Below are 139,635 nucleotides of genomic sequence, written 5' to 3'. Positions count from 1 at the left end.
TGCTCCTGTGGAGCTGGCTGGGTGACTTGGGACACTCAGGTGTCCCCATACCAGATTTTGGTGAACATTTTGTGTCTTGCTGTCCCCCTGGGGTGCACCTAAGGCTGGTGGGGGCAGCCAGCTTGGCTCTGGGGCTGCAGAGGGGCTCCAGGCAATGCTTGGTGGCAAGGCTGGATGCTGAGCCCCACGAATCTGTAATTGCAAATGTGGACCTGTGGTACTGAGGGAATTCAGTGAATCCACAGATTTCATATCTCCACTGATCTTCTGTGGCCCATAAATGGTCTAAATACTGGTTCCTGTTGTCTGTGGCCAAGAGTTAGCTCTTGGGTTTTTGACCAAGAACTGGCATCACTTGGCAGCAGATTTGAGGCCATGTGGAGTCATCAGCTCTGCTTCTCAAAAGCTTTTTTCAAAAGCAATTTCTTCCACTGAACCTTTAAGTGCTGCCCTCATCCCAGCCCTTCCCTGCTCTTGTTGCACCCTCAGCCATCACATCCATGCCTGGTGTGGGGCTGCCCCTCTGCCTCTCAGCAGTGATGGGCAGAGCTTTAAGGGCTCTGCTTCCCCACCCAGGCTCCTGCACAGGTCCCAGGAGGAGGTGGCACTGCCAAAAGGCAGGAGGAGGTGGCACTGCCAAGACCAGAAGCAGCCCCAGGAGGTTTCACAAGCAGAGGATTTGCAGGAGGGATCCAGTGGCACCACCACGCACCAGCGTGTGCTGGGAGGGGGCTGCCAGAGAATTTTCCTTTTTCTTTTCTTTTCTTTTCTTTTCTTTTCTTTTCTTTTCTTTTCTTTTCTTTTCTTTTCTTTTCTTTTCTTTTCTTTTCTTTTCTTTTCTTTTCTTTTCTTTTCTTTTCTTTTCTTTTCTTTTCTTTTCTTTTCTTTTCTTTTCTTTTCTTTTCTTTTCTTTTCTTTTCTTCTTTTTTCATCCTCCCACCCCAGTCTCTGTGCTGGCCAAGTGTTTCCAGCTTTCAGAAGGAAAGGCACAAGGCAATCTGCTGCTGTGCCCTCCACAGTGCCTGGGGTGAGCTGTGGTGGCACTGGCACTGCCACCAGCCCTGCTCCTGCCATGCCACTCCTGCCCTGAGCCCCTGTGGCCTCTCCTCACCCATGCCCATGGCAGAGGGGTGGCTGCTGCCTCCTCCAGCTGCCCAGCCCAGTGTCCCTGGCATGGCCATGGAGCCCAGGACCCTCATGCAGGGACAGCCAGGCTCTTTTCCAGCCCAGCAGAAACCCACGGTTTGGCTCTCTGCTTCCTCCCATTCTGCCCAAGTTTATTTTCCTTGTTTTCTGTTTATGAGCTAGGGGAGTATTGAATTTCCCAAAGTCACTGCCATCCATTGCCACAGGTCTCGCACACAAAGACTCCCTCCATGCCAGGATCCAAGTTTTGCAATTGGACCGGTTCCCTTTCCCTTCAACCATTGTGGAAACTGCCTTTGTTTTGCTTCTGGATCTTGTTCCTCAGGCCCAAATCAAGGGCCACTGTCCAAGCCTGGCTTGTTTGAAATCCGATTTCACTGCTTTAATGAAAACAGCACATTTCAGGGGCTGGGGCTGAGGTCCTTGAACAGTAGGATTTTTTTTTTCTGCAGGACTTGTATATCTGCAAATGCTGCGCTGTCCAGCCCTGCCAGATCCCTGCAAACAGCAGGAACTGGAGGGACAGGGCAAAAATGCTCCTTGGGGACTTGTTAAAAGAGAAAGCTGGCTCAGAATCCCCATTCCAGCTGCAGACTGACAGCCAAGGTTGAACATCCTGTGCTCCCAAAGGGGCTGGGGAGCTTGGCAGGTGCCAGAGTCTCCCCAGTGAGTGTGGGGAGCAGTGGCTGTGGCCAGTGGGAGCCACTGTCATGCTCTGGCTCCTCCAGGGCCTCTCTGTTCCCCAGCAATGTGGCTCCTTTCACTGGAGTCACTCATTGCCTCCAGTGGGAGATGCCTCTGGCAAAGGGCAGCCGTGCTCCTCTGCTCCATGCATGGAAGTCGCACCAAGCTCAGCCTTTCCTGATGAAAACTCCATTTATTCTGGGCCTGTAGGAGAGGAATCCCCTCTAACTGCGTGCTCAGGCATGTGCTGAAGCTGCCCTTGTGTGTGTCAGAGGCAGGGAATGGTTCTGTAATCGCCCATTTTGATTTAATTGTAACGCCTCTGTCCCACGAACTGTTCCAGATGCTCTTATGGTTCCTAGCTCTGGGCTCTAAACATGCTGTTCTCCTCACCCTGGTCCCCACCCTTCGAGCACAAACAATGGTTTTGCTGGTTTTTGAGCCTTTTTTGTGCCAACGGGATGTGGGGAGAGGATCCCCTCCATGCCAAATCCAGTTGATAATACAAAACAGGAAGGGAGCTGGATGCCTCAGAGAGCTGGGCAGTGAGGGCCAGGCGGGTGTCACTGTCACCCAGCAGCATCCTGGGCTGGGGAGGGACAGGGAGGGCAGGGCCATGGGGCAGAGGGGTTTCATGGAGGGATAGGAAGGGAAGGCTGCACCCCTATATTGGAATATTTACCAATATTGGGGATGGGACGTGCCTGAGCTTGTCTGGCCCTTGCTGCTGAGCCAAACAGCGGCACTGTGGTGTTTCGCCCCACAGACACTTTTGGCTGGCTGGGTGTGTGGTGTTTCACCCCACAGACACTTTTGGCTGCCTGGGTGTGTGGTGTTTCACCCACAGACACTTTTGGCTGGCTGGGTGCTGCAGCTGGCACTGCAGACAAGTCCAGGCCTGCAGGAGCTCTGGTGGTGCTGGGATGGAGCTTCCCCCCATAACAGGGGCTGCTCCTGGGGTTTCCCTCTGGCAGAGAAGCTTTAAGGGGATGGTGAAGGAAAGGAGTTGGTTCTGATGGAGGGTTTGGATCCAGAGCTTTATTCTGGCCCTCAGGCTTCTGAATGCAGCACCAGCTCCAACAGAACTCCCTGAGCCCGTGGCTGCTGCTCCTTTAACCCCGGGGAGAGGGGCAGGGAAGGGGCAGGGAGGCACCAAGCAGGGACAGGAGGGGAGGGACAAAGGGACAAAGGACACCTGGATGGCCCAGTGCCCCCCAGGGGTAGAGGGCATCCTTTGGATCTGCCAATCACTCGAGGCCCTTCTGGAATTCCAGGAGTGCCAGACAGTGCTGGGAGGGGAAAGGAGAGGTGACTGACACACCTGGGAGGGAATTATCAGGGGAGGGACCCGAGGTTCTGGGGTAAACCCTGGAATCCCAGCACAACACACCCCCTGCAGCAATGCTCCCAAAGCCCAGCTGCAGCCCCCAGTGGGTGCTGGCTGCACCTGGGATGTGCAGGGGCAAGGAAACCTCCAGATTCCACAGCAGCGTGGGCAGGGCCCTGTGCAGGGCACAACCAGTGCCCTGGGGAGGGGCCTGAGGGCTGTGGGGATAGCAGCTTGTGCCATGGCAGTGCCACCATCTGTGTGTCACAGTGCCTGGCAGGTGCTGTGCCCACGCTGGTGGCACCGCTGCCCTTCTCAGGGGCTGTGGGCAGGTGGCCCAGAGGGACCCTGAGCAGCTGCTCCATCCCTCCCCCTGCACAGCTCATCAGCCCACTGCCACCTTTGCTGTTCTTTGGGGGATCAGTTGTCCTTGTCCTCTTGCTGATGGCAGAGGTGGGCAGGCACAGCTCCAGATGCAGCTGGGAAATTGGTGCCATCAGTGCTGGGGCCACAGGGAGCCACAGGAAGGGGACCCTTGCTCCCAGGACAGATTGTTGCTCTGGTCTCTGCAGGTTCCCCCATCTTCTCTTTTATCCCTCCTTTATATATATTTCAGAATGATATAAATTCTCTGCTATGGACCCTGCTGGGTGAGCACAAAAGAGAACTCGCAGGCAGGCCCAAGAGAAAGGGAGGATGAAAAAAACCACAGGAGAAAATTAATAAAGCATTTGAGAAAGGGAGAGGATGCCTCGCTGGGAAAGTGTGTAGCACACAGGGCTCCCCAAAGCACATCAAAGCCTGACTCTGAAATTAGCCCAAGTGATGGGAATGTAAAGCAGGGGATTCTCCCACTGAGCTGTGGATTGAGAGTCCCCCCACAGGCTGCGAGGCACTGACATTTGTATTTATCCAGGCTCGAAGCTCCATCATGGAGCTTTTCAAAGGGCACTGCTGGGACCCAGCAGGCCTCCTCCCCAGCATGGCAAACATGGCACTTTTAATTACTGCTCTGTGCCTGCACATGTGCCCGACCCCCACACTAATTCTTGTTGCAATTACAGCGATCTAATTGAGTTTATTCACTCCCTGAAGCCTTTGTGTCTTTCTTCCTCGCACTCCCTGCCGGTGAGAGCCAGGCCCTCCATTGATGGGGTAGGTAGGGACAGGGCCAGTGCCTGGTGCTGGCCCTGGGGCTTCTTTGTGTCCCCTGAGCTGCTGGGAAATGCCAAATCCCCCCCAGGCAACGCCCTGCTGACCCCGGCGCCGAGCCTGGACGAGAAACACTTTTACATTTTTATAGGAAAAATTGCTTCCAATTGACAGGGAAAGGATGGCACCAAAGGGACAAATGGGATGTCCGTGCACAGAGTGTTCAACAGGGGTTTCAGGCAGAGACTCGTGGCCGTGGGACATCAGGGAGCTTCTGTCCCCTTGTCCCCACCTCATCCCTCACTCTCTGCAGGTGCTCGAGGCAGGTCTGAGACTTTCCAGGTTCCCAACTGTTGGAACCCAGGACATTCCTCTGGCTGCCCTGGGTGACTCCAGACCCTGGCAAGGGGCTCAGAGACCTTGGCACAGAGTCACAAACACCTGTGCCTTGGATTTTAGCCCATGGAAACAATTTCCAACTTTGTGTGAAGGTTTACAAGCCACAAGAGTTTGAGTAGAATGACAGTGAATTTGTCACAGGGTGAAAAAGTAGAATTTTGGGGATTTAGAATGGGGGTTCAAGAGCCAAGATGGAGGAATCTGGCGTGCCCTGTCCTTCTCCTTCTTCTTGTCCTCCATCTTCTGCTGGGATGGTGGTACTTCTGGATTGGTTTAGAGTAGAGGCAGACTGTCTGACATAGGTGATAGGTATTGGAAAATTATTGTAAATAAAGTACAGGTAGTTCTTAGTATAAAAAGCCAACACCACCCCAAGGTCAGGGACTGTGGCACAAACCAACCTGCTGGACAGACCTCAGCAGGTCAGAGAGAGAGAATGTTATAGATAAGAGAAAATAAACAACCTTGAAAAGCAGAACCAACAAATCTCGACTTCTTTGGTCACAGAGCTGGGAGAAAAGAGACTTTCTGATACCTCAGGAGCCATTTCAAGCACAGAAAACCTGAGACCCAACATGAAAATGCTCTCACCCACCAGGGAGGAGGCTCTTTTGGAAGGGGGTTCCTGGCTGGGAGGGGTCTGCTCCAGCGAGCCCCAGCCCTGCCAGCAGCAGGTGCCCAGCACTCTGTGCCCAGCAAGGGCCATCAGTGTCCAAATAATGTCCTTGTCACAGCCCCCAGCTGTGCCTTGCACCTGTGGCAGGTGCTGCAAGTGGAGCCAGGAGCTGGCAGTGTCAGGGAGTCCCAGGTGAGTCATTGGGAAGAGCCCGTGGGTGCTGCCCCTCCAGCTGTTTTATACAATGGCAAGTGTCGATGTCTACTGAAAACAAACAAACCCATTCACAAGTTTCTCTTGGACATAATTTGCCCAGAAAACAAACCAAAATCCACTCAATATATTTTTTTAAATCCCCTTAGCTTTTGCATCTCTTGGGAGTGAATTTTGCCTCCTCTTTTCCAGCACTCACCTGCTCTTTCTTTTTTTTTTCCTTTGCTATCTCCCTAGGTTACAGGGCCATGGTGGGACATGACATTCCAGCTCCAGGAGCTGCTGCCACTGCTCATCCCACTGACCCCTGGCTTTTCCAGCTTATTTGATCAACCATAAAGAAAATAAAACTTGCTGGTGCTTGAAATTAAAATTTCCTCATGCAATATCAGCTGAAGAATTGCTGGACCTTCCACAGGGAAAAGAGCAAGGTTCCCACCTGAGGCAGAGCCAGGGTGAGCTGGGGCCCCCAGGGGCACCCCCATTCCTGCAGGAGAACCTTTTCTTGGAACCTTTCTTCTTGGAGAGCCTGATGGGAACATCTGCCGTGGCTTCTGTGGATGCTCTTGAGGAGGGAGTGAAGCAGACACATGGTGGCTGGCACCCGGCCCAATGAGGGAGGAGGGGGAGGAATTAACTCTCATTTAAGTCCACTTTTGTTGTAAATAAACTATAATCACTTCAAACCTTTTGCTTAATCAGAAAAGGCTGCTGAACATTAAGTAAACCATCGGCAGACTTGTCTTACTGCTGGATTAGAGATATTAAATGCCAGCAATGCTTGATTTTTTTAATCTGTCCTGCAGCTGCATTATTAAAACAAACACATTTGCAGACCTGCAAAAATCCAGAAATGAAAACAAAAGATGAGATTGAAGCTTTCCCAGAGGCAAGATCCGAAATCTGGATAATTTAAAAATCTACGTTTAGTCTTCATCTTTTGAACCAAATAATGGAGGGAAATGACACATAATAAAATTACCACTGGAATTAGCAGCACATTCCCTAACAAAGCCAGGTTAAAACTTAGGAATCCCTCTGTGCAGAGGCAACAGCTCTGGGGACCTCTCAGTGCCCTGCTGGCACAGAGGCCTCCTCTGCAGCCCAGGTTTCTGCTGAAGAGAGCAAACAGCTCTGGCTGTAAAAATGATGCTTTTTTTTTTTTTTTTTTTTCCAGGAACTGGTGGGATTTCTGAAAACTTCTGGACTCCAGAGGCTCTTGCAGTTCATTAAGTCTCACCTGCATTAAAAAATGAAGTTTTCTGGCAGAGAAAAGCTTGGATGCCCAGGAGCCACAGAGCAGCCCATACTCATCATTTACTCAAACTCTGAGCCCTTGTGCTGGCCAGGGGGCAGCTGATGGTGCCAGGAGCTCCAGGAGGCCACAGGGAGAGTGACTCAGTGTCTGCTGGGCTGAAACCCCACTGCTGCAGAAGTGCCCCCAGAGAGGGGCTGGGGGCCCCTGAACTGGTGGGATTTCTGAAATCTCCAACTTCTGGTCTCCAGAGGCTCTTGCAGTTCATTAAGTCTCACCTGTATTAAAAAATGAAATTTTCTCATGACCTTGGTGGCAGAGAAAAGCTTGGAAGTGTGATGCCCAGGAGCCACAGAGGAGCCCATACTCATCATTTACTCAAACTCTGAGCCCTTGTGCTGGCCAGGGGGCAGCTGATGGTGCCAGGAGCTCCAGGAGGCCACAGAGAGAGTGACTCAGTGTCTGCTGGGCTGAAACCCCACTGCTGCAGAAGTGCCCCCAGAGAGGGGCTGGGGGCCCCTGAGGATGAGGCATGGCCAGGAGCAGAGTGTGGAGTGCTGCCTTCAGCCAGGGTGTGAGCAGGGTGTGAGCAGGCCCCTCCTTGCCTCGCCACTGCCACCCTGCCCACAGCTCTGGCATCCTTTTGTTCCTCCCTGCAGCCCTGGGCACAATAAAATCCGATTTTAAGGGAAGCAGGGGAAGATGCCAGCTTGGCAGGGCTGGGCACGCTGGGACGTGCTGCTGTCCCAGGGCAGCAGAGTTGCAGAGAGTGTCCGTCACTGACAGGGATGCCAGCCAGAAATTTATTTTCCACATTAATTTTGATTATGAGTTCTTATATGGTTGCAGAGTCCAATTTTCAAAAGGGAAGTTTCCACCCCCCTACACACAGGACAAAAAAAAATCAGATTGACCTAAAGTTGTTCTTTCCTAAATTTCTTGTGGAATCTTGGCTGGATACAAGTTGTCTCAAATGCAATTACTCTGTCATAAATAATTTTCCACCTCTTTTTTCCGTCTCCACCATCCCGCTCCCCTGCGGTCAGTGGAAATTTCCCCCTTTTATTAGGTTAGACTCATTGGCACTGAGAAAAACTCTGCTCATGGCATCATTGTCTGCTTCGAGCCAAATCCTAGGAGATTTCCCTCCCACTAACACAAAAGCTGGGGCCAGGGCTGGATAAGGGAGCCTGCAGCCTTCCACAAGCCTGGGGTGTCCTTGTTCTGATTTAGGAAACTCCCCCAGGAGTGCCCGGAGCACCCACAGTGCCTCGGGGGGCTCAGGAACAGCAGCTCCCCATGGGCTCAGAGCTTGTGGTGCTTCCAGTCTGTTAAAAACAGGACCAGACTCCTGGTACTAAAGTGATTTCAGCATTTATTATAATTAAATAAAGGCCCAAAGCAAGGGCCCGGGCCGAGCAGGAGCGTTCCCATCGAGGATGGAGCAGCGCTGGCACTGGGGCTGCTCAGCAGCGATGATGGTGCAGAGGAGCAGCACAGCTTCCCTGGGTCAGATGCCCCTTTTTATCCTGGTTTTTCTCCCTTTGGATTGGTTTCTTTTTGGATTTTTCATTTGCATGAAGGTTTAAGGCCTTGATTGGCCATTACAGCTCTGTCCAGGCTGGCTCATGATGCACTTTACTGAGGTGTGTTATGGTACTTTGAGAACCTTATTTCTTATAACTCCCCTTTTAACCCCTTTTACCATAACCAAACTAACAGTACATGTTAAAAACGAGAGCAGGCTCCTGGTACTAAAGTGATTTCAGCATTTATTATAATAAAAGAAAGGCCCAAAGCAAGGGCCTGGGCCGAGCAGGAGCGTTTCCGTCGAGGATGCTGCAGTTGGCACTGAGTCTCCTTGAGCAGCGATGGCCCCGATGCCTTCCCTGGGTCAGATGCCCCTTTTAATCCTGTTTTTTGTCCCTTTGGGTTGGTTTCTTTTTGGATCCTTCATTTGCATGAAGGTTTAAGGCATTTGATTGACCCATTACAGTTCTGTCCAGGCAGGTTTCACTTGGGCATGATGCACTTAGGTGTGTTATGGTGTTGCCCTGATTTTTAAAGTTTTTCTAAGTCTTCGGATGTTTACATTCTTGTAATGAACTTTCTCACAATAAATTATGTAAATAACTTATTGTTTTGCATTATTTTATGGAGGAGGAGAAATTTGATGGACTGTTGGTTTGTCCAGTGTCATTGAGAGGTGGCACTGTCACCCTCCAGTCCACTGTCACTTTTGGAAATCTATACATGTTGGAGTCAGAAATTAAAAAACTCTCTTTTACCTTGAAAGAGCAGTGTGTTGTGTTATTTCATGTCCTATAGTGACATTATGGTATGTGGAGTACCTTATTTCTTATAACTCTCCTTTTAACCCCTTTTACCATAACCAAACTAACAGTACGTGCTTAACAATTACCAACTATTTTACAACAGTTTCAAACCTTTTTTTAACACAGACAAACACAAAAATCATTTCTAGAAACGCTTCTCTGCAGTGATGTTGGCCAGGGGTTATCACAGGCACAGCTCTCAAGGTTTTTGGCCAAAAAAAACCTCCCTTGTGCCTGCTCTGCTCCCTGTGCTCTGCTTGCTGAGTCCGGACAGACAGACAGACAAAGGGGATGTGACTAACAGCTGCCACATGTGGCCGTGTCCTCCTGCTGGAGGGACTCAGCTGGGCTCAGATTTACTGAGCTTTTCCTACAAGCTGCATCCCCAAAGCACTTCCCAGAGCAGGGTGATTGGAGTCATGGGTGCAGAGCCATGAGGAGAGGAAAAGCTCCTTGAGAGGGGTCGTGCTCCATGCCTTGGCTGCTCTGCAGGGCCAGGACACATCTGTCCCTGGGCTCTGGCTCACCCAGGCCATGGCTGAGCAGATCCCATTAATTCAGCCCCTTCAAGGGCTGGTATACAATTTTTAAGGGTCATTAAAACTATTACTTCATAGGTCCTGAGATTTTATTTTTTATTTTATTTTATTTTTTTGTATGGTTCTTAGGATGACCATTGGGAGCACAGAGTGGGATGGCTGTGGGGGCACAGTAGAGGCTGTGCTGCTCCAGGTTCATCCCTGCCCATCTGCCCAGCTCCTCCTCTCTCCAAACACTGCCTCTCCTGCCAGATTAAGCTGCCAGGACTGGGCACCCCAGCCCTCTCTGCTTGCCCTCTAGCCCTGCTGGCACCCTGCAGGGCGTAAGGAAGGTGTCTCAGGCCACAGAGCCCATTTTGCAATGCTGCAGCAAGCCTCAAACAGTTGGGTGTATCTTGTGCTGCAAGAAGTTTGTTTCTGGACACTCACTTCAGCGCCTTCCCAGCATCCAGGCTGTCTCGCTGCAGCCTGACAGGGCTCTGGTTTCTGTCTGGATGAGGAGTGCTCATCCTTCTCCTGCTCCTGTGGCCGAGTGTTTTGAATTAAATCGTATGGGAGACGTTCAGGAAAGTGTGAAGTGATTTTTATGTAGCAGATGAAAAAGATTCGGGGGAAATAGAATTTGATGAAATTGCACTGTCCAATATTAGCAACTGGTTCACAGGAAAGCAGAGAGGAGTCTGCAGCCCCGAGTCCTGTGAATGCTGCCAGGACTGTGAGCCACATTACTCACTGAGTGGAAAGTCCAGGTAAAGCCCAGCCCCTGGCTCCACATGTGGAAGTGATTTGGGCAGATCCTCTGTCAGAGCTGACATCATGACGAGAGGTATTTACAGCCGACAAGGAGAGCTCTGCACAGACCTTGCCCCCCCCCCCCACCCCCTTCCCTTTTTTTTTTTTGTTTTATTCTGAGCTGTTATTATAAAGTATTATTTATGAAGTGGTGAGAGCATGAGCAGCACAACCCTGCCAAACTTAAAGCACTTTTCATTTAACAGAATGAAAATTATTTTAACATGAGTATCTGAAGGAAAGATCCACAGATTCTGGACAGCTTTATGGAGGCAGGCTATAAATTCTGAGCTCACAAAACTATTTTTCTCACCAATAGGCTTCTCTTTACCTCTGAAAGTTTACTTTCAGTAAACACAGGCTGACTCCTCGGCAGTCTGCAGAGGAGGATGTTCACAGCCATCACTGTGTGCAGTCCCTGGGATCTGTGGATCATTCCAGAGGCACTTGGGGACGCGTTTCCATGTGTGCCAGCACTGCTCCTGCACTGACCCAAGCCCAGCCCAGGCAGCAGGGCTGCCCTGCTGACATCCCTGGACTGTCCCTCAGCTGGAACAGGAGAAATCTGTCCCTGGGTCATAGCAGAGGTCAAGCTCCAAGCCATGGGAACGGGCCAGACCAGGGGTGAGCAGCACCCATACCCACTCAAGAACCCATTCAAGCTTACAACAGTTAAGGAAAATGTGATGTATGCATTTATTGATTGAGATACAAGGATTTGGTACATGTACTGTGTATACGCACTTATTAATGCATCTATCATGAGGTTTCTTACTATGTTTGTTTTCTGGGAAGTCTCAATTTGCTTATCAGTGACAACTTGCCTATTCCATTATCCACTGGGGCCTCTGCACTGGCCCCAATGAGACAGCAACCTGCCCAAAGAAGGGAGGGACAGGCACTCTGTGCCCCTCTCCTGTGCTGCTGTGTCCCATTGCTGTGTGTGCTGTGCCAGCAGCGATGGGCTGTGTGCCCCTGGATGGAAACACCCAGAGCATCCCCCAGACTCGAGCTGATCTGCTGGGGGTTCTGCTTTGCTGCCTCACCTGGCCACACACAGCCAGAGAGGGGCTGTGTTTCTTCCTCACAGAGCTCAGAAAGCCAGTTGCCATCATATTATTTTTATTTGTGATCTCATGTCAGCTTAGAATGCTACTGTGTCCTCCCCTCAGCGAGGGCTGTAGGGAAACCACAAGGTTTTTGAAATGCAAAACTGGTAAGCAACAAAATTATGAAACCACAGGAAACAAAATGAGCAATTCCTGCAGTTCATGCTTTCCCCCTTAAGCTCCTCCATTGCTCTTAGAAAAATGTGCATTAAATGTGGTGTTAGCAAATGCTTCCTGTCCTCCAGTAAGATTCCAGCTTCCCCAGTGCTGTGCAGGATGGAGGGCTGAGCTGCAGAGGGTAATGCTGACTCATTGTGCCAAACACCACAAATGAAAAAAGCCCATCAGGAGCACTGGGCAGAGGCTGACAAAGGAGCCCAGGATGACAATAGGCAGTGACATCTGATGGCAGCTGGTGGCATGGAGAGCCACAGCTTGCCTCCTGCCCTGCTCCACGGTTGTGGAGTGGTTTTTGTCTTGTTTTTGGCACCCCAATGTCACGGACGTATTTTATGAAAAAAGTCCTTTTGCTAGGATCTTTTCTCCTGAGAAGCTGAGAGGCCTCAGAAATGAAATGTAACCAATGGTTATCTGCTGCTGTGGAATGCAACAGGTGCATCTGGGATTGGTCTCATGTGGTTGTTTCTAATTAATGGCCAATCACAGCCCAGCTGTCTCAGACTCTCTGGTCAGTCACAAGATTTTATTATCATTCCTTTCTTTTCCTTCCAAGCTTTCTGATGAAATCCTTTCTTCTATTCTTCAGTATAGTTTAATATATAATTTTCTTTTAATATAATATATATCATAAAATAATAAATCAGCCCTCTGAAACATGGAGCCAAGATTTTCATCCCTTCCCTCATCCTGGGACCCCTATGAACACAACTACACCCCAGCAGTGGGGCAGCTCCACAGCCCCTGGTCTCTGCTCACACCAGTGCAGGACAACTCCATGCCAGGCTCTCTCTGCCTCTGCCAGCCCCAGGCCTGGCTTTGGGCAGGGGGTGTTGGTCCTTTGTAAGAGCTGAAATGAGGGATGTGGGACTCCAGGCTGCTCTCCAAAATGCAGTTTAGTACATCCAAGAGGTTACAGCAGTCCAGGGTCGTGGGTGACAGAGCTGTGCCTACAGCTGTCAGCTCCAGCTGCAGGCAGGCCTGGAGACCCTTTGGTTTTGGTTACAATGCATTCTATGCTTTTCTTTTGGTCACAATGCATTCTATGCTTTTCTTTTGGTTACAATGCATTCTAGACTTTTCTTTGCTGAGCATCTCAATACAGTAGAACCAATTTACACCTTAACTTTTATCTATAGCCTATCATAACCGCTATAATTACCATATTCATGTTACTGTTCTCCAATCACTAAAAGTCAGTACATTACAGTTTAAGCTAGAAGTTGGTTTTCAGTTTTCTTGCAGTAGAAAATTCTGAGACCTTTTTTCTACTTGCAATATTGGCAGGTTTGTTTGCCTGTGCTCTCTTTCTGCTTGGTAAAAACATCTTCTTGTTTGGGGTGGGTTTATCCTTTGCTCTAAGCCATAAAAGCCCCTTCTAACTAACACACCCTTTGCCTCCTTGGTTATCCAGTGAGACTGGCTCAGCAATTCTTTTCTTCTATATCAAAACTTGCTTCCATCTCTATTCCTTCTTCAGATTCTACATTTAAAAATCTTTCTGCTAAGCACACAAATCTGTGAGACTTTCTTGTCAAACTTTCATCCTTCCCAAGAGTCCTTCCCAGCCTTGTGGGGAAAAAGCTGCACATTTTGGGAGCATTAGCACTGTGAAGTGACAGAGCAGGTACAGCATGGCCCTCAGCACATCCCCCTGCCCTGTGAGCCTTGTCCCACGCTGTGGAGCCCCAGAGTTCTCCATCCTCCATGTAATCCTCACTGCCAGTGCAGTTACAGAGGAAGTGCAAACAAGCTGGTGCTTGTGGTTGACTTCACTGTCACGTGGTTTATGTTTCACTGATGACACGTTTATGGGGTGCCATGCCAGGGCAATGACCCCTGAGGGGAGTGAGAGCATCAGTGCTCTGCCCTGTTTGCAGAGCACACAGCTGCACGAATGGCCAGAAGCTGGAGAAGCTTCACGATGCTCAGAGGCATAATTCACACTAATAATATCATAAAATCATAATAATCATAATATCAGTGACCAGAGCAGCTTCAGCCCTTCTATCTCCTCAGCAGGTGCAGCTCTGGAGAAGCTTCATGATGCTCAGAGGCATAATTCACACTAATAATATCATAAAATCACAATAATCATAATATCAGTGACCAGAGCACACAGCTGGATGAATGGCCAGAAGCTGGAGGTGCCTGAGCTCTCAAGCCCAGTCTCCACGGTGCTCAGAGGCATAATTCACACTAATAATATCATAAAATCACAATAATCATAATATCAGTGACCAGAGCAGCTTCAGCCTTTCCATCTCCTCAGCAGGTGCAGCTCTGCTGGCTCCAGAGCAGCAAGCCCACACCTCACAAGTGACAAACAGCAGGGGCTGCTGGCAGGGCTCACCACATCCATGCTGCTTTTGGACAGTCAGAGGGTGATGGTGCCCTGCAGATCCCTCTGAATCCTTTCTCAGCAGCCCAGCAAGGGCCAGGGGAAGGCTCTGTACCCTTGGAGGGACTGTCACAGCCCGTGGAGAGCGAAGCAGAAGCTCCCGAGCCCTTGGCAGGAGAGCAGCTGCCTGCACATGGCGCTGCTGGCTCCACTGGGGTGTCCTGGTGCCTCCAGTGAGCTACAAGGCTCCAGGATTTCCCCAAGAAATGTCAAGGGACAGTGCAGAAAATGATGCTTTTCAATAACAAGGAAATATTCCATGAATGAAACCAGATCTGTTTATTTTGAGTTCACTGTTGCAAATCATTGCAAAGAGAACCCAGTCCTACAGAGTAGGTCCAGCATGGATGTGAACCACATGAGGTGCAGGTTTGATCCAGCACAGAAACTTTTTGAATTTGCTTTCTTTAAATCTAATTTCTTATTGAAACAATGTGGTTTGCATTAAGGTTTTGATGTTTTGTTTTAAAACCACACATCTAATTTTAAATGTTTAAGAATTATAAATAATACAGTAATTTTGATGCAGCCAAGGAAGATCTCATGCGAGAAACAGATAAATCAGTAAATCAGTACCTCATTTACATGTTTAACATGTGCCACATTTCATTCCCCATCCTCCTTGGATGAGACTCAAAGGGACTTTCCAAAGAATTTGCCCCCACATCCCTGCTTCATCCTGAGACAGAAACAAATTCCAGTTTGGGAAAAAAAAAAACCAGCTTTTATCACAGATGTCAGCAATTAAATTGTCCATTAAATAAAACATTCACTCACCTTATTTTTCCCTTTTCTCATTTGCTAAGATGAGAAATATTTCCCTCTGTTGCTGCAATCCTTTGGGAAGGGTTTCCAACACATCCATGGGGCAGCTCCTTAGGAACTGAGCGCTCCTGAGGGAGCCAGAGCTGCTCCATGGGGCCAGCCTGGGGGTCAACACCTCCTCCAGGGCCACCTTTGCCCACCCAGGTGCTCCCTGGACATCAGGCATGGCACACAGAAAGCCTTCAATGAAGTGGAGAACAAGCTGAGGTTGCTCAGAGTGTCCCACATCCCCAGCAGGGCCACCCACAGCACCTTTGTTATCACCTAGGCTGGCACCTGTCCTCAGCCAGGTGACAATCACACCAACCCAGCTCATTTCCTCCTGCTTCCCCTCACCAGAGAGCCTCTGCCTCCTGCAGAAGGATTAATTCCAGTAATTAATTCAGCCACTCTAGGCATGGAGAGAAAATGCCCCAATTACTGTCTCTCCTCCTGTGGTGTCACAGTGAAATCTCATTAGCACTTGTGTGCAGCCAGAGCTGCTCTGACGGGGTGTTAGATGTGTTAATGGAAAACACTTTCCTTTATCCTTTGACAAATCCAGCTGTTTCCACCAAATCAGGGTGGAATTTGATCTGGAAGGGTCTGCATGGCCAGGCTTTGGGGTGGTGAAGTGTTAAAGGGAGCAGAGCTCTGTCAGTGCCCTGACCTCACTCAGAGGTGCCTCCCCAGCACCTCTGCACTTCTCACTTGTGCTCTCAGATTTGTTCAAGGTGCAAGGACCCAAATCTTGAGCCATTTTATCAGCTGATGTGCAGCAATGTGTGGCTCACAGGCTTTCTGAGCAGCTGAAAGGGCTGGCTGGAGCTCCAGGGGCCAAGGGACAGGGCTCCCAGGCAGTGCCAGTGCCTGTCCTCAGGGTGCCATGGCGCTGGAGAGCCCAAGCAGCCTCCTCCTGCCCATCCTGCTCCTGGGCATGCCTCCACCAGGCCTGCTGGAAAGGTTAAAAGCATTCTTGATCTGATCCCAGCACAGGTCTGAATTATAAATAAATGAACAAGAAAAGAAGACAAAACTATCATTTGACTTTTATTAAAGTTTCAGGAGGGATACAGGCCAATAATTCCTTTTTATTGATAAACCTACCATCAAACAATGCATTCCCCATCCCTTTCCACTTTTGGCTGCAAGGTGTCTGGCACTGAGGGGCAGAGGAATGTGCTGTCCCTCTGCGAGCAGGGACAATTTGGGCCCTCATCTGCTGTTAAAAATAGGTTAGAAACGGTTGTAAAATAGTTGATAGATCATTAATATGTACTGTTAGTTTGGTTGTTATATTGTAAAAGGGTTAAAAGGGGAGTTATAAGAAATTACACCTCAGTAAAGTGCACCATGAGCCAGCCGGGACAGAGCTGTAATGGCCAATCAAGGCCTTAAACCTTCATGCAAATGGAGGATCCAAACAGAAACCAATCCAGAGGGACAAAAACCAGGATAAAAAGGGGCATCTGACCCAGGGAAGGCATCGGGGCCATCGATGCTCAAGGAGACTCAGTGCCAACTGCAGCATCCTCGACGGGAACGCTCCTGCTCGGCCCGGGCCCTTGCTTTGGGCCTTTCTTTTATTATAATAAATGCTGAAATCACTTTAGTACCAGGAGCCTGCTCTCGTTTTTAACATGTGCTGTTAGTTTGGTTATGGTAAAAGGGGTTAAAAGGGGAGTTATAAGAAATAAGGTTCTCAAAGTACCATAACACACCTGAGTAAAGTGCACCATGAGCCAGCCTGGACAGAGCTGTAATGGCCAATCAAGGCCTAAACCTTCATGCAAATGAAGGATCCAAACACAAACCAATCCAAAGGACAAAAACAGGATGAAAAGGGGCTTCTGACCCAGGAAAGGCATCGGGGCCATCGCTGCTGAGCATCCCCAGCGCTGGCGCTGCTCCATCCTCGACAGGAAACGCTCCTGCTCAGCCTGGGCCCCTGCTTTGGGCCTTTCTTTTATTCTAATAAATGCTGAAATCACTTTAGTACCGGGAGCCTGCTCTCGTTTTTAACACCTGCCAAGGGCTGCTGCCCCGTGGCTCTGGGCTCATTGGCAGAGCAGGGAATCACAGTGCCCCTTGCCACCGGTTTCACAGGGGTGCTGCAGCCCTGACCAAGAGGATCCTGTTTGTTTTGTTTGGCAGCGAGAAGCGCTTCCCTTGTGCTGTTTATTGACACATGAATCAGCGCTGGCACGGCAGCCAGGGCTCGGCACTTGTGTACAAGCACGAGGGCGCGTGTCAGGCAGAGCAGTGAAAGCTGCACTAATGAGCCCATTCATCTTGTCACTCCCAGGCAGGGACAGCCCACAGTCCCCAGTGCATGGGACACTCGCCACTGGCTGGGTGAGGAGAGCCCAACACACAGGCACCATCACTGCCTGTGGGCTCCTGGCCAGATCCAGACACCCAGCTGTGACTGACTTCATCCCCATCACTCACTTCCAGACACCCAGATGTGACTTCATCCCCATCTCTCACTTCCAGACCCCCAGTTCATGCCCATCTCTCACTTCCAGACACCCAGATGTGACCTCATGCCCATCACTCACTTCCAGACACCATGTTGTGAGTTCATCCCCATCTGTCCCTGGTGCATGGGACACTCGCCACTGGCTGGGCAAGGGGAGCCTGACACATGGCCACTGTCACTGCCCGTGGGTTCCTGGCCACTTCCAGACACCCAGATGTGAGTTCATGCCCATCACCCACTTCCAGACACCCAGATGTGAGTTCATCCCTATCATTCACTTCCAGACACCCAGCTGTGAGTTCATCCCCATCAGTCCCTGGTGCATGGGACACTCACCACTGGCTGGGCGAGGGGAGCCCGTCCTGTGGCCACCATCACTGCCTGTGGGCTCCTGGCCAGCTCCAGACACCCAGCTGTGAGTTCATGCCCATCACTGACTTCCAGACACCCCCCAGTGAGTTCATGCCCATCTCTCACTTCCAGACACCATGTTGTAAGTTCATCCCCATCAGTCCCTGGTGTGTGGGACACTCGTCACTGGCTGGGCAAGGGGAACCCGTCCTGTGGCCACCACTGCTGCCCATGGGCTCCCAGCCAGCTCCAGACACCCAGCTGTGACTGACTTCATCCCCATCTCTCACTTCCAGACACCCAGACATCAGTTCATGCCCATCTCTCACTTCCAGACACCGTGCTGTGACTTCATCCCCATCACTCACTTCCAGACCCCCAGTTCATCCCCATCTCTCACTTCCAGCCCCCCAGCTGTCACTTCATGCCCATCACTGCCCTGCCACCGCCGTGGGGGTCCCAACAGCCCCCCCCAGCCTGGCATGGGAGCTGCCTCAGCCCCGCTGTGCTCAATGTGCTGCATCCTGCAGTGCTCCTCTGACTGCCCCCAAGGGTGCCCTTGATCTCCCTGGTGGGACTGGCAGGATCCTGGTGTCCCTCCATGCCCAGCTTCATCTCACCCACCTCACTTTGTCCCCATGCACAGCTCTGCCCACACAAGTGACCCATTCTGCTTCCACATGCCCACAGCACACGTGCTCCTTTCTCTGCCTCCACCCCTGCTCTGCCTCTGCAGAGCTAGCAGGACAGCTAGTAAAAAAACCAGCAATTTTTATTCAGCATTAATAGACACTTTTAGTCATTATTTTTCACAACTTGAGAGGGTTTATTTTGTTTGATCCTGGGATATAAAGTCTTCCCCTTCAGGGAAATTTCCACTGAAAGTACTAACCTAAATAATAAGTTTTCTTGTAAAATCTCAGAAGGAGCTTTCTTTTGAAAATGATGACACTTCAGAGAGAGTTTGCAATGAGTTTTACTTTGAGTGCAACACAGCTTGACCTCAATTATGGAGCTGTCCCTGCTGCTTCGTTAAACAGATAAATAACAATAAGAGGCAGATTTGCTTAATGTCACTGCAGAGTTTGTGGGCCAAGTTCAGAACGTTAAGTGCTACACCAGTGTCTGTGCTGACACTTCAAGCAGGATAAATAACAACAGACATGACATGTGGGGGACAGGGTGCTGGTGGAGCATCCTTCCTTCCTTCCTCCATGAGGTCTCCAGGAGCTGCTGCTGCTGGCTCTGCCTCAAGAAGTGGATACAGGTTTTGCTGCATTTCTAGAAGCTGGTCTGTAACCCAAACCTGCAGCACAGGAAAGCCCAGCTCCTTGTGACACAGAGAAATCTTTTTGTGGCTGCCCTGTGCCAGCAGCAAGACTGACCTCTCCTCTGAGCTGCAGCTGCTCTGGTATCAATAAACTACTGGAGGAGGTTGGTGAAATCAGGACAGCACCAGATTGTGAGCACTGCCCTGGGTCACCCATCAGCAGCCTCTTGGCACAGGGAGCAGCCAGCCCAGCGTGGGCTCCATTTGTGAGAGCAGAGCCTTGGCAGGGCTGCCCTGATGTGCTCGGGGTGGATGCACTGAGCTCCTGCTCTGCTGAGCTCCAGGACAGAGCTGTGCTGAGTGCTGGGCTCAGGGCTCAGCCTCACACAACCCCAGCTCCTGGCCTGTGCTGCCTGCACCTGCTGGGGCTGCTGGAGCTCCTGTGCCTGCCTGGCTGCGGAGCTGCCTGCAGGGGAGGGAGGGTGTGCACCAAGGGTTGGCATCTGCAGCTTCCCAGCGGTGCTGGGGTCTCAGAATCTCTGCTGGTCAGAGTGACTGAGATGTGTACAAGCCTCTTTTTCCCAGCCCAGCAGACAAATAAGGAGTCAGGATTCTTCTGTTCTCATTCTCAAGATTGTTTATTATTTCTTATCTATAACATTCTTTCTGTGACCTGCTGAGGTCTGTCTGGCAGATTGGCTTGAGGCACACTGGTGTTATCTTTTATACTAAAAGCTACCTGTACAATATTTACAATAACTTTCCAATACCTATCACCTATGTTAGACAGTGAGCTTCTACCTTAAACCAATCCAAAAGTGCCACCATCACAGCAGAAGATGGAGGCCAAGAAGAAGAAGAAGAAGAAGAAGAAGAAGAAGAAGAAGAAGAAGAAGAAAGACAGCACACACTCAGATTCTTCCATCTTGCCCCCTGAACCCCCATTCTAAAACCCCAAAAACTCTCTTTTTCACCCTGTGATAAATTCACTATCATTCTACTTAAACTGTCGTGGCTTGCAGATCCTCATCTAAGGTTGGTAATTTTTTTCCATGGGTCATAATCAAAGGCACAGGGGTCTTGGGCTCTGTGCCAGGGTCTCTGAGCCCCCTGGGCAGGGGCTGGAGCCCTCCAGGGCAGCCAGAGGGATTTCCTGGGTTCTGACACTGGTGAGGGAGGATATGGACCAAGGGTTGGCATCTGCAGCTCTGCAGGTTCCCAACACCTGCCCTGCCATACCCAGAGCCAGTGCCAAGAGACAAATAGACAAATGCTGTCACTGCTGCTTGTGCTGTAGATATTCTGATCAGAACAATGAAGCTGATTAATGCAAACCAGAAATGCAATTCAGAGTGAGGAAGGGGAGGATAAAACCCATTACCCCAAGCCTGCTGGGATTCTGGGGAGCTGGCTGCAATAAGCTGCTCCTGCTGGGCACCCCTGAGTGCCAGGTGTGACATGCCATGAGGGCAGTGCTGGTGCTGGGGAAGCTTTGAGCACAGACCATGCACAGCATTGTGTGTTTGGTTTTACTGCAGCATGTGCTTCCATGAGGTCTGTGCTCTGAGGGAGGGTAGAATGCAGCAGAGATGCAGCCAAGAGCATAAAGTGAAGGAGATGTGAGACAGGGAAAACCACCCGTTCCTGATCTCACTCTCTTGGACTCAGTGCAAAATCTCTCCAATCTTAGCATGCGAATTAACTGGGAAATTAAACATGAATTTTAAGTTGATGACATCCCTTTAAATAAACAACAACACTGGTATCTTGCTTGCAATTAGCTCCTGATCAATTATCTGTGTTTTCACCAATGTTGCACAGTGCCTGCAGTTCCTTCGTGCACTGCAGCATCCTGAATCAAAGAAACCTCTCACACGAACATCATGGGCTGAAAACAATGGAACTGAGCACCACTTCTTCAACTTAAATTGCTAGCAGACGAGAAAATTAAATAGATTTTTTTTTCCATCAGAGAGCTCTCGGCAACAGAGTCAATCATGGGGGACCCAGAGTGCTCAGGAGGTGGAACTTCTCATGAAGCTCTTGCTCAGGCATTGGGAGAGCAACAAACAAACCCCAGAGCTGCTGTGTCCATCTGGGTCAGATGGATGGATGGACAGAGGCCATGGGAAGGTGGTGGGCTGAGGTGAAGTGTGGAACATCACCAGGAGTCCCAGGGGACTGTGCAGTGCTGGCAGCATTCACAGCTGGCCCAGCACTGGGTGTGGCTGGGTCCTGAGGACTGGGGGCTCTTCTGTTAATCTTTGGTCCTAAATCTCGAAATAAAAAAGAAGTTGAGCTAAAATTTATCCTTCCCCTCTGAATTACTTTCTTGGCAGAAGTATGAGCTGTGTGACAGCTGCTACTTCAGACACTAAAAGTGCTCATTCATCACAGAAAATACAACCCCTTGTTGCTGTTCAGCTGAGAGCCCATGTAATCACCATGTAACTGAATTAGAAATGAGTGACTTTGCTCAGCTTCAGTTTCACACGATCCAGATAAGACCTGCTCGGCTGACTCCTCTGGGAACTGCGCTTTATTACAGCTTCAAAAATTCAATAATGCCCAGAAAAAAAGCTAACTTTTATGACCTCAGTCAGTGCCCACCATGCCACATAACATTTATATTCTGAATTTCCAACATCAGAGTGAGGTTCTTTGAACTCAGGCTTCGCTGGTTTTCTCATTGCTGGGATTGGCTTTGCTGCTTAATTGGAGGTGCAACGTCCAGGATCTGGGGTGCAACATCCAGGATGCACCCAGGACCTGGTGTACAATGCCTGGGAGCTGTAAGAGTGGTGCCAAAGAACTGGGGGGGGACAATGGCCAGGATCTGGGGTGTGCTGGCCAGGATCTGGGGTGCAGCAGCAGCCATGGGGGGGCTGCACTGCTTGGGATTCAGGGCTGGACCAATGGCCATGGGGCCGTGGAGGGCTGCAGTTCCTGGGATCAAGAGGGTGAACCAATGGCCATGAGGCCATTGGGGGGCTGCAGTGCCCAGGATTCAGGACCTGAACTGATGGATGGCCATGGGGGGCTGCAGTGCCCAGGATTCAGGGCTGAACCGATGTCCATGGGGGCTGCAGTTCCTGGGATCAAGAGGTTGAATCAATGGCCATGGAGCCATGGGGGGCTGCAGTGCCTGGGATCAGGCCCATGGGGGGCTGCAGTGCCCGGGCTCAGGGCTGGGGAGCTGTAGTGCCCATGATTCAGGCCCATGGGGGGCTGCAGTGCCTGTGATTCAGGCCCATGGAGGCTGCAGTGGCCGCGCTCAGGCCCATGGGGGCCGCAGTGGCCGTGATTCAGGCCCATGGGGGGCTGCAGTGCCCGTGATTCAGGCCCATGGGGGGCTGCAGTGCCCAGGCTCAGGGCTGGGGGGCTGTAGTGCCTGGGATTCAGGCCCATGGAGGCTGCAGTGCCCATGATTCAGGCCCATGGGGGCTGCAGTGCCTGTGATTCAGGCCCATGGAGGCTGCAGTGGCCGCGCTCAGGCCCATGGGGGCTGCAGTGCCTGGGATCAGGGCTGGGGGGCTGCAGTGGCCGCGCTCAGGCCTGTGGGGGCTGCAGTGCCTGGGATTCAGGCCCATGGGGGGCTGCAGTGCCCGGGATCAGGGCTGGGGGGCTGCAGTGCCCGGGATTCAGGCCCATGGGGGGCTGCAGTGCCCGGGATCAGGGCTGGGGGGCTGTAGTGCCCGGGATTCAGGCCCATGGGGGCTGCAGTGCCTGGGATCAGGGCTGGGGGGCTGCAGTGCCCGGGCTCAGGCCTGTGGGGGCCGCAGTGCCCGGGATTCAGGCCCATGGGGGGCTGCAGTGCCCGGGATTCAGGCCCATGGGGGCCGCAGTGCCCGTGATTCAGGCCCATGGGGGGCTGCAGTGCCCATGATTCAGGCCCATGGGGGGCCGCAGTGCCCGTGATTCAGGCCCATGGGGGGCTGCAGTGCCCATGATTCAGGCCCATGGGGGCCGCAGTGCCCGGGATTCAGGCCCATGGGGGGCTGCAGTGCCCATGATTCAGGCCCATGGGGGGCCGCAGTGCCTGGGCTCAGGGCTGGGGGGCTGTAGTGCCCGTGATTCAGGCCCATGGGGGGCTGCAGTGCCCGGGATTCAGGCCCATGGGGGCCGCAGTGCCCGGGATTCAGGCCCATGGGGGCCGCAGTGCCCGCGCTCAGGGCCGGACACGCTGCCAGCAGCTGCAGAGGCCCCAGCCCCGCGTGCCCGCAGTGGCTCCGCGCCCCGCAGGGAGCTTTGCGCAAGGCGAGCTGCTGTCAGGATTTGCACATAAGTCACAGGGTTTAACTGAAATCCAATTTGCCGGAGAGAAGTGTTGGTTTAGATTATGGAAGAACAATTCACTTGTGGGTGTGCTGGGAGGGGAGCGGGGAGGGCAGGGGATGGGGGGGCCCTTCCCTCCCCTGCCATGGCCAGGTTTGGTGGAGACTCGTTGAGCCTGAATGAAAACAAATGTAAAACTGATAGGTACATTTGTAACCCATTACCAGGCTGACTTTATGAAACTCTAAACTTGCTGGCAAGTGGAGGGAGGTGGCGGCTTCCAAAATATTTTTTTCCCTAAATGAGAAAGTTGCTTCAGACTGTGCTGGTTCTCCTGGCTGAGGCCGAGCCCCCACACCTGGAGCCCGGCTGCACCTCACTCTAATCACCTGAGGCAGCACTTCCAAGCCCTGCTGCACGTGTGGGTGTCACGTCCGAGTCCCCCAGCCCCTGATCCCCACCATAAGGAGAAGCTGATCCATTGCCATGGGTGGGAATTAGCCAACAGGCCCCAGGGAAGGTTGAGGCAGGCAAGTTGGAGGCCATGGATCCCTGCCCAGGGTTCCTTCACGGGAGGGGCACCACAGCCTTGTGGGGTGGCAGGAGCATCAGTGTCCCACTAAGGACACCAGTGATAGCCCCAGAGCTCCTTCATGGGAGAACCACGGCCATGTGGGGTGGCAGGAGCATCAGTGTCCCATTGGGGACATGTGTGATAGCCCCAGAGCTCCCCAGGCCCCACCAGCCACCAGCTCAGCTGGGGAATGGAGACATCAAAGGTGTCTCCTTTGTTTGTGAGTCATGTTCTGGTGACTCATTGTGCTCCAAGCACTTGTAGGGTTTCTGTTGCCATTCCTATAATGTATTTGTGCAAAGCTGTTGTATGACATAGCTCCTGCTCTCCCAGGGACAGGGATGGTGTCACTGCAAGGGCACCACAGCCCAGAGCTCTCTCCATGGTGAGGGGTTAGCCGGGGGTCAGTGAGTGTCCAATAAATCCCCATAGGATCATTTCCACCTTTTCCCATCAGGGTGATGACGTGATGGTGGTGGCTGCGGCTCAGGGCTTGAAGGCACTGGCAGCTCCATCCCGACCAGGGGATGGAGTGTGGGTTCCTGAGCATAGCCAGAGACCCAGCTGTAGTCTCACAGTCCTGTTTCCATATTTATGTGGTGACATGTGTAAATATTTCTCAGTGACAATTCTGAAATCCCTTACACCTGTCTTTTCCTTGGTGGGGAGTCAGGAGGGGAGCAGGAGGGAATTTCCCCTGAAGCACCAAGCCTCATGTGAGGTTGCATCTCCCTGCCCTTGGCAGCACCAGCACAGGGTCTCATATCAGGTTCCCATGTACAAAGGAAGTTATGGGCCCAGGCAGGAGCTTTTGTGGATGTGCTCACCCTTGAAAATCTGACCCTCAAATCCTGTGCAACCCACATGAATTTTGAAGGAAGAAATACCGGGCTTCATTTCTTAAAGGAAAATAAATGATTTCAGAATAAATCAATAGAACACAACTTTGCTCAGTGGAGTAAACCAAGTGGAGACAGGGAAAAATAAACTCTTTCTGACAACTCCTGCTGAAAGATCCTCATCTCTGTAGGTCATGGGATCAGCTCTGGAATGGCAGCACTTGAACCCTGGCAGGCAGCCCGCAGGCTCTGGCAGATGTTCCTGGCACTGAGGCACGAGGATGCTTTGCTGATTGCTCCTGGGCCGGACAGGGCTGGCTCCTGGGCAGCCTCAGAGCCCCAGGTGCCACTCTGGGGTCAGCCTGAGCCTCCCCCTGCACCCCACCCAGCGTGGAGCTGCTGGGCTGGGGCAGCACTGCTGGCCCAGGGGGCAAGGCAGGGGTCAGGGGCAATGCTGGAAGAGATGGGGCCCCACCAGCAGCCTCTGGAGATGCTGAACCATCAGGAGAGGCACCAGGGATGCATCTGCCTCTGTCTGTCCTGCTCATGGGTCCCAATGTCCTGCGAGATGGCAGCTGCCCACCCCTGTGCAGCAGCACCTGGCTCCTGCCCATGCAGCCAGGGCAGAGTTTGGGTGCCCTTTGGGACCCCACACCCTCTGGGGTGGCCCCACTTCTCCATCCTCCTGCACTTATGGGAGCTGACACGATGAGACCATGGAAGAGCAATTTGAGAAGGCTGACAGGACAGAGCCCCACTGCCAGCTCAGGAGGTGATACCTGGAGTCCCAGCAAAGTCACTAAAATGGGGAGAAATTCTCATTTAATTTGGTTCATTTGTTATAATGATTCTTCACCACGGTCCATATTAAACACTTCAGTGATTTTTGCCTCTAAAACCCTCTTGCAGGGATCGTGATGAAAGGTATATTTATTGTACTTCGGCTTGGAAAGTTGTTTCAGATGTTTCCAATTCATCAACCAGTTCAGACATCTGTTCCTGGTTGGGGCAGAAAAGCTTAACTCACACACACACACACAAAAACTGCTCATTTTGGAGGGTTTTATGATGAGCTTTCTAATCCTGACAAGTTGTCAAATAGTGCTAATAGCCACATGAGCCCTGGCCCCAGCACCCCCAGCCCCAGGTAGGAGCCTGTGGTGACCTCAGGGGGCTCAGAGATGTCCCCAAGCCAGGGCTGCCCCTGGTGAGACCCCCAGTCCTGCCCTAGTCCCAGCAGGACGTGCCCAGGGCTGCACAGCCAGACTCAGGCTCTACTCAGGATTGCAAAATCTGGCTCTAAGCTGGAACAAAATGATAATATTTAGAAATACTCTGGTACAGCAAATCAAACCTCAAAGAAGGTTTGGGGGAGGAGGTTGAGATGTTTCAGTGAGGCAAAAATCAATGACTTTGTTTGGTTGCAACTTGTCGATAAACACAATCCATTTCTGTACCAAAAAAGGCAGTGAGGTCATTCCAAACAAAATAAAAAAAAAAAATAAAAATCAAAGTGATTCATTCAGAAAATGTCAAAACAGGATGTTTTGATACTGTTGGAGTCTATTTCCAGATTTCTTTCGAAAGATATTTGGGTTGAATGGAGCAGGTTGCAGGAAGTGCTGGGATTTTGGAAGAAGAACCACATGCTCTGACAGGACAGGGCAGACACATCACCCTCCCTGTGGCTGCTCCAGAATTCCCTTCCAGCCCTCACTGATCCAGGCAGGCTGGGCTGGCCAGAGTCCCACAGTGCTGGCCCAGTGGCCAAGCCCTGAGGCCAAGGTGACAGCACAGAAATGAACCCCTCGAGCCTGGACAAGGTGTGCACACCTGGTACACGTGCACACACAGCTGTGCTCATTGTGCACACACATGGACACAGGGACACACACACAGATATACACACAGACACACACACACACAGATACAAACCACAGGTACACAGAGATATACACACAGACACAGATACACACCAAAGATACACAGAGCTAGAGATACACAGATACACAGAGATACACAGATACACACCATAGATACACACTGTACATACTCACAGATACACACAGACACAGATACACACCAAAGATACACACAGGCATAGATACACACCACAGATACAGACTGATACAACAGATACACACACAGATACACACACAGATACACACAAGCATAGATACACATGCAGATACACACACAAATACACAGAGATGGACACACAGATACACACACAGACACAGATACACACAGATACACACACAGATACCACAGATACACACAGATACAAACACAGACATACATACAGATACACACTTATAGACACAGATACACACCACAGATACACACACAGATACACAAAGATACACACATAGATACCACAGATACACACACAGACACACATAGACACACCATAGATACACACAGACACACAGAGACACACACACAGCTACACACCACAGACACACATACACACACACACACACACATGGACACACAGACACACACATGGACACAGATACACCCAGATACAAACAGAGATACACACACACAGACACTCACAGATACACATAGATAAACACACACGGACACACAGACACACAGATGGATGCAGATACACACCACAGATACAGAAACACACAGATACACACAGATGGACACAGATACACACACAGATACAGATACACACACAGATGGACACAGATACACACACAGATACACACACAGATACACGCCATAGATACACACACATGGACACAGATGCACACAGAGACCCAGATATACACAGACTTACACACAGATACACACACATGGACACACACAGTCACAGATACACCCAAATGGACACACAGACACACACACATGTGTTTTCTCCAGCCATGACAAGGGGTTTGCTGGTGGATGTGACTTTCCAGCACAACAACAGTGAGTGAGGAGTGAGATGTCACCCACTGCTCCCCCCAGGGCAGGCAGGGGAGGCTGGGGACACTCTGGGTACCCTTCTGGCTGCACTGGCAGCTCTGGAAACCAGTGCCTTCCAGCACCAGGATGCTTTCCCAGGAAAGGCTGCAGCTTTTCTGGGAATGTCAGCTCCTTAATTAACCCTGAGCCTTGTTGCCCTCCTGGGGTGTGAACCCCCGGACACGCTCTGCATCTGCCCCAAAGGGAGAGTGAGAAAAGTTAATGAACCACGTTCTTCAGCTCCACACAGAAGTTCCCCTGCTTCCCTGTGCCAAGCAACCTGAGAGATTCCCACAGCCTAATCTCTGCACAGAGACAGGCTGTCTGTGACTCTGCAAGTGCCACAGATCCCAGGGGTGAATCTGCCCTCGGGTGCCACGCAGAGATTCTTTCATTAAAGCCAAGGTTGCCATGGTGGGGTCCAGAGAGCTCCTGACAGACTCAGGCTGGGGAACAACAGCCAGCACACAATCTCACAATCTCATTAGCACCTGCAGCTCCAGCTGGTTATTGCATTGGGCTGCTGTGACCGTGTTCACAGGGGTTCTTGGATGAGGGAAGAGATGAAGGATCTGACTCCATGTTTCAGAAGGCTTGATTTATTATTTTATTGTATATATTGCATTAAAATTATACAAAAAGAATAGAAAAAAAGGTTTCATCAGAAAGCTGGCTAAGAATAGAATAGGAAAGAATGATAACAAAAGTCTGTAGCCCGAGCTCTGTGTCCAAGCCAGCTGAGCTGTGATTGGCCATTAATTACAAACAACCACATGAGACCAATCCCAGATGCACCTGTTGCATTCCACAGCAGCAGATAACCATTGGTAACATTTTGTTCTTGAGGCTTCTCAGCTTCTTAGGAAAAATCCTAAAAAAAAATATTTTCCATAAAAGATGTCTGCAACAGGCTGCTTTGAATTTTCATTGTGTGGCCTCCTGGTTCTCACCCCTCTGGCAGCATGAGGAGCAGGTTTGGGGCACGTTGCAATCAGCCCTGCTCTGCCTGGCACAGGCACATCCCAGCCTGACAGGAGCCTCTCTGTGGGTGTTGGAGGAGCAGCTGATTCTGCTCGAGCCTCGGGAGTAAGGCAGGTTCTGGTGAGCTTTGCCCGGCAGGGATATCTGTTATCACAGCAGCTCAGGGGGGAGGAAGGAGCAGATTCTGCCCTCAGCCCAGGGGAGAGCTGCTGGCAGACAGCAGAGCATCTGACTCACCTCTGCAATGGGAGAGGACAGTTCTGTCACAGCTCCCAGCGCTGCTGCCCACACCCCCAGGCAGGGTCTGCCCTCAGGGTGACCATCCCACCTGGGACAGACACACCTGGGGAGCTGGAGCAGGTCACAGCTGCAGGCCAGAGCATGCTGCAAGCAAAGTGACAGGAGGGAGAGGTGCCACCCATCCCATCCCATCCCATCCCATCCCAGGATGGTCATGCTGGGGTTTTCCCATCCACCAGCACACAGCCCATCTGCTGAAGCACCCATGAGATCTCTGGTTCTGTTCCTTCACCAAATTCCTGGCAGACAGAGTTCACCTTTCTGCAGAAACTCCCATATTTTCCCATATCCCATCCCATCCCAGGATGGTCATGCTGGGGTTTTCCCATCCACCAGCACACAGCCCATCTGCTGAAGCACCCATGAGATGTCTGGGTATTTTCCTTCACCAAATTCCTGGCAGAATTCACCTTTCTGCAGAAACTCCCATATTTTCCAGCTTTATTTCTGAACTGAAAGAAAAGCAGAATGATCCAACCTCCAAGCCAAGCCAGGATGCCAGGAGGACCATCCTGAACTTCAGTACCCACCGAAGAGCAGAGATTTGCTGTCCCACGTCCTGCACCCCACCCTGCCAGGCTCTCCCCACGGCCAGAGCAATTTCCAGAGTGGGTGTGCTGAGCCTCAGAGGCACCCTGGGCCCTGAGGAGCAGGGCAGCACTTGCTGTGGCTGCTGTTGTGCTTCCAATTATCCCACATCTGCTGCTGCTCTCCGAGCGCCCACCCCACCTCGAGTGCCTGCAAGTGATTTGGTGCAGCAATAACAGAAATCACGAAACCTGAAATGAATCTAAACAAAAGGAATCTTTCAAATCACCCTTAACCCGTTGAAGGCCAGGCCCTGGGTGCAAGCAAAGGTTTTGATGTGCTCCATGACACAGAACCAGGCTCTTCACCCAGTTCTGGGTGATCTACAGGAGCCCCCAAAGGCACAGCTGGCCCAAGCTCCCCAGCATGGGGGGTTTTTTATGCTGGATGTGTCTGACACAGATGTGGGGCAGTCCCCCACAGCATCCAGCCCCTGCTGCTCTCCCAGCTGAGCACAGGAGAGTCCCACAGTGAGCCTTGACTGCAGGTTCTAGAGTTTTCCAGGAAAAGGAAGGAAGGAACACAAAGAAGGAACAGATTGATTTGCACTGGGAAAGTTGCTGGGCATCCTGTTCTGCCCTTCCATCCCTCCTGTGTGATGCAAGATTTAATGCCTCCTTGGCTTATATATGCTGCTCCAGGCTCCACCTTTCAGGCCAGGCTCCTCCTGGGATGGTGAGATAATTTCCACACTGGATTCTGTGGTCCCCAGAGGATCATCTGGATGCACACAACTGCTGTGATTGAGCAGCAGAGAGCAGCAACCATGACCTCAGCCCATTAATGGAGCCGTCCTACTCCACAGCCACTCTGGGGTTCCTGCCCTGGAAGCTCCAGATGTCCACAGCAGTTTTATTACTCTACTCCAGAATTCTCAAAGGCCCAAATACATAAATAATAAAGCTGCCTTTTTTTTTCTTTTTTTTTTTTTTTTTAAATTATGTCAGGAACGCACCAGCTTCTTTCAATATAGCCCAATTCTGAGGCATTTCTGTGGGTTGTTGCAAATGACCTCCAAGCAGGAGGTTAATGCTGGTGGTTGTGGTTAGCAGTCACCCACGAGCTGGAGGCTCCTGACACTGCTAACAAGGCACATGTGTGGGAGCAGAGGATGAGGCGTGTGGCAGCACCAGCATTTCCTGTGCTTGGGGAGGGCTGGAGCTCTCTGGCAGCACCAGATGCCAGGGCTCAGGTTTCCTGACCTGCTGCAGCAGGATCCAGGCATGTGGCACTGGGCTGGCAGCAGGATGGTGCTGCCACACCAGCCCAGTGCCTGTGCTGGAGTGGAGGAGCCTCCTGCAGCCAAGAACCTCTGGAAGGGAAGCTCATGGGTGAGCAACACTTTTCTCCCTCTGCCCCACACATCCTCTTCTCCTTTTCTGATGGTCTCCATCACTAAGGGTCACAGAGCTCAGATTTGGGCCAAAGATCCACCTTCAGCTAAGGCTGGTTGTGCTCTGATATTGGTTATTCCATTGCACAAGCCCATGTCCAGGGACCTGCCTGGGTGAGCATGTGCCCACCCTGCCCTTGCAGCCTTTCTGTCCCAGCAGCAGAGAGGACACAGTGACCCACCCTCTCTGTTCCCTGCTCTGCTCATTCCCAGGCTCCCAAATTCCCAAATAAACTCAACCCCAACCTGTGTGGCCAACTGGGGGCACAACTGCAGAGCAGAGAACCAAGCATGGATTCCTCACTCCTGGCATAGGGAATGTCAGCAGTCCCACAACTCACATTTCTGTATCCCCCCTTTGAGTGTGGGTGCCATAATATAATTTGAGGGGTAAAAAAAGGAGCATTAGAGATTATTTATGCAATAAATTAATGCCCACCTTTCCAGAGAGGTGTCAGATGAGGAAAGGATGAAGGGTAGGAAGAAGGTGAGCTCCCCCACAGAAAGGTGCCTTGTCACCTCAAATCTGCATATTTATGAAGCCCATTCTCATCTGTCTCAGTCAGATCAATCACAACAAGCCCAGAATTTTCAGGAATTCTCCTTATAAGCTGGGCACTGCTTTGACAAACTGCACTGCCAAAGCAATGCCTTTTTTACAGCAGCAGTGTCATTTTGCTATCACGCTGTAACAGCTACTTTTGCAGAGGGGAATCTACGCTCCTTTTCCTCTGCAGTCATAGTAAATGTGTTTTTCACTTTCTTACCATGCTTAAAAATAGCATTAAGTTTTTGCTGATCACATGATTAAAAAAAAAAAAGACAAACTGAATGATGCAGGGAGTAAAACCATGTGGCACAGTAAAAACAAATTAGGCTCACATATGTTTTGTGTAACCCTCAAGACTTGTCTGTATTAGATATCGGTAATGAAAAGAATATTAAACTCTAACAGCACAGAATGCCATATGCTGAGGAATTCAAAGAGGAACAATGCATTTGCACAGGATGCTCCTGAATGGAAAATGCCCACAAATGAGCATTTTTTTTCCTTAGCTGTGGAAAAAAAACTCCCAACCTATCACTCTTCTACTTTTCCATAGCTTTTTAGCAAGCTTTTAGGCACTGCTGTCATGTCACTGGAAGGTCTCTGTACAGTCATCCCATGATGCAGGGAGGCTGGGACACAGGTTGGGAATGGCCACGTGCACAGCACTGGGACCAGCGCGGACCAGGGGCTCTCCTCTGACTCCCAGCTCAGTGATGGCCACAGGAAACAGCCTTGGGTTTGCCCTGCACACCAGGGAGAGGCACGGTCCCCATTCCCATTGCTACCCCCATCCCCGAGTCCCCATCCCCTCCCACCATCCCCATCTCTATGTCTCCTTCCCCATTCCCATCATGTCTTCCTCACCATCCCCATCCCCTCCCCACCATCCCCATCCTCATGTCTCCATCTCCATGTCCCCCATCCCCATCCCATCCCCATGTCTCTATCTCCATCCCCATCACGTCCCCATCCCATCCCCATCTCCATGTTTCCATCCCCATTCCCTCCCCATCCCCATGTCTCCATCCCTGTGTCTCCTTCCCCATCCCCATCATGTCTTCCTCACCATCCCCATCCCCATGTCCCCATCCCCATCCCACCCCCATGTCTCTATCTCCATTCCCATCATGTCCCCATCCCATCTCCATGTTTCCATCCCCATTCCCTCCCCATCCCCATGTCTCCTTCCCCATTCCCATCATGTCTCCATTCCCATCCCATCCCCATTCCCATGTCTCCATGCCCACCCCGTCCTCATGTCCGCACCCCCATCCCCATCATGTCCCCATCCCATGTCTCCATCCCCACTCCATCCCCATCGTGTCCCCATCCCCATGTCTCCATCCCCATTCCATCCCCATGTCTCCATGCCCATCCCCATCCCCACCATGCCCATCCCCATTCCCATCATGTCCCTATCCCTGTTCCCATCCCTATCCCCATCCTCATCCCCTCCTCACTGTCCCCATCCCATCCCCATGTTTCTATCTCCATCCCCACCCCTGTTCCCATCCCCATCCCCTCTCCCCCAGCCCACCCCGTTGTGACCCCCCAGCCCAGCCCAGCCCAGCCCAGCCCGGAGCTCTCCTCTCGTGTTTCCCCCGCTGTTTACGAGCTGTGAGTGGGGATCCTCCCGTGACTCACCGCCCGCAGCCACGGCTCAACCACAACTGTAACTTTCCAGTTTGCCTCAGAAACAGGGGGGAGGCCGGACTGGAGGGGGGAAGAGCTGGAAAATGTTAGGAAAAGGCAGCAAAGTCTCTAAAGAGGCCAGAGGCAGCTGAGAAAAACAACAAACTGCCTTAGTAGGACACTAACATTTTAACAAGAATTTCTTTAATTTAATCACAATAAGATTCACCAAGAAGAGGAAGAAGCAGAAAGCTTCATCTGAGCATTTAATGAAAAAATCTTCACAGTGAGGGCCAGTGCTGCTGCAATTAATTCCCCTTGGTGGAGTTTCCATGTGCACCTCCAGAGTCAGAGCTTTCACCCCTTGGCATTCGCAGAGCAGCCAAAGGCTTGGCCGAGATTAATTTGCTTTAATCTTCTGTGTCCCCCTCTGATGTTGGTGGCACTGCAGCCATGCCACAGCATGCCACTCTCTGGATGGCCCAAGCAGAAACACAGGAGGTGCAGGAGGATCTCTGGGTGAGAGCAGCATCCACGAGGGCTCCCTGTCCCATGGGACCCCCAGTGTCATCATATTTCTCTTCGCAGGGAAAAGCAAGGCACAATTCTTCCCAAGAATATTTCTGGGCTCCACATTCTCTGGACTTCAGAAAAGGGAAAAACAATTCTTATCTCATTTACTGCTCCTGTGTTGTTCACAAGTGGAATGCATTGAGGAAGATTGTTGACCTGAAGGGAATTGATAATTGGATTCTGGTGTGAGTGTTTTTATTTACTGACCAATTGAATCCAGGTGTGTGTGTTGGGACAGTCACGAGAGAAATGCAGTGGAGCGCTTGGCAGATTCAGTTTAGATGTAACATAGTGTAATATAATATAGAATAATGTAGTATTATTCTGTAATAATATAGTAATTAATTACTATATCATTATTAATGACTATAATAGTAATGATTAATTACTAGATTATTAGTAATTATTTGAGTTTTATTTAATTATTTAATTGATAATTATTAATTACTAGATAATTAGTAATAATCACTAATAGTAGAATATTAATAATTAATTCATAATTAATTACTAATAGTATTAATTACTCTGCTGTTATTATTAATTACTATAATAGTATAGTAATTAATTAGCTTTCTGATAAAATGGAGTCCTCCTCATCATTCCTCTCCTTTGCCAGGGGCAAAAATACCACGATACCCAGGGTGCTCTCAAGGGAGCAGGCAATGCCATGCCTGCAGTGGGCACTGGGGTGTCACAGCTGGCAAGAGCTGCCCTTGCCCTGCAAATAAAATAAATTCAATTTGTGTTGGACATGGAGAGCAGATTTTAGTGCCCCTCTCTCAGCCCTGGTGCAGAGCAGCCCGAGTCAGACAATGCAGTGACACGTCCTAAACAGCGTTTTTAAGGGCTCGGAGCGAGCTTGTAAAGATTTTATTTGCACACGAGGCTGCAGTGAATAAAGGAGCTGGCACTGCTGCCTCTGCCACCCCCAGGGAGTCCTGTCTGCCTTCCTGGGGACAGCACGCTGGGAACAGCGGCTGTGACACCACAGCCTGGGTGGCTGGGCAGCCCTGGCACAGGGACAGGGCATGGGGCACAGGGGACATGGACAGGGGACAGGGCATAGGGGACAGGGGACACAGACAGGGGACAGGGCATAGGGGACAGGGGACACGGACAGGGGACAGGGCATAGGGGACAGGGGACAAAGACATGGACAGGGGACATGGACAGGGCATGGGGCACAGGGGACAAAGACATGGACGGGGACAGGGCATGGGGCACAGGGGACACGGACAGGGGACAGGGCATAGGGGACAGGGGACAAAGACATGGACAGGGGACAGGGCATGGGGCACAGGGGATAGAGGACACGGACAGGGGACACGGACAGGGGACAGGGCATAGGGGACAGGGGACACGGACAGGGCATGGGGCACAGGGGACAAAGACATGGACAGGGGACAGGGCATGGGGCACAGGGGATAGGGGTCAAGGGACAGAGTCACAGACAGGGGCACAGGGGACAGTGCACGGGGCATAGGGGACAGGGGACAGGGCATAGGGCATGGGGCACAGGGGTCAGGACACAGGGCACAGGACTCAAGGTTCAGGGCACAGGACACAGGGCTCAGGGCACAGGCAGATGTTCTGATGGGGTCTCTTGCTCCTCCTGCTCCGGGAGCAGGGCACCTCTCCCCATTCCCCTCTCCCCTTCACACTGCAGGTGACAAGGTGCCCTGTTTTCAGGCTTGCTGCTTTGGGAACTATCTTATGCTAAACTTTACATGTAACCATTTTCCTTGAGGGAAAAAAGCAGGACACAGGGATGCTGAGGGGCCAGGGAGGGCTGTCCTGCAGCTCTGGTCCAGGACGAGCTGGAGCAGCTGCACATTGACCTGCTCTGAGCCTGGCTCTGAGCCCCATCATGCCACACCCAGCTCCCCAGGCAGCTCCTGACCCCCCCAGCCTCCCCAGCACAAAATCCAGTGCTGCCCTTTCCCAGACGTCCTTCCCAGGCTGATTTCACCAGCTAATCCCGGGCAACTGCTGAACCATTGTCTGCCCAGCGCTGAGCTAGGATATTATGGCTGGGAAAACTTCCTTCCGATCTGCAAGCTGTGTGAACAGAACTTGTTTAAAATAGCTGCTTCGACAAACAAACAGAGCCAGCTCCGTTTTCATCAGCATCTCCCCTCCTCAAACATCAACATTTGCCTTTGGGTAACAGGAGATGGCCTTTGGAGCAGCCACAGCCGAGGCCATGCAGATCCTGGCCAGCACTGCTGGCCAAGGCAGGAATGAGGAGATGCTGAAGGGCCAATTTGGGCAGGGACAGGATCCCTGGTGTCCCAGCAAGGCCCTGCCAGCAGCCACTCTCCCTGCCCAGATCGTGGCCCCACAGGGTGCCCGAGTGGCCAGAGGCACCTCAGGGTTGGGGAAGATGAAACAGGAAAGCCTTATAAATATGATTGCCTGGCAAAAGATTTTGAGAATGTGGAAACTATAAGTGAGATTGAAATGAAAGCAAGCTCTGAGATCCCTCAGTTCCTGAACAACTGGAAAACAATGGCATGGCCAGCTGAAGGTGATCCTCTTTTGATCCAACAATCCCCTCTGCTTGCAGACAGGCCCAAGGCTCAGAGCAGACCCTGCCAGCTTGGCAGAAGGGGCCCAAAGAGGAGTTTTTAGGGTTTAAAATGTAACCCAGTGTGGTAATGTAATGATTCTTACAGGCTGTATGGAAATGCTGTAGGATTTGTATCTTGTACTAGATTGGTTAGTGAGAATCAGAATATTCAGCACAGAAGATTGATGGTATTGGAATGGGAACCTCGGTCTGTTACCCTCTTACTCTCTTACCCTCTCATCCTCTCTCTGTCTCTCTCTCATCCTCTTTACCTCTCCCTTTACTTCTCTCAGGCCTGCTCTGAGCTGTGGCTGGCAGCTCCCAGCAGGGCCCTGCACCCAGGCCCTTTGCAATAAACCCCAAGTTCCAGCCCTGGCTGCAGAGATCTCTGCTCTCCATCCATCCCCACCATCCTACCCCCATCACTCCTACAGCTCAGGAAGGGGCTGGTGCTGCTGGATGCTGCTTCCCTGTGATGGAAAGGAGCACTGCTGGCAGGAATGAAAGCCCGTGAACCACAAAGCACCCTGAGGACAGACTTTGAAGCTCACGTTGTTTTCATTTGGATGTCATTATTTAAAAAGTCACTTGCGTGTTTTCTGGTAAAACAGTTTGCTGCAATGTTTGCTCTTCTCCTCCTGCTCTGAGAGGAACCTGATGGGAGCACCCATGGGGATGGAGACGTGATGGGGATGGGGAAGGAATGGGGATGGGGAAGGAATGGGGATGGGGAAGGAATGGGGATGGGGATGGATGGGATGGGATGGGATGGGATGGGATGGGATGGGATGGGATGGGATGGGATGGGATGGGATGGGATGGATGGGATGGAGGTAGCTGTCTCATCAAACATCTCTGCAAATGACCAGGGTGGAGATGGGGACAGCACCCTGGCACCATGATCTTGTCAGGCCTAGCTGATGCTGGGTGCCCACCCTGCCATCTCCCAGAGCTGAGGCTGAAGCTGATAAAGGGGCAGGAGCTCTCTGGGCTTCCAGCACGGTGTAGCCTTGCTGCAGGCAGTGCAGAGGTAAAAGGAAGAAGTTGTGTGGAAGAAGGAGAAGGCCAAGTGGGTGGATTGGTCTGCAGCCACTGCCAGGGCTCAGGGCCACCCACCTGGCAGCACATCCTGCACAGCTGGCACAGCTGTGCCCGTGCAGAGCTGTGTGCCATGGTGCTGCAGAGAACCAGGCTGTGTCCAGAGGTGTCTGATAAAGCCAGGCAGTCAGGCTTGTCCAAAAACAAAGCAGCATGGCATTGGGGCAGGCTGGAACCTGGGAGTGCTGCTGCTGCCTCTCCAAGCCAGTTCTTGAGAGGAAAGGGTGTCCTGTGCTTTGGAAATCACTTTCGCTGACTTTTAAACCCAGAGGATCCCTGCTTAGCTGGAAACTACCCTTCCAACAGAGACAATTAATTATGTCCCAAAGCCAGTGAGAGAAGCAGCGAGGAGGCCAGCTGGAAGCAGCCTGAGCCCTGGCTCACCCAGGGCCAAGTTCCATTTCACATGAATGACATCAGTGGGTGCTTTGGCTGCCGTGCCAGAGGAGCCAAGGTCTGTCCCGGGTGCAGACAGCTGCCTTCACAGGGAGGAGAAAACCCAGGCCCCTGGATGGAGCTCCCAGAGCAAAGGGATCCCTCCCTGCTGCTTCTTTGTGGGGATTTGGAAGGCACTGCCCATGGCACAGCGCAGCTGGGGTGTCCCCAGGGTGTCCTGGGGATTTGGAGGGCACTGCCTGTCGCAGACAACTTTTATGAAAAATCCTTTCCTTAGGATTTTTCCCTCCTGAGAAGCTGAGAGGCCTCAGGAAGAAAATGTAAACATTGATTGTCTGCTGCTGTGGAATGCAACAGGTGCATCTGGGATTGGGCTCATGTGGTTGTTTCTAATTAATGGCCAATCACAGCCCAGCTGGCTCAGTCTCTCTGTCCGAGTCACAAATCTTTGTTATCATTCCTTTCTATTCTATTCTTAGCCAGCCTTCTGATGAAATCCTTTCTTCTATTCTTTTAGTATAGTTTTAATATAATATACATCATAAAATAATAAATCAAGCCTTCTGAAACATGGAGTCAGATCCTCATCTCCTCCCTCATCCTCAGACCCCTGTGAACACGGTCACACTGTCCCCAGCCACAGAGCAGCTGGGCTGTCCCCAAGTGGGGAGAGTGGCACCCACCAGGTCTGTGCAGCCCCATGGCCCAGAGAGCCCCAGCAAAGCCCAGGGCATCCCCCTGCCTCTTCTGCTGCTGTGGCAGCCCCAAGGGGTGGGAAAACAAGGAGTCCAGCCTTGAGGGTGGTGAGGGATGTGTGCAAAGTCCCTTTGGTCCTGTGAGAGGGCGAGTGCGGCCATGGGAGATGCTTTCAGCCCTGGGGCTGGGCATGGGCTGGCAGAGAGCTGTGCCCAGGGGCTCTCATCCACCCAGAGCAGTGACAGGACAGGGGACCCTCTGAGGGACAGCATTTGCCTCCAGGGGCAGCCCTTGGGGACAGCTCCTGCTGGGGTCAGTGCCCTGTGGGTGACACTGTGTGGGTGACATTGTGTGTGGGTGACCCTGTGTGCAGGTGACACTGTGAGTGGGTGACACTGTGTGCGGGTGACACTGTGAGCGGGTGACATTGTGTGTGAGTGACACTGTGTGAGTGACACTGTGTGTGGGTAACCCTGTGTGAGTGACACTGTGTGGGTGACGCTGTGAGGGTGACACTGTGGGGGTGACACTGTGAGTGTGGCACTGTGTGTGGGTGACACTGTGTGTGGGTGACACTGTGAGGGTGACACTGTGAGTGTGACACTGTGAGGGTGCCACTGTGAGGGTGACCCTGTGCGGGTGACGCTGTGAGGGTGACACTGTGCAGGTGACACTGTGAGTTGGCACTGTGTGTGGGTGACACCGTGCGTGGGTAACCCTGTGTGGGTGACACTGTGCAGGTGACACTGTGAGTGTGACACTGTGTGGGTGACACTGTGAGGGTGACCCTGTGTGTGCAGCCCGTGTGGCACACAGCAGCCCAGGATGGATGTGCACACCTTGAGGCAGCAGCACCGTCCCTGCAGATGCTGTGAAGGAGGTGAAGGGACTCAGCAGAGTGAAGAGAGGCCTGGGGACAGCCTGGGGGACACCATAAGGGGAAAGAGGGACTGAGCCATGAAATCATGGGAGATGGACTTCAGGCTGGTGATGGGGAAACAAGCCCCAGCTTGCCAGGGTGGGAATAGTGGACAAATGACTGCTCCCTTCCCTCTCCTTTGTCTCCTCATCCTTTCTCCACACTTGGTCAATGGGTGCTGGGCTGTCTCCAGCTTGAAGTGCAGATGTGGGGTTTGAGCACCCACCATGAACCTCCCCAGCTGGAAGGAAGATGTCCTGCTCTCATTTGTCCCCTTCCCTGTCACCTATGGGGATCACTGGCCCCAGAGTTCCAGCTCCCCATGCCAAGGGGATCTGGCAGGTTTCTGTGTCAGGAGGTGCAGGACAAGGCTGGAAGCACGTGGGAGCAGCAGTGCTGAGAGCATCAGCCAAGGCACCCATGCAAAACCAGGAGTGCAGGACCACCAGGCTCCCCTGGGGCTGTGTGCCATGGCTGGTCCCTGCCCAGCTCGGTGTCTCAGCTCCCTGCACCCCTCTTCACCGTCCCTTCCAGCCCAGCTCTCCATGAAGGCCATTCCTCCTGGGGCTGAGCAGTGGCAGAAGGGCCACAGTTCAGCTCAGCTCCTGTGTGTCCCTCCTGTGTGTCCCTCCTGTGTGTCCCTCCTGTGTGTCCCCTCTCCCAGCCCAGCCTCACCACGAGCCGGGGAGGCCTCACACCCTGCACTGATTCCCCCGCCAGCAGCGCTCAGGTTACACTTGACAGAGTGAAGTGGCAGCAAAATGAATTTAATTTATTTACTTTTTAAATGCAATGGTGGGAAACAAAACATGTTGTTGCAAAAGTTGTTTGTTTCGGAGCAGCTCTGCACAGAGCCGCTGCAGGAGGAGTGGCTGCTGGCAGCTCAGCTCCTCAGAGACCGGCCATGGCTGGGCTCACAGCTCGTGCCAAGGAGCAGACGCCTGCTGGAGACACCTCCCTCCCTCCCTGGGGGCACAGAGCAGCCCAGCTCCCTGGCCAGGGTGCCCACGGCCACGTGGGACCAGAACTGCAGAACCAGTGCCAGGCTGAGCTGAGCAAATGCTAAAGCAGAGGCGCTGTCAGGGTGGGGTGAGCTCCTGCCCACCATCCTGCAGTGCCCTGAGCTGCTCTGCCCCGAGCCTGCTGCCTCCAGACCAGGCAGGGACAGCAGGGAGGATGCCTGTCCTGCACCTACCAGCACCCAGCAGTGGGGCTGGCAGCTCCCCAGGTGGGACAGGGCATGGGGATGGAGTGGGAGCCATGGGCAGGGCTCAGCCACCCCAGCAGCAATGCAGCCCCAGGTGGGACAGGGCATGGGGACGGGGTGGGAGCCACTGGAAGGGCTCAGCCACCCTAGCAGCAGTGGGGCTGGCAGCTCCCCAGGTGGGACAGGGCATGGGGATGGGGTGAGAACCATGGGCAGGGCTCAGCCACCCCACAAGGAATGCAGCTATCAGCTCCCCAGGTGGGACAGGACATGGGGACGGGGTGGCAGCCATGGGCACGGCTCAGCCACCCCAGCAGCAGTGGGGGTGGCAGCTGTCCCACGTGGGACAGGGCATGGGGACGAGGTGGCAGCCTTGTCCCCATGCAGGGGCAGGGCTCAGCCACCCCACAAGGAAAGGGGGTGGCTGCTCTGGCAGGGCCTCAGCAGGGCTGGAGTGTCCAGAGAGCCCAGCCCCGTGATGCACCCCCAGGGCACCACCTCCCCTTGGCCCAAACTTTCCCATGGCACCATCAGCGCTCCAAATTTATGAGGGACCACCAAGCCTGGGCATTGTCAAGCACCTAATTGAAAACACTGTGAAGGCAACACGGCGACACGGCCTGAGAGCCCGTGCTGGTGGCCACCCAGGTGCCTCGTGGGGTCCCAGCAGGGCACAGCTGGCATGCAGGGGCACTGCCAGGCCAGGATCCCTCTTGGTGGGCACTGTTTGGCTCCGGGTCCATCCCAGCCAGGGGGTGAAAGGGGAGAGGTCCCAGGGAAAGGGGAGAGGCCCCAGGGAAACCTCCCACAGATGTGCTGCCTCCCACACAGGAGGGTGCTCTCTCCCAGAACTTTGGTTAGGAGATACTCATGAGTTAATTAATCCTTGAGTTTTTAAGCAGAGACATATTTATGAGCCCTGTAAGAGGCTGGGGCCCAGAGAGACATTTCTTTATTCTTCCTCCAGCTCAGCTGAAGGAAACCATAAGGGGAAAGAGGGACTGAGCCATGAAATCATGGAAGATGGACTTCAGGCTGGTGATGGGAAAACAAGCCCCAGCTTGCCAGGGTGGGAACAGTGGACAAATGACTGCTCCCTTCCCTCTCCTTTGTCTCCTCATCCTTTCTCCACACTTGGTCAATGGGTGCTGGGCTGTCTCCAGCTTGAAGTGCAGATGTGGGGTTTGAGCACCCACCATGAACCTCCCCAGCTGGAAGGAAGATGTCCTGCTCTCATTTGTCCCCTTCCCTGTCACCTGTGGGGATCACTGGCCCCAGAGTTCCAGCTCCCCATGCCAAGGGGATCTGGCAGGTTTCTGTGTCAGGAGGTGCAGGACAAGGCTGGAAGCACGTGGGAGCAGCAGTGCTGAGAGCATCAGCCAAGGCACCCATGCAAAACCAGGAGTGCAGGACACATCACTGTGCTGGTGTTGGGCTCTGTTTCATCCCAAGCAGCACAGAAAATGTGTCATGGGGACAACCAGATGCCTTCCTGGGCAGGACACGTTTTTCCAGGCTGAAAGCTTGGAACAGGGGCTCTTTGGCTTCACCCATTTCCTCAGAGTGAGCTGCTCATGGCATTCCCTGTCTCCCTGCAATCACCAGTTTATCTCTCCACCTCAGATGATGCTTCCTCAGCTTTACTGCTCATCTTGGCCAATAGCAGTGGAGAAATGTGGCCACCACATGTTGGCAGCAATTGAATCCTGGGCACATTTTTTCTCTGCGCAGCCTTTAAGCTGTGGGAACCATTTCAAAGGAAACCATTCCCCCTATAACATGCTTGTGATCTGAAGATGTCTATTTAGATGGCAGCCCGGCATTAATTTAGCAATTCACTACAGAGTTTGGCGTGATGTTTAAAGCACTAAAATAAATTGTGGTGAAGCCGTTTCCCTCAAACCAGATTGTGTGGTTTACATTATTTGTCAACCTTAAGTACAACTGGCATGTTTGTATCACTCATGCAAAGCCCCATTGTGCCTCTCTAGAAGGGGGAAGAATCCGCACAGAAATGCATCCAAGTTCCTGCCCCGGCAGTTTCGTGTCCCTGGGAGATCTGCCCCGGAGGCACGCAGCCCAAGCGGCTGGAAGAGAGCCTGGGCTTTCCTCACCATGATGGGTGTTAAGTGCAGGCTCATATAGGTTATATTACAAAGGGCCGATTTAATCAGAGGCAGATTTGAGCTCTCAGTGCCTGAACTGCGCCGAGCCGCGATGGCTCCGACACAGCCACGGAGCGCGCACGGGCACCGTGAGCCACGGGAACCGGGCTGGGGGCACCTGGCGGGCACCGAGGAGGGGGCTCGGGGCTCAGCCCGACCTGCTGCGAGCCCAGCGTGCCCTCCTGCGCTGCCCGGTGTGCCCAGGGTGCGGCAGGAACGGGAGGGAGGGAAAGGACAGGTGAGGGAGGGAAGGGACAGGTGAGGGAGAGAAGGGACAGGTGAGGGAGAGAAGGGACAGTGAGGGAAGGGACAGTGAGGGAAGGAAGGGAGAGGTGAGGGAAGGCAGAGACAGGTGAGGGAGAGAAGGGACAGTGAGGGAAGGAAGGGACAGGTGAGGGAAGGAAGGGACAGGTGAGGGGGAGAAGGGACAGTGAGGGAAGGGACAGTGAGGGTGGGAAGGGACAGGTGAGGGAAGGAGCAGGTGAGGGAGGGAAGGGACAGGTGAGGAAAGGCTGCCCCGAGCTGCCCACGGGGATCTGGCTCTGCCTCTCCCGGGGTTCTTTTGGTGACATCCCAGGCAAGGGCAGCCAGGACAGTCTCACGCAGGGACACCTGGCCAGGTGTGCAGGCTCAGGGGATGCCCCAGGCAGCGCTGCGGGGTCCCTGTGGCCCCGGCCGTGCCCGGCTGTCCCCGCTGCCCTCGGCCGCGGCGCTCGGCGGGGTCAGGCGGGGACAGCACGGCGACACTTTCGCCAGCGCCGCCGGGAGCAGGTTGGCGGGGCTGCTGCTGCGGCGCTGCGCTGCCTCTGGGCGAGCAGGCGGGATCTCGTCTGTGATCTCAGCGCTTTATCCCTTCCTTCCCTCGCCCCGGCCGCTGCTGCAGCCAGAGGAATCCCGGCATGGCTGTCACAGCTCTCCGCGCTGGCAGCGCCGAGCGTGTTTCATTCCTGCACCTCCCCGGTGCCAGAAGGAGCGGCCGGGGCTCTGCCGCGACACGATCGCACTCGCACGGCTCTCCCAGCCCCCGGCAGCTGCCGCAGGCTCCAACCAGAGGGCTCTGCCCACCCCCGGGACACCGGGACCTGCAGGACAGCGGCTCCCTGCCCTCCTCCTGGATGGTGCCATCACCAGCCCTGTCCAGTGACCAAAATTCTGCTGTTCCATCTTCCCCAGCCCCTCCAAGCCCCCCTGCTCTCCCTCCTGCCCCTCCTCTGGGCCCTGCTTGGAGCATGGCAGGCGTGTGCCCTCCACGTTCTCCTCAGCCGCATTCCTCCTGCAGCATTTCTGAACTGTAAGAGACACTCGATTTTCTGGAAATTAAGTTGAGACAACAAAAAGCTCTGTTGCTCCCCAGAGCCGCCTGTGCCGTGGCCATGGACACGTTTGTGCTTTCACTCGGTGGTGGCAGAAACTCCCTGGGCTCGAATGGGAATTCCAAGGGACGAGCCGGGCTGGGCACACGTGTGGCAGCACCGGCTGCTGTCCCCTGTTGTCGCAGGTACCCGGGCAAGCCGCTCTGGGCAGCGCCTGTCCATGAGACACTGCCCAGAAGGGCTGCACAAAAGCTCCCAGCCACGGCATGAAGTAATTGTCACATTTTTCTTCTGTAAGGATTAACGTTCCTGCTAACCTTGCAAACGTCCATTGAGCCATTGTCACCCCCCGAAAGGCGGCACAATCGCCGAGGGATTAGGGTGTCTGCGGAGCAGCCTGTCCCCCTATTGTGCGCTCCCGGCGGGGCGAGGAAATCCGGCGACATCAGCCGATGTCCCAAATTCACTGCCGGCAGGGCACACGGCAGCCCCGGGGCCCGACAGCCTGCAGTGGCACCTGGCACTGTCCCTGCACCTGGCACTGTCCCTGCACCTGGCACTGTCCCTGCAATGGCACCTGGCACTGTCCCTGTGGTGGCACCTGGCACTGTCCCTGCACCTGGCACTGTCCCTGCACCTGGCACTGTCCCTGCAATGGCACCTGGCACTGTCCCTGTGGTGGCACCTGGCACTGTCCCTGCACCTGGCACTGTCCCTGCACCTGGCACTGTCCCTGAGGTGGCACCTGGGGCTGTCCCTGCGGTAACACCTGTCCCTGTCCCTGCAGTGGCACTGTCCCTGTGGTGGCACCTGGCCCTGTCCCTGCAGGGGTGGGTGGCCGGGAACCTGGCCGGGCTGATGGCACCTCCAGCCCTGTCCCCTCCTGTAGGAAAGCCATTCTGTGCTGTTCTTGTGAGCCAGCAAAGGCTTCCTGATGGTAAGGAAAGCCCCATATCCCTCCTGAGGAGGACACCGAGGTTGTCACCGTGGAGAGGTGATGAAGGAGAGCAAGTTAAGAAATACAGACTCCAGCTGGCTCACAGAATGACTCCTTGATCACCCACTGGCTCCTTGGTCACCCACTGAGAACTTTCTTTCTTTCCTGTAACCCATGGGCAGTGAATGTGTATGTGAAGTGAATGTAAATATCTTGAAAAAATATAAAAGCAACGTGTTGCTGTAATAAATCTCTCTTGCACCCTTCTGAAGGAGTCGTGGTGCTTTGTGCTGTGTCGTGCTCTACAATGGCAGCCTCCTGGTGCCCTGTCCCCTCCTGGTGCCCTGTCCCCTCCTGTGTCCTGTCCCCTCTGGGCAGCAGGTTTTGCCAGTGACCGAGCTCTTGGGTGCTGGGGGAATCCCATAAAAATGTAACAGGAAATACAGAGCCATAAAGGGAATTTCCTGGCGTTTTTGTCAGCTGTGGGCAGTGCCTGCTGTGTGTGCTGTGCTCAGGCACCTGGCAGCCTCAGCAGGAAGGAGCATTAGCAGCTCGTTCCCAAGGCTCTCCCTTTGGAGCAGGAGCAGATGAGCATGGCAGCAGCACAGAGCCCAGACCTTCTGGGGAACAGGGCTCCAAATCCTGCAAAAAGCTCAGGCTTGCAGACAGGCAGGACAGGCAGAAGCTGTGTTGCAAGGATGCAAGAGGAAAAAAGGAATGCTAAAGCAAACCCAAGATTTATGTACGTGGGTCCCAGGAGGGTCCTACAGAGCTTATAAATGACAATACATATTGTGGTTCAACCCCCATGCTCAGTAGCAAAGGAAAAGGAGTGGGAAGTGTCTCCAGAGCTGGGGCCATTGCACAACAGCAGAGAATGGAAAACAAACTCATCTGCTTCTCCCCAGCATCAGCATCCCCACTCCCATGGAGCTTTCCCAAGAGACAGAGCCATCCCTTCCAGAGAGCCACGGGGACAGGAGAGTCCTGAGTGTGGTGCCCAGGGAGCAGAACCTGGCATCCTCCTGTTGTGCCCAGTTTGGACTGCTCATCCAGAAAAAGCCAACTCCATGCAGATAAGGACTCTTCCACCCAAGGCAGAGTGAAGTCTCCATGATGGATGTCTCTGAGTCCTGCAGGTGCTCATTTCTGGAAAAGAGCTGGCTCCTGGGGAGGCTGGGCTGGGGCTGCTCTGCTGCAGATCTGCACCAAGAGGATCTGTGGTGGCAGATGTGGCATCTGGATGCCTCCTCCCAGCAGGATCTGCATTTGCCAGCCCTTTGGCAGGGCACTCTGTGTTTAGGAGCCAGGATTGTTACTGCTGTGCACTGGGATTTCATGGCAGTTTTTCACAAACTTTGCACGTGTTTGATAGTACAAATAGGAACTGAATCTCCCCACAAGTGACAGCAGCCTGGCTGCCTGGGGCCCGCTGGGGCTTGAGAGGAAAGCTGTCCATTCACAGTCAGAAACTCTCTGTCTTCACTGAGCACATGGGACAATTTGGCTTCTCTTCTCTGGCATCATGGCAGGGCAAGGGCTTCCCACTCTGCCTTGAGGATGTTACAGGTGGCTGTGCACAGAAAAAGAGCCAGACAGCAACCAGGAGCTCCTGTGCTAAATCCTGCAGTGGGAGCTTTCCCTGGACACATCTGCTGAAGGAATAAATGGGGTTTGCATTTTGATCTCTTTTGATTCATCTGGAGTAACTTTGAGAAACAAGTCCTGCAGTCAGGCTGGCTCTCCTTGGTCTCATCTCCTGAGGCTGAAATGAGTCCCCATGGACAAAGAAGGCACTGAGAGTTGCCCTGTGCCTCTGTGGGGCTTCTTCTCATTGAATCCTCCTCAGACCACACCTTCTGTTCCATCAGGGTGTCCATTTCCAAAAAGCAGGTGGTGACTGTGGTGACCAGGATCCATCCCAAGACATCTGGAGGGAGGCTGATCTTCAGAAAGCAGCAGCAGATGGGCTTGGTGCCTGTTGAAAATTAGGCTCTGACTGTATGCACTGTCCTCAAAACACAAGCAGCTGCAAAATCCTTGGTCTTCCAAAGGTAGGAGGTGATGATGCCTCCACTCTGCTGGCCTGGCTTGTTCTGCCAGGCACACACAGTGGCTGCAGTGAAACTGGGGAAGTTTCAATGATTTCATTTTTCACCAGCAAAGGTCAGGAGGTCTGGGATGGGTGTCCCACCCTGGGAGCAAATTTGCCTGATGCCAGGGCAGCCACCATGGTGGCAGTCCGAGCTCCCCTGGCTCAGTGTGACCCATGGCTATTGGCTATTCCGGAGATGGTTTCCATGAGGACTTTTATTTATTTTTATTTTTTTGGTAAAAATGTTGAACAATTCTGGTTTCGTCCCCATGTGGAGCGGGAAAAATTTTGAAATCCTGAACATTTTTGAGGGCTTAAAAACAATTTCCCACCCAGTTATAGCCACCAGTCTCATCAGGATGTGTTTGAAAAGCCTCCAGCAGGAGCTGAGCAGAGCTGGTCTCAGCTGGATACCACTCTCAACGAGAAATGCCGTGGCAAAGGGTCATGTTTCTTCAGAAAAAAAGTATCTTCAATAGCTCAGGAAGTTATTAGTGTCTGCTAACAATAAGAGCTTTGGATTGATTCAATAGATGCTCATTTTAATTGTAAAATGCCAGTAATGAGAAATGTGCCATCCAATGACTCATTTTTCCCTTGTAAAAATTATTGGACATTTTTATTAGTTTTACAAATGACAGGACCTCGTATTTCTGAGAACACTTTATACAAGCCTTGCACAAGCCCACTCTCATAAAAGCGTGTCTGTGGTGACATCCAGAGCCACAAGAAGGGGAGCGGTAGAAAGGCCCAAAGTGGTGAGGACAGCCCACAAGTGGAACTGGCAGGACCGAACCCCAAGAGGGTGGGAAGGGGTGGATACAGCACCGGAGACATGAGCCCCGGCACTCCTTCCCAGCAGTGCCTTTCTGGAGAGGCACGGGGCAGGCAGGGGGATGGCTGCCCGCCGGCGCCCGCAGCTCTGCCCGCCACGGAGCCCCGGCTGCTCGGGGCAGCCGCCGCGGCGCTGAGCGGAGCCTGGGCGGGCGATGTGCGGGGCGCAGGGAGGGCAGGAGCCAGCCCCGGCCGAGCAGAGCTGAGCCAGGTAAGCGCCGTGCCACGGCAGCGGGCAGGGCGGCAGCACGGAGCCCGCCCTGCGCTGCCGCGGAGCCGCTCGCCCCGCGCCCCCGGTGCGACCACGCCGGGGTTATCCGTGCTCCCGGTGTGATCTATTCCGGGGTTATCGGTGCCCCCGGTACGATCCATGCCGGGTTATCGGTGTCACCGGTGCTATTTATCCGCTGTGCTCCCGGTGCGATCCATGCCGGGGTTATCGGTGCTCCTGGTGCGATCTATCCCGATGTTATCGGTGCTCCCCGGTACGATCATCCCGGTGTTATCTGTGTTCCCGGTGTGATCCATGCCGGGGTTATCGGTGCCCCCGGTGCGACCATGCCGGGGTTATCGGTGTCACCGGTACGATCCATGCCGGGGTTATCGGTGTCCCCGGTGCGACCATGCCGGGGTTATCGGTGTCCCCGGTGCGACCATGCCGGGGTTATCTGTGTCCCCGGTGTGATCCATGCCGCGTTATCGGTGTCCCCGGTGCGACCATGCCGGGGTTATCGGTGTCCCCGGTGCGACCATGCCGGGGTTATCGGTGCCCACGGTGTGATCCATGCCGGGGTTATCGGTGTCCCCGGTGCGACCATGCCGGGGTTATCTGTGTCCCCGGTGCGATTTATCCTCTGTGCTCCCGGTGCGATCTATGCCGGGGTTATCTGTACTCCCGGTGCGATCATCCCGGTGTTATCTGTGCTCCCGGTGCGATCTATCCGCTGTGCTCCTCGGTGCGATTTATCCAGGGTTATCTGTGTTCCCGGTGCGATCCATCCCGGTGTTATCGGTGCTCCCGGTGTTTATCTGTGCTCCCGCTGCGATCTGCCATCTATGCCGGGGTTACCGGTGCCCCCGGTACGATCCATGCCGCCGTTATCTGCGCTCCCCGGTGCGATCTGTCCCGGTGTTATCTGCGCTCCCCGGTGCGATCTGTCCCGGTGTTATCTGTGCCCCCGGTGCGATCCATGCCGCCGTTATCCGTGCTCCCGGTGCGATCATCCCGGTGCTATCTGTGCTCGGACAGCCGGGCCCCGGGCAGCACCGGGCTCGCCTGCCCTGGGTTTGCGAGGAACACGATAAAGGGTCAAGCACGGCCAGGGAGCCGGGGGCTGGGACATCCCGGAGCAGGAGCTGCAGGAGCTGCAGGAGCTGCAGGAGCTGCAGGAGCTGCAGGAGCTGCAGGAGCTGCGGGACTGCGGCTGGACGGGCTGGAGGGGAGCGCCGGCATCACGTTCCTCCTGCTCCGGAGAACAGCGGAGCTGCTTTGGCCAGTCTGTGCTCTTAAAAAAAAAAAAATCCAAACGATTTCCCTTGGAGAATTGATTTGCACAAGTGGGGGAAAAAAGTAGTTTTAGAGAATTTGTCATTTCAGCGTTTCATTTCTCCTGCCTTGCTGACATTATTTGTATTTTTGTTTACGTCTCCTCGTGAGAAGTCATCTGTGACTCTGCAAAGTGTACTGCGAGCTGGCATGATATGACATAATGCAAGAGCTGAGATAGCCCAACACTTCTATTTTAAACTTTATGTTATCCAGGAAATTTCTGAAATATTTGTCTTCATTCCAAGCCAGAATGAAAACAATTTTTGAGACGTCGGAAGTTCCCGTGGAACAAGTAGCGAGAGCTTCCAGCTCTGCCACCGTGCATGGCAGGGCAGGCAGAGGGGAGGCCCCAGCCCTTGGCAGCGGGCACTGGAGAGCAGGGAATGGCTTTGTGTGTCCCAGCACATCCCAGGAGGGATCTCTGGTGGCTTTACAAGCCCTCCCTGCTTTGTGGGGCTCCAGCCTAGACAGGGAGAGGCTCGGCGGGGCTGCAGGCAGGAGCCACAGCCCCAAAGCTGAGCTTGGCAAGGCCGAGCTGCTGTGGGATAGGCTGGGCTCTGCAGGGCTGCAGGCAGGAGCTACCGGCCCCAAAGCTGAGCTTGGCAAGGCTGAGCTTGGTGGGGCTGCAGGCAGGAGCCACTGGCCCCAAAGCTGAGCTTGGCAAGGCCGAGCTGCTGTGGGATAGGCTGGGCTCTGCAGAGCTGCAGGAGGCCAGGGTCCACACTCTCCATGTCTGGCTGGAAAGCCCTATCAGGTTCCCAAAATCTCTGCCTTTGCCTCTGTGCTGAGACACTCAAGGCTCAGCGCTTTGTTTTGTGTACTCTGGGAGCTGACAATTTGTAAAGACACGCTGCTGGGCTAATCCCCCATCAGCTCCTGGAGCGGGGAGCAGCTGCAGCTGGCAGCTCTCTCCCTTCTCCCACTCCAGCCCGCTGCAGTAGCGAGCGCCTGCAGCCGGTAGCTCGCAGGTTTTGACTTAAACGCAAAGCAGAGCCGGGACCACACAGGCACCTTGTGCTCGGCCAGCCGGGCACCGCCAGGTGGCCACGCCGGCCGTGCCAGCCAGCCCTGAGTGCCACAGGGGTCCCAGCCCTGGTGCTGAGCTCAGCCCGGCTCCCCCCTGCCCTGTGCCCGGGGAATCTCTCAGGGAAGGGAGCTCGCTCTTTCCACAGCCTGGTTTGCTGTTGATGCACTGAGCGAGCTGAGGGGTCAGGGAAGTGATAAAATTGAGATTCTGAAAAAGAATCCTCCTTGTATGGCCACCATGTCACAGAGAGGCAAAGGGCCAAGGGTTCCTTGTTGCCCAATGCTCAGAGCTCACCCACAGCCCAGGGGGTTCTGTGTTTGGGGGAGCTGGGTGTCCATCAGACATCCCTGGACATCCCCATCACAAAGAGGCAAAGGGCCATGGTGGTGGGGAAGATGAAACAGGAAAGCCTCATAAATAGGATTGCCTGGCAAAAGATTTTGAGAATGTGGAAACTCTAAGTGAGATTGAAATGAAAGCAAGCTCTGAGATCCCTCAGTTCCTGAACAACTGGAAAACAATGGCATGGCCAGCTGAAGGTGAAGGGGCTTGGCAGAAGGGGCCCAAAGAGGAGTTTTTAGGGTTTAAAATGTAACCCAGTGTGGTAATGTAATTATTCCTATAGGCTGTATGTAAATGCTGTAGGATTTGTATCTTGTACTAGACTGGTTAGTGAGAATTAGAATATTCAGCACAGAAGATTGATGGTGTTGGAATGGGAACCTCGGTCTGTTACCCTCTTACTCTCTTACCCTCTCACCCTCTCTCTCTCTCATCCTCTCTCCCCCTCTCCTCTCTCAGGCCTGCTCTGAGCTGTGGCTGGCAGCTCCCAGCAGGGCCCTGCACCCAGGCCCTTTGCAATGAACCCCAAGTTCCAGCCCTGGCTGCAGAGATCTCTGCTCTCCGTCCATCCCCACCATCCCACCCCTGACACTCCTACACCAAGGGTCCCTTGTTGCCCAGTGCACTCACCCACCCACAGCTCGCTGGGGTTCTGTGTTTGGGGGGCCCTGGGAAACTGTGGGAGCTGAGTGTCCATCAGGGAAGGCACCAGGACCATTTCTCGGCATGTGCAAGGCCTCACATCTCAGCAAAACTCATTTTTAAGCTACCTGGGGTCTGCCAGAGCAAATGAGTTGCAGTTTCAGCAGCCACTTGCTCCTGGTTTAACCCTGGGAAAGCAACTGTGTTACAAATATTTACCTGATGAGGTAAAGCATCAATATCCTTGAAGCTTACATTAAAAAATACTGGACTAGAGCATCTTGTAGGTTTTGCTTTTTTCCCCTGCTGATTTGTTTCACAATATGCCAGAAGCATGGCTTGAGTTAGGGCTTTGGCAGGGGCTTTTATCATGATTGATATAGTGGAGGATAGAAAAGAAATTTGGTTATCAGAGGATGCCAGAACTCAACTTCCTAGCACATACATTCAATAATGCAAAAATTCTCCTTTAAAGGTCTCCTTAGAACAAATCCCAGTCATCACAAAACCCATGGAGATAAATTAAATTACATTTTAATAGTGGAGAATTCATTCCTGGGCCAGGCGCAGCAGTGAAAGTATGTTCTCTCTTAGGCAAAAGCAGCCTCATCTCCCATCAAAATTCTGAATGTTACCAGATGAAAAACTTAATTGGAAATGAAACCCGGGGCAGAGGCACCATGAGAGACTGCCCCACCTCCTGCTCCCCTGCCCCACAGCTGCCCTGGCTCTGTTCTTGCTTGTCCTGCCCTGTTCTGGGATTGCTGTGCCTCCTGAAAAAGCCAGGCTTGACCCATCTCTCCCTCATGCTGTTGTTCTGTAGATATTTAAACTACATCTCTCCCTCGTGCTGTTGTCCTGTAAATATTTAAAATACATCTCTCCCTCGTGCTGTTGCCTTGTAGATATTTAAAATATGTCTCTCCTTCATTCTGTTGTCCTGTAGGAATTTAAAATACATCTGTCCCTCATGCTGTTGTCCTGTAGATATTTCAAATACATCTCTCCCTCATGGTGTTGTTCATAAATATTTCAAATACATCTCTCCCTCATGCTTTCGTCCTGTAGATATTAAAAATACATCTCTCCTTCATGCTTTTGTCCTGTAAACATTTAAAATCCCTGCAGATGCAGGCAGGGGTGTCTGAAGTGTGTTCTGTGTGCCCTTGGTGCCTGCTGTGGGGTTGTGGGGTGGGGATGATGGGCAGTGAGGAGGGCTGGTGGCACAGGGTGATTGGGGTGAGGGGATTCAGGGGCTGCTGGGGGGGAAATGGATTTGTGGAAAGTTCTTTGGGTCTGGCAGAAGGCCCACACAGCATCTGTGTGCAAACTCTGGGATGAGAAAAGGGCATTGTCTGACACTGCTGTGGGGTGCAGGCTGGGCCAGCCTCACCTCCAGGTCCCCATAATGAACTCATCCAAAAACTGGAAGGGGGAAAAGGCAGAAAGAGACAGGGCAGAGCTGCCATGGTTGTGCCATGGTCCCTCCCACCAAGGGAGCCTTTCCCTCCTCATCCTCTGGGAGCCTGAGCCTGGCTCCCTGCCCAGCCTCCTCCACCCCAGCCTCAGCCTGCAGTGCCTTTCCCTCCTCATCCTCCCCATCCTGGCCTCCCCTTGCCCAGCTGTGGCTCTCAGCAGCAGCCTGGGATGAGGATGGGGACAATCCCTGATGGAGGGGACAGGGATGAGGATGGGGACAATCCCAATGGACAGGACAGGGATGAGGATGGGGACAATCCCCATGGACAGGACGGGGATGAGGATGGGGACAATCCCTGATGGAGGGGACAGGGATGAGGATGGGGACAATCCCCATGGACAGGACGGGGATGAGGATGGGGACAATCCCTGATGGAGGGGACAGGGATGAGGATGGGGACAATCCCCATGGACAGGACAGGGATGAGGATGGGGACAATCCCTGATGGAGGGGACAGGGATGAGGATGGGGACAATCCCTGATGGAGGGGACAGGGATGAGGATGGGGACAATCCCTGATGGAGGGGACAGGGATGAGGATGGGGACAATCCCTGATGGACAGGACAGGGATGAGGATGGGGACAATCCCTGATGGAGGGGACAGGGATGAGGATGGGGACAATCCCTGATGGACGGGACGGGGATGAGGATGGGGACAATCCCCATGGACAGGACAGGGATGAGGATGGGGACAATCCCTGATGGAGGGGACAGGGATGAGGATGGGGACAATCCCTGATGGAGGGGACAGGGATGAGGATGGGGACAATCCCTGATGGACAGGACGGGGATGAGGATGGGGACAATCCCCATGGACAGGACAGGGATGAGGATGGGGACAATCCCTGATGGAGGGGACAGGGATGAGGATGGGGACAATCCCTGATGGAGGGGACAGGGATGAGGATGGGGACAATCCCCATGGACAGGACAGGGATGAGGATGGGGACAATCCCTGATGGACAGGACAGGGATGAGGATGGGGACAATCCCTGATGGACAGGACAGGGATGAGGATGGGGACAATCCCCATCCTGGCCTCCCCTCTGGGAGCCTGAGCCTGGCTCCCTGCTCAGCCTCCTCCATCCCAGCCTCATCCTGCAGTGCCTCTCTCTCCTCCACGCCTGTACAATGACCAAACCCCCCAGGCAGAATTAGCTCCTTGCTCAGTGCTGCATCCAATTAGTGAAATGGTTTAGGACACAACATGTGGACATTGCCCATCCACACCAGCAAAGCCCTTAGCTCTGCTGGAGAGTTCTGCAGCACTGCTGCATGGCAGAAGGTGGCTGGGCATGGCAGATGTGCATCCTTGGGAGAGTGCCAAGCTGTAATTAGAGTAATTACATGTAATTAACACGTTCTGGAAGTGGCTCAGGATAGAGCAGAGCGAGCACATCACTAACTGCCTTTGCTGCCCAGGGCTCCCCTCCAGGTGTTTGCTGCTGACCTGCTCAGCTGCTCTCAGCACAGTGATGCTCCTGGGCCAGCCTGGAGGGCTCCCTGCCCAGGGGACACATGTCCACTGCTGGTGAGGACACACAGACAGGCACTTCCCACCCATTGCTGGTGTGTCAGGACAGCCCAGGGCACCAACACCTATTCTGTGGGTGAGCAGCAACCTCCAGCTCATGCCTGGGGCATTCCCAAACTGCCCCAGCATCCCAAAATCACCCCAGGGTCCCAAAACTGCCTCAGGTCCCTTCTGCTGCATCCTGAGCCAGCAGGGAGCTCTGTGCCAGTGCCAGTGCCAGCCCAGGATGAGGATGAGGATGCAGGAGCTCTGTGCCAGTGCCAGCCCAGGCTGTGTTGGGGTCTCAGGTCCTCAGAGTGACCCCAAGATATTTTAAGAAGTCTCTTTTCTCAGCCTGGTGGTCAGAGAAGGAGTCAGAGCTCTTCAGTTCTCATTCACAAGGTTGTTTATTGTTTCTTATCTATAAAATTCTTTCTCCTGTCCAGCTGTGGTCCATTCTGCAGGACAGACAGAGGCACTCTGGTGTTATCTCTTTATACTAAAAACTATGTGTACAATATTTACAATAACTTCCCAATACCTGTCACCTGTGTTAGACAGTGAGCTTCTACTCTAAACCAATCCAAAAGTGCCACCATCACAGCAGAAGATGGAGGCCAAGGAGAAGAAGGAGAAAGGCTGGACATGCCCAGATTCCTCCATCTTGCCCCCCCTGAACCCCCATTCTAAAAACCCCAAAATCTATTTTTCACCCCGTGATAAATTCACTGTCATTCTACTTAAACTGTCGTGGCTTGCAGTTCTTCATACAAGGTTGGTAATTTGCTCCATGGGCCATAATCAAACCCACAGGGGCATTCTGGGCTCTGTGCCAGGGTCTCTGAGCCCCTGGCAGGGGTCTGGGCTGCTCAGGACAGCCAGAGGGATGTGCTGGGTGCTGACAAGGACTCAGGGCTCTGCCCTGGCTGTGCAGGTGACCCACAGGACTCCCCGGTTGTCCCCACACGGTGATGGGAGCCCCCAGCAATCCCAGGCTTCCTGCATGCCCTGCCCGTGGGGTTTTGTCCCTCATGATGTGCCACATCTGGGACTCACCACTTGGAGATGGCAGTGCTATTTCCATGTTGAACTGTAACTTTTCTACCCCCAGCCGTTCCAGGGCTTACAACTATTGTGTGGGGTTTTTAATGTTGCAAGAATTTATATTGGGAAAAAAAGTGATTTTTTTTTTTTTTTTTTGGTGCTTTTTTTTCTCTCCATGCCTTGTGAAATGTCATCCAGCAGGAATGTTCCCAAGAGCTGATGATGTCTGAGAGAAGGATGGGCTTGAGCAGGGGCCGCATGCCCGGCTCCCAGGCCTGTCCCAGTCTCCCAGGAGTGGCTCCCAGGGCTGTGGCTCCCTTGGGTGCCCCATTTGTGCTCCTCAAGCTCTGTCCCTGCTCCTCGGGGACCTCTGCAGCAGCAGCAGAGGCAGCAGGGAGGGAGCAGCTGCCTGCAGAGGGATAAGCTGCTCACAGAGCCACTCCTGCTGCAGAGCCTCTTGGTTTCATGCCCTCCTGGCTGTGCCAGTGGCCTCTTCCCCTTCCAGCTCTGCATGGAGTTTACAAGAAATGCTGCAAGTCCCGGCCCTGTGATGTGTCATCATCATCCAAACTCCTCTTTAACAGTACCCCAAAGTGATTCATTTTTCCCAAACATCAAAGGCCCCTGAGCAATGCTGGGAGAGGCAGGGCTTGCCCCCAAGCCCTCTGCCCTGCCGGGGGGGCTGGACACCCTCCCTGGGACAGAGATGGCTTCAGGTGGGGCCAGGGGAGGCACAGCAGGGACAGGATGAGAGTGAAGATCCTCCCCCTGCAAATACCAGTGAGGTGGGCGTGGATTGCCCTGCTGTGAGGGTGCTGAGGCCTTTTCTAGGCTCAGCATCACTTTCAGGAGCAGGTACCAAAGTCTTGGGTTGCTGTTGATAATTGCTGCCCTGAGATGTGCAGGTGTCTCTGCTTCAGCCCACACAACTGAAGAACGAGTCTGGACTCTTCACTTTTCACTCTTGAGGTTGTTTATTAATTCTTATCTATAAAATTTTCTTTCTGCCCAGCCGAGATCTGCTCAGCAGGGCAGCCACAGGCACTGTGACCGCCCCAAGGGTGGTGTTGTCCTTTTATACTACAAACCACATATAACATATTTACACTTAATTCCCAATACCTATCACCTGTGTTAGACAGTGCACTTTTACTCTAAACCAATCCCAAAGTGCCAACATCACTGCAGAAAATGGAGAACAAGAAGAAGAAGGAGAAAGGCTGGACACGCCCAGATTCCTCCATCTTGTCCCCATAACCCCTATACCAAAAATCCTAAAATCTACATTTTCACCCTGTGATCATTTTATTATTACACCATTCCAACCTGTGTGGCTTTCAGGTCCTCATACAAAGCTGGTAACTTGCTCCAGGGGTCAAAATCAAATCCCCAGGTGCTCTGGGCTGTGTGCCAGGGTCTCTGAGCCCCCCAGCAGGGTCCTTGGCCACTCCGGACACCCAGAGGGATGCACTGAGCTCTGACACCACAGGAAAAAAATAATAATGAGAAGGAAATAGCGAGGAGATGTGAGTCTGCATCTCCCTCTCTTCTGCCAGGATTCAGAGCCACCCTCCACGCCCTGGCGTGCCAGGGGCACTGGGGATGCAGGCACAGCCTCTCCTCTGTGCCCAGGGGATCCCCGGTGCTGCTGTCCCCCCCAGGAGCTCTGCAGAGGGAATTTCACAGGAAACTGCAGCAGCTCCTGCCTCTGCTGTTGGGATCTTTAGCTGGTCAGAGTGACTCTGAGAAAAGTTTGAAAGTCTCTTTTCTCAGCCTGGAGTTTGAAGAAGGAGTTAGAGCTATTTATTTTTCGGTTTTCAGGTTGTTTATTTTATCTTATCTATAAAAAATTTTCTTTTGCCTTGCTGAGGTCAGTTCAGCAAGACAGTTTAAGGCATTTTTCACCATAGAAGATTTCTATCTACATCACAATTGGAATGACATTGATTTGCACTGGTTTCATCTTTTTTCTGGATCTTGGGCAAAAGCCTGGTGCTTTCTCACTTTACACTGATTTTGGACAGCTTTTTTACATGTCTATCTTTTGCATCTGAAGCCTGATCATCAGGGAAATGCTGTTTCTGTCACTTTTGTGGGACCAGACTGTTGAGGAGCTCGGTGAACGGCCTCACACCACATCTCCAAACCCAGAGCGCTGCTGTCCCTGCCCGCAGTCCCCCCGCGCTGCTCTGCCCCAAGGAATCCGTGACATCCGTCCTGCTGGGGTCTGTAACAACATTGGGATTAAATTAGCTCCCCTGAGCTGCAGAGAGGTCAGTGGGCAAGGCCCCTGCTTAATCCAGCAGGCCAGAGGGAACAGAAGCCTCCCTGCGCTGGGAAAGGAAAACAAGGGGGTCTGTTTGCAATCCCTGCAGCTAATTCAAACAGCATTCCTCAACCAACAGGGGAAAGGGAGCAAATGGGAAAGGAGCATTTCCCAACATGCTCACAGTGCTGCTCCTTGGGCAGAGGGGAATGCCCAGACTGCAGGGATGGGGTGCCAGGAGATGTGGCAGGGCCTGGAGAGGGGTCTGAACAGCGAGGTGGGCACACAGGAGATACCCTGGGCTCACAGAGGCTGCTCTGGGCACACAGGAGATACCCTGGGGCACACAGGAGATACCCTGGGCACACAGGAGATGCCCTGGGCACACAGGAACTGCCCTGGGCACACAGGAACTGCCCTGGGCACACAGGAGATGCCCTGGGGCACACAGGAGATGCCCTGGGCACACAGGAGCTGCCCTGGGCACACAGGAGATGCCCTGGGGCACACAGGAGATGCCCTGGGCACACAGAGGCTGTTCTGGGCACAGGAGATACCCTGGGCACACAGGAGATGCCCTGGGGCACACAGACCCTGGGGCACACAGGAGATACCCTGGGGCACACAGGAGATGCCCTGGGCACACAGGAGATGTCCTGGGGCACACAGGGGCTGCCCTGGGCACACAGGAGCTGGAGCTGGGCCAGCCTCACCTCCAGGTCCCCATAATGAACTCATCCAAAAACTGGAGGGGCCAAAAGGCAGAAAGAGACAGGGCAGAGCTGCTGCCATGGTTGTGCCATGGTCCCTCCCACCAGGGGAGCCTTTCCCTCCTCATCCTCTGGGAGCCTGAGCCTGGCTCCCTGCCCAGCCTCCTCCACCCCAGCCTCAGCCTGCAGTGCCCTTCCCTCCTCATCCTCCCCATCCTGGCCTCCCCTTGCCCAGCTGTGGCTCTCAGCAGCAGCCTGGGATGAGGATGGGGACAATCCCTGATGGAGGGGACAGGGATGAGGATGGGGACAATCCCTGATGGAGAGGACAGGGATGAGGATGGGGACAATCCCCATGGACAGGACAGGGATGAGGATGGGGACAATCCCTGATGGAGAGGACAGGGATGAGGATGGGGACAATCCCCATGGACAGGACAGGGATGAGGATGGGGACAATCCCCATGGAGAGGCTCCCACAGGAGGGATGAGGATGAGGATGAGGATGAGGATGGGGACAATCCCCATGGAGAGGCTCCCACAGGAGCCACAGCAGGGACTGAAAGGCAGCCTGGGCTTGCTCAGGGAGCAGAGACAGGCCTGGGTGATCCTGTCAGGACGTCAGCTCCACGTCCTCTGGCTCTCCCATCTGCACAGCAGCCGTGAGCCTGACCCTGTGAGCCCTGCCAGGAGTGCAGGCATTGCCTTGCAGCCAGGGCAAGAGTGGAGGCAGTGGGCAGAATTGTGCTCCTGAGACCCTGCTGATGTTCAGGCGCTGTTACGAGCTGCCTGGGCTGTCACTCATCCTGCAGCAGAGAACCTCAGAGCAGCAGAACCCTCAGAGACACTCAGAGACACTCAGAGACACTCAGAGACACTCAGAGAACCCTTCAGAACCCTCAGAGAACCCTCAGAGAACCCTCAGAGACCCTCAGAGAACACTCAGAAACCCCTCAGAGACCCTCAGAACCCTCAGAACACTGAGAGAACCCTCAGAGAACCCTTCATAACCCTCAGAGAACCCTCAGAGAACCCTCAGAGACCCTCAGAGACCCTCAGAACCCTCAGAGAACCCTCAGAGACCCTCAGAGAACCCTCAGAACCCTCAGAGAACCCTCAGAGACCCTCAGAACCCTCAGAGAACCCTCAGAGAACCCTCAGAGACCCTCAGAGACCCTCAGAACCCTCAGAGAACCCTCAGAGACCCTCAGAGAACCCTCAGAGACCCTCAGAACCCTCAGAGAACCCTCAGAGACCCTCAGAGAACCCTCAGAACCCTCAGAACCCTCAGAGAACCCTCAGAACCCTCAGAGAATCCTCAGAGACCCTCAGAGAACCCTCAGAGCAGCAGTCAGAAATGACCTCGTGTCCAGTCTGGCAGTGTCACAGATGCACTCACTTTCCTTCTGCTTTCTCTGTGAGTGCCTTTTCTGCTTTTTGCTTGTGCTGAGATATTATCAGAGGCTGCTGAGGCCCCGGGGATGAGTGAGGCCCCTTCTGTGCCAGCTGGGAGTTTGTGGGCACTGCTGGGTGTGGAAGATGCTGTGGTGCAGAGCTGGGGACAGGCACAGCCCCTCAGCTGCACCAGGGGAGGGACAGGGATCCCGGGGGTCCCTGGGCAGGCTCAGCCTTCCATGGAGACACCTCCGAGAGAGGCAGAGGGTTTTGCAAAGCAGGAGCTGTAGAGGGATGGAATTGGACCAAAATAGTGCAGGTTTTTAATGCAGAGTGTCAGGAGCCAGGAGATCCCTCTGTCTGTCCTGGATTGCCCAAACCCCTGCCAGGGGGCTCAGAGACCCAAAAATGCCCCTGTGGGTTTGATTATGACCCATGGAGCAAATTACCAACCTTAGATGAAGATCTGCAAGCCATGACAAATTAAGTAGAATGAAAGTGAATTTAGCACAGGATGAAAAAAATAGATTTTTGGGGTTTTTAGAATGGGGATTCAGGGGGCAAGATGGAGGGAACTGGGCATGTCCAGCCTTTCTCCTTCTTCTCCTTCTTGGCCTCCATCTTCTGCTGTGATGGTGGCACTTTTAGATTGGTTTAGAGTAGAAGCTCACTGTCTAACATAGGTGATAGGTATTGGGAAGTTATTGTAAATAAAGTACAGGTAGTTTTTAGTATAAAAACTAACACCACCCCAAGGGCTGGAAACAATTACCAGCTTTGTGTGAGGAGTTACAAGCCACAAGAGTTTGAATAGAATGACAGTGAATTAATCACTATGACAGGGTGAAAAATAGATTTTTGGGGTTTTCAGAATGGGGATTCAGGGGGCAAGATGGAGGAATCTGGGCGTGTCCAGCCTTTCTCCTTCTTCTTCTTTTTGGCCTCCATCTTCTGCTGTGATGGTGGCACTTTTGGATTGGTTTAGAGTAGAAGCTCACAGTCTAAGACAGATGATAGGTATTGGGAAGTTATTGTAAATATTGTACAAGTAGTTTTTAGTAGAAAAAGATAACACCAGAGTGCCTCTGTCTGTCCTGCTGAGTGGACTTCGGCTGGACAGGAGAAAGAATTTTATAGATAAGAAACAATAAAGAACCTTGAGACCGAGAACTGAAGAGCTCTGACTCCTTCTTCAAGTGCTGGGCTGGGAAAAGAGACTTCTTAAAATATCTTGGGGTCGCTGTGAGCAGCAGAGACCCCGACAGTAGAGGAGAAGCAAGTCCTTTAAGGTGGGCTAGGGGATGTGGGGCAATTGGCACTCCCTGTGCAGAAGCAGAGTGGGGTCGTCCCCTCAGAGCCACTGTCCCAGCCAGAGGAGCCCAGGGAACCCCCTGTGGGTGTGAAGGAACCCTCTGCTTTCCATCTGGAGCATCTTGGCATCTTCTCCTGCCAAAACAGGGAACTTCATGTCCTTTTGTACTGGAGAGAAACAACCTGTTTGGGATTAATTTAGGATCAGCCTCAAGAGCCATTAGCTAAAGAAAACCAAAGCTGCAAATGAGCTCCTGTCAGAGGGGGAGGAAATGCAGGACTTGGTGCTGGGTTTATTGAGCAGGTTTTAGTGTGCTTGACACTGAAATTGCAGATGTGTCTGCAATGACACCCGTGGCAGCAGGGAGCTGTGAGTGTGTCCCTTTGCCTCCAGCCAGCCCCACTGCTCTGTTGGTTGGTCACTGCTGTGCTCTAGCCCTGCTGCTGCATCTGGAGCTGTTGATTTTATTTTTATATTATAAAATTTGGGTTTATTTCTCACTTGGAAACTTGACCTACAGCTGTCAGCTGAGGCTGCACCACTCCAGTATCAGAGAGGAGGTTTGCCTGCTCAATGTGCATGAAATACACATTGGGTTCATCAGATTTTTTACTCATCATGCAGATTTTGGGTTCTGTGCTCATCATGCAGATTTTGGGTTCTGTACTCATCATACAGATTTTGGGTGCATCAGATTTTTTTTTTAATACAAAATACAGATTTTGGGTTCATCAGATTTTTTACTCGTCCAGTCAATGGAGCGATGTTGTCCCTGACAATGTTTGATGGCACTTGAGAGTTTCCTAGAATAGAAAGTTTAAAAAAAAAAAAAGCTCTAAATATAAATAGAAGAAAGGTCTTGGATATGGAGACTTGCAGCAGGGACTGCTCAGCAGCTGCCAACAAGCAGCACCCGCTCACCACCCTCCCGTGAGACAGCAAAGGTCTCAGGGACATCGTTTACAAATAGGAAACCATTTAATGAGGTGCCAAGGAGAGCTCAGGATGAATAAAACATCCCTGCACATGAGCACTAACACACACAGGACAGAGGGAAAGCTGCAGGAAGGTGAGTTTCCCCTCCTGCCTGAGTTTGGGTCTCTGTTTTGCACCTCTGTGCTCACAGCTGCCCCCACACAAGCTCTGTGTGAGGAATTGATGAGGATCTCTGGGTCCCTGTGTCTGGGGGGTGCTTGGCGCCCTGTTCTGTACCCATACCCCTGCCCTCCTCTTCCTCAGGGCTGCCAGGTCCGTTCTGAGGCGCTGAGCACTCCGGGGCTGGTGCCAGCAGCTCCCAGGGACACTCAGGGACCTCCCTCCAGTGGGGGCTCCTGGCCAGCAGAGCATTGAAGGGGAACTGCCCTGGCCGAGCAGGGGACCCAGAGGGGCTCCAGGAGCCACCCCAGGGCTCCTCACACCCTTTGGAAGAGCCTGTGCCCTGTGGCTGCCAGCTCAGAGCCTGCCAGCTTGGGGAGCCTCACCAGGACACTGCCAGGGTCCCAGGGGCTGCCTGCAGCTGGGCACACACCCCTGGCACAGCTCTGCAGGGCACCCGGGCCCTGAGCAGCACACCAGCCCTGGGAGAACCAGGGGTGAGGGTCCGTCATGGCTGCTGGCCCTCGGGGGGCTGGTGGCCACCAGCTCCTCTGTGTGGCTTGTACAGGAGCACAGGCCAGGGCTCCTGGGAGCACCTGAGCCCCTGTGCAGGCTCTGCCCACCCCAGCAGCCATGGTGGGGCTCAGGGAACATCTGAGCAGGATCTGCTCACCCCAGCAGCCATGGTGGGGCTCAGGGAACATCTGAGCAGGATCTGCTCACCCCAGCAGCCATGGTGGGGCTCAGGGAAGGTGTCTGAGCCCCTGAGCAGGATCTGCTCACCCCAGCAGCCGTGCTGGGGCTCAGGTACAGGCTCTGCCCACCCCAGCAGCCATGGTGGGGCTCAGGGAACACCTGAGCAGGATCTGCTCACCCCAGCAGCCATGGTGGGGCTCTGGGAACATCTGAGCAGGATCTGCTCACCCCAGCAGCCATGGTGGGGCTCAGACACCTTTCCTGAGCCCCTGAGCAGGATCTGCTCACCCCAGCAGCCGTGGTGGGGCTCTGGGAGCACCTGAGCACTGATGTCCCCTGTTCCCCTGCCCAGAGCAGGCTCTGCTGTGTGTTCACCCTGCAGGAGGAGGCGCGGGGAGCTGAGAGCACAGGGAGCAGAGCTCCCAGGCTGCTCAGGGGTTGCTGCAGGGCAGGTGTCCCAGGCAGTCCCACCACAGCCATGCTGCTCCCCTGAGCAGGAGTGTTTCCTCCTGCTGCACAGCCAGCAGTGGAAAAACAACCAGGCTCTGAGCTCTTTGCCTTCATGCCTTCCCCCCTCCAGAGGATAATAAGCTGCTTTTAATATCTGACATGTTTATTAACAGATGCAGTTGTGACAGCTGATGACTTCATGTGCCACTTACCACTGAAATGTTAGTAATAACTCGGAATTAGCTGTCATAAATTAAAAAAAAAAAAAGAGACTACAAAGACAACTGGATGGTGTGTCACTCTGCAGTAATTTACTGAGACCCTGCTGGCTCTGGATGCGAGGCTGGAAGGTCCTTTGTGGAGCTCCAGTCCGGGTTTTGCAACAGCCACACAATATTTTGGCTGGATATTGTCTTAGGAGGTGGTACCAGTGGGGTGGAATTCCCTCATGCAGGAGTTTGCACTGGATGCCTTTACAAAGCTGCATACTCTGGTAATAATAATAATAATAATAATAATAACAACAACAATAATAATAAAAAAGCCCCCTAGAAGGTGGATGGGGACGGAGTCTGCGGATTGAGAGCAGGATTTATGGACGTGCAAATTGCTCTGAGGTGATCACGAACTTTCTGCTTTGCAGCGTGGGCTGATGGAGTAGGAGCCAGCCCGAGCTGCGATCCCGCACATCGCAGGAGGGTTTGCTCCTCTGTGCCAAACCCGGGACCCCCTCAGGAACCTGCCTCAAAAAACGAGCCACCAAAACCTCCAAACGCAGGACCAGGCTTCTCCATGAACTCGCCATGAATCTATTTTTCGTTTTTTTTGACAGAAACGTGCGCGTAACTTTCTCTGGAGGAACTGAGGAATTTTGTAGTTGTTCTTGTAGCGTTTTAAACCCGAGAACCCAGTAGAGTCTTTTCTGCAGGGATGAGGGAGTGACAAGTTGAAGGTAAGGGCTTCAAGCATGCATGTTTGTGTGGATGGAGCTTTTTGCAAGGCGGGCTGCTAATGAAGAACCCGAGAGCCGTGTCAGCATCTGCCCGCGGGCTTGCCTTGTGCAACGTGGATAATGAGCGCAGACAATGAGAGCTGAGCGGGATCACAGCACCATCTGTGGGATCCCCTTCCTCCCTCCCTCCCTCCCTTCCTTCCCCCGAGCTGCTGGGGCTTGCAGGGGAGCTGGGCTGATCTCTGTGTGTGCCCTGGCACCGTGTTAGCAACTGGGCTGGGGACAGAGGGACAGAGGGACAGAGCTGGGCTGATCTCTGTGTGTGCCCTGGCACCGTGTTAGCAACTGGGCTGGGGACAGGGACAGAGGGAGCTGGGCTGCTTTCTGTGTCTCCTGGCTCTTTTCTGTGTGCCCTGGCACCGTGTTACCATCCCAGGCTGGGGACAGGGACAGAGGGACAGAGCTGGGCTGCTCTCTGTGCGTCCCCTTGCTGCTCTCTGTGTGTCCCCTGGCACCGTGTTACCACCCTGGGCAGGGACAGAGGGACAGAGGGACAGAGCTGGGCTGATCTCTGTGTGTCCCCTGGCACCATGTTAGCATCCCAGGCTGGGGACAGGGACACAGCTGGGGTGTTGATCAGCTGGCTGAAGCTCCTGGCTGGTTCTGGGCCAGCTGTGGGCTCCAGCTGTGCCCTCTGCCCTCCCCCAGGTGCCAGGCACGGGGGCAATGGGAGGATGAGCAGGTAATTTGCTGCTGGCTCAGTCCTGCTGTGGCTGCACCTAAGGCAAGGCTGCTGCCAGGCACCCATGGAGAGCATGGGGTAAGTGCAGCTCTGTGCAGCTGGAATGGGGGATCCGTGGGGAGATAATTAATAATTATAATAATTAATAATGGGGACGATGGCAGTAATTAGAGTGGTGTGAGCAGCTGGTGCTGGGTGCAGTGAGGGCTCCTGCAGCCCAGCTGGGACACAGCTCCCCAAGGGTCAAGGTGGCTTCAGCCTCGGTGCTGATGGAGCCAGGTGCTGTGAGATGTGGCTGGGGGGGTCACTGGGCTTGGAGTATTTTATAGTCTCAGGCATGTGTGGTCCCCTGAATGGCCCTGGGAACCCAGGAAGGGCGTTTGGGTGGTGTGGTTTGGGTTTAACGAGGCACTTTACAGTGAAAGGCATTAAAATAGGGTAATACAGGCAATAATCCAGGCAGACAAAGGGGATGGCACGACTCTGGAAACATAAATGATCTTCTTCTGAGGTCCCTTGTAACTCTGAAGTCTGCCAAAATCCCCCACTTTCATTTGCCTTTCTTTTTCTAGTTTTTCTAGTCTTTCTTTTCTAGTCCATGTGTGCACGCACGGAGCCCACACCCTGCTGCACGGGGGTCAGAAGGTACCCACACTCAAAAATCTGTCACCTGGAGGTCTGTGAGCTTGGAGCAGCGCTTAGAATGCTGGGGTGGCCAGATCTGTGCTGAGATCTGCCAGGGACTGAATGCAGTGAAGCCTCTTTTTGGAGGGCTCTCCATTCACAGCGACTTTGTCTGAGCTCTGTTGGTGACCCCAGAGTGGGTGAACCCCTGCCTCCATCCCTCACCCCGCCGTGGGGCCAGGGCTGTGCAGGCTGGGTGGGACGATGGCAGCAATGCCAGGGCTGCAGCACGCCTGGAAACCACCCTGGAATAAAGGATCAGCTCCCCCGGCCCTGCGCGGCCGCTGCCAGAGCAGCAGCACCACCCTGAGGGACGCGGCAGGGAGGAGCCGGGAGCAGGGACGCGCTCGGGAATGCAGGGCAGGGATGCCCTGAGCATGACCAGAAGCTCTGCAGATGCAGGGATGCCCTGAGCACGGCCAAGAGCTCGGGAAATGCAGGGCAGGGATGCCAAAAGCTGTGGAGATGCAGGGATGCCCTGAGCATGGCCAAGAGCTCGGGAAATGCAGGGCAGGGATGCTCGGAGCACAGCCAAAAGCTGTGGAGATGCAGGGATGCCCTGAGCACAGCCAAAGCTCTGGAGATGCAGGGCAGGGATGCCCTTGGCACAGCCAAAAGCTCTGCAGATGCAGGGATACCCTGAGCATGGCCAAAAGCTCTGGAAATGCAAGGCAATGATGCTCTGAGTGCAGCCAAAAACTCTGCAGATGCCCTGAGCACGGCCAAAATCTCCGCAGATGCAGGGCAGTGATGCCAAAAGCTCTGCAGACACAGGGCAGGGATGCCCTGAGCACTGCCAAGCCCAGCTGGCTGTGCCACCCTGTGCAGGTTTGCTGCTCCCAAATCTGCAGTCAGACCCCAAACACAGAGCTGTGCCTGCTGTACCCAACACACACAGGTTTGCTGCTCCTACAGATCCTCACAGCACAGAGCTGTGCCTGCTGTACCTTACAGTCACAGGTTTGCTGTTCCTTTTACTGCAGTCAGACCCCAAACACAGAGCTGTGCCTGCCAGGGTGATTCCAGTGCAGCTCCAGCTGCTGCTCTGGTTCTGTGGAGAAGCAGCAGGCACAGATCCTGCAGCCTGCCTGCCTCAGGGCTCTCCTTCTGCAGAGCAGCCTGTGTGCTGGCATGAGGGCCTTGGGAATCCCCCTGTAAAACATTTCCTGATGTTTTACAGGGCTGAAGCTCTCTGCTCCTGGAGGGAGGCCTGTGGCACTGGGGTTGTTTTGGAGCAGCTACTGTGGGGCTCTGAGCTGGAGCTGCAGGGGCTGGAGCAGCTCCCAGTGCCAGGGCAGGGCACGAGCAGCAGCCCCTCCTCAGGGTGTCACAGCACAGGGGATGCACTGCAGGAGCTGCTGGAGGAAGTCAGACCTCAGCAATGCTGTGGAGAGCTCTGCTGCCAGATGGGGCTTTTATTATTTTTATATTTTTTTTTTTCAGTGAAGTTTATGGGGTTTTTGTATGATAAAAACTTTTTTGATAGTTTTGTTCATCATTTGTCGCACACACACTGAAGTGTGCAAGGTATTACTACTAATATAATTGCTAAAACACGTAACACATATAGACTTGCAAAGTTTTTTTAGCTAAGATGGAAAGTTCTATTTTTGGAACAAATCATTGGGATGGGTTTTTTTGGTGCAGCTACTGTGGGGCACTTATTGGGCTTTTATTTTTGGGGCTTGGGGCACTTATTGGGGCACTTTGGGGCACTTACTGGGCTTTTATTTTACTGTTGAGCACTTATTGGGCACTTGGGCTTTTATTATTTTTTTTTTACAGTGATGTTTATGGGGGTTTTGTATGATAAAAATTTTTTTGATCATTTTATCATTGGTTGCATACACACTGAAGTATGCAAGGTATTACTACTAATATAATTATATAATTATATCTATATAATTATAACACATATAGACTTATCCTGCAAGGTTTTTTTAGCTAAGGTGTAAAGTTCTATTTTTGGAACAAATCATTGGGATGGGGTTTTTTGGGGCACGAGCAGCAGCCCCTCCTCAGGGTGTCACAGCACAGGGAATGCAGTGCAGGAGCTGCTGGAGGAAATCAGACCTCAACAATGCTGTGGAGAGCTCTGCTGCCAGATGGGGCTTTTATTATTTTTATATTTTTTTTTTTCTGTGAAGTTTATGGGGTTTTTGTATGATAAAAACTTTTTTGATAGTTTTGTTCATCATTTGTCGCACACACACTGAAGTGTGCAAGGTATTACTACTAATATAATTGCTAAAACACTTAACACATATAGACTTATCTTGCAAAGTTTTTTTAGCTAAGATGTAAAGTTCTATTTTTGGAACAAATCATTGGGATGGGTTTTTTTGGCGCAGCTACTGTGGGGCACTTATTGGGCTTTTATTTTTGGGGCTTGGGGCACTTATTGGGGCACTTTGGGGCACTTACTGGGCTTTTATTTTACTGTTGAGCACTTATTGGGCACTTGGGCTTTTATTATTTTTTTTACAGTGATGTTTATGGGGGTTTTGTATGATAAAAACTTTTTTGATCATTTTGTTCATCATTTGTCTCACACACACTGAAGTATGCAAGGTATTACTACTAATATAATTATATTAATATATCTATATAATTATAACACATATAGACTTATCCTGCAAAGTTTTTTTAGCTATGATGTAAAGTTCTATTTTTGGAACAAATCATTGGGATGGGGTTTTTTGGGGCACGAGCAGCAGCCCCTCCTCAGGGTGTCACAGCACAGGGAATGCAGTGCAGGAGCTGCTGGAGGAAATCAGACCTCAACAATGCTGTGGAGAGCTCTGCTGCCAGATCGGGCTTTTATTATTTTTATTTTTATTTTTTTTTTCAGTGAAGTTTACGGGTTGGGGATTTTGCAGAACTTGGCGCTGGGATCTGATATCAAATGAGGACCTTCTGGTTCGGAAATGGGACTGAATGCAGCCCTCTTTTATTGCCTCAGGGATTAGGCAGAACAAAGTGGCTCTGCCTGTGCCTGTGCATGTGCAGAGCTGTTTGCCAGAGGCACGTGAGACACCCTGTGGCAGCTGGGATGGCTGAGCCAGGCCTGGTGGGACCTTCCACTGCACAGGGACTCACAGAGCTGCTCCTGGAGCACCTGCCCTGCTGATGGACTTTCCCTGAGGGACTTTCCCAAAGAGAATGAGGCCCCAAACCTGCTCCTTCAGCCCTTCCCCGCCATGGAGTCACCAGCACAGGGCACAGGGCACAGGCAGAGCAGGCAGCGGGTTCAGGGAGCACCAGGGCACATCCCTGCGTGTGCTGTGGAACAGGGAATAACCAGGGATAACCAGGGATAACCAGGAATAACCAGGGATAACCAGGAATAACCAGGGAATAACCAGGGATAACCAGGGATAACTAGGAATAACCAGGGATAACCAGGAATAAACAGGGATAACCAGGGATAACCAGGGATAACCAGGGATAGCCAGCTGCCATCTCTGGTGTTTGAGGGGCCTGTTGAAAGCCCCACAAAGGCAGGCTGGGGAGTGAGCAGCATGGAGCTGCTGCTGCTACCCACAACCTTCCAGAGCTGGAGTCTGCCCTGGGGCTGGGAGGGTTTGGGGTGGTGTGTGCTGGGTTTGGAGCCCTCAGGGTGGTGTGTTCTCGGTGTTGGAGGCTTTGGGGTGGTGTGTCCTTGGTGTTGGAGCCCTCAGGGCGGTGTGTGCTGGGTTTGGAGCCCTCAGTGTGGTGTGTGCTGGGTGTTGGAGCCCCTCAAGGTGGTGTGTGCTGCGTTTGGAGCCCTCAGGGTGGTGTGTTCTTGGTGTTGGAGGCTTTGGGGTGGTGTGTCCTTGGTGTTGGAGCCCTCAGGGTGGTGTGTGCTGAGTGTTGGAGCCCTCAGGGTGGTGGGTCCTGGGTGTAGGACTGGGAGATGTGGGACCAAACAAACCCTACAAATGCATGACTCCTCCTGCAGGAAGCCCCTCTGTGCATGTTCACACAGAGGAAATTCAAATTCTCCGTGCAGCTCCTGGAAACCCAAATTCCCCAGCTCACAGCTGGGCTGTTGGCAGTTCCCAGGGGTTCATTCCTGCTGTAACCAGGTCTGTCCTGCCTCCAGCATCTGGTCCTTCTCTCCAAGGCTCAGTAAACCTTTGGAGAGCCTGTTTACATTTGGGATCCCTGGTAGGTTCAGCAAGAGGCAATATATCAGCAATTTAGTTATTGTGGATTAGGTCTCAAATGTCCTGGGGATATAATGTTGGTCTTTCTCACCTTGTGTGTAGGAGGACTAATGGCAAATTATCTGGATGGTTTACATTTTCTGGTTTGTATTGCAGCTCCCAAGGACCAATTTATCCTGATTGAATTGCAAACAAGGCTTAGTGCCATCTCAGATCCAGGGGCCAGGTCTCTCCATAAATGAACTCAGAACAATTCAGGTTACCCCAAATTCTTCCTGTAGATTGGATAATGGCATAAATCCTGCGAATGTTTAGACTGGAAATTGTTTGTAGCAACCTGAGCTTGACTGATGGCTGCAGTAACAGAAAGAATCATAACTCGTGTCCTGCAGGGAGGGTGGGGAAGGCAGTCCAGCCAGACAGCTCCCCACAGACCCCCAGGTGCTCGTGGGGGGATTGGGGGACCTGTGGCTCATGTGGGACCTGCCAAGACAGCACCTAGAGTGCCTTTCTGTGCTGAGGCAGCAGCTGTGGCCAAGCCCAGGCTCTCTTTGGGCTAGAAAGCAAGGAAACCAGGAGGGAGAAGTGTGTGACCGTGTTCACAGGGGTCTTAGGATGAGGGAAGAGATGAGGATCTGACTCCATGTTTCAGAAGGCTGATTTATTATTTAATGATATATATTATATTAAAACTATACTAAAAGAATAGAAGAAAGGATTTCATCAGAAGGCTGGCTAAGAATAGAATCAGAAAGAATGATAACAAAGGCTTGTGGCTTGGACTCTCTGTCTGAGCCAGCTGGGCTGTGATTGGCCATTAATTAGAAACAACCACATGAGCCCAATCCCAGATGCACCTGTTGCATTCCACAGCAGCAGATAACCATTGGTTACATTTTGTTCCTGAGGCCTCTCAGCTTCTCAGGAGGAAAAATCCTAAGGAAAGGATTTTCCATAAAAGATGTGTGTGACAGAAGTGTGTGTTCGCTTGGTTTGTGCTGCAATCTCAAGGTTTCTGTGGCACTTCCTGCCCTGGCTGCCCTCAGCAATGGGGTCCATGAGTTTCATGCTGGCTCTTGGCACACCGGGGCCGTGTTTGCCCCATCAGGACACCCATCCCTGCTGCTGTCCCCACGCTGGGGGCTGTGCCAGGCTGGCAGTGTTGTGTAAACACGGCGGAATGAAACACTGGGAGCGGCTCCTTGGGGACAGTCCGGGCTGTGCTGCACTGATGCCATCCCCAGGGTGCTGTGGCTGTGCTGGGCATGGGGACTGTCCCACAGCACCTGTCCAGGGGACCCTGCTGACCCTGCTGCCCTCCAAGAGCGGAGGAGCTGTGTGGATCCCCCTGTGCTCAGCTCCCTGAATGCTCCACCAGCCCAGCTGGAGCACTTGACAGTGTTTATAAAGCAGCTTGCAGCAAACAGGCTTGGAAGTGCAGAACAAGTCGGTGTTTACACAAGTGACTAATTATTTATTTGAAAATCCTGCAGAGGAGCCGTGGGCTGTAATGACAAGCACATGGAGAGTGCTGGGCTCCTGCCCCGGCAGGGACACAGGGGACACAGGGAAAGGTTCAGAGCCACCAGGACTGGGGACAGGGAAAGGTTCAGAGCCACCATGGTGGGGGGACAGTGAAAGGTTCAGAGCCAGCAGGGTGAGTGGGACAGTGAAAGGTTCAGAGCCACCAGGACAGGGGGACAGTGAAAGGTTCAGAGCCAGCAGGGTTGGGGGACAGTGGTGATGGCCCAGGTGAGTGCCAGGAGTGTTCCTGCCATGGGCAGCCACAAGGCTCAGCAATACCTGGGTCACACAGTGAAAAGTTCAGAGCCACCAGGACAGGGGGACAGGGAAAAGTTCAGAGCCATCACGGTGGGGGGACAGTGAAAACTTCGGAGCCACCAGGACAGGGGGACAGTGAAAGGTTCAGAGCCACCAGGACAGGGGGACAGTGAAAACTTCAGAGCCATCAGGACAGGGGGACAGGGGAAGGTTCAGAGCCACCAGGACAGGGGGATACAGGTGAGCCAGGCACATTGAGTATTTGTGCCACGGGCTGCCACAAGGCTCAGCATTCCCAGGTCACAGCAGCCCAATGCTGCTGGGGCAGCCCCCTCCCTCCAGCTGCTCTGCTGTGTGGCCATTCCCCCTCCGGTGGGCTGGGGCAGGGGGTGTTGTGCCAGTGGCCCTTCAGCAGGTCCCCCAGGCAGGGTGGGGCAGGGAGGGGACAGCCCCGTGGGGACCATCCCAGGCAGGGTCCAGGCTCACTCCCAGCTCTGTCGCCAGCAGTTGTTTGGGGCATCGGTGATTGCGCAGTTATTAGAAAGGGATTAAAACAATTTTCTGTTTCATTTGACTTCACAGAGCAGATGTTGTCGCCTCCATTCCAGCACAATGTCTGCTGTTGGCAGGGCTTGGCTCTGCCAGCTGCAGAGAGGAGTGGGGCTGGCTTGGCAGGGCCAGAGCTCTTGGTGCAGCGTGGAACTTGCCCTTCCTTACACAGGGCACAGGGAAAAACACTTGAAAAGTACAGGGGAAATGCCAGGAGCCAGCTAAGCAAGGGTTTGGGCACTCTCAGGAAAGGATGTGGAGTCGTGGCTGGCAGCTGGGCTTCCCTTCTCTCTCCCCAAGTTCATGCAGAGCTGTTGGTTTGGTGCCAGCCTGTGCTGCTGGTGCTGCCATCTCACCGCTCTGTCCTGCCAGGCACACTGGGCCACTCTGTGCCATGGCTTGGTGAGGGCAGTGCGGGCTCTCTGCCCCATGTTGGGTTCTCTGCCCCACACTGGGCTTGCTGCCGCACACCAGGCTCTCTCTGCCCCACACCAGGCTCTCTCTGCCCCACACCAGGCTGTCCCTGCCCCATGCCAGGCTCTCTGCCCCTCTCCAGGCTGTCTCTGCCCTGTGCCAGACTCACTGCTCCATGCTAGGCTCTCTGTGCCACGCTCTCTGCCCCACACTGGGCTTGCTGCCCCACACCAGGCTGTCTCTGTTCCATGCCAGGCTCTCTCTCTCTGCCCCACATTGGGCTCTCTCTGCCCCACACCAGCCTCTCTACCCCTCTCCAGCCTCTCTGCCCCACACCAGGCTCTCTCTGCCCCACACCAGGCTCTCCCTGCCCCACACCAGGCTCTCTGTGCTGGTGAGCCCGGGGCAGAGCAGCTCCCGCTCTCAGCCCTGTGCAGGCAGCGCTGACCCTGCCCTGTGCCTCGGGGAATGAACGGGAGATGGGAGGTTTGGAAATTCCCTGCGAGCAGAAAAGCAGCAGTTCTGGGCAGAGGATCCCACCCCGTCCCCAGACACACCAGGCTGGCTCTCTGCTGGGCTCGAGCCCCAGAGGTGCCCCCTTGATGGGAAACATCTTGTGTGCCTGGCACCCACAGCAGCCATCTGCCCCTCAGGGAGGGCAGGCCAGGGGTCTGGCTCTGTTTTAAACAAGTTCCAGCCATAACTACTGTTTGCAGCACTGGCAGATGGCAAAGATGCACTGAGCATTCAAACTGGTCATTAGTCTCAAGCTATGTCAGGGAAGGGACAGGCTGGATATTAGGAAAAAGTTTTTCACTGGAAGGATAATAAAGTACTGGAATGCTCTTCCCAGGGAAGTGGTAGAATCACAATCTCTGGATGTGTTTAAAAAAAGACTGGACATGGCACTTGGTGCTATAGTCTGGGTGAGGTGTTAAGGCATAGGTTGGACTTGGTGATCTTAGAGGTCTCTTCCAACCTCATCATTCTGTGATTCAGTAATTCAGTGATTCTGTGATTCTGGGATTTGTGACTCTGTGATTGATTCAGTGATTCTGGGATTCAGTGATTCAGTGATTCTGTGATTCAGTAATTCTGTGACTCTGGGATTCAGTGATTCTGGGATTCAGTGATTCAGTGATTCTGGGATTCAGTGATTCAGTGATTCTGTGATTCAGTGATTCTCTGATTCAGTGATTCTGTGACTCTGGGATTCAGTGATTCTGGGATTCAGTGATTCAGTGATTCTGTGATTCTGTGATTCTGGGATTCAATGATTCAGTGATTCTGGGATTCTGTAACAGGGACTCATGGATGAGGCTGGAGCACACTTCTCCCCACACCACTATCTGCCAGCACCCCCAGTGCACCCCACAACCCCCGTGCTCACCCCCAGCCATCGTGGGAGTGATGCTGTCTGTCAAATTAACCCATTCTCCTCTTCTTTTGCAGTTCCTGCCAGCATCCCTGGAAACTGTGAGCCCCTAACACCCACAGCTGAGCCCTGGACAGCCCTGGGGCCGAGCTCCTGCCCTGCTGACAGGGATGAAGGCAGAGCCATGTTCCCTGCTACCTGAGCTGGCTGGTGCTGCTGCAGCTTGTGGATATGGTGCCAGCCCTGGCTCTGTGCACAGACTCTCAGCTCTGAGGATTTAGGGGCAGCAGAGCCCCCAGCTGTGGAGCACGCTCCCCCAGCCACCCCAGCACGGAGGGGCTGCAGCTCTGGAGAGTTACTATGCAGCTTGGACTGCTTGTGGTGGTGGTTTTTCTGAGCTCCATGGATCCAACCGGCAGCAGCAAAGTGGTGAAGGGCAAGAGGCAAAGACGAAGTATGTATGAAATGCTTTTCTTCTCTGCTTCCTCTGGTGATGCTGTGCTGGTGTGAGTGTGTTTACAGCATAGGGGGCTGGACAGAGCCTGTGGTGCCCCAAGAGCCTGCAGAGATCCCCAAATCTCACCCCCCATGTGCCCTGACCTGTCCCCTGATGTAAGAGCCAAAATGAGGGATGTGGGACTCCAGGCTGCTCTCCAAAATGCAGTTTATTCCATCCAAGAGTTCCAGCAATCCAGGGTTGTGGGTGACAGAGCTGTGCCTACAGCTGTCAGCTCCAGCTGCAGGCAGGCCTGGAGACCCTTTGGTTTAGGTTACAATGCATTCTAGACTTTTCTTTTGGTTACAATGCATTCTAGACTTTTCTTTCCTGATCATCTTAATACAGTAGAACCAATCTATACCTGAACTTTTATCTATAGCCTATCATAACTACTATAATTACTATCTTCATGTTGCTATTCTCCAATCACTAAAAGTTAGTACATTACAGTTAAAGCCAGAAGTTGGTTTTCAGTTTTTCTTGCAGTGGAAAATTCTGAGACCTTTTTTCTACTTGCAGCTTTGCTGCCTTGTTTGCCTGTGCTCTCTTTCTGCTTGGTAAAAACATCTTCTTGTTTGAGGTGGGTTTATCCTCTGCTCTAAGCCATAAAAACCCCTTCTAACTAACACACCTATTGCCTCCTTGGTTATCCAGTGAGACTGGCACAGAAATTCTTTTCTTCTATATCAAAACTTGCTTTCATTTCTATTCCTTCATCAGACTCCACATTTAAAAATCTTTCTGCTAAGCACACACATCTGTGAGACTTTCTTGTCAAACTTTCATCCTTCCCAGCACCCTGAGGTCATGGGGGGGTCAGTTCTGCCTCCAGCCCAGAGGGTCCCTGGAGGGGCTCGTGCAGGGCAGAATTGGCACCAGAGCAGCCAATTGCCCTCCTTTATGTTAGGCTCATGTTAGAGCTGTTTTACATTAAAACTGGTTTAAATTAAATTATAGAAAATTGATTTCATATTAAAACTGGGACTGCCGAGCCCTGGGAGAACAAGGAAAACCTGACGTCATGGCTAATGCTGCAAAGGGCAATTTCCAGTGGGAGCCCAGTTTATACCTTTGCCATGGAGACAGAGCTTGGCACCAGAGCCCAGCGCTGCAGGAGGGATGGGGCTGATCCCTGGGGGTCCCAATCCAGACCAGGGGACCCTGCTGGCAGCTGGGGGCTGAGGAACCCCTCCCTTTGGTGTCTTGTCCCATGGCTGACGCAGCCACAGGCCTGGAAATGGGGCTGGGACAGGCAGCAGGGGCTGCCAGGATATGGCAGGGGGACAGAGCAGCTCTTGGGTCATGGCACAGGGACAGAGCAGCTCTTGGGTCATGGCAGGGGGACAGGGCAGCTCTTGGGTCATGGCACAGGGACAGAGCAGCTCTTGGGTCATGGTGATGGGACAGGGCAGCTCTTGGGTCATGGCAGGGGGACAGCAGCTCTCTCACCTCTAGTTCTGACACTTGAGCACTGTACTGCTCTGTGCTTGCTTTTGAAGTGTAGTAAACATGGTATTTAAAAGAATACATCTTTTAAATACACAGCTTTTCTATAAACAAGGACATGGCTTGCATAATAAACTAATAAAAATAACCTGCATTCTAAGTCTGCAAAGAATGCCATTGGTTTCAAAACAAGCAGCATTTTATATGATAATTGAAAGCAGAAAACTCTCAAGACATGGGATTGAGTATTTTTATTGGACTGAATGTAGGAGCTGAGAACACATCTCTATTTTGGGGGCAGTGACACCTCCTGACTGCTAGAGAGAATTTAACATAGGCAGGGTCAGGGTGAGATCCAGCCTGGGACAGAATTAATGGAAGAGTTTTGCTCCAGGGCCATGAACTCTGCTGCTCAGCATGGAGGCACTGCAGGGGCGGCAGCAGGAGGTGCTGAACCCCTTGGACATACCCATGTTAGTGTGTGCCCCACATGGGCACCCGGGATGGGAGGCAGAGGGATGGGGTGGGCAGTGCTGTGTCCTGGGCAGAGCTGGTGGCTGTTTCAGGGCAGTGCTGGGTCCCTGGGCACGGCTCTGGCTGTTTCAGGGCTGGGGTGGGTCCCTGGGCACAGCTCTGGCTGTTTCAGAGCTGGGGTGGGCAGTGCTGGGTCCTTGGGCACAGCTCTGGCTGTTTCAGAGCAGGGGTGGGTCCCTGGGCACAGCTCTGGCTGTTTCAGGGTCCTGCTCCTCAGCACAGCCATGTTGTGACTCTAGTGCCCATCCTTGGCACAGCTCTGGCTCTGTGGCATCCCTTACCAGTGTGCCAGGGCTGCAGGGCCCTTGCTGTGCCCCCGTTCCTGCCCTTTGTGCCACTGGTGCAGTGGTTTGGGGGCACAGCTGGTGCTGCAGAGCCCAGCACTAACCAGGGCCTCTCTGCTGCTCTTCCAGTCAGCACGGAGCTGAGCCAGGGCTGTGCCAGGGGCTGTGACCTGTGCTCCGAGTTCAACGGGTGCCTGAGGTGCTCCCCCAAACTCTTCATCCTCCTGGAGCGCAACGACATCCGGCAGATCGGGATTTGCCTGCCCTCCTGTCCCCTGGGCTACTTCGGCCTTCGCAACACGGACATGAACAAGTGCATCAGTGAGTGTGGGGCTGGGGGAGGCTGTGGGGAGGGCTCTGCAGGGCAGCAGCTGCTGTGGTATAGGAATATTTACCAATAGAGCTGGACAGGACGTGCCTGAGCTCGTCTGGCCTTGCTGCTGAACCAAACAGCGGCACTGTGGTGTTTCACCCCAGAAACACTTTTGGCTGTCTGGGTGTGTGGTGTTTCACCCCACAGACACTTTTGGCTGCCTGGGTGTGTGGTGTTTCACCCCACAGACACTTTTGCCTGCCTGGGTGTGTGGTGTTTCACCCCACAGACACTTTTGCCTGCCTGGGTGCTGCAGTTGGCACGTGGGGACAAGTCCAGGCCTGCAGGAGCTCTGGTGGTGCTGGGATGGAGCTTCCCCCCATAACAGGGGCTGCTCCTGGGGTTTCCCTCTGGCAGAGAAGCTTTAAGGGGATGGTGAAGGAAAGGAGTCGGTTCTGATGGAGGGTTTGGATCCAGAGCTTTATTCTGGCCCTCAGGCCTCTGAATGCAGCACCAGCTCCAACAGAACTCCCTGAGCCCGTGGCTGCTGCTCCTTTAACCCCGGGGAGAGGGGCAGGGAAGGGGCAGGGAGGCACCAAGCAGGGACAGGAGGGGAGGGACAAAGGGACAAAGGACACCTGGATGGCCCAATGCCCCCCAGGGGTAGAGGGCATCCTTTGGATCTGCCAATCACTCGAGGCCCCTCTGGAATTCCAGGAGTGACAGACAGTGCTGGGAGGGGAAAGGAGAGGTGACTGACACACCTGGGAGGGAATCCTCAGGGGAGGGACCCGAGGTTCTGGGGTAAACCCTGAAATCACAGCACAACACTGTGGCTCTGGGGAAGGGGTGAGGCAGGGCTGAGCATGGCAGCCTGAGAACAGCCCTGCTCAGCACTGCACAGGCTGTGGATGTGGGACCTTGCAGGACCTCTGGGCAGTTTTGTTACTGGTTGCCCCACTGGCAGCCTTTGGGAGGAGGGAGATCCTTTCAGGCACTTAGTGCCTCTTTTCCTGCTCTACTGCTCACCAGCCTCAGGCAGCTCTGAGTGAAATCCCTGACTTGAATCTTGTAACCAGAGCACCAGAAAGAGCTGGACATGGAGACAGGGGATCACTGCCCTGGCAGGTCCATGCACAGCACCCTCACAGCCAGCTTTCCATCCAGCTCCCTTCCCATGCAGCCTGTCCTGCAGCTGCAGCTGGAGCCAGGGCTGTATCCTTTGCACTGTCCCCTTTGGCTGACTGATCTCTGCTGAACCCCAGCCCAAAACCTTCCCACCCTGCCTGATTCTGGCCTGGCAGGGGCTGCTGCTGGCTGGCTGTGAGAGCTGCAGCACAGGGCTGTCCTGCACAGGGGATGGTGCAAAGAAAACTCACTTCTGAGTGGCACAGCCAGGCCTGGCAGGATGCTCAGAGACCTGGCTGCTGCGAGACCCCTGGCTTGGCAGCGTGGAGCTTCTTGAGCCTTCTGTTCACATCAAACTACATGATGGCTTTGGTGATTTTTTTTGCCTTTTTTTTTTTTCCCCCCCCCAGAATGCAAAATTGAGAACTGTGAGTCCTGTTTCAGTCGAAACTTTTGCACAAAATGTAAGGAAGGTTTGTATTTGCACAAAGGGAGATGCTACGTCACGTGCCCCGAAGGCTACGCTGCTGCCAACGGCACCATGGAGTGCAGCAGTCCTGGTAAGCAGCCCTGCACTGCCCTGTCTGCCCTGGCTTCTGCTGCAAGGGGGTGGAGATGATGATCCAAACCCCTCAGGGTGCCCTTTGTGGGGCAGAGCCCTCTGGGAACCAGCCTGGATGGGGAGCAGCCCCTGGTGGTTGTGAGCTGTGACCCAGAGGTGGTGTGGTGTGGCAAGGAAGGGGTGCTCAGGGATTTAGGAACCTGCTGGGGAAGCACAGACTCGAAGGGGTGCTCAGGGATTTAGGAACCTGCTGGGGAAGCACAGACTCGAAGGGGTGCTCAGAGATTTAGGAACCTGCTGGGGAAGCACAGACTCCCTTGCAGCCTAAGGTGGGGGAGAGATGCAGTGCTGTGCTCTGGGGTGGCCTGGACCAGGAGTTACAGCTGGGCTCTCTTTTCTTTGCAGCACAATGTGAAATGAGTGAGTGGGGGCCGTGGGGGCCCTGCTCCAAGAAAAGGAAGCTCTGTGGCTTCAAGAAGGGCAATGAGGACCGGACACGGCGGATCCTGCAGGCGCCCTCTGGGGACGTGTCCCTGTGCCCTGCCACCACGGAGGTGCGGCGCTGCACGGTGCAGAAGAGCCAGTGCCCCGAAGGTGAGCAGAGCTGGGGGGCTCCCATCCCTCCCCACGCCCCAGGGAGCTCAGGGACAGGCAGTCAGCCAATTGTCCAGTGTCACAAATGTGCTGGGCAGCTCCTGGCTCCTCTGAAATGCAGGGGATGGGGATGGGATGGCACCTGGGAGTGCTGCAGGTGGAAGGGCCACAGCTTGTTGTGTGCCACAGGTTTGAGCTATTTTACAGAATTCACAGAATGGCAAGGCTGGAAGAGACCTTCAGGATCGATTCCACCCCATGCCAAAAAAAACCCATTTTAGTTTCTTCCCTGGCCAGAGAGCAGCCAGGGGTGCATGCCTGTTAATTCCATTAACTCAGAATGCCTGCACAGCCTCCAGGGGGGTGATCCTTGGCACAGCTTGTTGTGTGCCACAGGTTCCAGCTATTTTACAGAATTCACAGAATGGCAAGGATGGAAGAGACCTTCCAAATCATTGAGTCCAACCTGTGCCAAAAAACCCATTTTAGTTTCTTCCCTGGCCAGCGAGCAGCCAGGGGTGCATGCCTGTGTGCTGCCATGATAGGAGCTCTCTACCAGAATAGGTCTGTTTTTCCCAGGAATTAGAGCCTTCAGGATGAATGGTGGTATGGTTATCTTGTTACAGAATGGACAAGGATTGCAGCTGTGCTGATTGTTCTGAGGGGAGAGGGCTCTGAGCAGTGATTAAATTAACAGGAATTAACCAAGGGGACAGGGTGAAGGGGACAGCACCAATCTGTTCCCCTCACTCCACCTCACGTTGCCCCTTTGCTTTACTGCAGGGAAAAGGAAGAAAAAGGAAGAGCAAGGAAAGCAAGATAATGGGAATAGAAATCGGAAAGACACCAAAGACACTAAGTCTGGCACCAAGAAGAGGAAGAACAAACAGAGAGGGGCCACGGTGCCCGCGACGCCTGCTAGCCCTGCCCAGTAGCTGGCAGTGTGTCATGGATGGCAAGACTCCATTGCTGCTATGTATATGAAAGCTTTATTGAACAGAGCACTGCTACACCATGTAACGTGTCCAGAGACAGACATATACTCCAGACTGACCCACGGACTGACAGAGGCCACACACACACCCTGAAGGAGGCTGCACACACACACACCCTGCCCAGGGCTGTGGGAGAACGCTGCTGAGGAGTGGGAGCAAAGCCACAGCGTCCCCAGGGCTCTGTGGGGACACTGCAGGGAGGAGAGGTGGAGCATGAGCCACTGAAGGACCCAGACATGGGATTGATTTCATGATCAAAGGCCTCAAATGGAGCCCAAGCACACAGCCCCACTCAGCCAGGGGATGAGACTGAACCCACGTGGCCACTCTCCCTGACCTGGGACCCAGACACACACAGCAGGGGCCTCTTTCTCTTCCTTCACCCTTTATTTTGTGTTTTAAGCTGTATGACTTTATCATTGCAAATACATGTTTGTGGTAAGAGGTCAGTGGCATCTGCCCTGAATCTGCTTCGAAGAATTATTTCAAATTAAAAAAAAAAAACAAACCCAAAATCAAAATGACAACCAGCTTCCTGAGTGTGTGGTTCATACCTTGGCCCCTATGGAGGCTGGTGTCCCACAGGACAGAGACTCACTTGTGGAAGGGAAACTCGCCAAAGCTTTAAGAAAATCCCAGGAAATGCTGCCAGCACAAATCAGCCGTCCTGTGAGAGGGACTCCAGCTGCACCCCGAGGAACTCCCCACTGAAGGACCCACTTAACACACAGCAGATTGAGAAAATGAGAGGTTCCAACAAACCACAGGTTGCTGAAACATTTCTTTAATGCATACAGACTGTGACTGGGGTCTGCTCCAGCAGCCATGCTCTTCTGCCATGGGCAGTGGATCCATACATGTGCATTTTTTTACCTCCTTTTTATCTGCAGTGCAGGTTTCCATTACACATTCTGCACTTGTTTCATACACACACGATTCCTGTAGAAATCAATGGAAGTCCTATGTGCAGAAAAGCACATTGTGCAGAAAAGCACATTGTGACTCTGCTCGGCCAGTCCCAGCTGTGGGACAATCCCGGGTTGGGGACAGCTGGTGCCACCCCATGTGTGGCAGGAGGGAGGCAGGTGGGAGGGGAAGGCACAGCTCAGGTTCTGCAGGAGAGAAACAAATTTATGAAGTGGGTAGAAACTACCTGTGTGCATAGCACTGGCTGGAATTCCCTGGATTCTCCTGCTCTGCCAGAGCTGACAGCTGGGCAGAGGAACTGGGACAAGGACAGTGCCAGGCAGTGTCCACACCCTGTGTGGCTTTGCTGCCTGCTCTGCTCAGGGCAGTGTCACAGGGGGGCTCCCCCTCCCTGCCCTGGGGTTTTTAAAAGTGATTTCTCTGTATAAATACATAGAGACACATTTCATTTCTCTGGAGTTCAGCAGAAGCTCTCTGCTCCCAAGGGATGTGCCATGGCTCTCAGGGTGGATCAGGGACGTGCTGCTGGAGCTCCAACTCCCCTGGTAGGGCAAAGGGCAGGGGAAACTCACCCAGACTAACCCTGGTGAATCCAATCTTGGCTGTACTGCTTCCATACCATCTCTGCTCTGAGGTTTGGAGCCAACAGGAGTGCAGGAGAGAGCTCCTGTCCCTCTGAGGGTCACCTGCCCACACCCCCAGCCCTGGTTCTCTCCTGTGGCTCTTGGTGACCACTGAGGACTCAGCTCTGGCCAGGACACCCCAGCTCCCTTCACCCCAGGGCTGGCTTGGCTCGGGCAGGACGTGGAGGCTGCACATTGTTTGGGCTCCAGAGCTGTACCAAGCTCTCCCTGACTGCTCTGCTGGCAGAAAAACCTTTCAGCCTCTGGTCCACTTTGTGTTTAAGTAAACAAGAAGCTGTTCCATCTTTGAAAGGGGATTCCATTTCAGCACAATGATAAACGACCAGCATACCAAGCAGGAGGAGAAAGAGGTTCTTAAAAGTCATCCTTTAAGTTGTTTATGGATCATGTTCATATGATTTCTGAAAGCTTCCCAGCTGAATGATCCAACCTTGCTCTATTTTCTAGCCTGTGAGAGGAATATTTTGCTTGTAAGCAGAACCATTTTCCCTTCCAGTTTTACCAGCATCCACTGGTGAAGCTCAGCTCCCTGTGCCTCCCTCCTGGAGCCAGGTCCCCAGCGAGCTCTCAGTGAGGATTAAGGAAAAGAGAATGCATTAGGAAAGTTTCCTACATGAGGCTCTGGTAATGACTTGATTCCCTACAGTAACTCCTGGCACTATTAGCACAACTATTTCAAAACTAAACTGCATGTAATAAATCAACAGAACCTATTTTAGAGAACTCTAGGGATTATTAGAAAATCTGACAAACTCCTTTCTGTTGTAGCCTTTCCCCTACTTTCTTCCTTTTTTCAGAGCAAAATGGGAAGAAAAAGGGATAAAGGCAACAGGAAGTTTAAGATGCATATTAAGAATATCCAATATTTCTCAGTAGGGGTGATTTTAAAATTAAATTGTTTTAGAACAACTAGGAGAAAAAATATTAAAAAATAAAATCCAATTTATTTTATTTCTTTTTTTTTTTTGAGTCAGCTCAAGAATTGTGCTTATTCCCACTCCCAGAGAGCTGGTTCAGTTATGAATTTAGGAACATTTTGCCTTTGACCAACATGAACTGCACACTGAGCTCCCCAGTCCAAGCTGAGATGTCCTTAGCTGGGTGATGTCACCTCAACTCACACACATGTGAATGCTCTCTTTCCATGCACTAAATTACCCTGTTGTGGCGTTGTCTCCATGGCATCAGTGTAAAATACATGTCTTTAAACAAATAAATCAATAAATGGGTTTGCTGAACCGGCTTCATTTGTTTATTCACCAAAACTGGAGTCAAACCCAACTGATCAAAAATGTCCACACACTCCTCACACAGGAATTCACTGACTTTCCACCCCCAGAGAGGTGGAGGTAATGTATATACTCCTTAGCCCATGTTTATGTTTAAATGATTTCTCACTCAGGAGAAATTTTAGCTTTGATTAAAGGAAACAAAGTAGGATAGTGAGAAAAAGGTTATCTCTAAAATTATGGTTTGGATTACATTGTCTGAGAACACTAAGAGGGATAATTTAAATATATATTTACAAGTTTTATGAAGTCAATAGTTTTCACAGTCAGACATGATAGGCATCACATTTTAAAAATCTATATTAAAAGTACAGAAATACCAGAGTATTAATCAGTCACCATCAATAAATCACCCTGATGGCATTTATGTACTCAGTAATACATCACACCCAACTGAATGCCAAAATATAGCTGGATGGAGCTGCTTGCTGGAATTTCCAGGATTTTTGAAGAACAGGAAAAGAGAAGCAGCCAGGTAGGTGGTATATTGTAATTTCCAGCCTGAGGGGAAATGCTGGTTTAGAGCACTGACAGGGCCACAGAGGAGCCCAGAAGTTACTTTTCCTGACTGTTCAAATCAAACTATGAGGAAACATTCCTCTTTAAGTGCTTTATCTCCCAGAGCACTGGTGCCTGCTGGATGTGCAGTGCTGGCACATGATCCCAGGGTGAAGCCCAGGGCTCTGCAGCCCAGCTCTGAGCCTCCCCAACCCTGCCAGGGCTGCACCCTGCTCCACAGCTCAGCCTGAGCTCTCAAAGCCCTCTTACACCTCTCTGCCTTTTTCTTGACTTCAGTTTTTCCTCCTTCAGTCACCATTTTGGGAACTCCATATTCAAAGCAACAATCCAGGATCACTTTGTCTTTCCTGTCCCACCTGGAACCTTTTGCCAAGGAGCCCCCCTGCTCCTGCTCCTGTATCCCTGGGAAGCCAAGCCTGAGGAACTGAGCTGGGAAAGCTGCTGTGGTGATAAACTTCTGATTCTGATCTTCTGCTGTGATTTTTGAAGATGAGCTACAAAATCCACTTGTGCTCTGCCAGAAACTGCTGCAATAGAGGGAGATGACTGAGGCTGCTTTATCCTGTTAATGAAACAGAGGAGCTCAATACCACACTGAAAAAAGGGCTCTGAGTGCAAATCTGGTCTTGTTCTGAACTCTTGGAAATCTACTTTTCCTTCATTTAATTGACAAAATCTGTAGATCATACGAGGAAGACAATCCCTGCCAAAAATCCAACATCACTAGTTTTTAATAATACAATGGGAATAACCCCTCAGAACATATGTAATTATGGGAATGAATCATTCTGATGGCATCATGTAACCACATTCACTGGGATTTGACAAAGATGAGGCCACATAAAACTCAGAATTATTTCATTTCAACCCTGGTAAGGCAGAGGAGCTGAGGCCATGTAGCAGAGGAGAGGGACAAGGATCTGTGACCTTGCTGTCCTGGATGGTTGTGGCTAGGACAGAATGAGAAAAAGCTAAAGATTGAAATGGGGGGGGAATCATCAACAGCAAAGGAAAAGCTGTGAGTCATGGAACAACAAAACATCAGTTTAGTGGAGCAAAATATCTGACTTGCACGTTATCAGATACACAACAAGCAGCTGCAGCCTCAGGGATGCTGCAAGATCAACACCAACTGCTGGCCCCAGTGCTGGAATTTGGGTCAGGGGATCTGTGAGAGTGAGGAAAGAGCCACAGCAAGGTGCCAGTTTGAATGCAGGTCCCACACATTATCAGCAGGATCTTTTCTTATGACACAAAATCCAGGCTTGTAGCCCACCCCAATGGCTGGTAAAGGGTCTGAGCCTTCCCACCAACACTTCCAACCTGGGAATTCAGCACCCAACTCCAGGGCATCCCCAAGACAAGCTCTCCCTGCCACAGCCTCCTGCCCAAAGCTGGCTGGGTCTGTTTCCTCACAGAAAGAGACGGCGACTTTCTGGCTGCTCCCCAAGATGTCTTGCTAACAATAAAGAGGGAGTTTTCTTAAGGGAAAGGAAGAAAGAGTTGGGGAGAGCAGAGCAAAAGTATTACTCAACTATTTAGTCTAAAATTTTGAAAATCAAAAGGCTCTTCTGACAGATTGATATCGACTCTAATAGAAAACACACTTGTCCCGGGACAACTCTTCTACATGAGCCTCGAGTCTGATAGCTTAAACAATTATCTACAATTTGGAATTGATTTTTTTATAGCCACATCAATGTGTACTTTTTCAATGCCCAAGGCACAGATAATTCTATTAAAGAGAAAAACCAGAACGTGTAGGCTTAAGCCAAACAGCCTCCAACTCCAGACTCAGTCTTACAAAACATGTCCCAAGGCCTGACTCATCGTGGCTCCCTTGTGCAGCAGGGACTCTGCACCTCACAGCAAAACGCTGAAAATCATTAGGAGAACAAAATCCCAGCAGCTCTGTTATTGTTCTGGGTTTAAAGGAGCATTAGCAGCACCAGAAGGACATTGCTGTGCTGCTAATAAGTGTTTGGGAAGGATGGGCCAGAGCTGTGTTTTGGGCAAGTATTCCCCAAGGTGCTGAGCTTGGCCCCAGCCCAAGCTCTGCTATCAATTAACACAGTTTCAGCTCAGCTTTGTTCATTCCCCCTAGGTGAGGGGCTTTCAGATTGCTGTTACAGTCTGGCAGTAACAGGGATGTGGGCTTTGGACACAGACCTTGCACAGATTTGATCTGTTAATGCACCATCCATGCAGTTCTTCACCCGCACAGGAAAACACGCAGCGTTGTTATTGCTGATTTCTAAAATTCTTTGTCAGTAACCCAGAAAGAGCAGCCCTGTGTGCCTGTAAACACCCAGCAGCACTGCCTTGTGCTCGAGTCCCTGCTGCAGCAGCATCCCTCTGGCTGTCCAGTGTCCCTCTGGCTGTCCCAGTGTCCCACCAGCAGCCCCAGTGTCCCTGTGGCTGTCCAAGTGCCCCTCTGGCAGCCCCAGGGTTCCTCTGGCTGTCCCAGTGTCCAAACAGCAGCCCCAGTGTCCCTTTAGCAGCCCCAATGTCCTTCTGACTGTCCCAGTGTCCCTCTGACTGTCCCAGTGTACCTCTGGCTGCTCCAGTGTCCCATCAGCAGTCCCAGTGTCACACCAGCCACCCCAGTGTCACCAGCAGTCCCAGTGTCCCATCATCAGCCCCAGTGCCCCTTTAGCATCCCCAGTGTCCCACCAGCCACCCCAGTGCCCATTTATCAGCCCCAGTGTCCCACCAGCCACCCCCATCCATCAGCGAGAAGCAGGGAGCGCTCCTGCCGCTCTCCCGAACGATTTCCATGATGTGTCACTGAACAATCTCCATTCCCGAACAATGGGGGCTCCCGTGCCAGCGCCCCCGCCGGGCCTCCCAACACCCCGCGGGCCCGGGCCGGACCCGGCCACACCGCGGCGCTCCGGGCGGGCACCGCCACTCCGGAGACGGGCACTGACACGGAGCACAGCGACACAGAGCACGGGGGCACAGGGGCACGGAGGGGACACCGGGGGACACCAAGGGACCCCGGAGCCCCGGGGCCGGGCAGACCAAGCCGAGGTTGCCGTGGCAACCGGGCCCGGAGGTGCCACTGCGCCTGCGCCGGCGCGCGGTGCTCCCGGAAGTGCGTCAGGCGCTGCTGCGCGCCGGAAGTGCCGCGAGCGTGTCCGCGGCTCGGCCCGAGCGCTCCGGGCCTGTCCCGGCACCGACACCGGAACCCGCACCCACACCGATACCGGCACCGGAACCCGCACCCACACCGATACCGGCACCGGAACCCGCACCGGCACCGGAATCCGCACCCACACCGACACCGGCACCGGAACCCGCATCCACACCGATACCGGCACCAGAACCCGCACCCACACCGATACCGGCACCCGAACCCGCACCCACACCGATAGCGGCACCGGAACCCGCACCCACACCGACACCGGCACCGGAACCCGCACCCACACCGATACCGGCACCGGAACCCGCGCCCACACTGATACCGGCACCGACACCAGCACTCACACCGGCACGATGGTGAAACCGCGCTACAAGGGCCGCTGCTCCATCAACCCCTCCCGCGCCAGCACCAACCCCGGTACGGGCAGGGCCACGGGCTGGACCGGACCGGACCGAACCGAACCGAAGCGGGGCTGATGTTCTTTTGTGTCCGCAGATCGCATCGGGGGCGAGGGAGGGAACAACATGCGGGACCGAGCGACCATCCGGCGGCTGAACATGTACCGGCAGAAGGAGCGCAGGTGAGCGGCCCGGCCTGGCCCAGCCGCGATCCCGGTACCGGCTGGGCAGGGCCGTGCCAAGGACAGGCCACAAAACGCCTCGGGACTGGTACTGGGAAAGAAAGATAACATTGTTTAATAAAAATTCTTGTTTTTCAATAGGAAATTACCACAAAAATTGGTCCCTGTGAGGGCATTGAGGCCCTGGCACAGGGTGCCCAGAGCAGCTGTGGCTGCCCCTGGATCCCTGGCAGTGCCCAAGGCCAGGCTGGAGGGGGCTTGGAGCAATCTGGGATAGTGGAAGGTGTCCCTGCCCATGGCAGGGCTGGCACTGGATGGGATTTCAGGTCCCTTCCAGCCCAAAGCCTTCTGTGATAGGCTATGATACTGTCATATTATGATCTGATTTCTGATAGTGTGCCAGCTGATGTTCTAATGCCTCTAACAGCTTCTGTGCCTTTCCTGAGGCTGCTGCACCCTGCAGACACTCACATGATGAATTTGAAATCAAACACATGTGTTTTATCCTGTACCAGAAATTCTTGTTCATCCAGCCTTCATTTTCTAGTACATCAAGTTTTAGTTCTTGCCATTTTTTTTCACTGTGTCCAAACCATTATTTTGGACTATTGGTAGCTGTTTTGTCATATGGAAACTTTACGAGTTCACTCTGTGGTGAGCTCTGTAACCCCATGAGCTTGGGAGTGTGATCCTGAGCCTGATCCCAGGTCTGATCCTGAGCCTGATCCCAGGTCTGATCCTGAGCCTGATCTCAGGCTTGATCCTGAGCCTGATCTCAGGCTTGATCCTGAGCCTGATCTCAGGCTTGATCCTGAGCCTGATCTCAGGCTTGATCCTGAGCCTGATCCCAGGCTTGGTCCTGAGCCTGAGCCCAGGCTTGGTCCTGATCCTGAGCCTGATCTGGGCCTGATCCCAAGCCTGATCCCAAGCTCTCAGCAGCCCAGCGATGTACCAGGGATACACCTGGGTAGCCCTTGATGCATCTGCCTGGAGAGACCCAAACCACACAGAATTCCTGAATTTCCCAGAGCAGCACAGCTCAAAATCTCCCCCCAAAGACCTGAAGAGCCTCAGCTCCCCTCAGCATCTCCACAGAGGGTGCCCCTGTTCCCCTCTGTGCCACCCTCAGAGATCCATGGCAGGGGAGCAGCACCCACGTGGCTGTGCCATGGCAGTTCTGTTTCACATCACCTTATTTGGTTTCTTGTGCCAAATTTCCTCCTGTTTGGACAGCAGGTGGGGAGGGTGGATTTTGGGGTATTGCTGAGTTCAAACCAGGTCTCCGCTTTTAAATCCTGTGTGGGTGAGTCCTGCAGTGGTGGTTAAAGGGCTTTGTGAGAGAACTCAGTGGGGTTTGCCAGAAAACAGCACTGGTGCCTTTTGCAGCCCCAGGAGCCCTTCCTGGCTGCCACAAGCAGCTGCAGGGAGGGTCTGGCCAGGCTGGAGTGACACCAAGGGCTGTGACTGCCATCACTGCCACTCAGGGTTGGGTAACTCACCTCATGGGATGCACAGCAGCATTCAGCACTGCAGGGGAAGGGTCCCTCTGCATTTTGTGCCTCTGCTTCTGGCCTGGCACATACAGGGGCTGGAGGGGTCAGTGCTGCCCTTTGTGCACTGACATGTCTTCATTTGTCCCTTAGGAACAAACGTGGCAAAGTCATCAAACCTCTGCAGTATCAGTCAACTGTGGCACCAGGCACTGTTGCAAGAGTGGAACCAAATATCAAATGGTTTGGTGAGTTTTGTCCAACTTCCAGACTCAGCAAGCTTCAAAGCTGTTGAACTTAGTGTGATGCAAGGTGTTTGTTTCAAAATGGTGATCTGAGAGCTGTGTGGGAAGGTGAGGGACCCCTGCTGCTGTTGATGCCTTGTGTGGCTACCTAAAAACAGAGACAAGACAAAATTGAGGCAATAAAAAGCAGTTCTGTTTATTGAAGGGCTTCAGGGACATTTAGGGCAGACAAAGCCCCCCAGGGGCTACACCCAAAATGGACAATGGGTCACAGGTTTTCACACTTTTATAAGTTTGGGCCATTTGCACATTGGGGGTTCATCTTCCAATTACAGCTTCAGCTAATGAAGTCATTGACCCCAAGTTTGCTGCCCCCACTCACTTTTGTTTCCATCTCTGGGGCCTGAGGCAGTGAGGTGTTCCTGACTGCCAGGCCTGGAGAGGAATTGTTGTGTCTGCCCAAAATGGGAAAGCAGCAGCTCACACTGTGTGTGGAGTCCTAAAGAACTGCAGGATTACAAATAGATGAAAAATAGAAAAGCTGAAATCCTGAGGCATCATTGTCACCCCTTGCCTGTACCTGTGCTTTGGGGCTTTGCTTTCCCTAAGGGGGGTTATTTTGGCTCCTGTTTTGTTTCCCAAGGTTTGCCCATGTGTATGGCTTTTAAATATCCTAGAGATACTTTCAATATTTCCTATAAATGGTGGGAAAGAAAGGGATTGGCTGCTTCTTTGGGCTTGGTCTCAAGTAAAATCCTTTGGGTTTGTCACTGGTATTTTTGTTCCAGATGCAAAGTTCATATTTTATTAGTGTCCCCAGTTGGAGCAGTTGAGATCAGGAAAGGCCAGGTGTGATGCTTGTTTTTTATAGGAAATACTCGTGTGATCAAGCAATCGTCCCTGCAGAAATTCCAGGAGGAGATGGAGACTGTGATGAAGGATCCTTACAGGGTGATCATGAAGCAGAAGAAGCTGCCCATGTCCCTGTTCCATGACAGGATCAAGCCACACGTGGGTATCCCTGACTGTGCAGGTGTGTGCACAGCTGTGAGCAGCTCTGCTGTCCTGCTCAGTCTGGGAAATACTGGGAAACACTGCCCCTGCAAGGGGCAGCTGGAGTGGATTGATTGGGCAAGGGTGGTTCTGATTCCCTGTCACTGTGGCCATCAAGTGTGAGGGCAAAGAAAGATGCATTGTTTAATAAAAATTCTCCTTTTCCAATAGGAAATTACCCCAAAAATTCTTGCCTGTGAAGGTGGGGAGGCCCTGGCACAGGGTACCCAGAGAAGTTGTGGCTGCCCCTGGATCCCTGGCAGTGCCCAAGGCCAGGCTGGAGCCATCTGGGACAGTGGAAGATGTCCCTGCCATGGCAGGGCTGGCACTGGATGGGCTTTAAGGTCCCTTCCAGCCCAAAGCCTTCTGTGATAGGCTATGATACTGTCATATTATGATTTCTGATAGGTTAATGTGCCAGCTGAAGTTCTAATGCCTCTAACAGCTTCTGTGCCTTTCCTGAGGCTGCTGCACCCTGCAGACACGCACATGATGAATTTGAACTCAAACACATGTGCTTTATCCTGTACCAGAAATTCTTGTTCATCCAGCCTTCATTTCTAGTACATCAAGTTTTAGTTCTTGCCATTTTTTTCACAGTGTCTAAAGCATTATTTTGGACTGTTGGTAGCTGTTTTGTCATATGGAAACTTTGCAAGTTCATGTCATAAGAACATTATTTAAATTAGGGAAAAGGTTGTGTTAAAACATGCATTACAAAAACAAATTGCTCCTTTCAGCCATGGACTGTTTGCTGTTCCAAGACAAGCTGGCTTTCATTGCAAGCTTAAAATCTAGTTTTGATTGTAATTATCCCTGACAAAAATCTGAGAATTTGGCAAGATTTGTGCTCTTGTTAGAAAAGCAAGCAGTGATCAAAGATAGCAGCTGAATTTTCATCACAGTGCTTGTAATTGCATTTGACACCATTTATGGTGGAAGAACTGAAGCATGGTTCGTTGGCAAGTGCAGAATGTTTTGTTGCTTATTAAGTATCCACTCTTGTGTTTCTCAAAGCTTGAAGTGGAAAACTCAAACATTGTTAAGGAAGTGCCTGTCACTTACAGGCTGCCAGGGCTGTGTTGAACTTGGGGCTCCTTCCCTGTGTGTCACAAGAGATTGGAAAAAAATGGTGCTTGGGGTTTGTTTTTTTTTTTTTTTAACCAACCTGTTTTTCCTCAGACCTCCAGAGTTCACATTCTTGACACAGAAACATTTGAAACAACATTTGGCCCCAAAGCACAAAGGAAAAGACCAACTCTGGCTGCAAGTGATGTGCAGTCTCTGGTGGAGAATGCTGAGGCCTCGTCAGAGTCTTATGACCAGGGCAAGGACCGAGACCTGGTGACAGAGGACACTGGTGTAAGGTGACTGCAAAGGAAAAATTATTCATTGTATACACATATGAAAAGCCAGCCTTGTTTTTAAATAAGGATCTGGTACCTCCATCAATGCTGTTACTGTGTGAGGAGGAAGGAAAAGGAGATGAGCTGAATGTGGGATTTTGGCTAAAGACCAACTTGGGCTTTGTCCTCTCTTTTGTCTGTAAATGGATTAAGAGAAGAGAAGATCCTGACTCTGCATCTGTGGTGCTGATGTTTCTGGTGATGTCTTCTAGGGATGAAGCACAAGAGGAAATCTTTAAAAAAGGACAGTCCAAAAGAATCTGGGGTGAGCTCTACAAGGTAAATTGCACTTGGATTTTGCAGCAGTCACATCTGTCAGCCTTTACACAGTTAGGGACTTCAGCACAGCATTGAAATCCTGTACAGCAACAATGAGAAAAACTCAAAAAGAGTGGATTTTAATTTCCAAATCTCTGTCTGATTGAGCTTGATTCTTGAGTTCTTGTCCTAGAGGAACAAACATTCTTAAAATACATGATCTAGAAGAGGACTGGCAGAGTGAAGGTGTCAGTTTCTCTCGGATTCCTGGGTCTTCACCACAAGTAAAAGAGTCATGTTCCCTTATGTTTCTTTAGGCTAAAAACATCTGGCATGTTGATGGGGTCATCTTGAGAGAGCTCTGACCCTCAGTTCTCCATGAGCCACCATGGCTGCCAGAGAAATGGAGACTGAGTGAATTGGGGTGGTATGAGCAGCTTGTGTGCTCTCAGTGACTCTTAGGTGTGAAATTGCTTGACTTTTTGCTCTGAATTTCTGAATGTAGCTTAAAACCTTTTCATTCGGATCTAAAAACACTGGGAATGGTTGAGAAAAACAGATTTCAGTAAGTGGCTGCCAAAACTGCAGGAAAAAGCTGTGAAACAAATTCACTTGGCTTGAAACAAGTCATAAATGACAGCTCCCTGCTGTAGTTGCTTTGTGGACTAACAGCAGGTTCCTGCTTGGTTGTGTGTTTCATATTGGTCCAGAAAACATCCTTTATACCCTGATGCATTATGAAATGGGAGAAGGGAGTTGTTGCTGAATGGAGGATGAACACTGGGGGTTTGTGAGCTGCAGCACTTTAGGTTTCCCATTTGGGTGTAGTGTTTTCTTTCCCTGGTGCATAGGAACAGGTAAAAGTTGTTCAGTTGTCCAGGCTGAATTTGGAGGGGATTTAGGAGAGGAGAGAGTAGAGCATCAATAGATGTTAGTCTGAACTTCACTGTGGGGAACCAGCAGTTTGTGAAGGATACAAGGTTTTTAAATTAGTGAGGTAGTTTCAAATATGACTCGTTTTCATTTGGGAGGTACAGATATCTTGCTTTCTGCAAAATCCATTACTTCTCTGTGGATTTTTTTATTTTTCAGGTGATTGACTCATCAGATGTTGTTGTTCAAGTTCTGGATGCCCGAGATCCCATGGGCACTCGCTCCCCTCATGTGGAATCCTACCTTAAAAAGGAGAAGCCTTGGAAACATCTCATTTTTGTCCTGAACAAATGTGATCTCATTCCTACCTGGGCCACTGTAAGCACAGTCCTGCCTGTTATTCTGTGGACCTTCTTTGTTCCTGTTGTGGCTGCAGCTCTGTGCCAGTCCCCATGCTGGTCTGGAAGGGCGTACTGCAGCTGGGGCGCTGGGAGTTCTCTGCTTGCCTGCAGTAAAAGTAACAATTACCATGTAAATCTGTCCAAGTTTGGCCAAGTTGAGCAACACACACCAGCCACAAATTCCCTACTTCCTCTGTCTGGATTTAACAGTTCAGCTGTTGTCTCCAGAGTGTGCTAAATGTTAGTCTGCCTAGGATCCATATCCACCCCAGCTGGTTTGCTTTATGTCATTAAACTAATGAGTTTTAGCTAGCAGTGAAGGCGTTTTTGGGAAATTGTTTGTCTTTAATACAAACAATACTCAGAGCTTTTAGCTGTTGGGCTGGGGAAGTGCTTCAAAGGTTCTTCACTAGCAATGTTCATGGCCAGTTGCAGTTGTGAGCCCAGTGCAGAGGCTGTGTCCTCCTCTCTGAGCTCAGAGTGTCACTGTCCAGCCCAGGTCTCTAACCCAGTCCTCTTTGCCTCTCCAGAAGCGCTGGGTTGCTGTCCTTTCCCAGGAGTATCCAACACTTGCTTTCCATGCCAGCCTCACAAACCCGTTTGGCAAAGGTGCTTTCATCCAGCTCCTCAGGCAGTTTGGAAAGGTACAAAACAATTTTGGGGATCTGTGGTTGGTTTGAGGAGGTTACTGTATGTGGTCTTTTGCTTTGTTAGCATTTGAGGTTCAGGACTGCAATGGTAATCCTCACTCCAAGATGTAAAAGGATCTGTTATTTCTCACCAGTTACACTCTGACAAGAAGCAGATCAGTGTGGGATTCATTGGTTACCCCAACGTTGGCAAGAGCTCAGTGATCAATACCCTGAGGTCCAAGAAGGTCTGCAGTGTGGCCCCCATTGCAGGGGAAACAAAGGTAGGAACATCCCAGTGCTAAAGACACAGATGTGCCCATGTGAAACAGCCTAATGACCTTGTCAGGTTCTGCACTGACCTGCACAGGTTGTGTAACCCTGAGGAGGGGCTCATGGACAGTCCCTGCTCTGGCAGCATTCCCAAATTCCCACTCTGCTGTACTGCAGGGCTGTGATGGGAATGGTCAGCTGCCCTCACTCCTTGATCCGAATGCTGGGTCAGTGTCTTGGTTTGGAAAGACAGGAGTCTGCTAAGGAAGGCAGGAGCCTCCTCTGAAATGGAGAATGTAAACCCTCCCCACCCCTCCGAATTGCTATGAATTTTAAATTAAGGGGCTCTCAGGCAAAAATATGGGAGCAGGAAATAACAGTTCTTTAATAGGGAAGAAAAAGGATAAAATAAACAATGCAGTGAACTAAAGCAACAGTGCCAGAGTCAGAACCCAGCCTGACACCCTGTGGGTCAGGCTGGTGGCAGCAGAACCATTGGAATTGTGGCTCAGCCCTCCTGCAGTGCCAGGGCTGGTTCTGCTGGAGCAGGGATCCTGGAGAAAGGTGCAGTCTCTGCCTCTGCAGATCCAGGGCAAGAGGCAGCTGCTGTTCCTCTGGGCAATCCAGTGCAGAAGCCGTGCTGGTGTTCCAGAATCTCCAGATTCTATCCGGGTAGGAATGCTTGGCTCCTCCCTCTGGGCTCCCATCTGCCAATGGGATGCTGTAGTTCTTATCAGCCATGCAGGGACATTCCATAGCTGTTATCAGCAGGTGTCCCCTCCCCAGGGAGGAGTGATTGTGGTCATTCAGAGAGAGAGATAAGGCAAACTGCCCTCTTGACAGAAGACAACTGCCATAGAGATGGTAATAGAACACATCCTGCCTTGCAATCTGGATCAGTCATGCTCTGTTTCTCTGGCTCTGATCTTCAAAAATGAAACAAGGCCTGTGTGGAGGTGCTGATGGGGAGCTGCTGGTCTCTTCCAGGTGTGGCAGTACATCACCTTGATGCGGCGGATCTTCCTCATCGACTGCCCCGGGGTGGTTTATCCATCAGGAGACTCAGAGACAGACATTGTGCTGAAGGGAGTGGTATGTGCCTGCACTGAGGGCTGGAAGGCTTTGCTTGTTGGCTCTGTGATGGTCTCAGAGGGTTGATCCTCTACTGATGCTCTGCTGTGCTTTTTCAGGTTCAAGTTGAAAAGATTAAGAGCCCTGAAGACCATATTTGTGCTGTGCTGGAAAGAGCCAAAGAAGAGTACATCAGGAAGACATACAAAATTGAGTCCTGGACGGATACAGAAGACTTCCTTGAGAAACTTGCTGCTAGGACTGGAAAACTGCTAAAGGTGTGCCAGCTTCCTGCATTGTGGGCTGGAAGGGCCTGTGGCCTGTTCTGAACATGGGAAATGACAATGTTTCTGTTGCTCATGGGGCATGGGAGGGCTGTGTGCCCCACAAACGTGGACATGAACTGTTCTGTTTTTCTCAGGGTGGTGAGCCTGACTTGCAGACTGTGAGCAAGATGGTTCTCAATGACTGGCAGAGGGGCAGAATCCCTTTCTTTGTGATGCCACCAATGGCAGAACCAGTGGCAGGTCAGCCAGATCCCCAGGTAAGAATGTGATGCTTGTGCCTCCTCTTCCCTCATATTTGATTTTCCCAATGGTATTCACTGCTGCTTCTCCCAGAGTGCCATGGATCTTTGGCAGTGCATGTCCTGGGCTCTGCCCAAGCATGGTCCTTCTTGTGACACCTGAATATGCTTTACAGAGATGTCTGAGTCATTACTCCCAGAAATGTCAGTAATCATGTTGTGCTCTTTGGCTTTTTCTGATGAGAGAAAATGGAAGTTGTTCCTGGAGATGGTGGGACAGATTTTTACATACTGCTCTTCCTTGCAGCCTCCTGTTTTGGAAGCAGCTGTGACATCCAGCCAAGATATCACAGAGGAGAAAGTCTCTGAGTTGGTGGCACCAGGTGTGGAGGCAGCAGGAGAGGGGAACAGCACAAACAATGAAATCAGGCAGCTCATGTCCCACGTTCGGCAGAACTTTGGCAGGATTAACGTGGCACCTCAGTTCTCAGAAGAAGACCTGGTTCCTGTGGATGTGCCAGGTTTTGATGACACAGACCATGATTCCTCTGGGGAGGAGGAGCAGGAGGAGGAGGAGGAAGAGGAGAATGAGGAACATCAGGATCCAGGAGAGGAGGAATTGCAGGTGGCACCAGGTGTCCAGGAGGGCCCTAAAGCAGCTCTTAAGGCTTTGGAGGACAAGATTGCAAAATACAAAAAATTTTTGGATAAAGCTAAGGCCAAGAGATTCTCAGCAATAAGGTACCTAAATCTGTCCAATACATTGCAGGGGGGGAAAGGGCTGATGAGGCTCTGCTGTAGATTGACTCCATTTCTGACTTGCTTGACACACATAAGTTGCCACAGCTTATCTGGCTTAGCTATAAGGGTTGGGAATTGGGCCAAGTAGCAGTTTGTTTTTGAAAGATTATTCCAAGAGCTGCTATTTACCAGCAAATTAAAAATGTTCCCACTTTTGGAAAGCTGCCTCTCAAACTATGGATAGAGTTAGCATTATCTTGGTTATCTGGGCAGCAATACTGCATCCTTGGATCTCTCCTTGATGTTGGATAATCCCAAGGCTGGATAAGCCTGGGTGTTCATGCATGTGCAATGAATCCTGGCCCATGCAGCAGGCCCAGTTTTAGCAAAGCTCACCCTCCAGCCTTGTGAGGAGGGAGATTTCAAGGTTTAAGTGCTACATTTTCTCTCTCATATAGTTCACAAGCACAGTAACTCCAGCAACAAGGGTATTGCAATATTCTGGTGCAAAGACTGCTTTGATGCTGACAGGGGACTGGGATCTGCTGGAGTCTGATGGCTTCTCAGAGGTGGTCACTGTTTGTGTAACAACAATCTTTTATTGCTGGTTTTATCTTCCACAGAATCCCCAAGCGACTGAGTGACCAAGTGTTTGCAAAATCCATGGAGAAGGCTGAAGAACCCAAAGAAACTGGAGACAGAGGTAAAACAAGATTAGTAGATGTTCTTAATTTACATTTGGAAATCCTATGAGCCAGAGAAAAAAAATGGCATTACAGGGAGAAGCATCCACTGGATCCTGTGTGCAAGATCTTTTCCCCTAAAACTACTTAAATCTCCCTTTAGCTGTCCCAAGGGCTGCTGCTGACCTGGTGTAGCCTTCCTGTGGAACAGCTGTGTGTGTGATGGGAGGTGTCCCTCTCAGTGAGGGAAGATACAGTGAAAGCAAGTTTTGAGTTCCAACAGCCTGGGCTCCAGGCAGGCTGCAGCCAGAGCAGCTCCCCTTCCATGGGGTGTTATAGGAAGGAGTAGTTGGGGTTTGGGATGTTATAAAAGCAAAGATACTTCAAGCTATAGGTTTTTACTGAGTTGTTGTCAGTTTTAGTAAAGGCACAATCCAGTGTGAGAGCCCTGTCCTGACAGGATTGTGGAATTCTCTCCTGGACTTGGATGGGGCTGGAGCAACCTGCTGCTCAAGAGCAGTTTTCACAGTAATAGCTGTGATTCTCTTGTGAGGAACATTCATGTTGTTTTGCTAGAAGCTCTTAAATACAGCCAAGGGAATATGTTGCTCAAGGAGTTGAAATGGTGACCTCAGCCTGCAGTTCTTCAAACAAATGAATGTTCTGGAAGATACCAAGGGCATGATCTCTGCTGTTTGCAGGCACAGAGAAGAAAAGAAAGATGAAAGAAGAGGAGAGTGATGATGATGATGACCAGTTGGGTAAACAGCCTTGTAAGAAACTCACATCCAAAGAAGTAAGTTTGCTTTCCTGTAGTACAGCTGAGCAGGGAAATAAGCTGGCTTTTTTATCCTTGGCCATATCACTAATGAGCGTGTTGTCACTAAAGAGCTTTGAGACTTTGAGCACGAACAGAAGGGGAAAGAAATCTGAATTCTGTTCTGAATGTTCTGTGACAACTTCTGTGACCCCCCTCTTACCTGACTATGCACACCAGATTGAATCTTGTGTCTTGCTGCAAAGACTGAAGTGGAGCTTTCTCCCATAAGAGCAGGGCGGGTGGGTTCCGTACAGAGTCACATCAGTAACATTTAGTTTGAAATTATTTATTTTACTTAACGTGTGTGGAATGCAAAGTGAACACCATTGGAGAGTTGCAGACACTGAGGCTCTGGATGCTGGGGATTTGCTAATGTGTTTTGTGTTTGCAGAGGAGACGAGCCGAGAGGCAGCAGCGCTCCAAGAAAGTCGGAGTCCGGTATTATGAAACTCACAACGTGAAAAATAAGAATAAGAACAAGAAAAAAACTGGCTTGGAGGGACAAAGATCAAAGCACAAAAAATACAACCATAAGAAATAGCTGCTTATTCTATTAAATTTTACATAAAACAGCTCTAGTATGTGGTGGCTTTTTTTACTATAAAACTTGCGGTTCCTGTTCAAAGCCCAGTGTGACCGGTCTGTCCTGGCCCCAGGAGCAGCATCTCTGTCTTTGTTTCTGCATCATCTGAAAGTTCTTTGTGCAGTTGGAGCTGGTGGTATTTCCACATCGCTGTCCCAGGCCAGCAAATACTGCAGTAGCCAAGCAGCCATTCCAGTGTTGCTCAGTGGTGGGGTTTGGGTGGGTTTAATCTGGAAACTGGCTTTATGGGGCTTTTCACATGACTGCTGGGAATTCTCTCTCCCTTGTTCACCTTCTATGTACCAGCTGCTCACAGAGGTACCTCAAGCAGGGATTTCATTTGCTTCCAGTGCGAAGTGAACTTGTGACTGCCATTGTGCCCCTTCCTTTCACCAGAAACAGTCACACCCAGAGCTCTGTGTTGCCTGTGCTGTTACTGCTGATGGTTCTGACAAGGGATTTCCATGTACAGTTGACACCAGCAGATACTCAAGGAAATGCCCCCAAGACACCTGTCCAAGAGTGAGCTGCCATTTCTTTCTTGGTGCATGTGACTTACTTTGCTTGTAAGCACTTTTATATTTCTGAATCTTCTACAACATTTTCAAATTAATAATGTCAGAAAGATGTTTGCATTTAAAAATGTTTATTAGTTATTGCTTTGAAGGTCATTAGCACATTACCAACAGGCAAGTTCCAGACAAGTTCACTGTTCAAAGAGCTGACTGCTGAGATGGCTCTGAAGGAGGGAGCAGTAATTAATAAAGCTCTTGAATTTCAACTCTTCAAGAGAGAAAGAAAGAACACAGTTACACTGCCTGCTGTTACTGGTAAGTGAAAACTCAAGATCATTTTAGGAAGACAAATCTTTGTCACTAATTGCAAGCTTCTTGCTCTGACAGCTCTTCTGAGCCTGCCTTGAGGACAACAAAACAATTAATTCTTTGCTGCAATGATGCATTCAAGTTGGGCCTGAAAAACAAATGAGACAGTGAGACAAATTAGATTTCCTAACCTAAAAAATAAACCTTCAGTCCTGTGAAGGGCTAAATTTTCTGTTGGATGTTCACAGCAAGGAGCTGAGGGATGCTGTGCTGCTGCCAGGAGAGCCAGGCCAGGTTTGTTCCCCAGCAATTCCGTTCCTACATGTTTTATAAATTAGTTTGTCGTTCCTGGCATGCACACTTGTTGCATTCTGAGGAGAAGAGAGCTGGCCTTGGCTCTGTACGATGAGAGACTCTGTTTAGAATGTGAAGCATTGAGGAGGAAATTAAATAAAAGCTGTTGAAACAGTGGTCTGAATTCTCAGATTTGAAGCTGGACTATGTGAGCTAAATTAAGTATTTGGCTCTCTAGCATTTGGAACATGAACTGACTCCGGGACAAGAGTAGCTGGGAACAGCAAATTTTGTGATTACTGAGAAAATTTGATGCCAGTTAGGAGATGGATGGGAGCAGCCACCACAATAACCCTCAGCAGTGGCACACGCAGCTGGTCAAGTACAGGTACTTCAAGGAAGAATCCGATTCAGGGGCAACACACACCTGATCTAAGATTTTGTGTCCTAAAACATTCCAAGGCAGCCTAAAAATGTGAGTTTGAAAGTAGGATCTGCAGGAAAAGCAGCTTGCTCTAAGGGAGATGTTTTTAGCTGGAGCCAGAAACATTTGATGCTCTTCAGGGTGACATTCTTTCCTTACTTAAAAGATGTGAGGTTTTTTTTTTCCTTTTAAAAACAAAGTACAGAGCAGAAGCTGTTCTCCCCAAAGCCACAAGCACAAATAATTATCTGGTCCCTGCACAGTTGTTCTTGGGTAATAGTTAATGTTAAATGGTGTGTTGTGTTACTAGGGCTTTAATGGTTTTAATGAGAATTTTACCACTAGTATTTGGAATTCTGGAGTTTTACTGACCTTCAGCTGCTGGTTTGTCCGTTTGAGGAACAGAACCTCCTCACTGTGTTTCTTCTCTTCTATTTCTCTCCGTTCTGTTTCTTGCCTTTCAATGGCCTCACATTTCGCTTTCTCTTCACTCACTTGTTTTTCCAGCTCCTCCTTCTCCTCTTCCAGCTCTGCAATCTTGGGAAAGAGCACAGATGTCTCAAGTTTTGTTGGCAAACAGTCAATTTTCAGTTCAGATGGGACTGGTGCCTTGAGAGGCTACCTAGAACAGAGGCTAGACAGAGTTAAAGGAATGGAGGAGGTTTTATTAAAAGGCCTTCAAAGGATACACGTTGGACAGTACAAGAGCCTGGCCAAGGCTACACCCAAAATGGACCATGGGTCAAGAGTTTTCACACTTTTGTAAGTCCATTTACATATTGGAGTTAATTGTTGAATTACAGCTTCAGGTTATGAAGTCCCATCCTCCCAGTTTGCTCTCCTCAATTTGCTGTTGTTCATACTTTTTGGGCCTGAAGCTATAATGGTGTTCTCAGGAAAGGAAAAAGGATTGTTTTGGCTAACTAAACTGTGAAGAGAACTTGCTAACACTGTATGGAGTTCAGAGTTATATAATAATGCAGTACAGAATCTGAAAAATACAAGAGTTAAAATTTAAGGCATCAGGATAAAGTGGTTGGTGTGTGGTGCAGTCTTTAAAGCTGTGCAACAAGCTTCAGAAGGGCAGCTAAGCCCGAGGAGCATGAGCTGAGCATTCTGATGGTCTTTGCTGCCATCCTGTGGAAATGGAAACAATGAGTTTAAGGCTATAAAATCTGCTGTGTTCACGTGCAGAAAGCTCAATCCCGGGGTCCCAAGGCGTCACTCACATTGTCTCACTTTAATTTTCAGTGAAGACTTGAAAAAAGAGAACAGGTTTCAGTGAAATAATTCTATTACATTAATTGGGATACTAGCACTAATTAAACTCTGCTTTTGCATTGTTTTCAACAGTAAAAGAGAAAGAAATTCAGTATCATAGTTCATACATGGCAAGCAGAGACAGCAGACTATGTTTGTAATGTAATAATTTGGAATCTGTTGTACAATGGGAAGCTGTAAAGATTTAAAGAGCAGAAATTTTCTAAACGCTATCAAAGAAGGATCTTCCCATAAAATAACCCATCACAACAGACACTTGGCATAAGCACTGTAAGGCAAACAGGAAGGTGTCAAGGTGGAGGTTTGGAATTAGCATAGCAGACAAAAATTCCACTGTGCAGACCACAGGAAAGGAAACAACTTTCCCACAGTTCGCACAGTGCCTGCAGAGCACCTTGTGGGAACCTGTCAAGGACATATTTTATGAAAAATCCTTTTGCTAGGATTTTTCTGCTGAGAAGCTGAGAGGCCTCAGAAACGAAATGTAAACAATAATTATCTGCTGCTCTGGAATGCCACAGGTGCATCTGGGATTGGTCTCATGTGGTTGTTTCTAATTAATGGCCAATCCCAGTCCAGCTGTCTCGGACTCTCTGGTCAGTCACAAGATTTTATTATCATTCCTTTCCTTCCTTTGCTAGCCTTCTGATGAAATCCTTTCTTCTATTCTTTTAGTGTAGTTCTAATATATCATTTTCTTTTAATATAATATATATCATAAAATAATAAATCAGCCTTATGAAACACGGACTCAAGATTGTCATCTCTTCCCTCATCCTGGGACCCCTGCAAACACCACCACAGGAACCCAAGTAGTTTGGCAAGGTGTTGGGAAGGATGAAAGTTTGACAAGAAAGTCTCACAGATATCTGTGCTTAGCAGATTTTTAAATGTGGAGTCTGATGAAGGAATAGAAATGAAAGCAAGTTTTGATATAGAAGAAAAGAATTTCTGAGCCAGTCTCGCTGGATAACCAAGGAGGCAATAGGTGTGTTAGTTAGAAGGGGTTTTTATGGCTTAGAGCAAAGGATAAACCCACCCCAAACAAGAAGATGTTTTTACCAAGCAGAAAGATAGCACAGGCAAACAAGTCAGCAAAATTGCAAGTAGAAAAAAGGTCTCAGAATTTTCCACTGCAAGAAAACTGAAAACCAACTTCTAGCTTAAACTGTAATGTACTGACTTTTAGTGATTGGAGAATAGCAACATGAATATGGTAATTACAGTAGTTATGACAGGCTATAGATAAAAGTTCAGGTATAGATTGGTTCTACTGTATTAAGATGCTCAGCAAAGAAAAGTATAGAATGCATTGTAACCAAAAGAAAAGTCTAGAATGCTTTGTGACCAAAACTAAAGGGTCTCCAGGCCTGCCTGCAGCTGGAGCTGACAGCTGTAGGCACAGGCTCTGTCACCCATGACCCTGGATTGCTGGAACTCTTGGATGGAATAAACTGCATTTTGGAGAGCAGCCTGGAGTCCCACATCTCTCATTTCAGCTCTGAGAGTGGCACCCAACGTGCAGCACCATTATTAATAGCCTGGATGAGGGATGCAGGAGTCCAGCTTTAGGCACGGGCTCTGTCACCCATGACCCTGGACTGCTGTAACCTCTTGGATGGAATAAACTGCATTTTGGAGAGCAGCCTGGAGTCCCACATCTCTCATTGAGCTCTGAGAGTGGCACCCAACGTGCAGCACCATTAGTAAGAGCCTGAATGAGGGATGCTGTTCTTCAGGCTTGTCTGCAGCAGGAGCTGACAGCTGTAGGCACAGGCTCTGTCGCCCACAACCCTGGCCTGCTGTAACATCTTGGATGGAATAGACTGCACTTTGGAGTCCCACATCCCTCATTCAGGCCCTTACAGCAAGGAAACTCCTTACACCCCGTGGCCTTCACACCCTTCAGTGCAGGTGGCTCACCCTTTTCTCCAGGTGGGCCTTGCCCTGCTCGGCCTGCAGCGCCTTGCGCACGCCGAAGGCCACGCTGCTCTCGTAGAGCGCCTGGTACGCCGACAGCGTCAGCTGCAGCTCGTCCCGCACGCGCAGCAGCAGCAGCCCCCGCTCCGCACAGCTCACCGTGGTCTGCCGGATCAGCTCGTCTGCAAGGGAGGAGGGACAGGGCCTGCAGTGCCTCTGCCAGGGACTGGCTGCTCGTCTCGCTGTCGCGCTGATTTTTGAAGATTTTCTAAGCGTTCTGATGTTTATGTTCCTGTAACGAACTTTCTCACGCGCTTTGTGTAAATAATTTACTGTTTTGCAGTCTTTTATGGAGGAGGAGGAATTTGATGGGCTGTTGGTTTGTGCAGTGTCATTGGAGAGGTGGCACTTTCACCCTCCAATCCACTGTCACTTTTGGAAATCTATAAATGTTGGAGTCAGAAAAATAAAGGTCCCTTTTTTACCTTGGAAAGAGCAGCGAGTCCACATTGTGTTGTTTTGTGTCCTATATTGACATCTCACCTGTGGCTGCAGCTCTCTGGCCACAAACAGTGAACAGCTCTCTCTGGCCAGTGAGAGAAACAGTGAACAGCCCTCTGGCCACTGAGAGGAGCAGCGAGCAGCTCTCTGGCTGCTGAAACAGTAAACATCTCTCTGGGCACTGGGAGAAACAGTGAACAGCTCTCTGGCCAGTGAGGGAAACAGTGAACAGCCCTCTGGCCACTGAAACAGTGAACAGCTCTCTGCTCACTGAGAGGAGCAGCCTTAAGTTACTTTAGATAAACTTAGTTGAAGTGAAACTAAGAGGATAACTACGAGGATTCAAGGTTGTCTTCCACGTGCAGGCAACCCCTCACCTTTGGGAGCCCACACTGTAGAGCGCGTAACACACACAGAGCTATAAATAACTTTAAGTAAACTCGGTTGAAATGCAGCTAACAGGGTAACCAGGAGGATTTAAGGCTGTTTTTCACGTGCAGGCATCCCCTCACCTTTGGGAGCCCAGCACTGTGTCGTAAGAGTGTGTAACCCAAAACCGGCTATAAGTTACTTTAAATAAACTCGGTTGAAGTGCAGCTAAGAGGATAAGATCACTAGGAGGATTCAAGGCTGTTTTTCAGGTGCAGGCTGTCCCCGGGCTGAGAGCTGTGTCGGGCACTGACCGAAGCACTGCGTGTAGAGCTCCCTGCGCACGGGGCACAGCCCGGTCTCCCGCGCCTGCCGCTGCTGCAGCTGCCGGTCCAGCTGTTCCTGCAGCTGCACGACGTCGCGGCGGGTGCTGGGCGCGGTGGACACCTCCTGCACCCACAGCTTCTGCGCCTCCTCCCACTCCCTGCCAGACAAGCACCGGCCGTTACCGGAGGCACCGGGCGCCCCCCGGGCACCGCCGGCCCCGGCCCGGCCCCGCTCACCGCGGCGGCAGGATGAGGTTCAGGAGCTCCTGCGGCTGCTGCGTGGCGGAGAAGCCGGCGGGGGTGCGCGGGGCCTGACCCTGCGGGAACACGACAGCACAGCGCCGTAGGAGCGGGCAGGGCACCGCGGCACGCCCGGCCGCCGGCCCGCTCAGCCCCGGCGGAGCGCGGTGCCCCCCTGCGTGCCCCTGTGGGCGCTCACCGCCGCGGAGGGCCTGTCTCCTCGGCGGGACACCAGCACGGGCGGGCAGTACCGCAGCAGCGACTCCGGCGGCGCCGCCATGGCGGCCGCGGCACTGTCACCATGGCGACCGCGCCGCGCAGCAACGCCCGGGAGGAAGCGCTGGCGGACCGGAAGTGCCGGCGGACCGGAAGTAGGGGCACTTCCGTCGGGACGGGCGCCATGGAGGCTGCGGCGGAGGAGCGGCGGAGAGAGCGGCGGCGGCGGCGGGAGGTGGCGGTGAAGGCCGAGCGGCGCAGCCCCCGGCGCAGTCCGTCGCCGCCGAGCGAGGAGCGGCGGGGCCCGGCAGGACCGCGCGCGGGCAGCAGGTGAGGAGGCCCAGCCGCTCGGCCCCACCACGCTCGGCCCGGCCCCGCCGCTCAACCCCTCCCGTTGTTCCCCAGGTCGCCCCGGCGGAGGAGCAAGTCCGGGCGGAGGAGCCGCTCCCCGCGAGGCAGGAGGAGCCGCAGTCACAGCCCGCACCACGGCGCCGTCAGGGTGAAGCAGGTAAGTGGGGCTGTCGGTACAGCGGGGCCCGGCGGGTGTGGTTCCCGGGACTCGGCCGTGCCGGGCACAGAAGGCGCCTCTTCACTTGTCAGTTCAGACTGGACCCTGCTTGGTGTCCCGTGAGCAGAGGGGGGATCTGGGCGAGTCAGGAGCTCCTATCGGAGCCCTGCCGGTGCCACAGCACAGGCGTCCCTGGGAGCTGCGTCCTTTCCCCAGAGCAGGCTGCACTGCCTATTTCTGGCGCTTTATTCCATGCAAATTGCGGGAAGCCAAGTAGTTTGGCAGGGAAATCTGTTCCACGTGGTGTCAGAGCTGCACCCCAGCAAGATGCCAGTACCCTTTGTGCATCCTCTGTAAAAACTCCCTATATGTTTACATCAATGCCGTTTGCAGTGTCATCAATGGTGGGTTCGGCCGTTGCACCCTCGTTTCCCCTGTGTGCACAACCACAGGTGTTCCTCCCCATGCCTCAAATCAGAGGAATATCCACCCCAGCAAGATGCCAGTACCCTTTGTGCATCCTCTGTAAAAACTCCCTATATGTTTACATCAATGCCGTTTGCAGTGTCATCAATGGTGGGTTCGGCCGTTGCACCCTCGTTTCCCCTGTGTGCACAACCACAGGTGTTCCTCCCCATGCCTCAAATCAGAGGAATATCCACCCCAGTATGCGTTTTTCCAGTGTGTGGGATTGGGATTTTCTAAAAGGCCGAGGTAGATGAGCTGCTGTTTAGGTCATGTTTTTACAGTTTAAAAGTTCATGTTTTTACAGGTTAAAAAGTTACAAGACTCTTAGGTATAAGCCATCTTCCAGTACCAGTGAGAGCTCAGGGACTGGCAGGAGTTTGGAAGGAATTTAAAATGATTTTTGAATTGGTTTTAATAATGCAGTTGGATTTTTTACATAAGTAAGAAAAGTGAGTTTAGTTCGTGTTTGTAAGTATAGGTTAAAAAGTTACAAGACTCTTAGTTATAAGCTGTCTTCCAGTACCCGTGAGAGTTTAAGACTGGGAGGAGTTTGGAAGTAATTTAAGATGATTTTTGAATTGTTTTTGATAATGCAGTTGTTTTTTTGGTTTTTTTACATAGGTAAGCGAATTTAGTTCATATTTTTACAGTATAGGTTAAAAAGTTACAAGTTCTACTTAGTTACAAGCTGCTGATTTTCTAAAAGGCCGAGGTAGATGTGCTGCTCTTTGACTCTGGTTGTCCCTTGCAGGAGCGGGAGGATCACTGTGGCAGGGGGAAGGAGGAGAGGAAGCAGAGGCACCCAGCAGAGCAGGAGCAGCGGCGGGACCGGGACAGGGACAGGCACAAGGAGCACTCAGACAGGAAGAAGAACCCCGGTGACCGGCCAGGAGCTCGCAGCCACGACCGGGACACACAGAACCTGCGGGAACAGCAGGCGGAGAGGGAGCTGCACAACGAGAGGAGGCGAGAGCACCGGCAGGGCGAGCCCAACGCAGAGCCCTGGCAATCGGAGAGCAAAGCCAAAGAAAAACCCGCCGCCAACAAAGAGAAACCGAGCTTCGAGCTGTCGGGGGCGCTGCTGGAGGACAGCAACACCTTCCGGGGCGTGGTGATCAAGTACAGCGAGCCGCCCGAGGCGCGCATCCCCAAGACGCGCTGGCGCCTGTATCCCTTCAAGAACGACAAGTTCCTGCCCGTGATGTACATCCACAGGCAGAGCGCTTACCTGCTGGGCCGGCACCGCCGCATCGCCGACATCCCCATCGACCACCCCTCCTGCTCCAAGCAGCACGCCGTCTTCCAGTACCGGTGAGGCTCGGCAGGGCAGGGTTTGGAAGGAGTTTTAAGGGTTTTTAATTGGTTTTGATAATGCAATTGTTTTTTGTTTTTCTTTTTACATAGATAAGAGAGTTTAGTTCATGTTTTTACAGTATAAGTTAAAAAGTTAGAAGTTAATACTTAGTTATAAGCTGTCTTCCAGTACTGGTGAGAACTCGGGAGTGGGAGGAGTTTGGAAGGAATTTAAAATTATTTTTGAATTGGTTTTGATAATGCAGGTTTTTGGGTTTTTTTCCTGTGCAAAAAAAGTGAATTTAGTTCATGTTTTTACAGTATAGGCTAAAAAGTTACAAGGCTCTTAGTTATAAGGCTTTTTAAAGATTTATTAATTAATAAAACGCATCCCCATCGACCACCCCTCCTGCTCCAAGCACCACACCATCTTCCAGTACTGATGAGAGCTCAGGACTGGGAGGAGTTTGGAAGGAATTTAAGGTTTTTTAATTGTTTTTGATAATGCAGTTGTTTGGGTTTTTTTAACATAAGTAAGAAAAGTGAGTTTAGCTTGTGTTTGTACGTGTAGGTTAAAAGTTTCAAGATTCTTAGTTATAAGCCATCTTCCAATGCTGGTGAGAGCTCAGGAGGGGGAGGGGTTTTGTAGGAATTGATGATTTCTAAATTGCTTTTGATAATGCAGGGGGTTTTTCTTGTTTGTTTTCTTACATAGGTAAGTGGGTTTAGGTCATGTTTTTACAGTGTAGGTTAAAAGTTACAATTCTCTCAGTTATAAGCCGTCTTCCAGTACCGGTGGAACCCCACCTCCCCGCAGAGCACAATTTCTGCCTCTGCTGCCTTTGGGACACATTTGCAGTGTCTCTGGTGGCTCAGCAGCGTTGTTGTTGCAGGCTGGTGGAGTACACCCGAGCAGACGGCACCGTGGGCCGCAGGGTGAGGCCCTACATCATCGACCTGGGCTCGGGGAACGGCACCTTCCTCAACAACCAGCGCATCGAGCCCCAGCGCTACTACGAACTGAAGGAGAAGGACGTGCTCAAGTTCGGCTTCAGCAGCAGGGAGTACGTGCTGCTCCACGAGTCCTCAGACAAATCTGAGGCCAACACCAAGGACGATGATGAGGATGAGGAGAAGGAGGAGGAGTCTGACAGTTAACGGATGAGGGAGAAGCTGGGGAGAGGCAGAGGAGGGAAACTCCTTGCGGTCGAACGGGACTGGGATGTGAACACGGAGCATTGCAGCACTGATGCCTCTTGTTGCCTTAAAGTCCTTTCTCTGTTGCTGGTCTGTTCCCATAGTTTGTTTTGGGGGGGCTTTGCTCGTTATTCGTGTTTGATAGTTTTGCATATCAGGAAATACAGCTTTATTTTTTATTTTATTTTTCTCCCAAGAAGCCGAAGAGCACCTGGATGTGAAAACTCTTGGTGCTGGAAACCCTCCACAGATGTTGCCAGACTCTTCCAGAAAACCTTGTCAAACACAGACATCTGGAAAATTATTTTTATGACTTGTTTTGTTATAGCCCTTTGAAAATGCTACAGACTGAAAGGTTAGTTAGAGAGTACCTGATGCACGTCCTGTTCCGTAGTTTGCCAAATTCCTCTGCCTGTTGGGAGTTCTGACAGGAGAATTTACCTGGATCACTGCTAAAATGGCAGAAATGTGGCAAAGATTCTCATGTATTTTTGTGTTTTTGGTATTTAATTTGTCTCATGGTGACTGAGGGATGGGCATTTCACTGGAATTCTGCCTGGAAATCACAAGGGAATGCAAAACAGAAGTTAAACAGTTCCTGGAATTTCAGGTGATGAGACTGTGACCCCAGTTCCCTGTTCCCACACATGATGCTGAAGCTGTCCTGGATGTGGAGTGTCTGGGTTGTAAGCTAGAACCCTCATTTCTGACCCCACCCCAGGGTTTGTTAGTGTCAGACAGAAACGCCTTTGATAGGGTGACATGTTTTAACCAGTTTGCACTATTTAAGTTCTCTTTTTATAAAAACTTACCCAAGTCCATTGTTTAACAGTGAAGAAGTCAGTGTTTAGGGAGAGATGCACCAGTCCCACTCACTGGGAGTTGCAGAGTTTTTGGTGTCTCTCCAACGTTGCTTTATGTTCAATGTGTGTGTCCCACACTTCACTGACTCACCTGGATGTTTGTGGTCTCACCTGTTCATCCCTGCTGTGTACAGACTGTACACAAAGGTGCTTGTTGTACACATGGATAGTGTAAATATGGGGCATTGCTGTGGGGTTTCAGATGGGTAGGATGGGGTTTGAGCAGGAGGAGCTCCTTTATATCTACTCCAAGGGTTTTTAAATAAACAATTTGTAAATTTAGCCTTGATTGCTTTCAGTTGTAATATTTGTCTAGCATCCTTTTTTCTTTTTTCCTCAGAAGACTTGAAGTTTCAGCACTTGTTTCTGTAGTAAAGAAACCAAATAAGTTCAAAACTGCACAATTTGTATGCTGGAGAAGCTGTGAGCACAGGAGGTTTGTATTGCTCCCCTCTCTCACCCCAGAGGGGCTCACTCTGTGTCTGGGAAGTGACAGAATTGCTGTATTGTAAAAGAGCAAAGTGGCCCCCAGTGTCACTGCAGAGGATTGGAGTGACACAGTTTAATAGGATCACAGAAGGGTTTGGGTTGGAGGTGTCAGGAAAATTAATCCACTAATACCAGAAGTTTGTGTCCAAAAAGGAGACAGAGGAGTCCTGGAACTTTATTCCAATAAAGGGAGAGGCCATGGAGCATTCCCCATGGGGTCTCTCAAATTGTTAGAGGATGCAGCCTCCTTTTTATCCCAATTTCCCAGCTGCATTTCCCTCTCTCTTTGCCCACTGACTGAGGTACTTGAGAGGTACAGACTTCCCAAAACACCTAATACAGAACCCCTTCCAATATATACCTCCCCTTTTTTCCCTTGTGTGGAATTCCTGTGGAATTAATGCTCCTTCCCATGATTTCTTTTATCTCTCAGTTTCCAGTTTTATTTATCAGCACACCTACAGTTTGTCTGTAAAGACAAATCCCTCTCAAAAGGGAATCATTTATCAATTAGTGGAATCCTTCCCATTATTTCTTTTATCTCTCAGCGCTGGTTTTATCTACTAGCAGACCCACAGTTTGTAAAGACAAATCCCTTTCATTCCATTTATCAATCAGCAGAATCCTTCCCATTGCTTCTATTATCTCTCAGCGCTGGTTTTATCTACCCACAGCTTGTTTGTAAAGACAAACCCCTCCTTCCTTTCAGAGTGACCCTAAAAACCACGGAATTGGGGGATATCTGAATTTTTAGCAGCAGAACCACAGAACGCTCCAACCTTTGGGGCTGCCCCCGGTGTCGCTGTCACCAAGCCTGGGTCCCGCCAACCAAGCTACCCCAGGGTGTTGCGTTTGGTGACAGAATTTTGGTCCATGCAGTTATTAGGGCAGAAAGCTTTAGGGCTTTGATTGTGTTTGGGGTGAGGAAAACGGTTGCAGTTATTTATAGTGGTAAAGTATAGGTAGAAGTTGAGGAGGGTAAGTTTAGGGTTGTAGCTGATAATGATTGCTATTCAGCCTAGGTGGGAGGTGGAAGAAAAAGCTAGGATTTTTCGGATTAGTGTTTGGTTGAGCCCCGTTCATCCTCCCAGGGCTAATGAGAGGATAGGCAGGGTAATTAATTAGGAGTGTCGGGTTTATTTAATGAGGCTGAGGTTATCGCCCCGCCCCTCCCGCCTCACCAGCGCCCCTGGCGGCCGCCGCCGGCACCGGCCCGCCCCGCCCGCGCAGGCCGCGCCGCCATGGCCGCGCTGCACGCCAAGGCCGGTGGGCCCCCTCAGATCCCGGACACCCGCCGGGAGCTCGCCGAGCTGGTGAAACGCAAGCAGGAGCTGGCGGTGAGCACCGGGGAAGGGCTCGGTGCGGTGCGGGTGGCGGCGGAGCGGCTGGGGGAGCGGCGGGGCCGGAGCGGCGCGGCCCGGCCTGCTCCATGCGCGGCGGTGTTCCCGGCAGGAGACGCTGGCAAACCTGGAGAGGCAGATCTACGCCTTCGAGGGCAGCTACCTGGAGGACACGCAGATGTACGGCAACATCATCCGCGGCTGGGATCGCTATCTCACCAACCAGAAGTGAGTGAGGGGCGGAGGAGGCGCTGCCCGCCCGCCAGGGCCCCCCGCCCGCCCGGCCCCGCCATCGCGCCTGTCTCTGTTTCAGGAACTCCAACAGCAAAAACGACCGCAGGAACCGCAAGTTCAAGGAGGCCGAGAGGCTCTTCAGCAAGTCGTCGGTCACCTCAGCAGCGGTGAGTGCTGGGACAAGCCCTGACCCCATAACCGGCCCTGTGTCCACCCCTCCCCTCATCCGTGTCCTTATCCTTGTCTCCTTTCCTTGTCCCCACACCTGTTCCTGTTTTATCCCCATCTCATCCCTTTCCTTGTCCCCATTCCTGTTCCTGTTTTATCCCCATCCCATCCCATCCCATCCCATCCCATCCCATCCCATCCCATCCCATCCCATCCCTGTCCCTTGGTGCCTCAGTCCTGCTGTGATCACCTGCAGAATGAATTCCCCATTTGAAATCCCATTCTTGCCCTGGCTCCCTGCCCTAAGCATCCCCATCCCACCCTGCAGCCTCTTCCAGAGCCCCTTTCCGGGTGTTTGGGGGTGGGAGTGTGCCTGTCTCTGGTGTCACTGCTGTCCCCTGGCTTTGTCTGTGCCCCAGACCCCCGGTGTCACATGGGGCACTTCAGAGGGACGTGTCTGTGTGACCTGGTCTCCGTGCTTTGAGCCCTGGGAAGTGAATCCCTGCTTGGCCTGACATGCTGTTTGCTTTTGCAGGCTGTCAGTGCGTTAGCTGGAGTGCAGGACCAGCTCATTGAGAAGCGTAAGTCCCTTTGTCATTTTTCTCTGAATTGGGGAAGAATTACACTCTCCCCACCGTTCTGCCCTGTCTGGGGTCTGGCTCCCCAGCCCCTGTGTCTGCTGCCCTCAGGCTGCTCCGGCTTCCCAGGTTCCTTCCAGGCTCAGAGGGCTTTGTTGTGTGTGAAAGGGATTGAAATTGCTTTGGTGCTCTGTGGAGGAAGAGGCCGGAGGAGCTGAAGCCCTGCATCTGCAGATGTGTCAGTCACAGGAGGCCTGGGGAGGGACCACTCACCTCCAGGACACTGAGAAACCGTTTTGTGAGCAGCACCAAATCAGATGTGGTTCCTCAGAGCTGGGGAGCAGCTTCCTGTCCATCCTGCAGAGCTGTTTCCCAGGCTCTGTGTTTCACCTGGTGCTGCAGGGCTCAGGTGCCTCTGCTGCTGTTCTGGGGCTGTTTCTCCCCCTCAGGGCTGTGCCAGGAGCTCACTCTGGTGCTCACCTGGCTTTGTCCTGCTCTAGGGGAGCCGGGCAGTGGCACAGAGAGTGACACTTCTCCAGACTTCCACAACCAGGAGAATGAGCCCAACCAGGAGGATGCTGAAGAGCTGGATGGCTCCGTGCAGGGTGTGAAGCCCCAGAAAGCTGCTTCCTCCACTTCCTCTGGGAGCCACCACAGCAGCCACAAAAAGAGAAAGAACAAAAACAGACACAGGTCAGTGGGACCAGCAGCTTGCTCACCACACCTGGACAGCTGGCTGGGGCTGGATTGAATTTATTGCCTGAGGGGAACCAGTAACACATTGGAATAACCAACAGGCAGCTGGGGTCAGTTCTTTGGGTGGTTTTCCTGCTTTTGGACGAGGAGGGGAGAGTGCTGAGGAAGTTAAACAAGCAGCACAGGGTGCTCGCTCCAGCTGTGGCACAGCTGGGCAGCTTCTCCAGCTCTCCCATCTCTCCAGGATAAAGCTCATTCCTTCCAGCAGGTCCTGACCTCCTGAGCTTGCTGCTTGGTTTCTGCAGAGCCCAGGAGAACAGGAATGTTAGTGCTTGTTTTGAGGGAGGGTGGAAAGCCAGTGGGAATGTTTTTGGGGTTTTGGACACTCCCTGTGTCTGGATTTCCAGTCCAGCCCCTTCCAGCTCTCACATCCCACCTGAGTCTCAGTGCTGGCATAGAGGAGTTGCTGTGTCACCTTCACCTCAGAGTGTTTGTTATTAAACTGACCTGAAATTCACGTGGAACAGATTCATTGAAGTCTTTTCTGCTTGGATTTACCTGTCCAGCTCTGCCCCTAAGGCATAATGAGGGCAGTGAGCTGGTCCCTGTGCCCTCAGCCAGTCTCTGGCAGTGACAGTGCCTGTGAGTCAGGCCCTGAGGGAGGAAAACCCTGGAGAGGAGACACTGCAGAGCTGTCTGGAAGGATTGCTGAAGCTGGGGCTTAAGGATCTCATAGAAGTAATGGGGTTTTTAAAACTTTCTAGTTTTAAAAGTTCTCTCAGAGCCATTCTGTGCTGGCTCTGAGCTGTTGGCTCTGCCTAGGGACAGGCTCTCCTCTTTAAGGGACCTGCCATGCAATTAGAGAAAGGGTTTAAAGTGGTAAAACTTTGCAAGGGGGGCTGGGGACAGTTGGGGTGGGGACACGAGGTAGGTACAATGCTTGAAAAATGCTTAACTCCTTTTTTGCCTTCATTAAGTGTTGAGTCATTAGCATGTCTTTAATTCTTAGGTCAGAATTTGCTTCCTACAGCAGCCTGAATTGGGCAAATATCCAAAAGGACTGGATGTCCCTTTGGTTCCCCATGAGCTGGGAATCCAAAGAAGTTCAAATCTCTTTTTTTGCCTGTAGATATTTGGAAGAAGTTCAGGAATAACACAAGAAACTACATCCGTGAACAAGTCCAGAGAAACAACCTGTAAAACTGAAGTACAGCTTAAGGAAACTGCCATTTCAAACAAATTAGAAAATATTCTCCCTGGACAAACCATGGCCAACAACATGGTGGGGTGCAGGGCAGGTGCTGGAACTGACACAAATCTCTTTGCTCTGGTCCATGACCCGGACTTTAGGGACAGGAGCTGGGGGGAAGCTGCTCCCCAACAGGCTCTGTGGCTCTGGGTTCCTTCACATCCCCCCTGTGCAGCTTTGGCTGGACAGAGGAGCCCTGCCCTGCTCACCTGTGGCAGCTTCTGTGTTCCCCTTCAGACACTCCGAGGGGCTCAGCAAGGCAGGAACTGACTGTTTGTAATGCTCAGCAGGGCCAGATAGACAATTAAAAACCATAAAAAGATCATTAAATTTGTCTGTAATAAAAGCTCTGTTAAAATTGTGATTGCTGTTACTGAGTATCCCCTAAATTTTGGCAGACAAGACCAAACAGTTCTCGAATATGTTTAGGTTAAAAACACCCCAGCAACAACGTGCAGCGAGGGGATCCCAGGCCCCACAACCCCACAGGTGCTCCAGCCAGACCTGTGGGTCTGTCCCCTGAGGGGTCTGGCATGACAAAAGAGAAAAATAAAAGAAATGTTGCCTTTTCTCTTTATTCAGAAGCTCTTCCTCTTGCCAGCCCGACTGTGGGTTGTGCTGCCCCGTTCTGGGAGGTGCTGGGGAAGGGCCCTGCAGGAGCCTCGCTGCCTTCCCCTCTGGGGCCTTTGGCTCCAGGTGCACCCAGGGCCTCAGGTGTGGCTGCAGGGGCCGTGCTGTCCCTCTGCTCCCTGCCACACCACAGCAAGGCCAGGCTGGAGATGATTTTCTGTGTGCTTGGTTGGGTTTGAGGGAGCCCAGTGCTGTTTGCTCTTAGTGCAGTCCTGGAATGGGATTCCGTGATCAATCCTGCCAGCTGTGGGCACAGCTGGGTCTGGGGAGTGGGACAGTCCCCAAACTGCTCAGCTCTGGCCCAACATCCCTGGGCCACCACAGCTGGGGACAGCAGCGTTGTTGGGGTGTGGGAGGAGCAGCCCAGTGCAGGGTTGGGCACCAAGTTCTGTGTCACCTCTGCCTGAAGCAGCTTTGCCTTGCCCTGGCAGCCCAGCCCCCTCCCCAGCTTCCTGACCCCTCACTTTGGTTTTCCAACCCTTGGGTTCCTGTCCTGCCCTTGGGCCTGGCAGCTGCCCCTCCTTCAGCTCCTAAAATCCCCTGTGTGAGCCAACCCCACCTCTGTGCTAACACCTCTTGTTCCCAGAAATCCAGTGGGGAGGGGGACTCTGCATTGCCAAGCCAGAGAGCTTTTTGTGTCCAGTCCTGGTTAAGATACCTGAAGAACTCAATGGTGTTTGAACACTGGCTTTATTATTTATTTCATTTCATTTTTTTAGCAATCTCGCTAGGGTGGCTAATCAATTAATTGATTTAATTCATTAGTATATTAATTTCTATTGCTTTCTTCCTTTCAAATGCTGCCCCTCAGCCCGTCTGGCATGTTTGATTATGACTTTGAGTAAGTTTGACTTGAATTAGTACTTGTGCTGTGTTGTTAGTGTGTAGACACGATGTGCCTTTTGAGACCTCGCTAACCCCTAGTTTATCTGTTTAATTGTAGGTATGTATATTAGGTTAGGCTGGGAAGTATTTTTTAAAAACAGAAAAGCGTGATGGAGGTAACATTTTATTTAATAACTTCAGCAAATTATAAATTAACTTCACTCTTCTTTACCTTTCTGTTTCATATTTGAATAGATAAAACTTTTTAACTTTAAAACTTAGTTTAAAAACTGATTCTTTTGGCTTTGCTGCTTAAGGAGATAAGTATAGACTTGGATATTTCCTTTTGGAAAAATGTACTTAACTCAGTAATTTTGGCTCATATAATCCCTGTCATCCTAACTCCTCTCTCTATCCGAGTAAATAACTCTCACGCTATGTCTGGCTAATTACCTGTGGCATAGTTACACCTCTGGCAGATTAAATTAACATAAAGCATGCCTGGTTCCCCTTGTTCACTGCCTAAGTGCCCTGTGATTGACTGTGCCCCTTGATTAACTCTGTCTGGGAGTGGATGGAATCTGCTTTTTGGCAAATAATAGCTCTGCTCTCCTGTGCTGCTCTCGTGCCCAGTAACCCTGGGAACAGCCCCTGGCTCAGCCAGCTGGGAATGGATGGATTAACCATAGTCTCTGTCTAGCTGTGCCCTGTGCAGTAACTCTGGTGTTGGGTCAGGTATTGACATGGACGTTTCTCTTGTCTTTCCAACCACAGGATTGATCTCAAGTTAAACAAAAAGCCAAGAGCCGTAAGTATCCGTGCTCTGTCTGTGTTTTCATTGCTCACTGGAAGGGCTGCTGACTCACAAGCTTTAAAAACCCTCCTGCTGCTGCTGCTGCTGTCATTTGAGTTCTTATTGTCATGGTTGAGGAGTCGCAGTGTGAGGTCAGCATTGTCCCCTGGCTGTGGCAGCAGCTGAGCCCAGGTCACAGATAACTCCTGTGTGCTTCTCATGGAAAAAGCTGCTTTGCATCCTGTTAACCTTGTCATGATCTGGAGCATCAAAAGCATCTGGTTTGAGTTGATACTCGAGGTTGGAAGGGTCCTGCTTTTCAGTGTTTAGCTGCAAGAGAAAGGTCTGTTCTGCCTGCAGCTAGTGGTGTGTGAGATGAGAGAGGACTGAGAGGCCCCAGCTCCAAGAGCAGACTCGGAGGTGGGAAGGTGTTAATGTGCATGTGCTGTCCTTTCTCTGCAGGACTACTAGAGCCATCAGTGCTGATGCTCCTGGGATTTAGGTCTGTGACTCCCCTCTGAGAAGCCCTGAAGCAGGATGGCAGCTGCAGCAGGAGTGACTCACTCTAAGGGACTTGGATGGGGGGAGGAAATCCTGGACCATGTACTTTGCATCATTTTTAAATCACCTGAGTTGCAGGAGGACAAAGGTGGTGTAGTAGTTGTAGTAGTTCTGAATTCCTGACTGTTCTGTGCTTCCACCGTGGTCGGGAACTTGCTGAAAAGGCTGACACTGCTGCCCCCCTGTCACCTGCAGACCCACAGAGAGGCATTTCCTTTTCCACTGGAACTGGGCTAGGATTCAGTGTGTCCCATCCATGTCGTGAGACTTAAATTACTTTTGTTGCTGATATTTAGCTTTGAAGGTTTGTTTTTTTTTTGTTTTGTTTTATTTTGTTGGTTTTGTTGTGCCTTTTTTAAAGCTGAAGTGTATAGTTACAAGTTGACTTTGGGTTTCTTTGTTTAGTCCGTGTAGTGGAAGGTTCTTCATTTTGTGGAGCAGCTTTTGATTCTTACTCAAGCAGAGAAGAAGGCAGTTTAACCCTTTTCTCTTTCATTTTAAACACCATCTCCCAATATTCCTCAGTGCATTAGGTGCAGGAAGGGCCAGAGCTCAGAGCCAACTCTTCACTGTCGCTGACTTTGGGTGGGTTCTCTTTTTAATACAAACCTCTGTCATTTGTACATAAACAATAAAAGTTCCATGTTTGTCTCTTCTCATGGTTTATTCAGTCCAAACTTTGACTCCTGCTGCTTTTTAGTGTCCATCTGCTTTATGGGGACTTGCTGGGCTTCTTCCCCTTTGGCACTGGAGCTGCTCCTTGTCCTGTGTCCCATGGGAGGTTCTCTTGGTGCTTTCTCTCCTGGGGCAGCTCTTCCTAAGTTGTGCAGGGAGTGCCAGGCTCTGATCTCCAGCTGTGTTTGGCTGATCCTGCTGCAAGGCATGACTGGAATGTCCATGGTTCTGCTGGTCAGGGAATATTGCTGGCAGGTCAGGGATGAGGCAGCTGGATTGTCCCTGGAGAGGGACAGGAATCACAGCTGGGTGCTTCTCGCAGCAGCCACGTCAGAATCTTGTTGCTGCTGTAGATCTGAGCTGTGGGGAATTGCTTTATCAGTGCTGGGATGTGTTTGTGTAACCCCTGCTGCTGAGGGACAGGGCTGTCACTGAGTCCCCAGAGTGTGCACAGCCTGTGGAACTGCCACAGGTTCGAGTGTTCTGCTGCACCTCTGCTCCCCTGGGATTTGGGGTCTTCCCAAATTGGGGTCTTCTCCAGGCACTGGGACTGTGAGGGAGCAGAATTCTGCTTTGGGCTGTGTCTGATCTGGGGATCAAGGCAGCTCTGTATTTGTTCCTGGAGGGAGCTGGCTTATCCTGCAGGGAGCTGGGACTGGTGGCTGCTCCTCCACGGGGGGGTCACGACAGAGCAGCTTAAAGGCCAAGCTGCAAAGCCGGCCTACTTCTGTGTTTTAAGCTACAGTTTAAGTACAGGGGGGTTGAAGATCTAAAACAGCATAAACTACAAGGCCTTGTTCCTCCATAGTTCTGGAAAAAAGAATTCTCAGCTGATGGTTTTGGTTCCCCGGCCTCAGTATGAAAACAGTTCTGCTGCTGCTGCTGCTGCTCCAAGCAGGGATGGCTGGAGCACCTGGATTTCAGAGGCTGAAGTCTCTGCTGCACCTCTGCCCTCGAGGAAAGCTGCCAGGCTTTTTTGGGTGGAACATTTTGGAGAAGCAGCAAAGGGCTGGTGTAGCTCAGAGGCTGTGTGCAGGCAGGGTCAGCTCTGCATTCCCTGTGACACGCTGGGGTGCTGCAGGGACAATGAAGCGCAGCCATTCCTGCCTCTGGCCGTGTTTGTCACCAAAGGAGGGGACAGCCTCTTCTGCAGCCTGAGGGGGGCACACGGACGGGGCAGAAAGAGAAATGGCACACACCTGATTCAGTCAAAGGATCAGCTGTTCCCCGCTGGGTCCTGACTCCAGCAGCTGTGCCTAAAACTTCCATTTGACTTCTGAACGCTTCTGTTTTACTTCCTAAAGAGCCTGAGTGACTAAAGACCCGCAGGATGGCCAGTAGCTGAGCACAGGAGTCAGAGGGAGCTGCACAGACTTTACCTGAAAGCTAATTAAAGCTAAAACTAGTGGTTAGAAATACATCCTGAGTCCTTTTCTTGTGAAAGATGAATCCTGAGCAAAGGAAAGCGCAGGAGAGCAACCCCTGTCCTTATGGACCGCAAAGGTGGAGCGTTAGGGAAACGCTAATCCCTGCACAGCCTCGTCACCAAGAGGATTAGGCAGGAGTTCATCTGGTGGCCGAGGGGCAGGAGGGGCGCGGTGCACGGCTGGGTAAGGGGGCAGCGGGGAGGGAGCGGGGGTCCCGCGTGTGCTGCTCACGGCGAGCCGGGACAGAGCCTGACCGCCCTCGGTATCGCTGCTGGGCAGCCCCGGCCGAGCCCGAGCAGGTCCGTGTCCGGCCCGCAGGTGCCCATCATGGGCCGGCACCGAGCCCCGGCCGGGCCCTGCTGGACGCGGCTGCTGCGCGCCGGGGGCCGGCGGCTCCTGGAGCTCTGCGGGACGGCGCTGCGGGGGCTGCGGCGGCTCTGGAGCCTGGCCTGGGTCGGTACCGCACAGCCACTTCCCCAGGGGGCTCCCCAAACCTCGGCCGGCTCCAAACGGGGCGTGCGGGGGTGCAATACCTGCACCGCTGCTGCTGTGGGGGGACTGGAGGCAGGGTGCAATCCCTGCACCGCTGCTGCTGTGGGTGTTGCACTGGGGTCAGGGTGCAATCCCTGCACCGCTGCTGCTGCGGGTGTTGCACTGGGGTCAGGGTGCAATCCCTGCACCGCTGCTGCTGCGGGTGTTGCATTGGGGTCAGGGTGCAATACCTGCACCGCTGCTGCTGTGGGTGTTCTCGGGGTCAGGGTGCAATCCCTGCACCGCTGCTGCTGCGGGTGTTGCATTGGGGTCAGGGTGCAATACCTGCACCGCTGCTGCTGTGGGTGTTGCACTGGGGTCAGGGTGCAATCCCTGCACCGCTGCTGCTGCGGGTGTTGCAGCTGCCTCACCGCACCACCCTCGTCCCTTGGGGGCTGCTCGGCTCAAGGCGCTGGGCGGGTGCGGTTGTGCCCGCCGAGAGCCGCTCCAGGGCGGGGGTGAGCCCTCCTCTCGCCCAGGTGCTGCTGATGTGCTACAAGAGCTGCTGGGATGGCGCCTTCCAGGTGACCGAGGAGGTAAAGCCCGGGACAGCCAGCGCCTGCTGGGTGGCACCAGGGGGGCTCTGGTGCCCACGCACCTGCGAGCCCCCCCTGTCCGTGTTGGCTTCCAGCTCGGCACAGCCCTGCAGCTTAGACTGGAGGGGAGCGAGGAGGAGGAGGAGGATGTGGACTCAGATTCTGCGTGGGAGCCTGCACAGACAGGTGGGTCCCTGGCCCAGGGGTGTCCCCGGGGCTGGCAGTGCCCTGGGGGGTGGCAGGAGCTGAGCTGTGCTGCCAGGGCAGTGGCGTGGCCAGGGCAGCGAGGCCGTGCTGGGGAGGCTGGAGGCTCTGGAGGCCGATGTGCGATTCCTGTGCACCGAGCTGGGGGCTGAGAAGCTGCTGTGGAGCAGCCGGTTCCTGGAGCTGCTGCGGGAACAGCAGAGCCTGCGCCAGCGGGTGAGTGCTGGGGGTCCCGGGGGGTGCCAGCCCCCACAGCCCCGTGACCCCCCAGACCCTCACACCCTGCTCCAGCTGCAGGAGCTGCCCTGGAACACTGGGGACAGCCCCGAGCTGCTGGGGGAAGCAGAGGAGCAAAGTGCCAGTGGGAGTGAGGGAGAGAGCCCAGAAGGTAGGGAATGGGAGTGGTGGGGGGGCACAGGGAGGCAGTGGTGGGGAGGGGGAAATGTGCTGAGCTCTGCTGTGGGCAGTGTGGGTGAGCCACCAGCTCCCACCTGTGTGTGACCGTGTTCACAGGGGTCTGAGGATGAGGGAAGAGACGAGGATCTGACTCCATGTTTCAGAAGGCTTGATTTATTATTTTATGGTATATATTATATTAAAACTATACTAAAAGAATAGAAGAAAGGATTTCATCAGAAGGCTGGCTAAGAATAGAAAAAAAGAAAGAATGATAACAAAAGCTTGTGTCTCAGACAGAGAGTCCAAGCCAATTGGACTGTGATTGGCCATTAATTAGAAACAACCACATGAGACCAATCACAGATCCTCCTGTTGCATTCCACAGCAGCAGATAACCATTGTTTACATTTTGTTCCTGAGGCCTCTCAGCTTCTCAGTAGGAAAAATCCTAAGGAAAGGGTTTTTCAGACAAGATGTCTGTGACACACCTGGGCACTGGGTGGCACTGGGCAGCCCGGGGAGGGCGGTGCTGGGAGAGGCTCCTGGTTCTGCTCCCAGCAGGAGCCTGGCTGGGTGCTCCCACTGGTGTCTCCTCTCTCCTCTGCTCTTTCCCAGGACGCCCGTGGATGGAGGCACCTCAGCAAGCACGTGGCTCCATCCAGCCTGACAGGCAGAAAATGTAAGTGAGGGTGTGAGCAGGGCTCAGCAAACCAGGCAGGATCCACACGTCCCTCCCTGCCTGGGCTGCTGCAGTCCCAGCTGCACCCCTGTATGTGCCTCCATCCATCCCTTGGTGCTGGCTGGGCCCAGCCCATCCAGCAGAGCTGCAGCCATTCCCCAGGAGCAGGAGGCAGCTCAGGACAAGCCACTGGCCCTGGGTCTGCCCCAGGACACGGCACAGCCCTCCCTGCCCAGGGCTGACTGTGCCTGGTGAAACCCACCGAGGAGCATCCTCCTGCTCTGCTGCTTTTGGGAGTTCCAGAACCAGAGTCTGGTCAGCACCAGCTTCAGTCACCTTGCACTGGGGTGAGGGATTGCAAAACTCACCCACTGACTTCCTGATGTTCCTGCACACGTCACAGCCCTGGGCCGGCTCCTTGAGACAGCAACCAAGGGCAGGAGGCTCCCCAGGCATGGCTGAGGGCCCTGTGCTGGCCACAAGACCTGGCCCAGAGCCTGCAGGGCTGAGGGGCTGCCCAGTGCCCGGGCCTGGCCCAGCACAGGGGGCTGCACCCTGCCCCAGGCTCACCCTGCTCAATAGAGGCAGCTGCTCCCCATCGCTCGTGTCTGCCTGGTCTTTCCCCAGCAGGGCTGGGACAGCTCCACCAGAGCCCCGCAGGCTCTTTGGGGAGGGGGACAGGATGAGCTCTGGCTGAAGCAGAGCAGGGACCAGCACACACCCACAGCAGCAGCAGCAGCAGGACTGGCAGGGATCTGTGCTCCCAACGTGCCCGTGCAGCTCCCACATGCAGGGAACTGAGGCAACGCCAGCAGCAGCAGCCCTGACTCACCCTGCACCCAGGGACTGCCCCGAGCTGCTCAGAAATGCCACAGAAAACCAGGTCCTGGCAGGTGCCATGGGGGCCCCAAGCTGGCCTCCCATGTGTCACACACATCTTTTATGGAAAATCCTTTCCTTAGGATTTTTTCTCCTGAGAAGCTGAGAGGCCTCAAAATGTAAACATTGATTATCTGCTGCTGTGGAATGCAACAGGTGCATCTGGGATTGGCCCATGTTGGTTGTTTCTAATTAATGGCCAATCACAATCAGCTGGCTCAGACTCTCTGTCCGAGACAGAAACTTTTGTTATCATTCTTTGCTATTCTATTCTTAGCCAGCCTTCTGATGAAATCCTTTCTTCTATTCTTTTAGTATAGTATACATTAGTTTTAATGTAATATATATCATAAAATAATAAATCAGCCTTCTGAAACATGGAGTCAGATCCTCATCTCTTCCCTCATCCTCAGACCCCTGTGAGCACGTCACACCCAGTCCTGCAGGAATCACAGCACCCTCCATGCTGGGACCACCAGACAGTGACAAGGTCCTGCTCCTGCTGCAGCCTCCATTCGCCTCTCCATGGCAATCCTTGGGCTGGAAATCCCCAGCCAGCCCACAGGGAGCAGGAGGAGGAGGAGGAGGGTGACACCAAGCAGGATGAGCTACAGCCCCCAGCTCTGCATCCCCATGCAGCACCTGCAGCAAGGCAAGAGCCACAGAAACCTTCCCCAGCCAAAGCTCCTGACCTATTGCTTAACCCGAGGCTGCATTTCCTCCAGCACACTTGTGCAACGCTGCTCCACTGGCCAGGGCCCTCGGTGGCTTTGGCAGGAGGGCTGAGCAGGCTGCTGCTGCCCCAGACTTTGGCTTCCAGGGGCAGCCCCTGGATTTGGGGGGCTCTGGAGTGTTCAGGGCTCTTAGGAAAGCTTGTGAGAGCTGGAAAGCAAGGGCTGACAGCATCCTGACAACACACACAGATACAATGAACATCAACAAATCAACTGCTTCTGGCCTGCAAGTGCCAGGAACATTTCTGCATCCCTTGCACAGCAAAATTCCAGGGCCAGAACCAATTACTGCAGCAATTGGTTTTACTGTAGTAATTTAATTTAGGTATTTAAAATCTCTTACAGTACTTACAATAGAAAACATCTTACAGAGTAAGAGGAAAGGAAACAGGTAGCACTACCAATGTGGTGGTGTTCACAGGGGTCCCAGGACAAGGGAAGAGATGAAAATATTGGCTTCATGTTTCAGAAGGCTCATTTATTATTTTATGATATATATTATATTAAAAGAAAATTATCTATTCAAAGAATAGAAGAAAGGATTTCATCAGAAGGCTAGCAAGGAATAGAAAGGAATGATAATAAAATCTTGTGACTGACCAGAGAGTCCGAGACAGCTGGATCGTGATTGGCCATTAATTAGAAATAACCAACATGGATCAATCCCAGATGCACCAGTTGCATTCCACAGCAGCAGATAACCATTGTTTACATTTTGTTTCTGAGGCCTCTCAGCCTCTCAGGAGAAAAGACCCTAAGGAAAGGATTTTTCATAAAATGTGTCTGTGACACCATCCCCACCCCATCCCACCCCAGCCTCCCCCCCCTGCCCTGGGGCAGCACCCAGCTCCTCCCCAGCACCTTTCCCTCCTCTTGAATGCAACACTGACTGCAGTTCCTCAGTTCCTGCAGTCCTGTCTCACAGGGAGGCTGTGCTGCAGCCTCTGTGGGGTACAGGGTGCAGAGCTGCTGCCATGCTCAGTCCATCCATTCCCCTCTACAGGGAGGGCAGCAGGCTCAGCCTGGGGGAGCAGGGGGTGGATGCTGACCCTGCTCCCATCACTGCACCCCCATGATGGTGCACAAACCCCATCCCCTGACCCACAGGCTGCACAGGAACCTTCCCCTTTCCTGCCTCTGGAAATGCTTTGAAATACTGGAACTGAGCTGGCCACATCCTGGAAACCCCCAAGGGGAGGAACCAGCTGAGTTCAAATGCAAGTTCAGGGAGCAAGGGCAGCACAGGGCAGTGGAGAGATGAGCAAGTGTGACCGTGTTCACAGGGGTCTGAGGATGAGGGAAGAGACGAGGATCTGACTCCATGTTTCAGAAGGCTTGATTTATTATTTTATGATATATATTACATTAAAACAATACTAAAAGAATAGAAGGATTTCATCAGAAGGCTGGCTAAGAATAGCAAAAGAAGGAATGATAACAAATGCTTGTGGCTCGGACTCTCTGTCTGAGCCAGCTGGGCTCAGACATTGGCCATTAATTGGCCATTAATTAGAAACAACCACATGAGCCCAATCCCAGATGCACCTGTTGCATTCCACAGCAGCAGATAACCATTGGTTACATTTTGTTCCTGAGGCTTCTCAGCTTCTCAGGAGGAACAATCCTAAGGAAAGGATTTTTCATAAAACATGTCTGTGACAAGCAAGCCCTGGGGAGCAGACTGGCCTGCCTGGAGGAACCAGCCCCTCCTGAAGCTCAGCACGAGGCTGCAGTGGCACACAGCTGACAGGATGAGGGCTGGGAAGCCCCTGAGCACAGGAAACCTTCAACAGGCCCCTGTGTGACCTCCTTCCCTCCAACAGCCCCGAGAGCTGACACACAGATCTGACCCACAGATCTGACCCAGTTTGGCAAAACACCCAAAACCAAACACCCAGCAGCACAGCAGGCTCTACCCCCAAGCCTCAGGAAGTGCCAAACCAGAGGATGCATCCCAAAACCCGCCCTTAACAGCCCCAGCAGGGTTCCAAGGTGTGCAGGCAGGCAGCCCCACCACTCCTGGCACTGAGGAGTGTGTAGGGGAAAAAAATGTGCAGCAGCAACAGTTCCAGTCAGCATTGCCATGTCCCAGATTCTGGCACCACAGTGAGCTTGGGGAATGGGGACACAACACAGAACTTTGTGTGAATGAAGGAGAAACTCAGAGCACAGCAGTGGGGTTGTGGCTGCCCCAGCAGCACACACAGAAGTCTGGGGGAGAAACTTTGACCAGATCTGTGCTAGGGCCTGACCCTCCCAAACCAGTCCATGTGCCCCAGGACTGGCACTACAGCAGAAACATCACAAGCAAAGTCAGTCAGCTCCAGCTCTTCCTCTCCTGGTTGTGATAATGAACCTCTGCACTGATCTCTTTAACTGTCTTTGAGTGCAGCTTTGAGACACAAAACCAAACCCCTCTACACATCCTGTAAAACTAGAATTACCTATTGTCTTTCACAGGAACGCCAGCCTTAAAATCCTGCAGCATTTTTCAATTCCAGATCTCATTCAGGATAGCAGGAAACTCCTCACCTGGCTAAAGGTGTGCTCAGATCCCTGACACACCTCTCCATCCCCACACAGAGCCACATGAGCTCTGTCACTGCAGTGACAGCCCCAGAGGCTTCCTCTCCCACAGTCAATAAAGACTTCAGACTGAGAGCTGCAGGTTTGTTTTGAAATGCAGCTGCTCCCTGGGAGCACCTGCCTCCCTGGCTTCTCATTAACTACAGTCACTGCCCTGTGGTAATTGAAGAGCACAAGTTTCAATACAGACCATAAAGTTATTTAACCAGTGAGATAAGAACACGCTGTGCTGCAGTGGAGCAGGTGGGAGGGGAAGATCCTTACACCACAAGGTGAGCACTGATATTCCTGCTGCACTTCCAGTCCATAACAAATCTTCAGAGCAAAACCTGGACGTGTAACCATTCACATATTCCACACTCAATATCTGTCACAAACGTACTGTAACTGGATAAAATATGTATTTATTTCCAGGCTGTACTGTGGAATTGCCCCTTTAAGGCAAACACAGTCCATGCTGATTCCAAAATTGCCAGGAGCACGGCAATTCTGCTGCTTTCAATGGCAAGAAATGCTGCTTTAGCACCCGAGGCACCCACACTGTGGTGCTGAGTGAGAGCCAGTGCTGCTGCTCACCCCACCTGCCCTGGGCACTGAGCAACCCCAGGGAAGCCAAATCAGCAGCAGACACTGCTCATGCCCTTATCTGCCACAGCACATGGATGTTTTGGTGTCACTGCATCATTAACAGCCTGTCAATACCCAGCCTCAGACTGCACACACAGATCAAAGCCTGTCAGAGGAACCTCCAGGGAGGAAGGATCATTTCTCTGGCTTCCTTCCCTGGAAAGCCAACCAAAATGTTGAATGTTCCTCCACAAAGCCACCAGAGACCAAATATGTCGAGTCAGCAGTTTTTATTTATATAACACAGTTTTTCTTTGCCAGGGCTGTCACATGGCTAGTCAGTACATGGCTACGCTGCATAGTGATACAGAAAGTTCAGCAAGTGTCAGCTGGGGAGTACAAAATGTTAAATCTTCTCATTGCAAGAGAGGCAGCAGATACCAGCATTCCACCAGAAACCCAAACCCACCTTGCCAAGTAACATATGGCTGAGGTGAGAACAGCATTGATTAAAAACTGCAAGCAGCAAGATGCTGAACAGTAACATTAAAAACCATTTTATCTGTAATTTACAAATATGCAAAGTATCAGGTTACTTAAAATTAAGAAGCATTTTGCTTACTAACATGAAACATTACTAATTTGTAATGTATCATTATTAACCAGGTATACAGGTTCCTGTGTCCCTGTGGTCTCATGGCACACGGTGCCAGTCTGGGCAGGTCATCCCTTGGACAGCAGAGGAAGAGCAGAACAGACAACCCCGCTCCCAGGAGGGTTTCAGGACCAGCTGCCTTCCACTCTTCCCTTCCTAATTTGCCACTCAATGACCTTGGTTTAACCACAGAAGGGCGTATTGTATTTAGAAAACAACAACACACACAGATACAATGTGTATCAACAAATCAACTGCTTCTGGCCTGCAAGTGCCAGGAACATTTCTGCGTCCCTTGCACAGCAAAATTCCAGGACCAGAACCAATTACTACAGCAATTGTTTTTGCATATTTAAAATCTCTTACAGTACCTACAATAGAAAACATCTTACAGAGTAAGAGGAAATGAAACAAAAACAGTCTTGCCAAATAATTCTTATTCTACAATTCTGGATGCTGCTCTAGTTGGGCACAGCCAAAGGGGACAGGAGAATATTGGTGAGGAAGAAGAGGAAGCAACAGCTTTACAACACAAAATACTCAAGACTCCTCAGGAAGGCCCCTGGCAGCAGTCCAGATGTGACTGCAGCTGTTCTATTGCTGTCTGAAAGCAAAAGGCACATAATAAATCCTTGTCGGTGCTGCACAGAGCCATCCTGGGACAGAGACAGTTCCAGAGCAGCACTCACAGCACGCTCAGCTCACCCACCTGCTCTGACACTGCAGCTGTCAGCACGCACCCAACACACAACTCACACCCAGCTCTGGAGCAGTGTCCAGCCACTCCCCAGAGCCAGGACTGTGCTCCTGGGAGCTCAGAGCTCACCAAGCACTTGTGGTCCATGGGGCACAATTACCTCAGGAAGATCAGCTGAGGTGGGAGGGGTGTGGAAAACATCATTCAAGAAGTGCACCAGTAAAGCCAGTCAGATAAATCCAGCTCCAGATTACATTTATAACCCAATATTTGCCACAGATCTGAATGGTGGGATTTAGTAAAGAGGCTTAGTCAGGACCTAACAACAGCATTAGCAAGGCATTTGGGTCCCCAGAAACGAGCCTTAGGCCCCTACAAAGGCAGCACCCACTTCTCTCACATGCAGTTATGGACAACTGCAGGAGCTCAGGGTGTGCCAGACTCCCTTGAACCCCAAAGGAACAGCCCTGCTCCAGAGCTGCAGCCTCCCTTCCTGCTTAGCCCCTGGGGAAGGTGGGATGCTGGAATGTTCTCACCTCTCCCACAGGCACGTGGTGATAGCTGGAGCAGAATTTGCTGTGAGCACATCACCTCTGGCACCCAGCCTCCAGCTGGAACCCAGCCCTTCCAAAGGAATAAGGAGCACTCAGAAGGCACCTGTGGCAGCTGCAGAGGCAAATCCCAGCCCCTCCAGCTCTCCCCACACCTGCCTGCCCTCAGCACCTGCCTCACACACCCGGGTTCTGAGCCTTGTAGGTGAGGATCTCTGCTGCCAGCCTCTGGGGGTCCAGCAGCTGGGGGAAGCGGCTCATGACGGCATCCACCAGGTGCGGGTGGAAGATGCTGCACAGCTTGACGTGCACGCTGGCCCTCTCCTCAGCAAACTGCTCAGGGCCAGCCCAGGGCCCTGAGTCCCCATAGGGCGGCCCTGGGGCCCCATGCACAGGGTGGGGGCCGGGCACACCAGGGGATCTCACCTGGGGCAGGGGGTACGGCTCGGACCAGAACTCCCGCGAGCGCGGCAGCGCGGCCCCAAACTCACCGGGCAGGCTGTACTGCCCTGCTGCACCCACGGGCACCCCAAAGCCTGAGAAAGAGTGGGGTGCCCCCGAGCGAGGCATCTCAGGGCTGTACTGCAAGAAGCTAGCACCAGAGGATGAAGATTTGTGGGAGCTGTGGTTGTAAGAGAGCAGCCCGTTCTGCTCTAAGCTGGGGGAATGTGGGTAGATGGGTCTCTGCCTGCTGCAGGTGCACACGGGCACCTGCTCCGTGTGGGAATGGTCACAGTGGCTGGTACATCTGTGAGGCCACATGTCAGACAGCTGGTTCTCCAGAGAGCCAATGCCTGAGTCGAGATGCTCCTGAGAGATGTAAGACAGAGAATCCATGGGAGGCTGCTGGTACCTGTCAGGGGAGACAGTGCCTGACACGCAGCCTTTGGCCTGCAGCACAACGTCGCTGGGCTTGGCTTTGTGGGCCAAGCTCTTCCTCTCTGCAGAGACCTTCTGTACAGAGCTTTTGTCACTCTCTGTGGGCACAGAGCACAAGAGCTCTGCCTGGGAACCCCGCTTCCCCTTTTTCTCCTCCTTGGCACTGGTGCTTCTGGTTGGAGACAGCCTTGCGTTGGCACGGAGCTCATCAGCTAACGAGCGCTGCGGCTGGTTGATCCTTTCAGGATGGTAAAACTTACACTTAATTCCATAAGTGCATTTTTTCCCTGTAAGGAAAGCCAGAGCATGAAATGACCAGCTGGATTTGACTAGATTATGAGTGACACTCGCACAGGCACCTTGGTTCTTCACATTAAGAAGGGAGGTCTTACCATAAGGGCACTGCTGTTTCTTGTGTTCTGGAACTACAGGTTTCTTCCTGAGGAAGTTATCCAGGCTGGGGCCATGACGCCCTAAGGGATCGTCTGGAGGCATAAACCTAAAGAAAAACAAATCTCAGTCAGAAGCAGTTCACTTGTCTGAGTTGAGGTTGGGTTTCTTCTCGAAGACTCCCATTTCATTAAAGATCAAAAGCTATGTGATCCCCACAAAGCTCTCCCATTTTCTCCAGAGATAATCCTCCTGCCACCCAGTCCAAACCAGCACAAAATGCTTCCCTTCAGGCACAGAAGAGGCTCAATGCCTGATTGTCAACCAGAATTACTACCTGCTGCTAACAATTGTCCTGTGAAGAAATCACACCCTGGAGCTCTCCTTGGAGCTCCTAGCTCCAAATTAGGAGCAGCTACTGAGATGCCACCAACTTCTTTTGGCTTTGTATCCTACAGCTTTTCATTATTTCTTCACTAGCATTTTGCTCTTCTCATGTGTCACTTGCTATTGCTTCATTAGGACAAGGCAGTGTGTTCACACAAATCTTTCTTAAAAGCCCAGGAAAATGATGCCATAGAGTGGCTACCTAAAACAGAGGCTAGCCAGAGTTAGAAGAATAAAGGTATTTATTAAAGGCCTTCAACAGGTACACTTTGGGCAGTGCAAAAGCCTCACACAGGCTACATCCAAGATGGACCACGGTCATGAGTTTTTCAGACAGATGTAAGTTTGGTCTATTTGCACATCAGGGGTTAATTGTCCAATTACAGCTTCAGGCAATGAAGTCATATTCCCCAGTTTGCTCCCCTCCCCCCAATTCAATTTTGTTGATACTTTTCAGGGCCTGAGGCAGAGGCTGCCCTTGGTTCTCAGGCCCAGAAGGATTGTATTGTCTGACTGTCACTGTCATATTTTCTGGAAAAATCCCCTTGCCCAGGATTTCTCTCCTGGGAAGCTGAGAAGCCTCAGAGAAAAAGGAAAACAATATTATCTGATTTGCTTCTCCTTCTCATTTGCTCCTCCTGTGTTTTGCTGCTTTGGAATGTGGTTGGAGATTGTTTCATTGGTTTCATGTGAATTGTTTTGACTTAATGGTCAATTATGGCCAAGCTGTGTCAGACTCTGGAGAGAGAGTCATGGGTTCTCATGAGTATCTTTTAGCCTTCTGTCCGTATCCTTTCTCTATCCTTTAATATAATATAATTACATAAAATAATAAATTAGCCTTCCAAGAACATGGAGTCAGATGCATCATTCCTCCCTTTGTCTGGGAACCCCACAAATACAAGACATTATAAATAAACAAAACCATTTATTCTGTCTGTCCACAACCCAGACTGTATCCAGCCCTGCTCATCGCTGTTCTGAGTTATTCAAATCTCAGCTCTCTGCAAGCTCCCCTCAATTTGAATAATTCTGGCTAAATATGCTTCAGTTCAATACAAAGCCTTCCAAGAACATGGAGTCAGATGCATCATTCCTCCCTTTTTCTGGGAACCCCGCAAACACAAGATCTGACCAACACGTGACGAGCTTCCTAACACTCCATACGGATTTTAGAGTCACGCACTGACGCTGTCCAAGAAATAAAAAAATCTGAAAACGACACAAGCTAACAACAGAAGGCAGAGCCCTACTTGTCATTGACAAAGGAGTACATCAGCAGGCGCTCCTCGATGAACTTCTTCCACTCGGGCCGCTCGCTCTGCAGGTCACGGTAGGTGTCGTTGGACACCACGACGCCGTCGGACTCGTGCGCCAGCTTGACGATGAAGCGATCGTCGTAGCACACCACGCGCTTGCCGCCCACGCGCCGCGACGGCGTGAACACCAGGATCTTCTTCTTCTCCAGGTCCCGCAGGATGTACTGGTCTGGAGCAAACACAGCTGTCAGCACACCTGGGTGCTACTCGTGGGGTCCCCAGGATGAGGGAAGAGATGAGTGAATCTGACTCCACTGATATCAAAGGCTATGATATCCCTCTATGATATCCCTCTATGATATCCCTCTATGATATCCCTCTATGATATCCCTCTATGATATCCCTCTATGATATCCCTCTATGATATCCCTCTATGATATCCCTCTATGATATCCCTCTATGATATCCCTCTATGATATCCCTCTATGATATCCCTCTATGATATCCCTCTATGATATCCCTCTATGATATCCCTCTATGATATCCCTCTATGATATCCCTCTATGATATCCCTCTATGATATCCCTCTATGATATCCCTCTATGATATCCCTCTATGATATCCCTCTATGATATAATTTATATTATTTTTATATTTCAATATTATTTTTAATATATTTAATAATTTGTCTATTTTAGTATCACTTTCATATCATTTTAATGTCTATATTTTTATTATTTTAGTATTTTATCTTCTATTTTTAATTTTTATTTTTAAATTCTATCATTTATTTTTATTCTTTTATTTCATGATTTTATTTTTATTTTATTCTTTTTATTTATATATAAAGTATATATTAGACATAAATTTTTAATTATTATTTTATTTTTAATTTTTATTTTATTATTTTATTTCTTTATACTGATGTATATATACTTATATACATAAATGTATATAAATATATATAAATGTAAACATACTTATTTATGTACAAATATTATATTAAAGAATGCTATACTAAAACTATACTAAAGAAGAGAGAAAAGATACAGACAGAAGGCTCAACAAGAATGATAATGAAAATCTCGTGACTGACTCCGAGTCTGACATAGCTGATGGTGATCGGTCATTAAGTAAAAACAATTCACATGTTGGATAAGCAACCTCCAGACCACATTCCAAAGCAGCAAAACAGGAGAAGCTGAGGCTTCTCAGCTTCCCAGGAGAAAATCCTGTGAAGGGATTTTTCCAGAAAATATGACAGTGAGACACCTGCACAGCCCTTCATGCAGATGAAATAGCATTATTGTTGCAGTCATATTTTCTGGAAAAATCCCTTTGCCTAGGATTCTTCTCCTGGGAAGCTGAGAAGCCTCAGAGAAAAAGGAAAACAATATCATCTCATTTGCTTCTCCTATGTTTTGCTGCTTTGGGATGTGGTTGGAAATTGTTTTATTGTTTTTGCTGTGAATTATTTTAACTTATTGGCCAATTATAGCCAAGCTGTGTCAGACTCTGGAGAGAGAGTCACAAGATTCATTAGTATCTTTGTAGCCATCTGTCTGTATCCTTTCTCTATTCTTTACTATAGTAGTCTTAAATACAATATAGTATAATAAAATAATAAATTAGCCTTCAAGAACATGGAGTCAGATTCATCATTCCTCCCTTCGTCTGGGAACTCTGCAAATACAAGACATAAATAAACAAAAGCATTTATTTTAGCACAACCCACACTATATTCAATCCTGCTCATCACTGTTCCGAGTTATTAAAATCTCAGCTCTCTGCAAGCTCCCCTCAATTTGAATAATTCTGGCTAAATATGCTTCAGTTAAATACAAAGCATGTACCTGCAAGAGGAAAAACATCAAGAAATAAAAGACAAGAAGTTAGGAAGTAGAGCAGTATTACATTTCTTGTTTTCTAAATTATTCCAACTGATTCAGGCAAAAGCTGGCTTAGGGGAGAAGTTAATGACTAATACTCCCTGGTCAGTTCAGCTCATTGCAGCTCCTACTACTCAGACTTTCCATTCTGAAGTTAATTACTGACTTAGCCAGAACTCTGCAAGCTCACTAAGTGACAGAGCAGTCAGCCTGAAAAGCTGCTTTTGGTTTCCATATTTTCATACCTGTTATGAGTACATCTGGTCGGGGCTGCTCCTTCCTCCACGATGGCACAAAGACTGTAATATCCTTGTGTCCCCTGTCCCAAAACCACTGGACAGCCAGAAGGATACCTCGGCAGGAGAACACTTCTTTATTCCCGTGGCTGCAAAGGAGAAAATTAAGACTTTAATCCCTTCATGATTCAGTGCACAGAGCAAAGGGAGCTGGCAATTAGGACAAGCTTCAGTGAAGGGTTGAGGAGCACAGGCAGCAAACACAGATGCTTGTCTTGTGTAACAACACCCTCACTCAGACCTGCCCAGCACCCCCGTTTGTGTCAGCACCTCAGGACACCAGTAAACACCCAAATACTCACTGGGAGGGAGGCAGCAGCTGGAACTGTTGCAGCTGCTCTGAAACAGTCTCTGCTTCAAGCCTGCTGATGTTATTTTTAGCCCAGAGCACAATGTGACCTAAAAGCCCTTTGTGCTACTCTGACAGCTGATGCCAGTGACTGTTTCCTGCCACTGCACCCTCGCTGGGCCTTTGCTTGCAAACTTATTCTGATCACTGCAGGAAAACAAGGTGTTTTATATGCACTCTCATCTCAAGGAAAGATGATTCATTCCATGATGGCTCCAAACCTCATCTACAAATGCACTATTTGCACAAAATGGCATCATCTCCTGTCATCAGTGCTGGATGAGAGAACAACTCATGGCAGCTGGAGAACAAAGTTTGACAGCCTTGTCAGAAGCCACATACTGATGCAAAAAGCTTCTTAATTATTCATTAAGTCATATCAATAAGTTTCCAGAACTTCTAGGAGGAAACTACCCCTCCTGTTTTACAAGCACTAGTATTTACAGTGCAATCAGCTCTTCTGCTGATAGTGGTTTTGGCAAGCTTCCAACACTTCTCTTCCAGCCTGATATGTCACTGTGGGGATCCAACTGCCCATGCTCTGTCACAATGCACTACACTCCCAAAAGGAGAACTGCTCTCACAATTCAGGAAGGTTTTCCTCACCTGGTCACTACCTGTCCCAAATCTTCCTCCTTCTACGTGCACCTGAATGGCATTTCAGCCCCCACCAGCCCCTCACCAGAGCCATTCCTGCAGTGGCACTGTTGCAGCACCACTACAGAGAAGTTTCAGTTCCCTCCCAGCCTCACCCTTTCTTTGAAACTACAAAGGAAGTTGAAGAGCTGTACTAAAGTACTTATTCTAGAAGAACTGAACGCTTGGCAACAGAACTAACCCCTAAAGAGACACCTAACACACCTTCAATAAGAATCCTAAATTACAGAAGGCTGAAAATCACCATCAGAAGATGCTCTAAAAGTTTTCTCCAATATCAGATGGATTTAGCTATAAATAGCCAGACACAGGTTACTACAATTTTTTAGAGACAAGTGTGAAAAACAAATCCCTTTTGGTGGATTTTTTTGGTTTGTCTTTGTTTTGGGTTGTTGGTTGTTTTTATTTTTTGAGTCTCTGCTACCAACCTCGAACCTCCAGAAGGCAGCTAATCTGATTGGGCTGATCTGATTTGGCAGCAGCCAAGAAAAAATTCCCTTAGAAGGAAGTAAAAGCTAATTTCCACTATGATTTGCATAAGTTTGTCAAGAGCTGTTGAGGGAGGCCACTGTACATACTGCAAATGAATCAGCAGGGAACATCACACCATCAATACAGGAAGTTTCAGAATGGAATTCCCCTTCTAGCGAATTGCTTAAAAAAGCCAGACTGCTTCTCTCATGTCAGACCCTGGGCTCTGGCCTGCCCTGACTCACAGCTGCTGTGATTTCCCCTCTGCATTTTGGGGTAACTTTCACCACTAAGAGGCTCCTCACTAACAAACACAGCCAATCCTGCTATTAAAGCCCAAGCACTTATCCAAGGTAAACGTTGTTGCCAGAGTCACTTATCAGCCTGGGCTCACATTAGGTCATTTTGCACAGTGTTCCCAGGGCTGTGGAGAGGGTAGGAACTGGAGCAGGTTCTCTTCAGGGGTGCCAGGCACGGCTTTCACTCTCCTGCCCTGTCCCACTGCCACCACCACCCCTCATTCACCCTGGGGCTCACCTGTGCCCCATCTTTCTCAGTTCTGTTCTCAGAACTGTCAGCCAGGGCTTGGCAAAAACCACACCTGCAAACAAACCTCCACACAGCACTTTCACCTCAGACAAACCTACTGCAAAAGACACAGCAGCTCCACCCGCACCCAGGGTTATTTTTTATAAAATCTGCATACACAAACATAAACAACAAAGGAGGCAGCTTCTGAGCTGCAACAGAAAAAAGCTTTCAGGGCCCAGTTCAGAAGCTGGTGTGTTAAATTTCAAGAGTCTGCTATGCAGAGGTGGGGAACACATACTGCTGGGGTGGGGTGAGGGCAAGCAACGCTCACCAAAGTGGGAGCAAAAGTCAGGGTGAAAATGGGGACATCACACCAATAAATGTCCAGCCCTGAGAGTCTGGATGCTTCATGGATACTGGGAGCTCTGGTCACAGTGTCCAACAGAGCCTGCTCCAGCAACACTGGGGCACGTGAAACGGTGAGGATGAGTCACAGCCCTGCCTTGGTGACACCTCTGACATCTCATTGCTCTGTACCTTCTACAGAAATTCACCAATATACAAGAGGCACAATTTGGAGACAAGTCTCCAATGGAGCTCCATATTACAAAGCCTTCTCTAATTAACCCTGTAATTATTTATTGAGCAACTTCCTGCTACGGAAACTTAGACAAAGCCACTAGTTGAGAGGACAACGTCTCTTCAGTTATCCCCTCATTGCCAGAGCCCAGGAGGAAGTGTTTGTTTCAAAGGAAGCACTGCTGGCCTCACCATTGCCCCGTGACTGGCGGCTCTGGGCGGGCAGAACAGTGGCAAGACGGGCCCGCAAAGGCAAACGGGATGCTCGTCCTCGTGTGTCAGAGAGGAACTTTGGAAAATATTACCAGCCCCGTTCCCAGCACCCAGAAGCGGCTGCTTTGAGCGTGGCGCTCACAGCTTTTCATCTCCGAGCCCTGGCAGAGCTCCCAGGCAGAGCTCACACCCGACAGCCCCGTGCCCACCCCGGACGCACCTCATGGCCACGTTGCTGCCATCGATGACGATGGGCTTCAGGTTGTCGCTCTCCGTTTCCTCGGGGCCGGGCGCGGGGGATTTGTTGCCGGCACCGCCCCGAGGGACCAGCGGGGCCTCGCCGGGCTCGGGCGGGGCCTCGGGGCCGTCCCGCTCGGCCGAGCCGTGCTTCACCAGCTCCCCCAGCACCGTGTTGGTGTCGGCGCCCAGGCCCAGCTTCTGCAGCACGACGCGGATCTCCTCCGAGGAGTAGCCGAGCTTGCGGAAAAAATCCACCTTCAGCTGCAGCTCGGGGCCGTCTCCGGGCCCCTCGGGGCTCTCGCTGCCGCTCATCCCCGCTGCGGGCCGGGCCGCGGCCGGCAGCGCCTCAGGCCAGCCCGGGGCGACGCTGCCCGCGCTCATGGCTCCCGGCGGGGGACTCGCGGCCTCCGCTCGCCGCCGGGACCTGCGAGGCGACAGCGGCGTTAGCAGCGGCCCCGCAGCCCGGCCGAACCCCCGGCCCCGCTCCGCTCCCGGCCGAACCCCCCCCGGTGCCGCTCTGCTCCCCTCCCGGCCAAACCCCGGCCCCCACCCCGGTCCCGGCCGAACCCCCGCCCCGGTGCCGCTCCGCTCCGCTCCCCTCCCCTCCCGGCCAAACCCCGGCCGCCACCCCGCTCCCGGCCGAACCCCCGCCCCGGTGCCGCTCCGCTCCCCACCCGGCCGAACTCCGGCCTGGTCCCGCTCCGCTCCCGGCCCCCACCCCGCTCCCGGCCGAACCCCCCCACACTCACCGGGCCGCTGCCACCGCCGAGCTGCCGCTGCCTCTCCATGGGGCCAGAGCAGGGCGGGCGGCGGCCCCTATTTATACCGGAGAACCTCTCGGGGCGGAAGAGCGGAGCGAGGGGTGGAGCGGCAGCCTCCGCCCGGCCCGGCCCGGCCGGCCCGCCCTCCGTGCTGTCGCCTCGGGGCCGGGCTCCGTGACACGCGTCCCTTGCGCCGCCTGGGTCCGGCGATGCAGGTGGCCGTGATTCAGCCACTGTGGTTTATCAGCTCGGCCGTGTAGAGGAGGTAGGAGCTGGCAGGAAACATCTGTCACCCTGCGGTGCCTGTGCCTTGCCAAGCGCTAAACCGCACCTGTATGGAACTGCACGGGTTAAATCTACATTGTGAAACGTGCAAAAACTTCGCATCTCTGACTTCTGATTAATCATGCCTAAACAATTTAATGAAGGTAGTTGCAAATTTGCTTCCCCAAGGCCATGTACCGGAGCCCAGCTCAGGAGCGAGGAACTCTCCCAGTTACAGGAATGCATTTGCATTCATCTTCCTTGTGGTTACCCCGAAACAATCATTTTTCCTTGTCTCTGGCCGTGTCTGAAACCGCACTGTGTGCTCAACAGTAACACACACACAGAGCGAGATTCAGATCAGAGATAATCCTTACTCAGTTCTTAAGTAGGTGCTTTCCCAACACTTCTTTCCCTTGGAATCTACTCCAGTCAGGATGAATTTAGTATTGTTTGTGTGCTTTTGCTTCCAGGCTAAAGTCTATTGCACCACAAAGTATGGCCACAGACGTACTTCCTATAGGACATACCCCAAGGAAGGGGAACAAAGCTGAATCTCCAGATTTATGCAAAGCAGTGGCAGCAGCCACATGGCTCCAATTTGGTGAATGAGAAGCCAGGAGAGAGGGAGGCTGTTGGCTTCTCCACCCAAAAAGTCAGAGGGAGTCACGTGCCGGGCACACCTCAGAGCTCCTCATGGGTGATTTTGACTATTTTTTTTCTTTTCCACAGCTGCATACTGCTTTGAACAGCACTTCTCTTTTTTTGGAAGTGCAAGGGCTATGGTGGAAGCTGCAGCTTCTGAGGATATTCACAGAACTTTGCTGGGATTGTGGATGCACTGAGGCTTTCCACCTCCAGGCGATGATGATGATGATGATGATGATGATGATGATGATGATACAGTGCCGTGCCCACAGCCAGGCAGCTGCATCCTGCCCTTTCTGTGGTGGGACAGGCTGTCAGCTGGCCTGACACTGTCTCTCTCTGAAACATCCGTGGCCACAGGAAAGAGGTGGAAGTCCCCATCAGAGCACAAGAAAGCACTGGGCTGTTCCGAGGAGGAACCGGTGACACCGAGGGGAGGGCAGGGGCTGGTGAGGCCAGATGTTCTCAAGATGGTCATTAAGAGCAGCCAGCAGCATCTCATCCTGCTGAGCTGGGAATTCTGGTGTGCAAAAAAGGAACTAGAGCATCCAGGGGCAGTGGGGACCCCAAAATGCTCTCTGACAGCAGGAACCCATGGATGGGGTCAGTCCCTGCCTGTCCTCCACCTCCATCCCCTTCTCTGCTGCCTCAGGGTAAGCTTTCCTCCAGCCTGGTTCCTTGTTCATGAACAAATCCTCAAAATCTTGATGTCACATTTTCCTAGGGATTACCACCCCCATGTCCCACATTTTAAAGGAAGAGCTCATCCTCTGGCAGAGCCTTTCATCCCCCACTCATGCATTTAACACAGCCAAAATAGTTGATATTCAAGGCTCCCATTATCTGCTGGTTGGGAAGGAGCTGGCCTTGTGCCAGCTCCTTGAGAGGTGATGCCAGCTCTTTGCAACTCCTGCTAACCAGCCACAACCAGGAGCCCTGTCAGAAAAGTGGCCCTGGACCTGGCTGCTTCCCTATGGAAGCTCAAGGCAGCTAACTCATTTCTAAAAACGGGCTAATTAAATCTCATTTATAAAAGCCTATGTGGGACCATTATGTTAATTAAAGACAACTTAAATGGCCTTATTTAGCAGCATTTGGGAGTAAATTAAACTGAATTAAGGCCACTTTAATTCTGAATGAGAATTTTATGCAGAATTTTAATGTTCTACTTTAGAATGAGTTAATTCAATTTAATTTTCTTAAGAATCTTGTATAGACAAACCCGGAGCAATGAGGGTTTGCTAAGGCACCTGCTCCAAGCTGAGCTCATTCCTCAGCTTCTCAGGGAGCTGGCAGGGCTGGGACTGGATGCCTTGAGATCTGTGTGTTCCCAGCAGCTTTGGTGTTCTCAATGTCTTGCTCATCTATAGTGACCTGATGGCTCTTCTCACTGCACTCACCCACAGGTGCTTCTGGTGATGAACTGAATTCTCCCATCACCTGCAACTCCAGAGGCTCACAGAGCTGCCTCTGGGTTTTCTTTTACAGCGAGCAGTATAATTTATTACAGAGGACTCAGCGCATTCTGGAATGAAAGGGAAAACAAATGATGATTTAATCCCTTTCTTTGGAAGAGGTTCATCATGCCTCACGAGGAAAGCTGAGCGGTAATGCTGGAAGCAAAGCCGAGCAACATCATCCCTTTATGGTTGTTTTTACAGCGCAGCCACTCATGGAGATGCCACTTGAGAGATCTGCTGCTCTGATTGGCCTTGATGAACAAAGGTCTGGTGGCAGAACCATCACAGGCTGCTGGAGGGGAAGCTGCCAGCTGAGCAAAGCCAGGCTGGA

General features: G+C 51.8%; 6 protein-coding genes across 10 annotated transcripts; 4 read left to right on the top strand and 2 right to left on the bottom strand.

Annotated features, from left to right (window-relative positions):
* Positions 1-74,312: 74,312 nt before the first annotated feature.
* RSPO1 (R-spondin 1) lies at positions 74,313-83,277 on the top strand. The gene is made up of 5 exons (XM_066564812.1): positions 74,313-74,567; positions 77,006-77,197; positions 78,728-78,877; positions 79,285-79,473; positions 80,257-83,277. The coding sequence occupies exons 1-5, from the start codon at positions 74,474-74,476 to the stop codon at positions 80,406-80,408; spliced, it is 777 nt and encodes a 258-aa protein (XP_066420909.1). The 5' UTR covers positions 74,313-74,473; the 3' UTR covers positions 80,409-83,277.
* A 3,695-nt stretch (positions 83,278-86,972) lies between these two features.
* Positions 86,973-98,613, top strand: GNL2 (G protein nucleolar 2). Its single transcript, XM_066564658.1, has 16 exons — positions 86,973-87,409; positions 87,488-87,572; positions 89,216-89,310; positions 90,179-90,318; positions 91,543-91,727; positions 91,979-92,045; positions 93,117-93,275; positions 93,829-93,942; positions 94,083-94,211; positions 95,188-95,292; positions 95,391-95,549; positions 95,693-95,815; positions 96,105-96,538; positions 97,162-97,241; positions 97,923-98,017; positions 98,433-98,613. Exons 1-16 carry the CDS (start codon positions 87,346-87,348, stop codon positions 98,580-98,582), a joined length of 2,184 nt encoding a protein of 727 aa, XP_066420755.1. The 5' UTR covers positions 86,973-87,345; the 3' UTR covers positions 98,583-98,613.
* Positions 98,614-99,253: 640 nt separating this feature from the next.
* On the bottom strand, positions 99,254-105,102 carry DNALI1 (dynein axonemal light intermediate chain 1). Its single transcript, XM_066564660.1, has 6 exons — positions 105,003-105,102; positions 104,801-104,880; positions 104,552-104,721; positions 103,371-103,549; positions 100,539-100,703; positions 99,254-99,596 (listed from the first exon to the last, which is right to left on the bottom strand). Exons 1-6 carry the CDS (start codon positions 105,081-105,083, stop codon positions 99,561-99,563), a joined length of 711 nt encoding a protein of 236 aa, XP_066420757.1. The 5' UTR covers positions 105,084-105,102; the 3' UTR covers positions 99,254-99,560.
* Positions 105,103-105,203: 101 nt separating this feature from the next.
* On the top strand, positions 105,204-109,630 carry SNIP1 (Smad nuclear interacting protein 1). Its single transcript, XM_066564768.1, has 4 exons — positions 105,204-105,349; positions 105,425-105,527; positions 106,747-107,306; positions 108,182-109,630. Exons 1-4 carry the CDS (start codon positions 105,204-105,206, stop codon positions 108,444-108,446), a joined length of 1,074 nt encoding a protein of 357 aa, XP_066420865.1. The 3' UTR covers positions 108,447-109,630.
* Positions 109,631-111,051: 1,421 nt separating this feature from the next.
* MEAF6 (MYST/Esa1 associated factor 6) lies at positions 111,052-117,567 on the top strand. 5 transcript variants are annotated; one of them, XR_010784942.1, is made up of 9 exons: positions 111,052-111,174; positions 111,290-111,405; positions 111,491-111,578; positions 112,115-112,160; positions 112,658-112,850; positions 115,544-115,573; positions 115,676-115,733; positions 116,332-116,365; positions 116,813-117,567. XR_010784942.1 is itself a non-coding variant. In XM_066564869.1 (8 exons), the coding sequence occupies exons 1-8, from the start codon at positions 111,079-111,081 to the stop codon at positions 116,819-116,821; spliced, it is 612 nt and encodes a 203-aa protein (XP_066420966.1). In that variant the 5' UTR covers positions 111,052-111,078; the 3' UTR covers positions 116,822-117,567. The 5 variants fall into 5 exon arrangements, 3 of the variants coding, with proteins under 3 accessions (XP_066420966.1, XP_066420967.1, XP_066420968.1); XR_010784943.1 differs by lacking the exon at positions 115,544-115,573; XM_066564869.1 differs by lacking the exon at positions 115,676-115,733.
* Positions 117,568-126,403: 8,836 nt separating this feature from the next.
* On the bottom strand, positions 126,404-136,552 carry ZC3H12A (zinc finger CCCH-type containing 12A). The gene is made up of 5 exons (XM_066564767.1): positions 136,152-136,552; positions 133,081-133,220; positions 130,941-131,175; positions 129,303-129,409; positions 126,404-129,197 (listed from the first exon to the last, which is right to left on the bottom strand). The coding sequence occupies exons 1-5, from the start codon at positions 136,550-136,552 to the stop codon at positions 128,209-128,211; spliced, it is 1,872 nt and encodes a 623-aa protein (XP_066420864.1). The 3' UTR covers positions 126,404-128,208.
* Positions 136,553-139,635: the final 3,083 nt, after the last annotated feature.

This window comes from Molothrus aeneus, chromosome 23 (genome assembly GCF_037042795.1).
Source record: "Molothrus aeneus isolate 106 chromosome 23, BPBGC_Maene_1.0, whole genome shotgun sequence".
In the NCBI taxonomy this organism is placed as follows: Eukaryota; Metazoa; Chordata; class Aves; order Passeriformes; family Icteridae; genus Molothrus; species Molothrus aeneus.
The sequence above is the reverse complement of the archived record's forward strand: the minus strand, read 5'-3'. Positions and strand labels throughout refer to the sequence as shown.

Bases quoted from the DNA above. Each gene is read 5' to 3' on its own strand.
- MEAF6 (XM_066564869.1), top strand. From the start codon at position 111,079: ATGGCCGCGCTGCACGCCAAGGCCGGTGGGCCCCCTCAGATCCCGGAC. The intron at 112,161-112,657 runs GTAAGTCCCTTT...GTCCTGCTCTAG, and splicing joins GGACCAGCTCATTGAGAAGC to GGGAGCCGGGCAGTGGCACA. The intron at 115,574-116,331 runs GTAAGTTTGACT...TTCCAACCACAG, and splicing joins ATGTTTGATTATGACTTTGA to GATTGATCTCAAGTTAAACA.
- SNIP1 (XM_066564768.1), top strand. From the start codon at position 105,204: ATGGAGGCTGCGGCGGAGGAGCGGCGGAGAGAGCGGCGGCGGCGGCGG. The intron at 105,350-105,424 runs GTGAGGAGGCCC...GTTGTTCCCCAG, and splicing joins GGACCGCGCGCGGGCAGCAG to GTCGCCCCGGCGGAGGAGCA. The intron at 107,307-108,181 runs GTGAGGCTCGGC...TTGTTGTTGCAG, and splicing joins CACGCCGTCTTCCAGTACCG to GCTGGTGGAGTACACCCGAG.
- ZC3H12A (XM_066564767.1), bottom strand. From the start codon at position 136,552: ATGAGCGCGGGCAGCGTCGCCCCGGGCTGGCCTGAGGCGCTGCCGGCC. The intron at 133,221-136,151 runs GTGCGTCCGGGG...TCTCCTTTGCAG, and splicing joins GGCAGCAACGTGGCCATGAG to CCACGGGAATAAAGAAGTGT. The intron at 129,410-130,940 runs GTAGGGCTCTGC...GTTTTTCTTTAG, and splicing joins TACTCCTTTGTCAATGACAA to GTTTATGCCTCCAGACGATC.
- GNL2 (XM_066564658.1), top strand. From the start codon at position 87,346: ATGGTGAAACCGCGCTACAAGGGCCGCTGCTCCATCAACCCCTCCCGC. The intron at 93,276-93,828 runs GTAAGCACAGTC...TTGCCTCTCCAG, and splicing joins TCATTCCTACCTGGGCCACT to AAGCGCTGGGTTGCTGTCCT. The intron at 97,242-97,922 runs GTAAAACAAGAT...TGCTGTTTGCAG, and splicing joins CAAAGAAACTGGAGACAGAG to GCACAGAGAAGAAAAGAAAG.
- DNALI1 (XM_066564660.1), bottom strand. From the start codon at position 105,083: ATGGCGGCGCCGCCGGAGTCGCTGCTGCGGTACTGCCCGCCCGTGCTG. The intron at 104,881-105,002 runs GTGAGCGCCCAC...GTGTTCCCGCAG, and splicing joins GAGACAGGCCCTCCGCGGCG to GGTCAGGCCCCGCGCACCCC. The intron at 103,550-104,551 runs GTCAGTGCCCGA...CCTCCCTTGCAG, and splicing joins GCTCTACACGCAGTGCTTCG to ACGAGCTGATCCGGCAGACC.
- RSPO1 (XM_066564812.1), top strand. From the start codon at position 74,474: ATGCAGCTTGGACTGCTTGTGGTGGTGGTTTTTCTGAGCTCCATGGAT. The intron at 78,878-79,284 runs GTAAGCAGCCCT...TTTTCTTTGCAG, and splicing joins CATGGAGTGCAGCAGTCCTG to CACAATGTGAAATGAGTGAG. The intron at 79,474-80,256 runs GTGAGCAGAGCT...GCTTTACTGCAG, and splicing joins GAAGAGCCAGTGCCCCGAAG to GGAAAAGGAAGAAAAAGGAA.